The 144,179-nt window shown below is 48.2% G+C and overlaps 1 pseudogene; it reads right to left on the bottom strand.

Moving 5' to 3' along the window:
• Positions 1-54,082: 54,082 nt before the first annotated feature.
• On the bottom strand, positions 54,083-125,350 carry LOC148518952 (F-box/LRR-repeat protein 8-like; annotated as a pseudogene).
• Between the last annotated feature and the right edge of the window lie 18,829 nt (positions 125,351-144,179).

Below are 144,179 nucleotides of genomic sequence, written 5' to 3'. Positions count from 1 at the left end.
CTCTAGACACAATGAACACACAAAATATGTTTTGTACTCAGGTGTCCAGATTACGTCCATCTTGTGTGACATATCTGATGGGTGGCGATGAGTGAAGAGAATATTGTTTTGGCTTCAACTCTATTCATGTTTTCTTGCCAAGTACACGATGTCTATCACATGTTAAAAGATACAGTATGATTTATTAAGTCCCAGAAATGGCTTTCTTTCTAGCCATGAAAAACAGTTTCCATGAATTTCATATTATATGTCATGTAGATCGCTAGTTACTGCTGATTTCAGTTAGTAATATACATGGAGCCATGAGAATTTTTAACCCTGTAGGTTTTCAGTGGCTATTGTCAATTAAAATGAGATGAGTATGGTTTTAGAATATTTAAAGTTAATGATTTCCAGAGGAAGCTACAGTCTTGACTCTTAAACATTGATCATAATTGCTTTCTAACTGATAATAATGCACATAACATTACTAATTAACAGTTATTTATATAGTGCAGTTGTGCTTTATAATTGGTAGGAAAACAGTAATAAAATGACGAGAGATTGAGGGCGGTATGTACTAATGGCAAAACTTAAAAAAACTGCCATTTTCTGAGGTTTGGTCGGATTTCCTATGTGTCTCTAGCTCCGGAATACGACATTTTCTGGAGGTGGTACCAGTTAGGCAATGCCTATAGACTTCTTTATGCATAATTCCACAAAAGGGATCCAGCAGGACTCCAAGATCATAAACCCAGAAGTGCTCATACTACAAAGGACGGCTCTTATCGGAAAAGCTGTCCTTTGTATTTTTAATCGCAAAACTACATGCATACAGCATTAATAATCACCGCTATGCATGCGGTAAGTGGCTGGATGTATCGGCATTAATAATCACCGCTATGCATGCGGTAAATGGCTGAATGTATCGGCATTAACCACTTAACTGACAATTTTTTTTTCCAAAAACTGCTCAGAAATTTTAATTTTTTTTATATTATATATATATATATATATATATATATATATAATTAGGTGTAAAAAGTATTTTTTAAAGTATATTTCAAAATTTTATTTAAAAAAAATATACCTAGGGGATCTTTTCCATACCCTCCAACTTCTCTGTCCATAGGCCCCATTGTAATTTACTGTCACACCCCACATGAAAAATATCCCCCCAGTGTTAAAACATCCCCTGCATTAACAACACCTACCCTCCCAGTTATGATAGGTATACACACACACACACATATATATATATATATATTATATATATATTAGGGGTGAGCGGGTTCGGATTTCTGAAATCCGAGCCCCCCCGATCCGAGGCAGATCCGAGTCAGGCTCGACTTTTCCCGCCTGACTCGGATTCTGAAATCGAGGCAAAACTTCATCATCCCGCCTTCCGAGTCTCGCGGGCTTTGGATCCTATATAAGGTACCCGCGTCTGCGCCATTTTCTCACTCGGCTTTGGACAGTGAAGAGGGAGGGTGGGAGTTAGGGCTGGCTGGGCTGTGTAGTGTAGTGTAGTGCAGAGTAGTGTTGTGCTGTGCTGTGCTGCTGTTGTCCATAGGGGCTGTGTCCACTACTTCAAAGTCCATAGGGGCTGGCTGTGTTGTGCTGTGCTGCTGTTGTTAATAGGGGCTGTGTCCACTACTTCAAAGTCCATAGGGGCTGACTGGACTGTGTTGTGCAGTCAGTTGTCCATAGGGGCTGTGTCCACTCCAAAGTCCTGTGCAGTGTCCCAGTCCTAAAGGGGTGCTGTAGTGTTGTCCAGGGGGTGCTCTGTTCGTCAAGGGTGCTCCCCCCAAGTGCTAAAAAAAATATATATTTTTTCTCGGTTTGTGAATTGTGTGCGCAGTAGCCGCACGTGCATCAACAAAGTAGTGCCAAGCGTGCGCCTGTGTCATAAGTAAAGGGCCGGCTGGCTTGACTGTTAAAGGGTGGTGTAACCCCAAAGTACACTCCAGTCCAAACCAAATAAAAAAATATTTTCTGTGTTTGTGAATTGTGTGCGCAGTAGCCACACGTGCATCAACAAAGTAGTGCCAAGCGTGCGCCTGTGTCATAAGTAAAGGGCCACCTGGCTTGACCGTTAAAGGGTGCTGTAACCCCCAAAGTACACTCCAGTCCAAACCAAATAAAAAAATAATTTCTGTGTTTGTGAATTGTGTGCGCAGTAGCCGCACGTGCATCAACAAAGTAGTGCCAAGCGTGCGCCTGTGTCATAAGTAAAGGGCCGGCTGGCTTGACCGTTAATCATCCCAAAGAGGAAGTAGGAACACCACTACTTTTACTAAACAATTGACCCTCCAACAGTCCTTAGCGAGGAGGATGAAGTACGACAGCAGTCATCCTCATCCTGAAGCAAAACGTATAACTGAGGCCTTGACTGCTATGTTGGTGTTAGACGTGCGTCCGGTATCCGCCATTAGTGCAGTGGGATTTAGACAATTGATGGAGGTAGTGTGTCCCCGGTTCCAAATCCCGTCTAGACTCCACTTCACTAGGCAGGCGATACCGAGACTGTACAGAAACGTCAGAAAAAGTGTCCTCAGTGTCCTGAAAAATGCCGTTGTACCCAATGTCCACTTAACCACGGACGTGTGGACAAGTGGAACTGGGCAGACTAAGGACTATATGACTGTGACAGCCCACTGGGTAGATGTATCACCTTAAGCAGCAACAGCAGCAGCGTCACCAGTAGCAGCATCTCAGAAACGCCAGCTCGTTACAAGGCAGGCTACGCTGTGTATCACCGGTTTCAGTAAGAGGCACACTGCCGACAACCTCTTAGAGAAACTGAGGGAAATCATCGCCCAGTGGCTTACCCCACTTAGACTCTCCTGGGGATTTGTGATATCTGACAACGCCACCAATATTGTGCGGGCATTACATCTGGGCAAATTCCAGCATGTCCCATGTTTTGCTCACACAATAAACTTGGTGGTGCAGAATTTTCTGAAAAGCGACAGGGGCGTGCAGGAGACGCTTTGGGTGGCCCGAAAAATTTCTGGCCACTTTCGCCATTCAGCGACTGCGTGCCGAAGACTGGAGCACCAGCAAACACTCTTGAACCTGCCCCGCCATCACCTGAAGCAAGAGGTTGTGATGCGGTGGAACTCAACCCTCTATATGCTTCAGAGGATGGAGGAGCAGCAAAAGGCCATACAAGCCTATACATCCACCTATGACATAGGCAAAGGAGGGGGTATGCACCTGACTCAAGCGCAGTGGAGAATGATTTCCGTGTTGTGCAAGGTTCTCCAGCCCTTCGAACTTGCCACACGTGATGTCAGTTCAGACACTGCCAGCTTGAGTCAGGTCATTCCCCTCATCAGGCTTTTGCAGAAGCAGCTGGAGAAAGTGAAGGAGGAGCTAAGACGGAGCGATTCCGCTCGGTATGTAGGACTTGTGGATGAAGCCCTTCATTCGCTTTGCCAGGATTCCAGGGTGGTCAATCTGTTGAAATCAGACCACTACATTTTGGCCACCGTGCTCGATCCTAGGTTTAAAGCCTATGTGGTGTCTCTCTTTCCGGCTGACACAAGCCTGCAGAGGTGCAAAGACCTGCTGGTGAAAACACTGTCAGCTGAAGCAGAACGTGACACGTCAACAGCTCCTTCTTCATTTTCTCCCGCAACTGGGGCTGCCAGGAAAAAACTTAGGTATCCTAAGCAACACGCTGGTGGTGATGCAGGGCAGGCAGGACCAAGTTTGGACATCTGGTCCGGACTGAAGGACCTGGCAACAATTTCTGACATGTCTACTGTCACTGCATATGATACTGTCACCATTGACAGAATGGTGGAGGATTACATCGGTGACAGCATCCAAGTAGGCATGTCAGACAGTCCGTACCTGTACTGGCAGGAAAAAGAGGCAATTTGGAGGCCCCTGTACAAACTGGCTCTATTTTACCTGAGTTGCCCCCCCTCCAGTGTGTACTCCGAAAGAGTGTTTAGTGCAGCCGGGAACCTTGTCAGCGAAAGGCGTAGGAGGTTGCTTCCACAGAATGTGGAGAAGATGATGTTCATCAAAATGAATTATCAGCTCTTCCAGGGAGACCAGCCTCCAGAACGTAAAGAGGGACCTGTGGTGGTGGATTCCAGTGGGGACGAGTTAATACTCTGTGAGGATGAGGATGTACACAACACTGAAGAGGGTGAGGAATCGGTGGATGAGGAGGATGAGGACGACATCTTGCCTCCGTAGAGCCAGTTTGTGCAGGGACAGATTAATTGCCAGCTTGTTTTGTGGGGGCCCAAACGAACCAATCATTTCAGCCACAGTCATGTGGCAGACCCTGGCGCTGAAATGAGTGCTTTGTTATAGTGTGCATGTCCTGTTTATACAGCATAAGGGTGGGTGGGAGGGCCCAAGGACAATTCCATCTTGCACCTCTTTTTTTTCTTTGCATTATGTACAGTTTGGGGCCTAGTTTTTCAAACTGCCATCCTGTCTGCCACTGCAGTGTCACTCCTAGATGGGTCACGTGTTTGTGCCGCCCACTCGTGTCGCTTAGCATAGTAATCCAGCTACCTCGGTGCAACCTTTTGGACATAAAAACACTATTGTGAGGTGTTCAGAATAGACTGGAAATTAGTGGAAATTAAGGTTATTGAGGTTAATAATAGCATAGGAGCAGAAAAACCAACACATTCTGTGATTTTAGCTGTTTTTATGCTTTTTTAAAAAAAAATACAGATCCAAAACACAAAACCCAGAACCCAAAACACGGAAGGGTGGTTTTGGCAAAACCAATCCAGATCCAAAACACGAAGAAAGATCCAGATCCAAAACTAAAACACAAAACACGAAAAGTGGCCGGTGCACACCCCTAATATATATATATATATATATATATATATATATATATATATATATAAAATCATATCCAAAGTCCAGCACTCTCATCAATTAAAGTCCATACTCATCAAAGGGGTGCACATCAGCCGTATTACCATACTCCCAGGTTCTCCAGCAATTCATATATTAACGGACATCAGGTACAGATCTGCCTGTTGGGGAACTGTACCTGATGTCTGTTATATTTGAGGCATAACTGCTTGAGAAAGGTCCGTGTGGTGGACCGAAACGTCGCTTTGTATGTAAGCCCTCTCTATTAAATATTGCATATTACTGGTGAGTGCCATCCTTTAAAAATATATATATATATATATATATATATATATTGACAAGAATCACATGGACCAGGTAAAATCCATCAGTAGCTTTATTGCTCACCACAGGCAGGTACGCAGGATATAGTGGTTTCACAAGCAAGATGTTACACAGTCTTCCAAACAGCAGTATTTTCTTCAGTGGACTCGCAGGTCCAGGATCCCTAACACTAGTCATCTCCGGGCCTATAAGCTGAGTGAGTTTCTCACCTTTAGGCTCAGTTTCCCAAGTGTCTCTGCAGTTCTTAAACCAGCCTCACACAGGTGTCTGTAATCAGCTTCCTTCCAGACTCTAATCAAGGCAACAGCTGAACTGGACATTACACATTCCTAAAGTCTTTGCTCTACCAAACCTGGGAGATCTGGATATTTTACATTTACTTCATGTGGAATTATGCTGACCAGGTCACACTCCTCCCCCCTTAGCTTCAACCACCCTAGTGAAGATAAAACACTTTCAGGCAAGCTATCTGCCTCACCCACATCTATTTGTGTCATCCGTCTGGGTACACAACTTTCTACAATTTTCCACAGTTCGTCATCCTCACCCTCTTCCTCCAGCTTCACCATAGAGTTGCTTTGAGGATCGGGCCCAACAAGCCTTCTGGAAAGGGCATCAGCATTGAGTGCTGTTTCCCTGGACGCTGCACTTCAAACTTAAATGGCTGCAAAGACAAAAACCAGCGGGTTACACGAGCTTTCACTTCATTGTTCATGTGCATCCACTGTAAAGGGGCATGATCTGTAGCCAACAAAAACTCCTGCCCCAACAAGTAATATTTTAACATGTCTACTGCACACTTAACTGCCAAGCACTCTTGCTCCACAGTTGATTACTTGCGCTCCCTGGGCAGCAATTTCTGGCTAAGGTAGAGGATGAGTTTCTCTTCCCCTTCTACCACTTGAGAAAGAACTGCCCCCAATCCCATACCTAAGGCATCTGTCTGCAATATAAACTGCTTTTTAAAGTTAGGAGCCTGCAGAACAGGTTCTGCACACAAGGTGCGCCTTAATTCCTGCCATGCAGCTTCTGCTGCTCTAGACCATACTATCTTGCCTGGGCACTGTTTTTTAAGACACTGTTAATGGTTCTGCCCTAATGGCAAAATCAAGAATGAATCTGCGGTAGTAACCCACTAGGCCAAGGAATATTCTGCGGTGGGATTTACATTTGGGTATAGGCAGTGCTCGAAGTGTGCCGGTATGTAACGGTATGACATACCGGCACTTCAAGCACTAAACTTTTTTTTTTTACAAGTTTTCAGGGACTGCAGTGTCTGCAGCCCGTGGTATTAGCAGTACTAATAATGAGTCTGTTGGACTCATTATAGTATGCTGGCTGGTCAGTCACAGCTGGCCTTAAAGAACGAGGTGGCCTCTCAAGGCATTGATCAACGGCACCTGGCTACATAGCTAGGAACCATTTGGTGCTCTGCTCTGCCGCCTGCAGCTCTTCCCGTCATGTGACGTATGACATCACATGCTGCTGCCACTGCTGCATTGTGTTCAATGCCTGCCGGGCAGGTATTGTCGGGCAGCGGAACCACAGAGGCCATAGCTTCGGGGGCTCAGCCACTCAGGTTCACAAAGTGTGGCTGGTGAGAACAGGAACTAATCCTGTGCAGAGAAAGCGGAGGTGGGTCCCGTCTGAGCAGCACATAAGGACTCCGAGGAGGAGCAGAACGATGGAGCGGGGCCGCGGGAGAGTGGCTGGGAGCAGCCACAACAGGAGGAGAAAAAAAGGTGAGTTATATATACGTATATCCCGGGCCTATCGCTTACTGTAAACATTTCACATATTTACTGTTCTCACTCCCTTTTGCCCCTGGTATATACAGTTCTCCCTCCCTGTCCCTCAATGTGTACTGTCCCCCACTCCCTGTCCCCCTATGTGTGCGCTGTCTCCCCCTCCCTGTCCCCATGTGTGTTCTGTCCCCCCTGCCTGTCCCCATGTGTGTTCTGTCCCCCCTGCCTGTCCCCATGTGTGTTCTGTCCCCCCTGCCTGTCCCCATGTGTGTTCTGTCCTCCCTCACTGTCCCCATGTGTGCCCTGTCCCCCCTCCCTGTCCCCATGTGTGCACTGTCCTCCCTCCCTGTCCCCCCGTGTGTGCTGTCCTCCCTCACTGTCCCCATGTGTGCGCTGTCCTCCCTCACTGTCACCATGTGTGCGCTGTCCCCCCTCCCTGTCCCCATGTGTGCGCTGTCCCCCCTCCCTGTCCCCATGTGTGCGCTGTCCTCCCTCCCTGTCCCCATTTGTGCGCTGTCCTCCCTCCCTGTCCCCATGTGTGCCCTGTCCCCCCTCCCTGTCCCCATGTGTGCGCTGTCCTCCCTCCCTGTCTCCCCTCCGTCCCCATGTGTGCGCTATCCTCCCTCACTGTCCCCATGTGTGCGCTGTCCTCCCTCACTGTCCCCATGTGTGCACTGTCCCCCCTCCCTGTCCCCATGTGTGCGCTGTCCCCCCTCCCTGTCCCCATGTGTGCGCTGTCCTCCCTCCCTGTCCCCATTTGTGCGCTGTCCTCCCTCCTGTCCCCATGTGTGTGCTGTCCTCCCTCCTGTCGCCATGTGTGCACTGTCCCCCCTCCCTGTCCCCATGTGTGTCCTGTCCTCCCTCCCTGTCCCCATGTGTGCGCTGTCCTCCCTCACTGTCCCCATGTGTGCGCTGTCCTCCCTCCGTCCCCATTTGTGCGCTGTCCTCCCTCCTGTCCCCATGTGTGCACTGTCCCCCCTCCCTGTCCCCATGTGTGCGCTGTCCTCCCTCACTGTCCCCATGTGTGCGCTGTCCCCCCTCCCTGTCCCCATGTGTGCGCTGTCCCCCCTCCCTGTCCCAATGTGTGCGCTGTCCTCCCTCCCTGTCCCCATGTGTGTGCTGTCCTCCCTTACTGTCCCCAAGTGTGTGCTGTCCTCCCTCCCTGTCCCCATGTGTGTGCTGTCCTCCCATGTGTACACCATCACCACTGTGTCCCTCACCTCCTCTGTGTACCCCTCCAGCCATGTGTGCCTCACCGGAAAAGTGCAAGGTTAAAGAGGTATAAAGTTTAAGGGAAAGAGGAAGAGGAGCAGGAGTGACATGAGACATTAATAAAAATGTTGACGACCCCATTTTGAGTGTCAATGTGCTTGTGACGCATGGCCACACCCATTTTCTTTGTGCGCGCGCACAGGCTACCTCCATACCCCCACTTCGACCACTGGGTATAGGCCATGTGAGGACCGCCTCCACCTTACTGGGCTGAGGTTTTACCTGCCCTCTGCCTACAATATATCCCATATATTTTGCCTCAACCATTCCAATGGCACACTTCTCAGTATTAGCCGTAAACCCATGTGCCCGTAAAGATTGCAACACTGCTTCTATTCTTGGTAGGTGTGACTCCCAGTCGGGGCTAAAGATAACTATGTCATCTAGATATGCAGCCGCATATTCCTTGTGAGGCAACCTGTTCATAGCCCTCTGGAAGGTTGCCGGAGCCCCATGCAAACCAAACGGCAGCATTTTATACTGAAACAAACCTTCTGGGGTAGAGAAGGCTGTTTTGGCCTTAGCAGTCTCAGTTAAAGGAATCTGCCAATACCCTTTTGTCAAATCTAGGGTGTTGAGATACTGGCTGTTTGCTAAATTCTCCACCAGCTCATCCACCCGAGGCATCTGATAGGAATCAAACTGACACTTTATTTAATATTTGTAAATCATTGCAGAATCTTAAAGCACCTGAAGGCTTAGGCACTAAAATTATGGGATTATTCCATTTTCATTCGTTATTTGATTCCTCTATGACCCCTAGGCACAGCATCTCCTCTACTTCCTATTTAACCCCTGCCTGCTTTGCCTTGGGTATACGGTATGGCCTCTGTTTTATTACCACCCGGGAGGAGTAACTATATCATGCTGAATAATTTGGGTTTTTCCCAGAATGTCAGAGAACACATCTTGGTGCCGTGCTACTAAACTCACTGCCTCCTGTTTCTGGCGGGGATTAAGGGTAACTACAATGGCTACCTGTGTGTATTCCAATGAGCACACAATTCTGTGAATTAGCAGCGCCACCATTTTGTGAGTGACAGCAATCTCATTCTGTGAGAGTGCTGAATCTGCAGTTAACTACAGGGTGTGATGGCATACCATATCTGTATTGTGCAAGGAACATGTCCATTAAGGCGTCAGCCTTAATGATCGTAATTTCATTGCTTTTTGAAGTTTGAGTGGCAGAAAGTCAATAGGTTTTGTGAATTTTCAGATCACGTCTAAGCAGCCTTAATGGGACATGTGAAACCGTAAGGTTTTTGTCTATGGAATATATATATATATATATATATATATATACACAAACACACAGTTTGTAGAATAAATGCACGCACATACTGAATTAGCTGTCCAGGTGCTTTTGCAATTTCAGTAGCCAGCACAACAGAATATGCAAAACAAGTAAAACATTGCCACATATTACTCATGGCACACAACTTATTTGGATCCAAGTCAGTCTATGTTGTGGAAAGCCCAGCAGCTGTTTCGGTGTCAGACACCAAGCACTCCAAAAGATACACAAATGATGACTCAGCCTGGTACCTTCCTTAAGATATTAACAATCTGTCCAAGTCTGCAGGCAGCACTCAACTGACTTGTAATTCACTAAAAAAAATCCTATTACAGTGTAACGTGGAATCATAATATTGAATATATGTTTAATATATACAGTGCTATTTTTCAGCAGGAACCTCTCATTAATGACATAATGTGCTGGGCCAAAATGTATTTTGCATAAGATAAGTTTTATTTAATAGTCCCTTTTGAGTACCTTCTTTTCTAAATACTCTATATATAAATATGTATATAATATGTTTATATTGTGGTGAGAGGGGTTGTCTCTCCCCTGAATTGCCCACATTCTGGTGGGTTCAGCTCCCTCCAAGGGAGGTTGGAGTGAAGCCTGTGCATTCTGCATTAGCAGTGGAGGTGCGGAACTCCAGGTTTTCACGGTTGCACAGGCCCAGCTGCAACTCGTCACTGAGCAGCAGAGGAACAGTTTAAAACTCTCACAAGCTCACTGCTCTGGCCAGGGCCGGCAACAGAAATCATGGGGCCCAGCAGTGGCGGGCTGCGCCGGGGGGCAGGGTGCCATGTGCCGCAGCGTCATGCAGGCCGGTGCAGTCTGTGTCACTGTGACACAGACTGCACCGCGTGTGTAGCGCTGACCGGACGGAGTTCGGTCAGCGCTACACTGACAAACACACAGCCGCGGCTCCGGCAGCTGTGTGTTTGATCAGCAGCCAATGAGAGTCTGTCAGACTCTCATTAGCTACTGCTGCGCCCACTGCGGGAGCCGCTCCATCTTCCGGCTCCCGCAGTGGGCAATGGGAGAGACGTCATGATGTCATATGACGTCTCTCCCATAATGCAGAGCGGCCCGGCCCGGGAAGGACAGACGGAGGAGCGGATGGCGACGGCGGGAGCGGGGATTCAGGTAAGTGGGTTTTTTTTATTTTGTTTTTTATATTATGTGTGTCTACTGGGGGGGGGTCTACTACTACTGGGGGCACTACAAAGTGGTGGACTACTACTACTGGGGGCACTACAAGGGGGGGGCTACTACTACTGGGGGCATTACAAGTGGGGACTACTACTACTGGGGGCACTACAAGGGGGAGGGGACTACTACTACTGGGCTACTGGTGACTACTACTACTGGGGGCACTATAAGGGGACTACTACTACTACTGGGGGCACTACAAGGGGGGTGGGGGACTACTACTTCTGGGGACACTACAAGGGGTTGGCTACTACTACTGGGGGCACTACATGGGGGAGGGGACTGCTACTACTGTGGACTACTACTGGGGGCACTATAAGGGGACTACTACTACTGGGGGCACTACAAGGGGGGTGGGGGACTACTACTACTGGGGACACTACAAGGGGGGTGTGGGACTACTACTACTGGGGGCACTACAAGGGGGAGGGGACTACTACTACTGGGGACTACTACTGCTGGGGGCACTATAAGGGGACTACTACTACTACTGGGGGCACTACAAGGGGGGTGGGGGACTACTACTACTGGGGACACTACAAGGGGGGGACTACAAGGGGGGGACTACTGGGGGCACTAAAAAGGGGGGGACTACTACTACTGGGGGCACTACAAGGGGGGGATTACTACTAATGGGGGCAGTACAAAGGGGGGGACTACTACTACTGGGGGCACTGCAAAGGGGGGACTACTACTACTGGGGGCACTACAAAGGGGGGGGACTACTACTACTGGGGGCACTACAAGGGGGGGACTACTACTGGGGGCACTACTGGAGGCCTGCATAAGGGTGTTCTCTCCTGTGGCACACAGGGGCACTGCATATGGGCACTACGACAGGGGGCTGCCCTAATCTTTATTTTTACCTTACATTAATCCCATATGGACCCGCCTCCTCCCTGGAACACTTGAGGGGGGGGCGCCGTAGCACTCATATTCTTCGGACACCCTGGCTACACACTACTCCTCTGCCAGGGCCGCCTGCATGCATTTGCCCCCCAGGCTAAAAGTTGCCAGCCATCCCCTGGGGCCCAGTACACTCATTCTTTTAGGGGCCCATGCAAGGGTCCCTGGCAGAAATAGGCCAGTTGCCTGAGTCTGCCCTCCCTGCACAGTGAGGAGATGCCATGCACATGCGTACGGCTTCTATTCACCCACTGCTCTGCGCAGCAGTGAAATTGATTTCTCCCAACTCCCCCCACCGTGGGACACTGTGGCCTGTGGGTGTACCTATACCTCTGAGCCCCCACAGTTTCCCACCATGCCCCACACTTGCCTTATCCTATGTATGCTGCAGCATCTCTGCTTGTGTGCCTTTTCCTCAGCTCGCCATGCGCCGGATCCTCTCGTCTCTCGGTGCTGGCTTGACTCCACCGGCTACTTCATTCTCTAAGGGCTTAACCTAAGCAGCATGGGGGCTGGTATTAGCTCCTTTGCATAAATATATATATATATATATATATATATATAAGCTCCACTGGGGCAGGGACTGATGTGAATGGACAAATATTCTCTGTTAAGCGCTGCGGAATATGTGTGCGCTATATAAATAACTGGTAATAATATATATATATATATATATATATATATAAAATGTTCTTTTTTATTTTTTACACATTAGCTCCCTATCCCACACTGTGCTTCCATATCCCACTGTGCTCCTCCACCTGACACTATACTCTCACATACCTACCTCATCCCACAATGTGCTCTCCTATTCACCTTTATGTCCCCTATCCCACACTGTGCCCTCCCATCGCCCACTGTGCTATCCCCCACTGTGCCCTCCCATCCCCCACTGTGCTATCCCATACTGTGCCCTCCCATCCCCCACTGTGCTATCCCATACTGTGCCCTCCCATCCCCCACTGTGCCCTCCCATCCCCCGTCCCACACTTTGCCCTCCCATCCCCCATCCCGCACTGTGCCCTCCCATCCCCCACTGTGCCTTCCCCTCCCCCATCCCACACTGTGCTCTCCCATCCCCCATCCCACACTGTGCTCTCCCATCCACCACTGTGCTATCTAATCCCCCATCCCACACTATGCTATCTCATCCCCCCTCTCACACTGTGCTATCCCATCCCCCCTCTCACACTGTGCTCTCCCATCCCCCATCTCACTTTGTGTGCTTTCCCATCCCCCACTGTGCTATCTAAACCCCCATCCCACACTGTGCTATCCCATCCCCCTCTCACTCTGTGTGCTCTCCCATCCCCCACTATGCTATCCCATCCCCCCTCTCACACTGTGCTCTCCCATCCCCCATCTCACACTATGCTATCCCATCCCCTCTCACACTGTGCTATACCATCCCCCATCTCACTCTGTGTGCTCTCCCATCCCCCACTATGCTATCCCATCCCCCCTCTCACACTGTGCTCTCCCATTCCCCATCTCACACTATGCTCTCCCATCCGCTCTCACACTGTGTGCTTCCCAATCCTATCCCACATTTTATATACCACCCACCCCATATACTCCCCCTTCCTCCCAGGCTGCACTTACCTGCTCAAGTTTCCTGGGCAGCTTCTGCTGAGTCCTGACTGCTGCTGCTGGGTGAGACTGGAGAGAAGCAGAGTACTGTGGTTGGGGGTGGCTACCTAATGACTGCTTCTCTCAGCCAGTGACCCGAGGAGTCATCAGGCAGCAGCCCCGCCCCACCACAGTGCTGAGCGACACCAAGCCAGTAGGGATGGGCAGAGTGACTCACAGCACTGAGTTGAGCCACATGGCTCAACTCAGTGAAGTGTCTCGAGACAGTGTCTTGGGACACGGCTCTTTAGAGCTGTAGGAAGCAGAGGTGCCAGCAACTGAGTGAGTCACTGACAGCTCCGCCCCCGCAGCCCAGCACTGCAGATCAAGGTTCTGCACTGACTCTCCTGAGTCAGTGCGAGAGTCAGTGCACTCCCCCAAGCCCTGGCAGTAGCAGCGCGACTCAGAGTGAGTTGCTGACAGCTCCGCCCCCTGCACTGCTAATCCATCTGACCTGATCACGCTTCTGCACACTGACTCAGTGTAGAAGTATGATCAGGTGGGTCGGATCAGCATTGTAGGGGGCGGAGCTGCCACTAACTCAGGCTCCCACTGACAGAGAGGCTAGGGAGGTGGGTGTCTCGACACACCAAACAGTGAGTGACTTGAATCATTCGAACATCTGAATGATTCGAGTCATTGTGTTGAGACACTCACTCACTAGCCACCTCTACAAGCCTGGCCCTGGCAGCAGCCAGTAGTAAGTATATGCAGCATGCGGCTGCAGTTAATGTCTCCAGGCCAGGTGGCAGATGGCACCCTGCTTCCCCCCCGCCTGGCCCCCTCTGGACTTGTAGCTGCAGTGATCAGCAGGGGCCCCGTACATGCCTGCACCCTGCTGATCACTGCAGTAGCAGTGCTGGCAGCGGTACCCTCCGGGGGCCCCTAGGACCACGGGGCCCAGTACAGTTGTACCCCTAGGCCCCCCCTGTCGCAGGGGCTGCCCCTGGGCACTGATGCTGAATAGTGGCCAGTTTAATAGGCCTTAGTGCTGTAGTGCCAGGGACCAAGGGCTATGCTGGGAGAGCATGGCCAATTGTGGCTGCAAGCCACTGCTTACTGCTAAGCACGAGAAGTGCTGGGACCTTTTATGGGGTGTAGTATGTAATACCGCCACCTAACAGCAGAAGCCCGGCAGGGGTGAAGATCCCAACAGCTAAAAAGGTTAGTATAACTAACCCTATTTTCCCCCCTAACCCTTCTCTAGGGGTGCCTAACCCTAAACTCCCCCCTAGTGCCTAACCCCAACCCCCCTCTAAGTGCCTAAACCTAACCCCCCCATCCCTGCAGCCTAAACCTAAGTCTCCCAGAGGGGTACCTAACCCTAACCTCCCTCCCCCGGGGTTGGCTAAACCTAACCCTCTTGGGGGGTGCCTAACCCTAAGTCTCCCCGGGAGCCCTAAAACCTAACCCTCCCCCCCGCTGCTGTCCGCGCCCAGCTTACCTTTGTTAGGTATACCGGGTATCGGGCTCCCGGCGTAGGTCTAATGACAGGCGTCAGGTTTTCGACGCCTGTCATTAGTACCTTGCCAGGATTTGACAGTCGGGAAGTCGGCGGTCGGCATTGCAGCCATCGGCTTCCTGACTACATCCGTTTGTGTATACATACTGTATATCTATCTACCTGTCTGGAAATAAATTAGACATGTGAACTGACCCCCGTGTTTTGGTTTTGGATCTGGATCTCCCCTGGTTTTGGAACTGGATTGGTTTTTCCAAAACCTCTCACCGTGTTTTGTTTTTCGGTTTTGGTTTTGGATCTGGATTTTTTCTTAAAAAATCATAAAATCAGCTAAAATCACATAAAATTGGCCTTTTTTTGTTCCTACAGTATTATTAACCTCAGTAACATTTATTTCCACTCGTTTCCAGTCAATTTTTGATCACCTCACATCTCACTATATTGTTTTCATCGAGTTTAGGCCCAAAATTTGCACCAGGCTAGCTGGCTGACTAAGCTAAGCGGCAGCAGTGGGTGGAACAAATACATGGCATTTCGACTTCAAACATGGCACATCAGGAAACAAGAGCAGGGACAGGAAGGGTTGATTTGATTGGTAATAAGTTTAATAGCATTTTTTGATTCTGAAGAGAATTTATGAGGGAGAAGGGGAGGGGAGTAGGCATTTACAAAAAACATGTGCTACATTCACATCAGTCCTTGCCACAGAAGAATCCTTGAGCATGGCTGCTGCTGCTGGGAGTTGATTTTCTCATCCCAGAAGGGGACCAGGAAGACTTCTAGTAGTGCTTTCCACATGAAAAAGCATTTCCCAACCTGTACATAGTTAGTGGCCTCAAACGTAAGATCTATGATTTAAGGCAGGGGTAGCCACCCTGGTCCTTGAGAGCTACCAACAGTGCATATTTTCCAGTTCTCCTCACAGAATCACAACTATAATAATTAACACTACCTGTGGATCTTTCTAAATGTGTTGGTGAGTAATGAATACACCTGTGCACCAGCTAGGTTGTCTGGAAAACTTGATGCTCTCGAGGACCGAGGTTGACTACCCCTGATTTAAGGCCTTACGTTGTGTCTTTCTTGAGAATCCTGCACCTGCTTCTGCAGCTAGGAGGAGATTTTCTTCCCAGAAGGGGACCAGGAAGAGTGCTTCCAAAAACAATTGACTGAAATAATCCTTTGGATAATTTTCTGTAAAGGCATTTCCCAACCTGTACAGGGACATTAAAAAAACAGATTTAGTTAGTGGCTTTCAAACTGCCATTGTACCCACTGTCCACTTAACCATATCAGATTTGTGAACAAGCGGAACAGAGCATTAAATGCAACATTTCAAATTTAAGGTTTAAGTCTTACATTGTGTCTCTCTTGGGAATTCTTCAGCGCCATGCCTGCTTGCTGGGAATGCATTTTTTTCGTCCCAGAAAGGGACCAGGAAGAGTGCTTTCCGAAAATAAATAAACAATTTACTTAAACAAATAATCATTGAGAAAGCAGAAAAAGAGCTCCACCACAAGCGGCAAATGACTAAACTCACACACAAAGTTTTAATAGAAATAGATACAACACCAGATCAGATGTTTACCCTGGAGGATCTGTCTGATTCATCATGGTGCCCCCAAGATTGTGCAAACTCTGCCAAAAGAGAGACTGACACCACAGCTAAACATAAGAGTCACCTTCCTGGATGTGAATTGTCTCATTTGCATGGGGAAAACCAACCCTCAGATGAGATGGATCTCAGTCAGTGGACAACATTGAAATCACCATTAAAAGTCACAATGGAAGACTACAGTGTGGATAATCTTTCTTCACAGTCAGGAGAGGCCTCAGAGAACATGAAAAAAATGCTCTAGGTGCTGAACTTAAAGGGATTTCTCCAACATGTTCTGCAGTGTGGAAAGGTTTCATTCACATGTTTTCTATAAAATATTTCAAAGTTACAGCCTTCAAAGTGTCTGGCTATAACACCCACCTTTGCCAGGAATTACCAAAGATGATCACAAGCAAAGGATTAATCTGTCCGGAATCTGTCTGGGAATTCATGGATCGTATCTGGCCTGAATGCACTAAGATATCCAGTGATTCTGTGTTCAGTAGCCGACTTTATTCCTACCTGAATTGCAAACTGAAATACGGAATAGTGAGCACAGACAACATGGAGGCTGTTGTTTTTCTGCTGCCTGCATGCCAAACAATACCTCCCAGACTACACCCACTGGTGGGACCAGGTCTTGATAATGACCATCCCCATCTGTTGCTAGGCCTTCTTCTTCCAAACCATTCATCCTGGACTTCCTGCCAAAAAGGGGGAGCAGGGTACAGAAAGAGGAGCTAGATGTCCCCGCTGACATTTTTTTTTTCATCTATAATAGATGATGTGGAGAGAGAAGAGCTTCAGATGTTGGAACAGGGACTCCCACCTATTTGGCTTCTCTCCAGAGAGCAGAGCTCTGTTCCTCAGGAAGTGTCTATGCCTGAGCTGATAGGTAGTCTCTGTATGTTGGTAAAAACCCTTCAGGAGATGGCAACCCAAAATAACAACAACTATAATAATGTGTCTACTGATAACCAGCCTGATCCCTTAACAGCAACATACCCCATATGGCCAACTCATGACATGACACCCAGTTTGCAGCATCCTCTGCCTTATGACACTAATCTAGTCGCCATGGTTGATCAATCAGCCATGTGTGGTCCACCCAATTTTTGGCCTTCTACATTCTACCATGATTATAACACACTAGACTTATAATCTTTGCTTTTGTTTACATTTTTGAATAGAACAGTTTTAGAATTTAGAATGTCCACTCTATATAGGTTTATAAATAAATATAGGCTTTAGTTTTTTAGAACATATACCTTTATAAGCTAAAATGTTAGGAAAACATTTCTGCTATGTTTAAGATTAAAAAAAACAACTTTTTGTAACCCAATAACTTAAAAAAAAAAGTTTTCATTGAAATATTCATGTTTGGGGTTTTTTTTTTTTTTTAAAAAGATGTATTTTATTACAGGTTTTGTTTACAAAATGCAATAAAGATATTTATCAAAATTAAAAAAAATGTAAAAAAAAATGTGTTTTTATTTTTTCACTGATGATGTGGCTAACACAAATACAGAAAAAAATTGTTTGTTTTATTCACACTGGGGGTGAATCCCTGAAAGAGGCAGCAGCCCCTTGACAGACAGCAGCACAGCACCCCTGCGCAGCTATGCCGATGACAGGTGTGACTAACACGCACACACAAAAAAAATATTTTTTATTTTTGGGCCAGCAGCCCTTGACAGACAGCAGCACAGCACCCCTGTGCAGCTACGCCGATGACAGTGACAGCCAAGTGTGGCTGATACAAACACAAAAAAAATGTTGGTTTTATATTTTTTATTTTTGGGCCAGCAGCCCTTGACAGACAGCAGCACAGCACCCCTGTGCAGCTATGCCAATGACAGGTGTGGCTAACACGCCACACAAAATAAATTGTTTATATATTTTTTTTTAACACTGAGGTGAACCCCTGAAAGTGACAGCTGCCCCTTAACAGACAGCAGCACAGCACCCCTGCACTGATGACAAGTGTGGCTAACACAAATTTTTTTTATTTTTTTCATACTGGGGGTGGGTGAAGAGCACCCCTGAAGGACAGAGCACCCCCTGAACAACGCAGCACTACAGCAGCCAGCCCCTATGGACAGGACAACGACAGCCAGCCAGCCCCTCTATAGACAACAGCCAGCCAGCCCCTATGGACACGACAACAGCCAGCCACCCCCTCTATAGACAATAGCCAGCCAGCCCCTCTATAGACAACAGCCTGCCACCCCCTCTATAGACAACAGCCAGCCAGCCCCTCTATAGACAATAACCAGCCAGCCCCTCTATAGACAACAGCCAGCCCTTATGGACAACAGTAGCCAGCCCCTATGCACAGCGTCAGCGTGCAATTAATAACAACAGCACAGGTCCCAGCTCCCTCCCTCTTCACTCTCCACAGCCGGAAAAATTGAGGCAATCGCAGGACCTTTATAGAATCCAAAACCCGCAAGAATCCGACAGCGGGATGATGATGTTTTGGCTCGTTTTCAGATCCGAGTCAGGTAGGGAAAACCCGAGTCGACTCGGATCTGCCTTGGATCCCCGAAGTTCGGGTTGGTTCAGTTCTCAGGGAACCAAACCCGCTCATCCCTAAAAAAAAATAAAGACAAAATTATCTAACAGGTCTTAAAATTATAAAATGCTACATTTCTGGAGTGCCTGATTCGTAATCCCGATGGCTGCGATCCCGACAATGTGTATTAGGGTTAGAGTTAGGGGTTAGGGTTAGGCACTAGGTAGAGGGTTAGTATTAGGCTGTGAGGGGACGGTTAGGGTTATCCTGCGGGAGGGAAGGATTAGGGTTAGGCTGCAGGAAAGGTGGGTTACAGTTAGGAGTAGGGTTAGGGGGAGGGTTAGAATTAGGGGTGTGCACCGGCCACTTTTCGTGTTTTGTGTTTTGGTTTTGGATCTGGATCTTTCTTCGTGTTTTGGATCTGGATTGGTTTTGCCAAAACCACCCTTCCGTGTTTTGGGTTCTGGGTTTTGTGTTTTGGATCTGTATTTTTTTTTAAAAAAGCATAAAAACAGCTAAAATCACAGAATTTGTAGGTTTTTCTGCTCCTATGCTATTATTAACCTCAATAACCTTAATTTCCACTCATTTCCAGTCTGAAACACCTCACACCTCACAATAGTGTTTTTATGTCCAAAACGTTGCACCGAGGTAGCTGGATGACTATGCTAAGCGACACGAGTGGGCGGCACAAACACGTGACCCATCTAGGCGTGAAACTGCAGTGGCAGACAGGATGGCAGTTTGAAAAACTAGGCCCCAAACTGTACATAATGCAAAGAAAAAAAAGAGGTGCAAGATGGAATTGTCCTTGGGCCCTCCCACCCACCCTTATGTTGTATAAACAGGACATGCACACTTTAACAAACCAATCATTTCAGCGCCAGGGTCTGCCACACAACTGTGGCTGAAATGATTGGTTCGTTTGGGCCCCCACAAAACAAGCTGGCAATTAATGTGTCCCTGCACAAACTGGCTCTACGGAGGCAAGATGTCATCCTCATCCTCCTCATCCACCAATTCCTCACCCTCTTCAGTGTGTACATCCTCATCCTCACAAAGTATTAACTCGTCCCCACTTGAATCCACCACCACAGGTCCCTCTGTACCTTCTGGAGGCTGGTCTCCCTGGAAGAGCTGATAATTCATTTTGATGAACATCATCTTCTCCACATTCTGTGGAAGCAACCTCCTACGCCTTTCGCTGACAAGGTTCCCGGCTGCACTAAACACTCTTTCGGAGTACACACTGGAGGGGGGGCAACTCAGGTAAAATAGAGCCAGTTTGTACAGGGGCCTCCAAATTGCCTCTTTTTCCTGCCAGTACAGGTATGGACTGTCTGCCATGCCTACTTGGATGCTGTCACCGATGTAATCCTCCACCATTCTGTCAATGGTGACAGTATCATATGCAGTGACAGTAGACATATCAGAAATTGTTGCCAGGTCCTTCAGTCCGGACCAGATGTCCAAACTTGGTCCTGCCTGCCCTGCATCACCGCCAGCGGGTTGCTTAGGATACCTAAGTTTTTTCCTGGCAGCCCCAGTTGCAGGAGAAAATGAAGAAGGAGCCGTTGACGTGTCACGTTCCGCTTCAGCTGACAGTGTGTTCACCAGCAGGTCTTTGCACCTCTGCAGGCTTGTGTCGGCCGGAAAGAGAGACACCACATAGGCTTTAAACCTAGGATCGAGCACGGTGGCCAAAACGTAGTGGTCTGATTTCAACAGATTGACCACCCTGGAATCCTGGCAAAGCGAATGAAGGGCTTCATCCACAAGTCCCACATGCCGAGCGGAATCGCTCCGTCTTAGCTCCTCCTTCACTTTCTCCAGCTGCTTCTGCAAGAGCCTGATGAGGGGAATGACCTGACTCAAGCTGGCAGTGTCTGAACTGTCTTCACGTGTGGCAAGTTCGAAGGGCTGGAGAACCTTGCACAACACGGAAATCATTCTCCACTGCGCTTGAGTCAGGTGCATACCCCCTCCTTTGCCTATGTCATAGGTGGATGTATAGGCTTGTATGGCCTTTTGCTGCTCCTCCATCCTCTGAAGCATATAGAGGGTTGAGTTCCACCGCGTCACAACCTCTTGCTTCAGGTGATGGCGGGGCAGGTTCAAGAGTGTTTGCTGGCGCTCCAGTCTTCGGCACGCAGTCGCTGAATGGCGAAAGTGGCCAGAAATTTTTCGGGCCACCCAAAGCGTCTCCTGCACGCCCCTGTCGCTTTTCAGAAAATTCTGCACCACCAAGTTTATTGTGTGAGCAAAACATGGGACGTGCTGGAATTTGCCCAGATGTAATGCCCGCACAATATTGGTGGCGTTGTCAGATATCACAAATCCCCAGGAGAGTCTAAGTGGGGTAAGCCACTGGGCGATGATTTCCCTCAGTTTCTCTAAGAGGTTGTCGGCGGTGTGCCTCTTACTGAAACCGGTGATACACAGCGTAGCCTGCCTTGTAACGAGCTGGCATTTCTGAGATGCTGCTACTGGTGACGCTGCTGCTGTTGCTGCGTAAGGTGATACATCTACCCAGTGGGCTGTCACAGTCATATAGTCCTTAGTCTGCCCTGTTCCACTTGTCCACATGTCCGTGGTTAAGTGGACATTGTGTACAACGGCATTTTTCAGGACACTGAGGACACTTTTTCTGACGTTTCTGTACAGTCTCGGTATCGCCTGCCTAGTGAAGTGGAATCTAGACGGGATTTGGAACCGGGGACACACTACCTCCATCAATTGTCTAAATCCCACTGCACTAATGGCGGATACCGGACGCACGTCTAACACCAACATAGCAGTCAAGGCCTCAGTTATACGTTTTGCTTCAGGATGACTGCTGTCGTACTTCATCCTCCTCGCTAAGGACTGTTGGAGGGTCAATTGTTTAGTAAAAGTAGTGGTGTTCCTACTTCCTCTCTGGGATGATGAACGACTCCCAGCAGCAGCAACAGCAGCAGCGGCAGCAGTAGGCGTAGCAATGCAGGATCCTCCGGAGGAATCCCGGATAGGAGAGTCAGTCATGCCAGTGACATGGCCTGCAGGACTACTTCCGATCCTAACTAAGGAGGAAATTGACGAGGAGGGAGTTGACGGTGTGGTTTGCAGGCGCTTGGATACAACAGGACAACGGGATTTAGGTGTCCCTGGACTGCTTACGGTCTTAGCCAAAGTTTCTGAACTTGACAGTAACTTTTTATGAACGCGCTGCAGGTGCCGTATAAGGGAGGATGTTCCTAGGTGGTTGACGTCCCTACCCCTACTTATTTCACCTTTACATATGGTACATATGGCAAGACAGTTGTTGTCCGGATTTGGATAGAAATATTGCCAGACCAAAGAGGTGGAATGTTTGGTCTTCTGCCCAGGCATGACCGTGATGGGCTTTTTCATCCCACGGACAACAACTGTCTCCCCCGGAGCCTGATTTAAACAAACCACATCACCATCAGAATCCTCCTCGCCAACTTCCTCCTCAGCGCCAGCTACACCAGTATCCTCATCCTGTTGTACTTCAACAGTGACATCTTCAATTTGCATATCAGCAAGTGGACTGTGGGTGCTCCTTTCAGCACTTGCAGGGGGCGTGCAAATGGTGGAAAGAGCCACCTCTTCCCGTCCAGTGCTGGGAAGGTCAGGCATCGCAACCACCACCACACTTGGACTCTCCTTGGGGATTTGTGATATCTTCTTAGAAAGCACAGTTCTTCGCTGTGCTTTTGCCAGCTTAACTCTTTTGATTTTTTTAGTGGGAGGAGGGCTTCCATCGTCATGTGAAGCTGAACCACTAGTCATGAACATACTAGGGATCGACCTTAGCCGTTCCTTGCCACTCCGTGTCGTAAATGGCATATTGGCAAGTTTACGTTTCTCTTCAGCTGATTTAAATGTCTTTTTCAAGGTCATTTTCCTGAACTTTGCCATTTGGGATTGTATGTGCCCTCTACTATGACATTGGGCATCGGCCTTGGCAGACGACGTTGATGGCATGTTATCGTCTATGTCATGACTAGTGGCAGCAGCTTCAGCACTAGGAGGAAGTGGTTCTTGATCTTTCTCTATTTTATTTTTATCGGAGAAAGTTTGGACCTCCATTTATGTTATATCGATTTGATATATACGTGCGGCTAAACACAGAAAATAATTTTTTTTTGGGTTTGGACTGGAGTGTACTTTGTGGGTTACAGCACCCTTTAACGGTCAAGCCAGCCGGCCCTTTACTTATGACACAGGCGCACGCTTGGCACTACTTTGTTGATGCACGTGCGGTTACTGCGCACACAATTCACAAACACAGAAAATAATTTTTTTTTGGTTTGGACTGGAGTGTACTTTCGGGGGTTACAGCACCCTTTAACGGTCAAGCCAGCCGGCCCTTTACTTATGACACAGGCGCACGCTTGGCACTACTTTGTTGATGCACGTGCGGCTACTGCGCACACAATTCACAAACACAGAAAATAATTTTTTTTTTGGTTTGGACTGGAGTGTACTTTCGGGGGTTACAGCACCCTTAACGGTCAAGCCAGCCGGCCCTTTACTTATGACACAGGCGCACGCTTGGCACTACTTTGTTGATGCACGTGCGGCTACTGCGCACACAATTCACAAACACAGAAAATAATTTTTTTTTTGGTTTGGACTGGAGTGTACTTTCGGGGGTTACAGCACCCTTAACGGTCAAGCCAGCCGGCCCTTTACTTATGACACAGGTGCACGCTTGGCACTACTTTGTTGATGCACGTGCGGCTACTGCGCACACAATTCACAAACACAGAAAATAATTTTTTTTTTGGTTTGGACTGGAGTGTACTTTCGGGGGTTACAGCACCCTTAACGGTCAAGCCAGCCGGCCCTTTACTTATGACACAGGCGCACGCTTGGCACTACTTTGTTGATGCACGTGCGGCTACTGCGCACACAATTCACAAACACAGAAAATAATTTTTTTTTGGTTTGGACTGGAGTGTACTTTCGGGGGTTACAGCACCCTTAACGGTCAAGCCAGCCGGCCCTTTACTTATGACACAGGCGCACGCTTGGCACTACTTTGTTGATGCACGTGCGGCTACTGCGCACACAATTCACAAACACAGAAAATAATTTTTTTTTTGGTTTGGACTGGAGTGTACTTTCGGGGGTTACAGCACCCTTAACGGTCAAGCCAGCCGGCCCTTTACTTATGACACAGGCGCACGCTTGGCACTACTTTGTTGATGCACGTGCGGCTACTGCGCACACAATTCACAAACACAGAAAATAATTTTTTTTTGGTTTGGACTGGAGTGTACTTTCGGGGGTTACAGCACCCTTAACGGTCAAGCCAGCCGGCCCTTTACTTATGACACAGGCGCACGCTTGGCACTACTTTGTTGATGCACGTGCGGCTACTGCGCACACAATTCACAAACACAGAAAATAATTTTTTTTTTGGTTTGGACTGGAGTGTACTTTCGGGGGTTACAGCACCCTTAACGGTCAAGCCAGCTGGCCCTTTACTTATGACACAGGTGCACGCTTGGCACTACTTTGTTGATGCACGTGCGGCTACTGCGCACACAATTCACAAACACAGAAAATAATTTTTTTTTTGGTTTGGACTGGAGTGTACTTTCGGGGGTTACAGCACCCTTAACGGTCAAGCCAGTCGGCCCTTTACTTATGACACAGGCGCACGCTTGGCACTACTTTGTTGATGCACGTGCGGCTACTGCGCACACAATTCACAAACACAGAAAATAATTTTTTTTTTGGTTTGGACTGGAGTGTACTTTCGGGGGTTACAGCACCCTTAACGGTCAAGCCAGCCGGCCCTTTACTTATGACACAGGCGCACGCTTGGCACTACTTTGTTGATGCACGTGCGGCTACTGCGCACACAATTCACAAACACAGAAAATAATTTTTTTTTGGTTTGGACTGGAGTGTACTTTCGGGGGTTACAGCACCCTTTAACGGTCAAGCCAGCCGGCCCTTTACTTATGACACAGGCGCACGCTTGGCACTACTTTGTTGATGCACGTGCGGCTACTGCGCACACAATTCACAAACACAGAAAATATATTATTTTTTTAGCACTTGGGGTGAGCACCCCTGATGGACAGAGCACCCCCTGGACAACACTACAGCACTCCTTTAGGACTGGGACACTGCACAGGACTTTGGAGTGGACACAGCCCCTATGGAGAACTGACTGCACAACACAGTCCAGCCAGCCCCTATGGACTTTGAAGTAGTGGACACAGCCCCTATTAACAACAGCAGCACAGCACAACACAGCCAGCCCCTATGGACTTTGAAGTAGTGGACAACAGCAGCACTACACTACACTACACTACACTACACAGCCCTAACTCCCACCCTCCCTCTTCACTGTCCACAGCCGAGTGAGAAAATGGCGCCGACGCGGGTACCTTATATAGGATCCAAAACCCGCGAGACTCGGAAGGCGGGATGATGACGTTTTGCCTCGATTTCAGATCCGAGTCAGGCGGGAAAAGTCGAGCCTGACTCGGATCGGACTCGGATCGGGGGGGCTCGGGGGGGTTCGGATTTCAGAAATCCGAACCCGCTCACCCCTAGTTAGAATACTTACCTGCATGTGTTAGAATTTCCACTGTGGGTATTACGCTGCTGGGAGTCTGCCCGCCGACATAATTAGCCCTGGTACCCAAGTCGTCTCATTATAGGTGTGTTTGTGTGAGTGTTTATGTGCCATTTAAGGAAAGTAGTACAACTACAGTTAAATGCCCATCCTTTAGTAGCAATTTAATCAAAAGAAATACAGAAACTGAGTCACAAATGCCTTTAAATGCTTAAATGCATTCAGTTACTGTAGTACGAGACCCGACAGGAATGGAGAACACAGCGCAAAAGGTTGCACCAAAGAATTGTGGGCAGAGGTATACAGAAGATCACCTTCTCACATTTTACCTGCATTAATCCTGTGCAGGAAGCCACAGCCATATTAGCATAAGGAAAGCCTAAAATGCCAAGTAATAAGTCGTAGCCCTAACTAAACTAACAGATGGCTTTGGTGACAGGAATAGATGTAAAGCATTTCTTAACTAAACCACTATACTGTCCTCTGGATGCCGCAGTCAAGGACATACTGGATTATACTTCTCCTTCAAGGAGATGTCTCCTCACCCATTTCCTTCACCGTCACTGAACAGGAAAAGATGCAAAGTGATCGCCTAGCGTTGTACATTGTGATGGTAGAGCAGGCATAATGTGCAATGTGTGAAATGACATCCTCTGTGTGATCCTCAGGAGAAGAGTTTGTTAGTACCTGATCATGGCAAATCATTTTGTTGAGGATACTAGCCATGTTTTCCCGTGCGTCACAGAGGGACAGGTGGCATCAGGCATTGGAGCTGGGTACATTATGAAAGGAGAATACTGTATGTTCAATGACATGTGCTGAGATTGTTTCTTATGAGATAACCAAGGAGCTGTTTTCACACTCCTAGGTGAGAATTAAATGTGCTCTCCTATTGTGCACTAAGCTGTTAATGATAGCAAGCTCAGCTGAGAACAGCATATATTAAAGGTACATACAGTAGCTATTCCCACCTAATTGCGGTAAAATCATAAACTATGGCGTTTGTCCAGCCGGTACACAAATAGTTAACATTTACTACTTAATTTTATTTTTTTTATAATTTTTTTTCAAAGTGAAAATAGTTTCACCTGCTTAAATTTCGCATTTGTAATCCAAAAAATTAATACATTTGCAAAGGATATTACCACGACCTTGAAGTTACTGTATAAAGATGTGATTCCTGAGTAGATCCCTAGGGTGAAGATGGCCACAGGTGCGTATCTTCCTATTGGCTAGGATGGCCCTCGACCAGGGGCGCCGGCCGAGGGGGGGCGCCGTTGCCGCCCGCAGTCAGTTCTATCCCTGCTGCCTGCCCCAGTGATATCCCGGCTGCCCGGCGCTTAGTATACACATACACCCTGAGTCTGTCACAATCACTACAGAGCGACAGACTGGATCTGGCAACACTGGGAGACCACGTGACCCCTTAGTGACGTGTGACATCACGAACCATGCGTGCTTTGATAGAGAGAACAGATGCCTAATGGCAGCATCTAGATGCCCTTCACAGCAGGGGTCAGGGAGTGGTCAGGGCACATGCTGCACTGCTGACTCCGTCGGCCAGGACCTGCGGGGGTGAGGTCTGAGCAGGCAGGAGAAATGTAAAGCAGCATGAGAACTTAGGCCGGGGAAGTTGGGATCATTCTGTGATGGGGTGATGGGGGCTGGCTGAGGGGGGAAGGTGATGTGGCTATGGACTGAGGTAGGTGATGGGGCTGGGTGGGGAAGGTGATAGGGGCTGGGGGCTGTCTGAGGAAGGTGATGTGGCTGGGGGCTGGCTGAGGAAGGTGATGTGGTTGGGGGCAGGCTGAGGAAGGTGATGTGGCTGTGGACTGAGGAAGTTGATTGGGGGTTGAGGAAGCTGAGGGGGGCTGAGGAAGGTGATGGGGGCTGAGGGAGGGAATGGGACCAAGTTCCAACCCACTGGTATAGTCTGGACTCTCTGGAGGTAGACACTCACTGGTCTGGACTTTCTGAAGCGACTGGAGCCTGGTCTCCTGCAATTAGCTCTGTAGCTATCTGTGACAGCCCAGCAGGTGAGGTTACTCAGTCTTCTGTAGGGGGCTGGAGGGAATTAATGTTTGTTTTGATTTATCTTCTGGCTGTGGTGACAATGAATCAGTGTGTGTTATTTTATTTCAAGTAGGAACAATCATTGGAGGGGGGCACCAGTCCCTTAGTTTGCCAGGTTCGCTCGGACACCTAGATACACTCCTGGCTGGCCACACTGGGACTGATACATGTCGGACGTGTGCCCGGTTGCTTAGTCTATCTGGCGTGAATTCTCACTGCGTATGCCCAGGAAATTAATGCAAATACAATGATACAGAGTCAAACGCTTTCTGATCACATCTACATTAATGACTGCAGAGGCAAAACAGGTGTATGATGGGACATTCGGCAAAGTTCAGTAGTGCAGAGTGTTCCATTGCGGCTCATGGGGATGTAGTTATGAGACCGGTGACCTTGATGTCACCGGTCTAAATCCCGACGGGGAAAGCCTGACAAGGGACTTAAGATAGGCGTCGATATACTGACACCTATCTTAATCCCGACACTGGAATCCAGGAGGACGACAGCCTGAACGAAGGGGTGGGTTAGGTACAGGTAGCATAGCGGGGTTAGCGTTAGGTTTTGGGGGTGGTGGGTTAGGGTTAGGCACCCTTTAGGGAGGAGTTAGGGTTAGGCAGTAAGGGTGATGGGTTAGGTTTAGGCACAAAGGGGGGAAACAGGTTTAGCCAAAAACGGGGAGGGTTAGGGTGCAGGGTGGGGAGGGTTAGGGGGAGAAGGGGGGAGGGTAGTATACTTACCCGACCCCTGTTGGGATACCAACCATCGGGATGCCGCTGTCAGTATTTGACAGGAGGCATCCCGACAGCCGGCACATGCAGACCAAGACATAAGCCCATATACTTCTGCTAGGACACAAATCTTTTCTCCCCATTGATTATGATATAACTGATGGTACTAAACCTCCAGGTCTGTAAACAACTTGAACACAAATGTGGCACCAGGCAGAGCAAAGTGTACCCTGCTGTCCACCTCTGAGCTCCCGACCATGTTGAGGTAGGCTAAGGACCATATAGAAAAATCCAGATTGTTGACCCAGTTAACTTAACCCGACAGATCAGACTTTGATGGGTCTGGATGCTGCAATAGGATTGCCAGGCAACTTGGCCAAAAATAACCATCTGCATGTGTGAGCCAGATTTGTTTATCTGCCAAAATCCAAGATGGCTAAAGAAGAGTATTCATGTGTAGTTAAATGCACTTTTTCTTTAATTATTATTATTATTATTATTATTATTATTATTATTATTATTATATTTTTATTTACTGCCACACAAGGGGATAAAATTGACAACATGATATATAAGTATAGACTAATGCAAACAGTGCATCAATACGCACAGATACATAATTACAGTGTGCAGTTAGCATAATTACATAGTGAAAACAAAAAGGAGAGGACCATGGTCATGCAAGGTCACAATCTATAGGGGATATGGATGGACACAATGGAGAGAAGAGGGCACAGACTGCAGAGTTAGGTGGAGGGATGTCAGCTGGGAAGCTGGATGACTATTTGAGCATGGGAGTGCATTCTAGAGGTTAGGAGAGGCCTAGGAGAATTCCTGAATGTGAGTGGGAAGCGGCAATCAGGGAGGAATCGATGTGGAAACCTTTACCAACCTTTAGTGAAAAGGGTAGAAGCGAGTATGTGGGGAAGTGAGGATGGAGATGTAGGGAGGAGCAGTGAGGCTGAGTGCTTTGTAGGTGAGTGAAAATTCAAATTAATTTTGACTGTTATCCGGCAGCAGTGAAGTGCCTGGCAGAGAGGGGCAGCAGAGGTAGAGCAATGAGAGGGGAAAGAGAGATATGCAGAAGAATTAGGATAGACTGGATAAGGGTGGGAATTATTAAGGTCAGAGAGGAGCATATAACAGTAATCAAGGTGGAAATTATGAGAACATGAATGAGAGGTTTAGTAGCTTCAAGGCTGATTAATATCGTGTACATGGAAATGGCAGGGTTGGGAAAACGACTGGATTTAAGGGGAGGAGGAAAGGGCAGAATCAAGGGTGACACCTAGACGTCAGACTTGGCGAATGGGGGAGAGCAAGACGTTATCAAATGAGAGGGAGATGGTGGGAGGAAAGATCATAAGATCAGTTATTGAGACATTGAGTTTCAGGGATCATTATGCCAACCAGGATGATGTAGCTACAGAAAAGAGGTGACACAGGAGAGGACAGAGGGAGAGAGATAAATCTGGATATCGCAGTCATAGTGAAGACCAAAGGAACAGATAAGCTCACAGAGGAAAGACAGAGAAGAGAAGGGGATCAAGGACAGGAACTTATGGGACCCCTTTGGGAAGGGAAATCGGATTGGTGGTGGAGTGGTAGGACAAATACTGTGGGAGGTTAACCATGAGAGGTCTGAGTCACAAAATCCAATAGAGTGGAATGTTTGGGTGAGGAGGGGGTGGTCAAATGCCGCTGTGAGGTATACAAATTGGGAAATAAATACTTTTCACAATAAAAGTAACCCAAAGTACTAACTCTTACACTCTTACACTGCTGTGTGACCAAAAAGAGGGACGCTTGATTGGAACACTTGGCAGATATGGGATAGTTAACAATTTGTCTAGCCTCTGTCTTTAGCTATAAATCTGATAATGGGCTGGTCTGTTTAGCACCTATTGTGCATAAATAAACATTAGAGATAGGCTGTGTATGGGGGATTAGGGTTAGACTGCGGGGGGGGATTAGGATTAGGGTTAACATACTCATCATCACTGGATCAGATAACCGCCGGACCCAGAAGACACTGCTGCATCACAAGAGCCGCTAGCAGGTAAGTGAAGCCGCTGCACCGTCGGTACACACAGTTTGAATGGCATTCTAATCATGACGACATTTCACCAGTGTCAACATGATGAATGCCGATAAAACGAACCCAACCCACAACAGCTAATTAGTGTAAGAAAAAAGGAAAAGTTGCAATGACTTAAGGGGTTGAGCCAAAAGTGATAGCAAGCAGGACTGTAATATAATTGTTTTCATCCGCATGGAGGCATGCACATGTATGGGTGTCTGGCACATAAATAGGCATCAACTCTACATCAGGGGCCGACATGAAGTTGAAAGTTATAAATTAAATAAATGCAAGTGTAAAATACTCCCCAAACAGACACAGCTTGAACAGTATGAAGAGACAGCAGGGGCACCGAAAGGGGGTATGTGGGCCATACTTATCCAGGCCTGGGTCAGAAGCACATCTGACAGGGAGAGAAAGGAGACTGCAGCTGCCGCTCAGCAGCCTCTCTCCCCAGCCCAGGACACTCTGCTGTGTGCTGGGCTGCGGAAGGTCTAGGGAGGCTGCTGGCATTGAGCAGCGGCAATCAGTTATTTCTCTCCATGCAAATGTCACAGGGGGTTGGGTGATCGCACTAATCGCCCCCCTCCCCGACTGACTGAGGGAGACAAATCCGCCCCCTTTCCCAGAGCACGGTGCCGCGAATTGTACTGAGTGTCATACACTTAAGACAGTCTTCTATGTCTGTACAGTGGTATTAATAAACACAAAAGTTGCAGTTACAATGTGAAATACAATTGAATACAAATGCTATACAAAATAAAAGGGCTAATACAGTTTAAATAGACACAAACATCTGTAGCCTTTCCCTTTACCTATGAAATGGTAATCCGCTGTATTGTCACAGATGTAATACAAATATCAATTACCGTAAATGTAACCCCGTTATTTTGCCATTTTGCACAATTAAGATGAGTATGTACGACCATACATAAGCCCCTGATTGTTAAGTCCCTATCTTCCATATTCCAGTGTCTATAAACAGTCAGCGATTTACATTTTGCATGGAGAAACAGTTATAATCTACGTAATTTATTCCTCGGGTTTTTTTTAGTAACTACTGGTGAAATAAATGATAACTTGGATTAAAATCACAGCATGGAATATAAGAGGTGATTAAAAAAAACAAATAATTGCAACGGCCACATCAGAGTTTACGGCATGGCGTTTGGTGACATAGAGGATTCATCTGATGGATTACTCGTCTCTTCTCTCTGTCTCATGGCAATACCGTACCACCATTAATGCCCCTGCAATATTTTACCTACAACTGGATTTCCCTCATGTCCCATTCTCTACTTTAATATGTGTCATTCTCTGTCCCTCTCTGATTTACCTCAGCCCCTTTTACTTTTGAAAGCCATTAATTATCATGGTGTATTATATATTATGTTCATTTCTGGCTGTGGTATTGCACTGGTATATACAACTGTCTGTCTGAGCACTCAACTGTATATATACAGTATTTTGGATGCTATATGACCCGCAATTAGGGGTATATTTACTAATTTTCGATTTTGAGTATTGAGTGATTTGACATACGATTAGCATTTGGTTGTCAAATCGAACATACAGCCGTCTCCGCATGTCTTTGGAGGATTTGTTACGTCATATTTTAATATAACAGTTATGTGCAACGTCACATACTGTACACCTACGTTTGCAGCTGCTATTTTTGCATTTTTTTCATATGCACCAATAAGTGATGGACCATCAGAGGTTAAATATGTACCAGAATTTCTGACAAGACCTAGAACCAATGAGGGTAATCAAAGAGAATCAGCACAAATGAGAAGAAAGTATGAAGAATGGGTAGTTTAAAAAGGACTCAAGGGAGGACAGAGAACATTGCATCCCCTCAGAAGAAGACCCACAAGGCTGTTGAAACACGTTGGGACACTGAGAGACACACCCCAAACATCTTCTGACCTAATTGACAACATCAAGCCGAAGCCGTGCTCTAGCGCTACAGCACTCAAATGACCAACCCAACCCGGAAGAGACCAGAGACAGAGGAGAATGACGCGGGCAGCAGTGAGACCGGGCCCTGGAACGCAGTGGCAGACAATGCAGGGAATACCAGGTGACTCTCCGTAGTGGAGGGGACACCTGGTGCACGCCTCTAACAAACCCATACCGGTCATATCCTTTCCCAAGACGGCAGCAGCACCCCCGTGAAAATCAGGCCCTGGCAGCTTAGTCTGTAGCCCCCACATTACCCCTAGGCAGATGAGCTGTATTACCAGTATGATATCTGGCCCCACACCTCACTGATAAGCGCACAGACTCTCCCTCTCTCCCCCTTCGTTTTTACAACAGCGGGACGCCGCTTACATTTTGAATACATTAGTGACTATTTTTTATAGATTATTATCTGGAAGTTCTATTTCACTTATACCATTACTCTTTGCCATTGGATGAATTCATATGATTAAATTCAACAAGGAACAATATATATTAGCATAAGGACTTGGAAGGTGACACATATCTTCTCACGGATTGGAACTGTGCACAGTACAGACTTGGGATTTATATACAGTTTTTCCCTTTATTTCCTTCTTTTCTCTTTTTTTCTTTCTTCTTTTTTATAGTTGTAATTATTTAGGCATATTTTGAACGATTGTTTGACATCTGTATTTTACCCTAACAAGATTAGTAAAGTCATTTACTATTTATTAAAGGTCTTCGTGTACTGTTAGGTGTATATAGGAGATTAGAGTTTCACCATAACCAATATTTACTTCACTCAGGGTACATCAAACATACATAGGAGGAGCCCAGCACAATGTCTATGTTATACAACCGTATCCCAGTCAAATCCCACTCAAAATCGAATATCAGCAAAACATTGGTACTTTTACATACACCAACATACAAATCCTTACTAATATTCGATATGAAAAGGAACACCAAATCGAACTTAAAATTGAACTTCAAATCCTCAAAATAATAGACGATTCATGCCGACGATTTTAACATGAGCAGGTATCAGTTACACAGATACAAAAACACAAGTACAGCTCTTTCAAATAAGGACTGAAATAAAATAAAATATATTCCAATATTTAGTTGTGAAAACTAGCGTACATAAATATGGTGCTCACAATGAAATTACAATAAAATACATGTATAAATGTATATTTTGTGTTTATATTAATATTTATTTTGCAGGTGAACTAGAGGTACCAGCAGGCCTCTAATACCCTGAGCTTGTGGTGCTCTAAGTACCAGCATGCGAGGAGGCTTGCTGGTAACTCTAGTTCTCCTGTAAAAGACAATGTTATTTTATCTAATTTTATACACAATCAACCCATCACACACCAGCCGTCGATAGCCCTGGGCTATCAGTACCAGGCCTAGGGTGCCCTGGAGAGGGGGAAACCCTTTATTGGGAGGGTCCTACCAGCCCATGGATCCCCGGCCTGGGCTGACTAGCAGTCAGGTATAATGCTTTGGCCAGTGGGACACAGTGGAAGGGTACCTAAGCTGTGGCATTACACCCCTACTAGAAAGAGTCCAGTGCTGGTTTTGGAATATACAGGGATCCCCTACGACTTTTGTCCCTCGTATTTTCACAAACAGGACCGGCTCAGAAAATCCCGGTGCTGGTTGTGCTTTCAGGGGGGGACCCCATGTAATCTTTTTAAAAATGTTAACACTTTAAAACCTTTTTACACATGCAGGAATCTCACTGACCTGTGCATGCATCTGTGTAATTCACACCTGCTCATGCTAAAATTTCCAGCATGAAGCAAGTCTATTATTTTGGCGATTTGAAGTTTAATTTTGTGTATGATTTGGACATGGGCATTCAAAATCGAACAAGAAATCACAATTCAAAAATGAACCAAATAGAATTCTATGAAGAAATGGCATCCAAAATTGAATTTTAGTAAATGTGGGATTTTGACAGTGATTTCTACATTCAATTTGAGCTAAATCGAACATAAAATCGAACTTTGATAAATATACCCCAAAGGGTCTGATTAATTCCTGTATTTCTTTATATTTGTAATATGTGGCCAATGTCAGCTATATTTTCAACAAGGCTGTTACTGCTATGTAATACAGAAATTTACATTTGCAGTAGTTTAATGGCAAATATTCCACATGATCCCCAATTTAAATTAATATACTTTATGGATTTTGTACAAAATTTTAAGACTTTTAAATACTATTTAGCTAATACTCCCAATGTTTGAATGACCGCAAAATAAACTTGTAGTAATCTTCTGTTAAAATATATGGCAGCGACCCAGTAAAAGTGTGAAAATAATTATTCACAGTTTCATTCATTACGCTAATGAGTGTGATCCCTTTAGTCCATCGTGTTATCCATTTAATATTAACAGGTACAAACTAATTAGTGTATGAATCAGAATTAGCGCACGATTTGTGACTTCAAATCCTAATAAACCTCATTTTTTACTTGTTAAGTAATTTATTTGATATTGACCTGTAATTGGTTTAAGTCGTGGTGGAATCAAAACTCTTGACTGATCAGCTATTAGTGCCAACTAATTCTGCAGCATGCAACTACATTGACAAATGACTCTAGCTCTGTATTCTCCTGGGCGTTCTATACCCAAAATAGCTAAATAATGACTCTAAATCTGTGACTCTCAAATACTGAGATTTGATATGACCAAAAACTCTCCGGCATTTCCTATAACTCTGCTTCTAGTAGAGATGTGCGCCAACCCCCGTATTTTGGTTTTGGATCCGGATTCATATTCATGTTTTGGTTTTGCAAAACCACCCTCATGTGTTTTGGTTTTGGATCAGTATTTAAAAAAAAAAAAAACAGCTACAATCATGTAATTTGGACATGTTTGGACATGTTTACATGAAATCCAAAACCCGAGTTCGGTTTTTAAATCCGAGTTCAGAACCGCGGGAAGATCCAAACCACAAGGTGATTCCGAACTCGGACTCGGTTAGACTCAGAACCCCTACATTCAGTTGTTGCCGGTTCTCTGAGAAACGGATCCGCACATCTCTACTTCCTAGATATGAAAGCAAAACAAGGGCTTTACATTTAAATACAGTGGCTATAAAAAGTATTTACCCCCTTTGGTATTTGTTTCATATGATTTTTTTTCATTATGGAATCACAATGCATTTAATTTAGGTATTCTTACAACACAAAATATCCCTAAATTCGGTTGTTGCCAGTTTCTGAGAACCAGACCTGCACAGACCTGCACATCTCTATGTAATATCAAATAAACAAAATACTGTAAAACGTTTTCATAATTAGTTATGAATCACTCTATAATTGATTATGTAAGTACTCCATACTTGCCTACCCTTCCGATTTGGTCAGGAGCCTCCCGAAAATTGGGTGCCACCCCCGGCCTCCCGGGAAGGTAGGCAAGCCTCCCGCAAGCTGCCGACCCCTCCTGCCCCCCCGCGATTACATGAGATTCTCCGGCAGTGGGGGGGCCTGTGACGCGATTCACGCCAAATTGCATCATTTTGGCCCCTCCTCCTGCTTCACAATGCTGGGATTATCGGCATTGTGTAGCAGGGGCGGGGCCAAAAATGATGCACCCGTGAGGCCACACCCCCACTCTGCCCACAACAGCCGGCCACACCCCCGATTTTGCCGATCTGGCTACCACCTCCCGGAATGGGCATCTCTGAAGTACTCAGCCCTTTGTCTTAATACTTACAAGCAGCAGCATTAGCTGCAATTACACCTGTGAGTCTACATCAGTCTTCATTAGACTTATCTCCCATTTTTCTTTGCAATATTGCTCATTACATCAAGTCAGAGGCATAACTAGTTATTTATGGGCCCCATAGCAACGTATGTAAGGGCCCCATGTACTGCCCAATGGCAAAAAAAATCAAATAAACATGGGACAGATGAGGAAGACAGGCCCCCCTTAAGTGTGGGCCCCATAGCAGCTGCACCAATGGTAGTTATATCCTTGAAACAGTAAGTTTTAAAATATTTCCACTATCAGTGGCGTAGCAGGGCCCTTCCCGGCCTTCATCCGGGCCATTCACGCCATTCCCAGCTCATATGATGTGATGATGCAGGCCAGGGACGGGGAGCAGGAAGATGGACATATCCTATGGACACGATGGAAGCCTCTCTGGACAGCAGGCTCTCCTTCCAGGCACTCCACAAGCTGGAGACTGGTACTACCGGATGAGCAAGGGTGGGTTACACACACCCTTCATAACTTAACGACCCTGCCCCACATTATTCATTATATACATATATATAATTTACAAATATTAATATATATTTATTTATAGACATATATCATTTACAAATACAAACTTCACTGGCGCGTTTCAGGTAGGTGTTACCTTTCATCAGATGTAAATACCTGAACCATATAATGTCAAGTTTTACAACATTAAACAAACAAGGAATCTAATACATGTGGTGTGAGGAGCATTCCACGAGATTTCTGCGAGAAACACTCTCTGCACCTGTGTGTTGTGGGCAACCCCCATGTTTTCCATGTCACTGTCTATGTTTATGGAATGATAGTCAACAATTGCTATTATTTCCAGTATACAGAACAGCACTGGCATAGTGCAACTGTCCACACTAAAGGAATATCAATATATACTGATGATATATGATAATAAAGCTGTGCGCCCATAAAATAGCAATGCTGGGAGTTGCATAATATACAGACCAGAGAAGTCTTACTGGGCAGTCATTTCAAAATTAAGACCATTAGCAATGAGTATTTAAGAGTAACAAGTCATTAAAGTAACTGGGCAGGACTAGACCCGTTGCCAATTGGTTGTTAGATTATTATAACAAGTGCAGTTGTGTAAAACTGTGGCCACAAAGGCAATGCTATAATGTATAACTTACTATTCAAGGTATCACTGATGAGAGTTCTACAATGTTCAAAACTTTGTAAACTTATCCAGGATCCTCCTCCTCACCTGACCTCTGAGGCCGTGATTATGTGCTAAATATGTGTTTTCAGGGAGGCTGTTCTTTCCCATTCTTGACAGTGTTTCCTGGGATCAAGGTAGAGAAACAAAGCCTGTCTGTCTGTGCAGAGCCTAAACAGAGGAAGAACGGAAAGCAGTCATCTGTATGTTACCTGTCTCTGATGCGTTCCATATTTCCCTGGCTATGCTGAGTGTGTTATATAAAACAACTATAAAACTGTGTGTGATGTTTTTACATTTCACATGAGAGAATCTATGGATTCATATTGCATTGACCATCAGAAATGGATGCTAACAGAGAGCAATAGCTTACCTCGTATTCATAGGAAATATAAATACTATGGGTCTGATTAATTAATCAGGTTCTGGACTATAGACAGACAGTAATTAGTTAGACAATGTCTAGATAGACACCAGATGTTAGACAGTTAATAGTTAGACAAGGATAAAAGTTTGACACAGACAAAAGTCAGACACACTAAAGTTAGACATGTAAAAAGTTTGACAGGTACAAAAGATTGACGGTCAAAATTTCAACATGAAAAAGATCGACACAAAAATGGTTGACACATTTTTTTGTTTTTTTAGGATTAGGGTTATGCACTTACTAGTGGGTTAGGGTTAGGCACTTACCCCCATGGTTAGGGTTAGGCACTTACCCAGACGGTTAGGGTTAGGCACCAAGGGGAGGGTTAGGGTGAAGATTAGGGCTAAAAAACAAACAAAAAAATTGTTGACCATTTTTACGTCGACCATTTTCATGTCGAACTTTTGACCCTGTCGAACTGTATACATGTCTGACTTTAATGTGAGACTTTTGTTTGTGTCTAACTTTTTCCCTGTCTAACTATTGACTGTCTAACATCTGGTGTCTATCTAGCCATTGTCTAACTAATTCCTGTCTATCTCTTATACCACACCCGAATTAAGCAGCATTTGTACTTGGCAGATATACAGTGAATATTATGTATCTCTGCTAAAGTATAAAAACACCACCAACCTTTATAGCTTTCCCAAATAATTAATGATTTGTATCACCTTTACTAGTTTTCACCTTTAGAATGTAAGCTCCCACGAGCAGGGCCCTCTTCCCTCATGTGCTTTTCCTTCCTTTACGTATATTGTTATCTACTCTATACTCCTTACAACAGCACCTAACCCTTGACTTATGCCATTCTGCTACTGTTGCAGCAATGTTTATATACCATGTTCTAGTCCTGCAATGTCTTATTTATGTCAGTGTTTTCTTGTTCTGTTCAACTGTTTATGTACTTTGTTAGACGCTGCGGAACCCTGGTGGAGCCATATAAACAGGGCCGGTGCTACCACTTGCCAAACTGAGGCATTTGCCTAAGAGCGCCGGCCAATGCAGGGCGGTAGCGTGGACGGCACATAAGTGCTATCCGCACTACACTACTCGGAACAAACACACAGCGGCAGCTGTGTGTTTGTTTTAGCAGCCGATGAGAGTCAGACAGACTCTCATTGGCTGCTGCGCCCACTGCCGGAGCCGGGCTTCCGGCTCTCGCAGTGGCTGATGGGAGAAACGTCATGACGTCTCTCCCATCATGCAGAGCGGGCCGGCCCGGAAGGACGCCGGACGGAGGAGCATGCCGGAGCGGGGATTGAGGTAAGTGGAGGGTTTTTTTTAATTTTGTGTGTGTGTGTCTGGCGGCGCCGGGGGATGGACTACTGCTTGGGGTACTACTAGGGGTACTACTAGGGGCACTGATGGGGGTACTACTGGGGCACTGTTGGGGGTACTATTAGGAGCACTGCTGGGGGAGGGCTGCTAATGGGGGGATTACTACTGGGGGCACTGCTGGGGGGGAAACTACTACTGGGAACACTGCATCGGGGGGACCACTACTGGGGGCACTGCATAGGGAGGGGTACTACTGGGGTCACTATATAAGGGGCACTGCATAGGTGGGGGACTACTACTGGGGGCACTGTATAAGGGGCACTATATTGGGGGCACTGCATGGGGGGACCACTACTGCCGGCACTACTGGGGGCACTGTACAGGGGGGCCACTACTGGGGGCACTGTATAAGGGCTTGTGTAGCTATCAAGGGTGGGGGCAGGGGGGGCGGCGTAAGGCTGTAGAAATGCCTAGGGTGCCAAGAAACCTTGCACCGGCCCTGCATATAAATAAAGGCTCATAATAATAATAATTAGTTTAATTGCCCATTTCTAGAATTTGCTTCTTATGAACAGGCACAAAAACTGGACGGTATGCACAAGGTGGGGACATTTTTATCACTTCATTAACAGGTAGAACCACATCATTATTCCATATGTATATATCCTTTTAATAAATAAGATCTTTGTGGCTGTGGGATCCATTTACTAAGCCTTGGATGGATATAAAGTGAACGAAGATAAAGTACCAACCAGCTCCTAACTGTCATTTTTCAAACACAGCCGATGACATGGCAGGTGGGAGCTGATTGGCGGGTACTTTATTTCCACCCAAGGCATAGTAAATAAACCACTGTCTCGGCTGTGTATCAACATTTTAAACTGTTATGAGGTCTATTGAAAGGTTCCTCAATCCGTGAGATGTGTTCCCAAGAGGGAATACATACGAATTACCGCTGGACACAAGTCCGGCGGTTCAAATCCCGACAGCGGCAGGCCAACGCGGCTGAAAATCCCGATCATCCCCAGGTAAGTATCAACTAACCTAACCCCCCTAACCCTCCTTAGGGGTGCCTAACCCTAACCTTCCACCCAGTGCCTAACCCTAATCCCCCCTCTAAGTGCCTAAACCTAACCCCCCCTTCCCCGCCGCCTAAACCTAAGTCCCCAAGGGGGGTGCCTAACCCTAAGTCCCTCCCGGGGGTGCCTAACCCTCCCTCCCCCAGCCTAACCCTAACCTCTCGGGGGGATGCCTAACCCTAAGTCCCCCCAGGGAGCCCTAAACCTAATCGGCGGCTGTCCGCAGCGGCGCCCGGCATCACTTCGATCAGGATGCCGGGCGCCGGTCTCCCAGCGTCGGTAAAATGACAGGCTTCTAGAATTACACGCCTGTCATTTAACCCTCGCTGGGATAAAGCAGTCGGGAAGCCGGCCGTTGGGCTTATGTCCGCCGGCTTCCCGATTGCATACCCCCACGAGGGTACCTCTGACAAAATCACAGTGTACAGTACATCAGAGTATTAAATTAAATAAGCTCAAATAACAATTCAATGTATTACCAAATAATACAATCTACACAAAACTCATTAGTATGGGTATTTTTAGATATTTAAATACATTAGAGGTAATGTGTGGTATGTACTGTATTCAGACAGAATAGAGAGTGTTCAAATAACTTTACAGAAACGTTGGGAGAACTCGAATAAATTGCCATACTGTACATTAGTACATGCCTGGTGAAATTGTGCCTCTAGAAGGAGGTCATAATATAAATTGCATGAGAAACCCCTGTCTGCTGCCTATTAGTGTTTAAATGACCTTCTGCATTAAAAATGAAATTAATCTTTTTATAAATTGTTCTTTTTTCTCTCTTGTACTTTCACAGATTTCACTCATCGGGAGTACAGTACAACTGGTACAACTTGGCTGTCACCATCTACTCATGGGAATTCTGTAAATATTGACATAAGACTTTGTAAAAAATGTAATTATTTTATTTAACTGTATTTAAGTTGATTCTAGTTTATAACACCAATGCAAAATGTTATTGTGATTAGACAATTCCACTCATTATAAGTATTTTTGCGTAGTAAAAAATTCTATTCAATTTTAAAATTAATATTTGCCAAATATATCAAAATATTGGTGGGATAACACATATTTCCTATCACGGGCTACCCCTTTCTGCAATATATCCGGGCATCTGTAGTCACACTTCAGAGCCACCTTCATAAAACTTTATAGAGCTCTTGATATAGATATGTTAATCAGTCTCATGCTTTGCATCATCTTCTGTTCATTGGATTGTTTTTTTATGACAGTGAAACATCTTTCAGAAGGTTCAGGGGTTTTACGTTTCAGTGAAAGGTACATTTTTGTATACATTTTATATAACCTTTATTATATAGGAGCTTTTTTTCAGGCAAGAACATCAGTATATTGTAGCACGGTTTCCACATGCAGGATGGATCTGATCAAGAAAATAAATATGAATTCTGTTTATATAACTCTAGTTGTACAGTGATGATGAATGAAAGTTAAGAAACATTTAAACATTTAAAAAAAAAAAACTTTTGCTTTTTTTTCTATATAAAAAAAGGATTTTTCTTAATTTATAACAAAATCATATAGTGCATAGAGAAGACTGGTATCCATATAAAGTATCTATATACTGCATGAGGTGACACAATAACAGGGAGACCACAAACGTGGGATCTACCTGCAGTAGTTAATATTTACCCCAGAATGAACAACTCTGGTTGACACCTCTGTAGGTGGCGCAAAAAGCAGCATCCTGAGCCCCCTCGGTTTTGAGGTGCTGTAATGCCGAAATTGGGATTCACGGGTTGTCAATTATGTTAAAATGGCTGTGGTGCGGCCTTGAGGCCAAGTTGCAGCATTGAGGGCTGATGTGTATTTGGCTGAGGTGCGGCTTTGAGGCCGAGTTGCAGCATTGAGGACTGATATATACTTGGCTGAGGTGCGGCCTTGAGGCTGAGTTGCAGCCTTGATGGCTGATGTGCACCTGGCAGAGGTGCGGCCTTGGAGCCAAGTTGCAACCTTGAGGGCTGATGTGCACTTGGCAGAGATGCTGCCTTGGGGCCAAGTTGCAGCCTTGAGGGCTGATGTGTACTTGGCAGAGGTGTGGTCTAGGGACCAAGTTGCAGCCTTGAGGGCCGATGTGTACTTGGCAGAGGTGTGGCCTTGGAGCCAAGTTGTGACTGAGACAGTCGTGAGAGTCTTTTGGAAAGGTGTGGCCTTATGGCCATGGTGCGACTGAGACTATCGTGAAGGAGTATAGTTGGTAGACAGACGCCGCGATGTGACTGAGACTCCATGAAGTATATAGTAGGGGTGAGCGGGTTCGGATTTCTGAAATCCGAACCCCCCCGAGCCCCCCCGATCCGAGTCCGATCCGAGTCAGGCTCGACTTTTCCCGCCTGACTCGGATCTGAAATCGAGGCAAAACGTCATCATCCCGCCTTCCGAGTCTCGCGGGTTTTGGATCCTATATAAGGTACCCGCGTCGGCGCCATTTTCTCACTCGGCTGTGGACAGTGAAGAGGGAGGGTGGGAGTTAGGGCTGTGTAGTGTAGTGTAGTGTAGTGTAGTGCTGCTGTTGTCCACTACTTCAAAGTCCATAGGGGCTGGCTGTGTTGTGCTGTGCTGCTGTTGTTAATAGGGGCTGTGTCCACTACTTCAAAGTCCATAGGGGCTGGCTGGACTGTGTTGTGCAGTCAGTTCTCCATAGGGGCTGTGTCCACTCCAAAGTCCTGTGCAGTGTCCCAGTCCTAAAGGAGTGCTGTAGTGTTGTCCAGGGGGTGCTCTGTCCATCAGGGGTGCTCCCCCCAAGTGCTAAAAAAATAATATATTTTCTGTGTTTGTGAATTGTGTGCGCAGTAGCCGCACGTGCATCAACAAAGTAGTGCCAAGCGTGCGCTTGTGTCATAAGTAAAGGGCCGGCTGGCTTGACCGTTAAAGGGTGCTGTAACCCCCGAAAGTACACTCCAGTCCAAACAAAAAAAAAATTATTTTCTGTGTTTGTGAATTGTGTGCGCAGTAGCCGCACGTGCATCAACAAAGTAGTGCCAAGCGTGCGCCTGTGTCATAAGTAAAGGGCCGGCTGGCTTGACCGTTAAGGGTGCTGTAACCCCCGAAAGTACACTCCAGTCCAAACCAAAAAAAAAATTATTTTCTGTGTTTGTGAATTGTGTGCGCAGTAGCCGCACGTGCATCAACAAAGTAGTGCCAAGCGTGCGCCTGTGTCATAAGTAAAGGGCCGGCTGGCTTGACCGTTAAGGGTGCTGTAACCCCCGAAAGTACACTCCAGTCCAAACCAAAAAAAAAATTATTTTCTGTGTTTGTGAATTGTGTGCGCAGTAGCCGCACGTGCATCAACAAAGTAGTGCCAAGCGTGCGCCTGTGTCATAAGTAAAGGGCCGGCTGGCTTGACCGTTAAAGGGTGCTGTAACCCCCAAAGTACACTCCAGTCCAAACCAAAAAAAAATTTATTTTCTGTGTTTGTGAATTGTGTGCGCAGTAGCCGCACGTGCATCAACAAAGTAGTGCCAAGCGTGCGCCTGTGTCATAAGTAATGGGCCGGCTGGCTTGACCGTTAAAGGGTGCTGTAACCCCCGAAAGTACACTCCAGTCCAAACCAAAAAAAAAATTATTTTCTGTGTTTGTGAATTGTGTGCGCAGTAGCCGCTCGTGCATCAACAAAGTAGTGCCAAGCGTGCGCCTGTGTCATAAGTAAAGGGCCGGCTGGCTTGACCGTTAAAGGGTGCTGTAACCCCCAAAGTACACTCCAGTCCAAACCAAAAAAAAATTTATTTTCTGTGTTTGTGAATTGTGTGCGCAGTAGCCGCACGTGCATCAACAAAGTAGTGCCAAGCGTGCGCCTGTGTCATAAGTAAAGGGCCGGCTGGCTTGACCATTAAAGGGTGCTGTAACCCCCAAAGTACACTCCAGTCCAAACCAAAAAAAAATTTATTTTCTGTGTTTGTGAATTGTGTGCGCAGTAGCCGCACGTGCATCAACAAAGTAGTGCCAAGCGTGCGCCTGTGTCATAAGTAAAGGGCCGGCTGGCTTGACCGTTAAAGGGTGCTGTAACCCCCGAAAGTACACTCCAGTCCAAACCAAAAAAAAAATTATTTTCTGTGTTTGTGAATTGTGTGCGCAGTAGCCGCACGTGCATCAACAAAGTAGTGCCAAGCGTGCGCCTGTGTCATAAGTAAAGGGCCGGCTGGCTTGACCGTTAAAGGGTTCTGTAACCCCCAAAGTACACTCCAAACCAAAAAAATATATATTTTCTGTGTTTGTGACTTGTGTGCACTGTGGCTGCACGTGCATCAACAAAGGAGCAGCGCCAAGCGTGCGCCTGTGTCCCATAAGTAAAGAGCCGGCTGGCTCATTTCTTAAAGGGTGGTGTAACCCACAAAGTGCACTACTCTCCAGCAAAAATAAAAAAATATTTTCTGTGTTTGTGTGCGCTTTAGCCGCACGTATATATATCAATATAACATAAATGGAGGACCAAACTTTCTCTGATAAAAATAAAATAGGGAAAGATCAAGAACCACTTCCTACTAGTGCTGTTGCTGCTGCTGGGAGTTGTTCATCATCCCAGAGAGGAAGTAGGAACATCACTACTTTTACTAAACAATTGACCCTCCAACAGTCCCTAGCGATGAGGATGAAGTACGACAGCAGTCATCCTGAAGCAAAACGTATAACTGAGGCCTTGACTGCTATGTTGGTGTTAGACGTGCGTCCGGTATCCGACATTAGTGCAGTGGGATTTAGACAATTGATGGAGGTAGTGTGTCCTCGGTTCCAAATCCCGTCTAGATTCCACCTGCATCCTCAAAGCAGCAGCGACAAGCGTGCGTCTGTCTGTTAAAGGGTGGTGTAACTCACGAAGTGCTCCAAAAAATAAAAAACTATTTTTTTTATGTGTTTGTGACTTGTGTGCGATGTAGCCGCACTTGCATCCTCAAAGCAGCAGCGACAAGCGTGCGTCTGTCTGTTAAAGGGTGGTGACACCCACAAAGTGTGCTACACAAACAATAAAAATATTCTTCTTTTTTCTGTCTTTGTGAATTGTGTGGGCTGTAGCCGCACCTGCATCCTTAAAGCAGCAGCGACAAGCGTGCGTCTGTCTGTTAAAGGGTGGTGACACCCTCAAAGTGTGCTACACAAACAATTAAAATATTGTTCTTTTTTTTTCGGTCTTTGTGAAATGTGTGGGCTGTAGCCGCACCTGCATCCTTAAAGCAGCAGCGACAAGCGTGCGTCTGTCTGTTAAAGGGTGGTGACACCCTCAAAGTGTGCTACACAAAGAATAAAAATATTCTTCTTCTTTTTTCTGTCTTTGTGAATTGTGTGGGCTGTAGCCGCACTTGCATCCTCAAAGCAGCAGCGACAAGCGTGCGTCTGTCTGTTAGAGGGTGGTGTAACCCTCAAAGTGTGCTCCACAAACAATAAAAATATTCTTTTTTTTTTTCTGTCTTTGTGAATTGTGTGGGCTGTAGCCGCACTTGAATCCTCAAAGCAGCAGCGACAAGCGTGCGTCTGTCTGTTAAAGGATTACATCGGTGACAGCATCCAAGTAGGCATGTCAGACAGTCCGTACCTGTACTGGCAGGAAAAAGAAGCAATTTGGAGGTCCCTGTACAAACTGGCTCTATTTTACCTGAGTTGCCCCCCCTCCAGTGTGTACTCCGAAAGAGTGTTTAGTGCAGCCGGGAACCTTGTTAGCGAAAGGCGTAGGAGGTTGCTTCCACAAAATGTGGAGAAGATGATGTTCATAAAATGAATGATCAGCTCTTCCAGGGAGACCAGCCTCCAGAACGTACAGAGGGACCTGTGGTTCCAGCAGGGACGAATTAATACTCTGTGAGGATGAGGATGTATATAACACTGAAGAGGGTGAGGAATCTGTGGATGAGGAGGATGAGGACAACTTCTTGCCTCCGTAGAGCCAGTTTGTGCAGGGACAGATTAATTGCCAGCTTGTTTTGTGGGGGCCCAAACGAACCAATCATTTCAGCCACAGTTGTGTGGCAGACCCTGGCGCTGAAATGATTGGTTTGTTAAAGTGTGCATGTCCTGTTTATACAACATAAGCCTGGGTGGGAGGGCCCAAGGACAATTCCATCTTGCACCTCTTTTTTTTCTTTGCATTATGTACAGTTTGGGGCCTAGTTTTTCAATGCCATCCTGTCTGCCACTGCAGTTTCACGCCTAGATGGGTCACGTGTTTGTGCCGCCCACTCGTGTCGCTTAGCATAGTCATCCAGCTACCTCGGTGCAACCTTTTGGACATAAAAACACTATTGTGAGGTGTGAGGTATTCAGAATAGACTGGAAATTAGTGGAAATTAAGGTTATTGAGGTTAATAATAGCATAGGAGCAGAAAAACCTACAAATTCTGTGATTTTAGCTGTTTTTATGCTTTTTTTCAAAAAAATACAGATCCAAAACACAAAACCCAGAACCCAAAACACGGAAGGGTGGTTTTGGCAAAACCAATCCAGATCCAAAACACGAAGAAAGATCCAGATCCAAAACCAAAACACAAAACACGAAAAGTGGCCGGTGCACACCCCTAGTATATAGGTAACCGGATGTCGCTGTGCAGCGGAGGGAGTGGTGATGGTAAATAACAAAGTTCACTCAGACGCTGCAGTGTGGCTGAGACAAACGGTAACGGATACACTGTAGGTTATGGCAGACACTATTGTGCGGCTGGTCTTGCCGTAATGTAATATTGCCGAGGTGGTATGACAAAGTCCACTCAGACGCAGCAGTGTGGCTGAGACGGCTAGGAGACAGACTGGACAGAAGGAGCAGGAACACAACACGAGGATGAATTCCACACACAGGAACCGGAAAACACGTACAGGATCCTATAATCGGCATCAGAGCAGAGAACCAGCAGTGGTGAAAAAGGAAGAAGATCCAATCGAAGCAAGGCAGAGGAGACGGGGCAGTCAGGTGGGAGGACCTCACAGAGTAGCAGTCTGGCGTCCTCGTCTCCTAGCAACAGGCGTGAGAGAACCGCCGGGAGCACTGATGTCAAACAAGATGCTACGTCGGCTTGTGACAGTTTCTCAGTACCGACATCTTTTTTCTGAGTACCAACACCCTGTTTCTTTTGTTTGAGTACTGGAACTGTTTTCTGAGTACCAACACATTTTTTCCGAGTTCTAACTCTTTTTTTCTTAATACTGACACCCTGTTTCTGAGTACTGACATCCTCTATTTCTCAGTACCGACACCTTTTTTGTGAGTCCCGGCACCTTTTCTGTGGATCAGCACTTATTTTTTGAGGTAGGCACCTTCTCCTGAGTACCGATAACCTTTTTCTCAGCACCGACACCTTTTTTGTGAGTCCCGGCACCTTTTTCTGAGGACCGCCACCTTTTTATGAGAGCTGGCACTTTTTCTGTGGGTCGACGACTTTTCTGTGGACCGCTCCCTCTTTCTGAGTACTGGCACTGTTTCTGAGGACTGGCACCTTTTTCTGAGTACTGATACCCTTTTTCTGTGGACCGGCACCTTATTTCTGAGGCAGGCTCCTTTTTTCTGAGTACTGATACCCTTTTTCTGTGGACCAGCACTTTTTTCTTAGTACCAACACCATTTTTCTGACCACCGGCACCTTTTTTAAGCTCCAAAGTTAGATTCTTAAGCTTTTATTCAATACCCCAAACAGATTCACTAGGGTGGGTGAGTTGCCAATATCCTTTGCAAACATATTGCGTACTAATACTAGTGTACTGATTACTAATCCGCTGTCAATATTATTTTATTTTTTATTTTCATTTTGTTTGAATAAAAAATACTTTAATTTTAACATTAATTCAATTCAAGTACATCATTTATTAAAGCTGATGTATAGCTGGTAAATATAATCTAGGTCCTGAGCGGAAAAGGTCAAGAACAACTTATGTATATTAATGTTTAAGAGCGCTGCTATCACTTAGAATCATTTTGTAGATTAACTGTCATTTTTCCATTAAATGCCAGTGACAGACAATGGGTTTTGTTTGCATATTTAAATAATGATTTCCACGTGCATTTCAAAGATAGAAGTGGTGTATGTTCACGCTCAAGAAACATTACCCCATCCTGAACGATCCTTAATAATTGCCTTATTTCAGCTTTAATAATTTTATGGTTATTTAAGATTGGCGCTAAGCAAATTATTTATATTCAGACTTGTAATTAAGCTCTGAATAATGTCCTTGATCATAATAATACCTGTTTTCATGTGCGGAGTGATGTACATTTAGTACACAGTTTCCGTAATGAATGACTGTTTGAATGAACAGGGCAAATCTTTGCCTCTCTTGCAAATTAGCTTCTGGTCACCCAGAATATTAGTATGAGACAAGACTCCTCATTTCAGCACACCCAGCCTCGCTAATATTCTCAACAATGAAAAAAAAGACATAAAAAGCATTTTGTCATCGTAATGGTGCAGGTGATTCTCGGTATCCATACATAAATCAGAAATGAGCATATCATTCTATTAAATAGTTTTTTCCCACTGAATAATTTCAAAGAGAAGGTAAAAACCTATCCCAAAAGGATAATTATTTTAGCATTTGTCAGCAAAATGTCCGCAGCAACATGCTGTTAGTTTATAGGCTTTGCATAATACCACAATCATCGATGTACCTGGACAATGTCACCAGCAAACAATGTGTGGAGAGTCACTTCAGAATTCCAGGCGTTTCATGCAAATGACTTACACTGTCTTTCAGAACTAAATGCAACATACAGAACTGGTGTTTGCGCTAGAGATGTGCTATTTCCCTGAAAAACTAACACAACCAAATTTTGCCGGTTCTGAGTCGAATTGAATACCATCTCCACCCGGCTCGGGTCTGCTGTAAGTTTGGACCTCGGATTTAAAAACAGAATCTCCGGTTTTGGATTGCATGTAGACAGGTCCAAATTACATGATTTTAGCTGTTTACTGTACTGTATATTGATTTTAAAGAAATCCAAAACTGAATATGAATCAAAACACTTCAGGGTGGTCTTGCCAAAACCAAAACAATAACATTCGAGGGTGGTTTTGCCTTAATCAAAACCAAAACACGACGGTCCACACACATCTCTAGTTTGCTCACATGACATGTATGATCCATAAGCATAGTGTCAGCATAGCATTCCAACAGTATAGTGACCTGCTTTAAAAATATCTGCAAAAATATATAATTTTCATTTAGTTGTGAGTGAAAAAATCAGAGATGTGCGCTGACCCCCATATTTTGATTTTGGTTCTAATTAATCGCCATATTTTGGTTTTGCCAAAACCACCCTCACGTGTTTTGTTTTTTAATCTGTATTTTTTCAAAAATAATAAAAACAGCTAAAATCACATAATTTGATCCAATTTTTGTTCCTACAGTATTATTAACCTCAATAACATTCATTTCCAGTCAATTTTGACCACCTCACAGCTTACAATATTTTCACTTTCACCAATATAGGCCAAAGGCTGCAGCGAGCTGGCTGGCTAAACTAAGTGTCAGCGCAGCGACACAAACACACAGCAGTTTAAAAGAATATAGGACATCTATGAAGCAGTGGCAGACAGGATGGCAGTTTAATAAACTGTAAAAATGTTTGTCGTCTATACAATAAGACAGTCACCAATGCACCAAACAGCGCATAATGCATAGAAAAGAGCTGCAAGATGGAATTGTCCTTGGGCCCTCCCACCTACCCGTATGTTGTATATTAAAAAGGACATGCATAGTTTAACAAACCAATCTTTTAAGCGACAGGGGCTGCCACTTTTGTGGCTAAAGTGATTGGTTTGTTTGGGCCCCCACAAAACAAGCTAACAATGGGCAGCTTGGAGTGTTGTTAATGATGGGATTAAGGCAGCTAACAGTGTTGGTGTTAATAATGGGCTTAAGGCATCTGAGCTAACAGTGGTGGCAATGATCTCTACATTGGCAAGATGTCATCTGTCACGATCCGGGCGGCGTTGCCACGGAGCACTGGGACCTGACCTGTCCGGGCGCTCTGGCAGGGTCCTTCCTGCGGTGGCACCTGGAGGTGATCCGGGCGCTGGGGGGCTGATGGCAGCGGACCTCTGTGTTCGCCGGCGGCCGCTGGGCGCCGCCAGCTTGCGGCAGACACGTGACCTGGGGGTAGCCTATCCCATCCCTGCTTTGCTCCTGAGCTCCAGCCAATCCCTGCACAACCCATGGTACTTAAGGGTGCCTTGCACACTCTTTCCTTGCCAGTGCAACGTCATACACAGCGTGAGCTGTGTGTTAGTTCCTGAGCTCCCGTCCGCTGCAGGTTGTCACAGTCTGCCTGCATTCGCAGTTCAGCTCCAGCTTGTCTTCCGCTGTCCCCAGTTCAAGTGTGTCGCTCTCTGTTCCTGCTCCCCAGGAGGGCCCGCCGTCCCCGAGACTCTGGTCCTAGTTCTCCACTCCGGTGCCCGGGTCCGACGAACCTTCGCTTCTGCAGCACCTGTCCGGATCTTCTTGTCGTCTCATCATTCATGATTCACACCCCCTTGAAACCGGCTTCCTTCCAGTACCAGCAAACCGGTCCACTGACGTCCTCTGTCTCCACACCGGCTCCTAACCCAGACCCAGCCGTGACATCATCATTGTTATCCTCACCCTCATCAATGTTTACATCATTTTCACCCAATATGAACTCATCCCTGCTGGAAATCACCATTACAGAAGTTTCTGTACTTTGACATAATTGCCGGTAAAGGGCTTACTTGTGGAATTTGTAGTTCATTTTGATGAACATCATCTTTTCCACATTTTGAGGACGTAGCCTCCTACGCCGATCACTGACAATTTTCTGCTGAAAACTATGGAGCTCACGCAGACCTGCACGCTAGATGCGTTCGCTCGCACCCAGCATATGCAAATCCGGCACACACCCAGCAATGCAGACGATCGCACGGCAAGGCATAAGCACGCCCACTATGTCTTGGCATGCAATCACTTCGTGTATGCAGATGACCACCAGCCTGTCTTAAGATGCCCACTTGCGCACGTCATCTCCAGGAAGTGCATGAAAACATTGGTACTTCACCCACCATACGATTCGATCGCAGCGCTTGAGGTTGACTATACTCTGCCGCAAGCACTGCAAGTACTTCAGTGTGAAATACAACCAAGTACATGTACTATGACGCTGCCACCACCCAAAAATGACCTCCTGTCACTCACTCTGCAGGGTTGTCTATGCACAGCGAGCGAATGCTTCCTGATCTCTCGCAGTGGTTCGCACAAGCGCATTGTGATTCATACGCATATGCAGAAAGCAACAATCGGCCAGCTACGAGTGAACGCATTCTAGCGAGCGGGTCTGAATCAGGTCCTATTTCTGGATAAACCCTGTAGGGTGGGCAGCTTAAGTAAAGCAAAGCCAGTTTGAACAAGGGCCTCCAAATTGCCTTTTTTCCTCCCAGTAGTAAAAGGGACTATCTGACATGTCTATTTGTACATTATCATTAAAATAATCCTCCACCATACTATGGATGGTGAACATATCAGATTGTGTTATGGTAGAGGTGTCACTAATTTTGGACAACTCTATTAGACTTGACCAGATATCAAAATATTGTGTTGACTCATCCACATCACCAGTGGGTCTCTTGAGAAAGTTAATTTTTTTTCTGGCAGCCGCAGTTACCGGAGAAACTGAAGGAGAATATGTTGTTGTGTTATGTGCCACTTGAGTTGACAACTTGCTCATCAGGAGCTCTTTGCAACTTTTAAGATCTGTGTCAGTTGGAAAAAAGACTTGACATACCACTTAAAACTAGGATCAAGCACATCACTAAAATGTAGTGATCCAATTTCAAGATGTTGACAGCCGTTGGATCCTGGTGAAATGAATAAAAGACTTGAACTACAAGTCCGACATACTTAGCAGAATCACTTTGTTTCATCTCCTCCTTCAGTTTCTCAAGCTGTTTTTCCAAAAGTCTAATTAGGGGAACCACCTGACTGAAGCTGGCAGAGTCTGCACTCACTTCACAGGTGACTACTTTGAATGGTTTCAGCACCTTGCAAAACACGAAAAGTATTCTTCACTGCGCTGAACAAAAGTACATTCCCCCTCCTCTCCCTATATCATGGCTTGTTGTTTAGGTTTGGGTGGCTTGTTGCTGTTCCTCTATTTGCTGAGCATATAAATGGTGGAATTCCACCTTGTTACTGCCTCTTGCTTCAGTTGGTGGCATGGCAGATTGAACTTTTCTTGCAGCCGCTGCAATCTTCTGCATGTGGTTGCTGAATGGCAAAAATGTCCCCAGATTTTTCGGGCCACAGACAGCATCTCCTGCACACCCCTGTCATTTTTTTTCAATTCTGCACCACTAACTTGATTGTGTGAGCAAAACATGGGACGTGTTTGAATTCACCCAGCTGTAATGCTCTCACAATATTTGTGGCATTATCAGAAATGACAAATCCTGAGGATAGTCCAAGGGGTGTAAGTAATTTTGCTATGACATCCCTTGATGTTTTTAACAGATTGACACTGGTATGCCTCTTATTGAAGCAGGTGATAGAGAGTAGCCTGCTTGGGAGTGAGTTGGTATTTTGTGCTACCTACTGCTGATGCTGCTGCTGCTGAAGAAAATACACCCACCCAGTGGGCTGTCACAGTCATATGATCTTTCGTTTACCCAGTACCGCTTGTCCACATATCTGTCAAGTGGACAATTGGTACAATGGCATTTTGTAGGCCAAGAATTGCTTATTTTAACGCCCTGGCGCAGGCAAGGAATTGCTTTTCTGGTAAAACGGAACAAAGATGGAATCTGGTAGTAGGGACACAAGACCTCTATTAACTGTTTAAAACAAGAAGCATTAATGGAAGATATTTGAAGATCTAATACTAGCATAGCTGTCATGGCTTCAGTGATCCACTGTGCAACTGGGTGACAGCTCTCATACTTTCTTCCTTTTGCAAAGGATTGTTTAACAGTCAACTGTTTTCTTGGTCCCCTTCTGGGATGAAGATCCACCCCCAGCAGCAGCAGCAGCATCAGGCCTAGTGCTCAAGGATTCTCCTGAGGAATCCTGGACGCAGTTAGCTTTAGCAAATTGGATGCAGGATAAGCTCTGATCATTATTGAGGAGATTGATGATGAAGGTGTTAGCAGTGGAGATTGCAGGTGCTGGGATCTAGTAGAGAGATGGGAGCTAACTGACGTCGGACTGCTTGTTATTACTTTAGCAGAATTTCCAGATTTTGCCAAAAACTTGTCATGAACATGCTGCAAATTATGTAGCAGAGAAGAGGTTCCTAGATGATTAACATGCCTACTTCTTTGGCTTTACAAATATTACAGATGGCTTGACAACTGTTGTCAGGATTTGGGCAAATATAATTCCACACATAAGAGGTGGATTTTTTTGTCATCTGGGAATTGGTATGAAATACAGCCAGCCGCATGGCCTGCGGTTCGATGCCCGGCAGCCCGACACTGGAACAGATCCTGGCAGCGGCAGCCCGACAGTGCTGGAAATCCCGATCGTCGTAAGGTAAGTAATGACTAGCCTAACCCCTCTAACCCTAACCCTCCTTAGGGGTGCCTAACCCTAACCTCCCCCCCAAGTGCCTAACCCTAATCCCCCCTGTAAGTGCCTAACCCTAACCCCTGCTTCCCCGCTGCCTAAACCTAAGTCCCCCAGGGGGTGTCTAACCCTAAGTCCCCCCGGGGGGTGCCTAGCCCTAAGTCCCCCGGGTGCGCTAAATCTAACCCTCCCCCCACGGCTGTCCACTCGCGGCACCCAGCATCCCTTCGATTGGGATGCCGGGCGCCGGTCAGAACGGCATCTACATCTAGATGCTGGGCATTTCACCCTCGCCGGGATATGACAGTCGGTAAGCCAGCTGTCGGTATAATGTCAGCCGGCTTCCCGATTGCATCCTGTCATATGCCCAGGCATGACAATGGCCTTCTACTTATCATCGGTAAGAACTGCTTCCACTGGTGCCTCATTTACACAAATAACATCCTCATCATTAACATCCTTCGTAATGGTGTCAGCTGCACAAATATCCCCCTCATCCTGTTGCACTTGCTCAGAAGCATCCTAAATTTCTATGTCAGCATCTTTACTTGTGCCGCTCATCACCCACCTTGACAGAAGGTGGAGAAATGGTGGAAGGAGGCTTCTTTACGTGTCCTGTATCAGAAAGATCAGACACCCTTAGACTCCTGAGCTGAGACTGCTGGAGGAGGTTTTCTGTATTACCAGCTTCCTCAGAGTCTGTAGTGACTGCTGACAAAATGCAGATGATTGTCATTTTGTTTTTCATTGCTGAGTTGTAATGTGGCCACAGCGATATTTAGTTTTACGTTTCATGGGGGTTTTCCATGCTGGGACCGTGTGGTCAAACTCCAGATCTACAGACAGAGAGAGGTGGCATTGACAGAGTGCTCCCCAAACTTTATAAGAGACAGTAAGAGTGTATTTGTCTAAATGTCTTTCTGGCTTCATTAGTTCTTGAAATATGTCTTTCTGATAGACTAGCACTAAAGACACCTAAAACAGACAATTTAGGACACACTATCAGAATGTCAAGGAGTGACCTTGCAAACTAACGTTCTATCATTGATGTACAAACTATGGAGGTTTGGACTCCCAGTAACAATAATTGGGCTCCCAGTAGCAATACGTCTTGTAAAACCATCAGTTAGAGTATATGGGAGTTTACATAAGTCAACATGGTGGAGGTATATGTGACATTCCTTCCGGCACAGCTCCATAATGCTGTCCAGGATTTCCAGACCAGAGTAGAACAAAGGGTTCTCCCCACAACAAATGATGGTCATTTGCCAGCTGAGTAAGCCTGCTTTCCTTGGCCAATTGAATCACGTTTTTTCATGATGCTTCTTTAGATTGATCAAACTAAATCTTTAGCTGTCTAATCTGGCCAATAAAATGCTGCAGAGTCCCAAGGTATAAAATCTCTTCTTCGGTTTCCCATCTTTTAATAAAGGGAAAATACAAGGTTTAATTAATGTTCAATTTGGAACAAAAAGTAATTAATGCACTGCATATTTTCTTCAAACTAGCAACACCAGAAATGTTTTTACCATCATAAAAAACCTTAAAGAAACCATTTATTTAATATGTTTTTTTAAAAATTGTTATTTGTGGTTGTCAATATTTTTTAGTATCTATACATTCTATTAAATAAAATCTCTGGTAGGCGTCTGTCTGTTTGTTTGGGCGAATCTCGAGAACAACTGGATGGATTTTGATGCAGTTTTTACTATTCTATAGCACATTTGTCATGGAAGATTTAGGTGTATGAAATATTAATGTATGACAAAAGGGAGCTAAGCAGAGACCATTTTAGTGAAGTAAGTCAATGAAAAAACGGACATCCGAGCGCTTTCTTGGCTTCTGCTGCCTAAACCATTAAAGACCTATCACAATGATGGACTTCATTTTATACCATGTAGAGACTGATACGTATTACAGGTTGAGTCTCCCATATCCAAATATTCCGAAATACGGAAATGACCTGCAGGCTGTGTGTATAAGGTGTATATAACACATAAATGCATTCTGTGTGTATATTTGGGTCCCATTTCCAAGACATTTCATTATAATATGCAATTATTCCAAAATACGGAATATTCAGATATCCAAAATACCCCTGGTCCCAAGCATTTTGGATATGGGAGACTCAACCTGTATCCGGTTTCCCCAGAACAATTGTTGTAAGCCCTATTTACTGATACAAAATTTAAGTGTTTCCCTTTTCTTACCGTTTCTATTTCATTTATGTGAAAAACATTTTTTTAATTTCAAACAAGTCCAATTCCCGGTGGTAAGAGTCTGCTTTGGCATGGCAATAAATAAAGCACAGGGACAGACACGTAACGTGGCTGGAGGTGACCTGAGTGGAGACTGTTTTCCTCCCAATCGGGGCGAACTGTCAATAACCATCGACAGCTCGCCCCCTAGGGTGCGAGACCCGTAGAGCCGGCTCCAACGTGCGCATGCCCAGTAGGCAAACATCGACTCGGTTGCGATCGCTCAGCGCTTGCGACCGGGTCTGAATAAGACCCTACATCTTTTTGTTTAGACGTCAGGAGGAAAAACAACTATTGTCATCTACAAGGCAATCTTATAAGACCATGGTTAAAAAAGACTATCACCGTAAATTCAAAATTTCTCCAGTGTGAAGCCTGGGCGGGTCACTAGTATCCTTTAAAATAATGCATGTTTTGGAATATTTCTGAATTGACTCAGTTTGACTCACAATACTATATCGAAAAAATAACAGACATCCTATTTTCCTTTATACAATCATCTATGATAAATCTGCTTCTCATCACAACTTTTCTTCAGAATGTTCTTATTTTGGGACTCTCTCAGGCTCTCACTCAATGTCTGTGCCAGTAACAGGTGACACCTCCCAGGAAGCCTACTTGATAAATGGCCAAAACTTTCCTTAGTTCCTATGCAGGGGGAGGGAGAGAAGGTGGGGTTCAATTTTATGGCCAATATGTTGTATAAATGAAAATAATCCCAATACTAATGAGGGAGGTCAGTGCCGTAATCAGTGTTTTATCCTTAATTGAGGTGATTACTGATATACTCTAATATTAAAAAATAATGTAACCACAGTGCAAATTGGTTTCATAAAAAGCCTCACCTAGCCAATGATTAATAGGGAAACCTGCCATAAATATAATAAATAATATTCTGATGTGAATGAAATAGTGAAATCACCCCCTCATTTCCCTTATATCAGTCATGCCGGAGACAACAGGGACCACAAACCAGAAATAACCAGCCTTGGCCTGTCTGGTGAGGTGTCTGTGAGGTCATGCTGTGATGTCATAATGGTAACTGCCTATACCAGTGCTTTGCTGTTGCTGCCTCTCTCACACACAGCCAGGACACTGACATGACACAGCACAGGGTGACTTGTTTGGATGTATCTGCAGACTTGGAGGGTGACTAACCTACTATATGAGCTTAAGGACAGGACAGTATCGGATAAAAACAAAGTCTCCCACCTTCTGGGACAATGCCACCTGCAACTGCATCTAGGACCTCTGATTGGAGGACAATGGTGAGTGCTGTTTGGATAGGACTGTGTGTTCGGTATGCAGTCGGGAAGCCGGCGGACGTAATCCCGACAGCCGGTTTCCCGACTGCTTTATCCCGGCAAGGGTTAAATGACAGGCGTCTAAATCTAGACGCCTGTCATTTTACCGACACCGGGAGACCGGCACCCGGCATCCCGATCGAAGTGATGCCGGGCGCCGTGCGCGGATAGCCGCGGGGGAGCGTATTAGGTTTAGGGCTCCCAGGGGGGATTTAGGGTTAGGCACCCCCCGCAGGAGGTTAGGATTAAGATAGGGGAAGGGAGGGTTAGGCACCCCTGGGGGGACTTAGGGTTAGGCACTCCCCGGGGGACTTAGGTTTAGGCGGCGGGGAAGGAGGGGTTAGGTTTAGGCACTTAGAGGTGGGATTAGGGTTAGGCACTGGGGGTAAGGTTAGGGTTAGGCACCCCTAAGGAGGGTTAGGGGGCGAGGTTAGGTTAGTTAATACTTACCTTGGGGCGATCAGGATTTTCAGCTATGTCGGCCAGCCGCTGTCGGGATTTGAACCGCAGGATGCATAATTCATACTGATTTTGTGTGTTCCTAATTATATTCATTAGGCTCCATCTCCTATATCCCACTATATTGTGACTGTTACATCTTGATTTATGGCGGTGATTCAGCTTAGGATGGAATTGCAAATCTGCATGCAAGGATCTGTGCAATTCTGTCCTTGCTAATATGCAAATGCAGCAGGAGGTGTCTGACACCCCCTGTTACATTTGTGATCCCAGCAGGTCGCAGGCTGGGATCACCATCACGACCATCGGTCACGATGGTAGACGGCGCCGGGCCACTGGCCAGCTGAGTAAGCTTTAGGTTACGTAGTCTGGCTAGCTTGGAGAGGCCAAGAAACTGCATCTGTAGATGCAGATCCTGGCCTTGCCAATCTCAGAAAACTGGGACGATACGCCCCGGTTTATGGAAATGCCAGCCGCCCCCGCACCACCCCTTAAATGCCTCTGTCTGTCAATCAGGCAGAGGTATAGCAGGGGCTGTTTGCAATCACACAGGACCCGTACTGCACATTCACAGGACAGGTCCTGAGCACCCCCAGATTCCCGATTCCCCCTATGTGCAGAGCTGTGAGAGAATGATATTAAGCTTTAGCCAGGTTTGTTTTTATCCTAGACTATCATGAATACATGTTACATCTATTAGGCACATCCATTAGGTGTGAGCTTACCACAAATCTCGCACTTGCAGGGTATTTCCCGCAGGTGCAAGATTTTTGGTATTCAATTATGTGCAGGGTTTATTTTTTGGTTTTCTATTGCGCCTCCAGAGCAGGTTTCATTTTTCCGAAAATACTTATTTTAAGGAAAAATTGGCGACACTTGCTTTGAACCCCTTTAGACGCCACCCTCCCCCGACCTCCTCCCCCTGTGACTAATTAGGCAATTGGAACTTTCCAATTAGCTGTCCTCCTCCTCCATCTCTTCTCCAGCGTCACAGACAGCTTCCATAGACCGGGCACAGGACAGGTACTACTAACCCCACATCCCACCTCCACTAACCCTACACCCCAGTACCCATAACTCTGCACCAGATCCCCACACACTACAGTACCCATAACCCTGCACCCCAGTACCCCTAACTCTGCACCAGATCCCCACACACACTACACTTCCCCTAACCCTGCACCCCAGTACCCCTAACTCTGCACCAGATCCCCACACACACTACACTTCCCCTAACCCTGCACCCCAGTACCCCTAACTCTGCACCAGATCCCCACACACACTATACTTCCCCTAAACCTGCACCCCAGTACCCCTAACTCTGCACCAGATCCCCACACGCACTACACTAACCCTGCACGCGCTCCCTACAAACACACAATACTATCCCTAACCCTGCACCCACTCTCCACACACACTACACTACCCCTAACCCTGCACCCCATTACCACTAACCCTACACTCGCTCCCTGCACACACTACACTATCTCCAAACTTGCACCCGCTCCCCACACACACTACCCCATAGTCTCACACACACACTGCCCCATAGCCTCACACACACACACACACTGCCCCCATAGCTGCCCCCATAGCCTCACACACGCGCTGCCAACATAGCCTCACACACATACTGCCCCCATAGCCTCGCACACATGCTGCCCTCCTTAACCTCACACTAACCCTACACTCGCTCCCTGCACACACTACACTATCTCCAAACATGCACCCGCTCCCCACACACACTGCCCCATAGTCTCACACACACACTGCCCCCATAGCCTCACACACACACACACTGCCCCCATAGCTGCACCCATAGCCTCACACACACGCTGCCCACATAGCCTCACACACATACTGCCCCCATAGCCTCGCACACATGCTGCCCTCCTTAACCTCACACACACGCTGCCCCCATAGCCTCACACACACTGCCCCCATAGCCTCACACACGCTGCCCCCATAGTCTCACACATACAGTACTGCACTAATAGCCTCACACACATTGCTCCCATAGCCTTACACACGCTTTCATCATAGTCTCACACATACAGTACTGCCCTAATTGCCTCACACACACTGCTCCCATAGCCTTACACATGCTTTCCTCATAGTCTCACACACACACTGTCCCCATAGCCTCACACACAGGCTGTCCACATAGCCTCACACACATTGCCCCTATAGCCTCAAACACACGCTGCCCCCATAGCCTCACACACGCTGTCCTCATAGCATCACACACACACACTGCGCACATAGCCTCATAGCCTCACATACACACTGCCCGCATAACCTCACACACATGCTGCCCCCATAGCCTCACACACATGCTACCCCATAGCCTCACACACACGCTGCCCCCATAGCCTCACACACACGCTGCCCCCATAGCCTCACACACACACTACCCCATAGCCTCACACACATTGCCCCCATAGTCTCTCAAACACACTGCCCTATAGCCTCACACACACACACTGCCCCCATAGCCTCACACACATTGCCCCCATAGCCTCATGCACATGCTGCCCCATAGCCTCACACACGCTGCCCAATAGCCTCACACACATTCTGCCCCCATAGTCTCTCACACACACTGCCCCATAGCCTCACACACACACTGCTCCCATAGCCTCACAAACACGCTGTCCCCATAGGCTCACACACACACTGCCCCCATACCCTCACACATATTGCCCCCATAGCCTCACACACATTCTGACCCCATAGCCTCACACACAGGCTGTCCACATAGCCTCACACACATGCTGCCCCATAGCCTCACACACACTGCCCCCATAGCCTCAAACACACACTGCTCCCATAGCCTCACAAACACGCTGTCCCCATAGCCTCACACACACTGCCCCCATAGCCTCACACACACACTGCCCCCATAGCCTCACACACACACTGCTCCCATAGCCTCACAAACACGCTGTCCCCCTGTCCCCATATCCTCACACACATACTGCCCCCATAGCCTCACACATACGCTGCCCCCATAACCTCACACACGCTGCCCCCATAGTCTCACAGAAACAGTACTGACCGAATAGCCTCACACACACTGCTCCCATAGCCTTACACATGCTTTCCTCATAGTCTCACACACACACGGTCCCCATAGCCTCACACACAGGCTGTCCACATAGCCTCACACACATTGCCCCTATAGCCTCAAACACACGCTGCCCCCATAGCCTCACACACGCTGTCCTCATAGCATCACACACACACACTGCGCACATAGCCTCATAGCCTCACACACACGCTGCCCCCATAGCCTCACACACACACTGCCCGCATAACCTCACACACATGCTGCCCCCATAGCCTTACACACATGCTACCCCATAGCCTCACACACACGCTGCCCCCATTGCCCCACACACACGCTGCCCCCATAGCCTCACACACACACTACCCCATAGCCTCACACACATTGCCCCCATAGTCTCTCAAACACACTGCCCTATAGCCTCACACACACACACTGCCCCCATAGCCTCACACACATTGCCCCCATAGCCTCATGCACATGCTGCCCCCATAGCCTCACACACGCTGCCCAATAGCCTCACACACATTCTGCCCCCATAGTCTCTCACACACACTGCCCCATAGCCTCACACACACACTGCTCCCATAGCCTCACACACGCTGTCCCCATAGCCTCATACGCATTCTGACCCCATAGCCTCACACACAGGCTGTCCACATAGCCTCACACACATGCTGCCCCATAGCCTCACACACACTGCCCCCATAGCCTCACACACACACTGCTCCCATAGCCTCACAAACACGCTGTCCCCATAGCCTCACACACACTGCCCCCATAGCCTCACACACACACTGCCCCCATAGCCTCACACACACACTGCTCCCATAGCATCACAAACACGCTGTCCCATAGGCTCACACACACACTGCCCCCATAGCCTCACACACATTGCCCCCATAGCCTCACACACATTCTGACCCCATAGCCTCACACACAGGCTGTCCACATAGCCTCACACACATGCTGCCCCATAGCCTCACAGCCACTGCCCCCATAGCCTCACACACACACTGCTCCCATAGCCTCACAAACACGCTGTCCCCATAGCCTCACACACACTGCCCCCATTACCTCACACACACACTGCCCCCATAGCCTCACACACACACTGCTCCCATAGCCTCACAAACACGCTGTCCCCCTGTCCCCATATCCTCACACACATACTGCCCCCATAGCCTCACACATACGCTGCCCCCATAACCTCACACACGCTGCCCCCATAGTCTCACAGAAACAGTACTGACCGAATAGCCTCACACACACTGCTCCCATAGCCTTACACATGCTTTCCTCATAGTCTCACACACACACTGTCCCCATAGCCTCACACACAGGCTGTCCACATAGCCTCACACACATTGCCCCTATAGCCTCAAACACACGCTGCCCCCATAGCCTCACACACGCTGTCCTCATAGCATCACACACACACACTGCGCACATAGCCTCATAGCCTCACACACACGCTGCCCCCATAGCCTCACACACACACTGCCCGCATAACCTCACACACATGCTGCCCCCATAGCCTTACACACATGCTAACCCATAGCCTCACACACACGCTGCCCCCATTGCCCGACACACACGCTGCCCCCATAGCCTCACACACACACTACCCCATAGCCTCACACACATTGCCCCCATAGTCTCTCAAACACACTGCCCTATAGCCTCACACACACACACTGCCCCCATAGCCTCACACACATTGCCCCCATAGCCTCATGCACATGCTGCCCCCATAGCCTCACACACGCTGCCCAATAGCCTCACACACATTCTGCCCCCATAGTCTCTCACACATACTGCCCCATAGCCTCACACACACACTGCTCCCATAGCCTCACACACGCTGTCCCCATAGCCTCATACACATTCTGACCCCATAGCCTCACACACAGGCTGTCCACATAGCCTCACACACATGCTGCCCCATAGCCTCACACACACTGCCCCCATAGCCTCACACACACACTGCTCCCATAGCCTCACAAACACGCTGTCCCCATAGCCTCACACACACTGCCCCCATAGCCTCACACACACACTGCCCCCATAGCCTCACACACACACTGCTCCCATAGACTCACAAACACGCTGTCCCCATATCCTCACACACATACTGCCCCCATAGCCTCACACATACGCTGCCCACATAGCCTCATACACGCTGTCCTCATAGCCTCACACACATGCTGCCCCATAGCCTCACAAACACTGCCCCCATAGCCTCACACACACACTGCTCCCATAGCCTCACAAACACGCTGTCCCCATAGGCTCACACACACACTACCCAATAGCCTCACACACATTGCCCCCATAGCCTCATACACATGCTGCCCCCATAGCTTCTCACACACTGCCCCATAGCCTCACACACATTCTGCCCCATAGTCTCTCCCACACATTGCCCCATAGCCTCACACACATGCTGTCCCCATATACTCACACACACTGCTCCCATAACCTTACACACGCTGTCGTCATAGCATCACACACACACACTGCCCACATAGCCTCATAGCCTCACACACACACTGCCCGCATAACCTCACACACAAGCTGCCCCAATAGCCTCACACACATGCTGCTCCATAGCCTCACACACGCTGCCCCCATAGCCTCACACACACACTGCCCCCATACCCTCACACACACACTGCTCCCATAGCCTCACAAACATGCTGTCCCCATAGCCTCACACACACACTGCCCGCATAACCTCACACACTTGCTGCCCCCATAGCCTCACACACATGCTGCTCCATAGCCTCACACACGCTGCCCCCATAGCCTCACACACACGCTGCCCCAAAGCCTCACAAACACGCTGTCCCCATAGGCTCACACACACACTGCCCCCATAGCCTCACACACATTGCCCCATAGCCTCATACACATGCTGCCCCCATAGCTTCTCACACACTGCCCCATAGTCTCTCTCACACACTGCCCCCATAGCCTCACACACATGCTGTCCCCATATCCTCACACACATGCTGTCCCCATATCCTCACACACATGCTGTCCCCATATCCTCACACACATGCTGTCCCCATAGCCTCACACACATACTGCCCCCATAGCCTCACACACGCAGCCCCCATAGTCTCACACATACAGTACTGCCCTAATAGCCTCACACACACTGCTCCCATAGCCTTACACACACATTCTTCATAGTCTCACACACACTGTCCCCATAGCCTCACACACAGGCTGTCCACATTGCCTCACACACATTGCCCATATAGCCGCAAACACACGCTGCCCCCATAGCCTCACACACACACACTGCGCACATAGCCTCATAGCCTCACACACACGCTGCCCCCATAGCCTCACACACACGCTGCCCACATAGCCTCACACACATACTGCCCCCATAGCCTCGCACACATGCTGCCCTCCTTAACCTCACACACACGCTGCCCCCATAGCCTCACACACACTGCCCGCATAGCCTCACACACGCTGCCCCCATAGTCTCACACATTCAGTACTGCCCTAATAGCCTCACACACACTGCTCCTATAGCCTTACACACGCTTTCCTCATAGTCTCACACACACACTGTCCCCATAGCCTCACACACAGGCTGTCCACCTAGCCTCACACACATTGCCCCTATAGCCTCAAACACATGCTGCCCCCATAGCCTCACACATGCTGTCCTCATAGCATCACACACACTGCGCACATAGCCTCATAGCCTCACACACACGCTGCCCCCATAGCCTCACACACACACTGCCAGCATAACCTCACACACAAGCTGCCCCCATAGCCTTACACACATGCTACCCCATAGCCTCACACACATTCTGCCCCCATAGTCTCTCACACAGACTGCCCCATAGCCTCACACACACACTGCTCCCATAGCCTCACACACGCTGTCCCCATAGCCTCATACACATTCTGACCCCATAGCCTCACACACAGGCTGTCCACATAGCCTCACACACATGCTGCCCCATAGTAGCCTCACACACACTGCCCCCATAGCCTCACACACACACTGCTCCCATAGCCTCACAAACACGCTGTCCCCATAGCCTCACACACACTGCCCCCATAGCCTCACACACACACTGCCCCCATAGCCTCACACACACACTGCTCCCATAGCCTCACAAACACGCTGTCCCATAGGCTCACACACACATTGCCCCCATAGCCTCACACACATTGCCCCCATAGCCTCACACACATTCTGACCCCATAGCCTCACACAAAGGCTGTCCACATAGCCTCACACACATGCTGCCCCATAGCCTCACACACACTGCCCCCATAGCCTCACACACACACTGCTCCCATAGCCTCACAAACACGCTGTCCCCATAGCCTCACACACACTGCCCCCATTACCTCACACACACACTGCCCCCATAGCCTCACACACACACTGCTCCCATAGCCTCACAAACACGCTGTCCCCCTGTCCCCATATCCTCACACACATACTGCCCCCATAGCCTCACACATACGCTGCCCCCATAACCTCACACACGCTGCCCCCATAGTCTCACAGAAACAGTACTGACCGAATAGCCTCACACACACTGCTCCCATAGCCTTACACATGCTTTCCTCATAGTCTCACACACACACTGTCCCCATAGCCTCACACACAGGCTGTCCACATAGCCTCACACACATTGCCCCTATAGCCTCAAACACACGCTGCCCCCATAGCCTCACACACGCTGTCCTCATAGCATCACACACACACACTGCGCACATAGCCTCATAGCCTCACACACACGCTGCCCCCATAGCCTCACACACACACTGCCCGCATAACCTCACACACATGCTGCCCCCATAGCCTTACACACATGCTACCCCATAGCCTCACACACACGCTGCCCCCATTGCCCCACACACACGCTGCCCCCATAGCCTCACACACACACTACCCCATAGCCTCACACACATTGCCCCCATAGTCTCTCAAACACACTGCCCTATAGCCTCACACACACACACTGCCCCCATAGCCTCACACACATTGCTAGCCTCATGCACATGCTGCCATAGCCTCACACACGCTGCCCAATAGCCTCACACACATTCTGCCCCCATAGTCTCTCACACACACTGCCCCATAGCCTCACACACACACTGCTCCCATAGCCTCACACACGCTGTCCCCATAGCCTCATACACATTCTGACCCCATAGCCTCACACACAGGCTGTCCACATAGCCTCACACACATGCTGCCCCATAGCCTCACACACACTGCCCCCATAGCCTCACACACACACTGCTCCCATAGCCTCACAAACACGCTGTCCCCATAGCCTCACACACACTGCCCCCATAGCCTCACACACACACTGCCCCCATAGCCTCACACACACACTGCTCCCATAGACTCACAAACACGCTGTCCCCATATCCTCACACACATACTGCCCCCATATCCTCACACATACGCTGCCCACATAGCCTCATACACGCTGTCCTCATAGCCTCACACACATGCTGCCCCATAGCCTCACAAACACTGCCCCCATAGCCTCACACACACACTGCTCCCATAGCCTCACAAACACGCTGTCCCCATAGGCTCACACACACACTACCCAATAGCCTCACACACATTGCCCCCATAGCCTCATACACATGCTGCCCCCATAGCTTCTCACACACTGCCCCATAGCCTCACACACATTCTGCCCCATAGTCTCTCCCACACACTGCCCCATAGCCTCACACACATGCTGTCCCCATATACTCACACACACTGCTCCCATAGCCTTACACACGCTGTCGTCATAGCATCACACACACACACTGCCCACATAGCCTCATAGCCTCACACACACACTGCCCGCATAACCTCACACACATGCTGCCCCAATAGCCTCACACACATGCTGCTCCATAGCCTCACACACGCTGCCCCCATAGCCTCACACACACACTGCCCCCATACCCTCACACACACACTGCTCCCATAGCCTCACAAACATGCTGTCCCCATAGCCTCACACACACACTGCCCGCATAACCTCACACACTTGCTGCCCCCATAGCCTCACACACATGCTGCTCCATAGCCTCACACACGCTGCCCCCATAGCCTCACACACACGCTGCCCCATAGCCTCACACACATTGCCCCCATAGTCTCTCAAACACACTGCCCTATAGCCTCACACACACACACTGCCCCCATAGCCTAACAAACAATGCCCCCATAGCCTCATGCACATGCTGCCCCCATAGCCTCACACACGCTGCCCAATAGCCTCACCCACATTCTGTCCCCATAGTCTCTCACACACACTGCCCCATAGCCTCACACACATGCTGTCCCCATATCCTCACACACATACTGCCCCCATAGCCTCACACATACGCTGCCCACATAGCCTCATACACGCTGTCCTCATAGCCTCACACACATGCTGCCCCATAGCCTCACACACACTGCCCCCATAGCCTCACACACACTGCCCCCATAGCCTCACACACACACTGCTCCCATAGCCTCACAAACACACTGTCCCCATAGGCTCACACACATTGCCCCCATAGCCTCACACACATTGCCCCCATAGCCTCATACACATGCTGCCCCCATAGCTTCTCACACACTGCCCCATAGCGTCACACACATTCTGCCCCATTTTCTCTCCCACACACTGCCCCATAGCCTCACACACATGCTGTCCCCATATACTCACACACACTGCTCCCATAGCCTTACACACGCTGTCGTCATAGCATCACACACACACACTGCCCACATAGCCTCACACACACTCTGCCCCCATAGCCTCACACACACACACTGCCCGCATAACCTCACACACATGCTTCCCCATAGCTTCATACACATGCTGCTCCATAGCCTCACACATGCTGCCCCCATAGCTTCACACACACACTGCCCCAATAGCCTCACACACACACTACCCCATAGCCTCACACACATTGCCCCCATAGTCTCACAATCACACTGCCCCATAGCCTCACACACACACACTGCCCCCATAGCCTCACACACATTGCCCCCATAGCCTCATGCACATGCTGCCCCCATAGCTTCACAAACACACTGCCCCATAGCCTCACACACACACTGCTCCCATAGCCTCACAAACACGCTGTCCCCATAGCCTCACACACACTGCCCCCATAGCCTCACACACACACTGCCCCCATAGCCTCACACACACACTGCTCCCATAGCCTCACAAACACGCTGTCCCCCTAGCCTCACAAACACACTGCCCCCATAGCCTCACACACACACTGCTCCCATAGCCTCACAAACACGCTGTCCCCAAAGCCTCACACACACTGCCCCCATAGCCTCACACACACACTGCCCCCATAGCCTCACACACACACTGCTCCCATAGCCTCACAAACACGCTGTCCCCATAGGCTCACACACACACACTGCCCCCATAGCCTCACACACATTGCCCCATAGCCTCATACACATGTTGCCCCCATAGCTTCTCACACACTGCCCCATAGTCTCTCTCACACACTGCCCCCATAGCCTCACACACATGCTGTCCCCATATCCTCACACACATGCTGTCCCCATATCCTCACACACATGCTGTCCCCATAGCCTCACACACATACTGCCCCCATAGCCTCACACATACGCTGCCCACATAGCCTCACACACATACTGCCCCCATAGCCTCACACACGCAGCCCCCATAGTCTCACACATACAGTACTGCCCTAATAGCCTCACACACACTGCTCCCATAGCCTTACACACACTTTCTTCATAGTCTCACACACACTGTCCCCATAGCCTCACACACAGGCTGTCCACATTGCCTCACACACATTGCACATATAGCCGCAAACACATGCTGCCCCCATAGCCTCACACACACACACTGCGCACATAGCCTCATAGCCTCATAGCCTCACACACACGCTGCCCCCATAGCCTCACACACACGCTGCCCACATAGCCTCACACACATACTGCCCCCATAGCCTCGCACACATGCTGCCCTCCTTAACCTCACACACGCGCTGCCCCCATAGCCTCACACACACTGCCCGCATAGCCTCACACACGCTGCCCCCATAGTCTCACACATACAGTACTGCCCTAATAGCCTCACACACACTGCTCCTATAGCCTTACACACGCTTTCCTCATAGACTCACACACACACTGTCCCCATAGCCTCACACACAGGCTGTCCACCTAGCCTCACACACATTGCCCCTATAGCCTCAAACACATGCTGCCCCCATAGCCTCACACATGCTGTCCTCATAGCATCACACACACTGCGCACATAGCCTCATAGCCTCACACACACGCTGCCCCCATAGCCTCACACACACACTGCCCGCATAACCTCACACACAAGCTGCCCCCTAGCCTCACACACGCTGTCCTCATAGCATCACACACACACACTGCGCACATAGCCTCATAGCGTCACACACACGCTGCCCCCATAGCCTCACACACACACTGCCCGCATAACCTCACACACATGCTGCCCCCATAGCCTTACACACATGCTACCCCATAGCCTCACACACATGCTGCCCCCATTGCCCCACACACACGCTGCCCCCATAGCCTCACACACACACTACCCCATAGCCTCACACACATTGCCCCCATAGTCTCTCAAATACACTGCCCTATAGCCTCACACACACACACTGCCCCCATAGCCTCACACACATTGCCCCCATAGCCTCATGCACATGCTGCCCCCATAGCCTCACACACGCTGCCCAATAGCCTCACACACATTCTGCCCCCATAGTCTCTCACACACACTGCCCCATAGCCTCACACACACACTGCTCCCATAGCCTCACACACGCTGTCCCCATAGCCTCATACACATTCTGACCCCATAGCCTCACACACAGGCTGTCCACATAGCCTCACACACATGCTGCCCCATAGCCTCACACACACTGCCCCCATAGCCTCACACACACACTGCTCCCATAGCCTCACAAACACGCTGTCCCCATAGCCTCACACACACTGCCCCCATAGCCTCACACACACACTGCCCCCATAGCCTCACACACACACTGCTCCCATAGCCTCACAAACATGCTGTCCCATAGGCTCACACACACATTGCCCCCATAGCCTCACACACATTGCCCCCATAGCCTCACACACATTCTGACCCCATAGCCTCACACACAGGCTGTCCACATAGCCTCACACACATGCTGCCCCATAACCTCACACACACTGCCCCCATAGCCTCACACACACACTGCTCCCATAGCCTCACAAACACGCTGTCCCCATAGCCTCACACACACTGCCCCCATAGCCTCACACACAAACTGCCCCCATAGCCTCACACACACACTGCTCCCATAGCCTCACAAACACGCTGTCCCCCTGTCCCCATATCCTCACACACATACTGCCCCCATAGCCTCACACATACGCTGCCCCCATAACCTCACACACGCTGCCCCCATAGTCTCACAGAAACAGTACTGACCGAATAGCCTCACACACACTGCTCCCATAGCCTTACACATGCTTTCCTCATAGTCTCACACACACACTGTCCCCATAGCCTCACACACAGGCTGTCCACATAGCCTCACACACATTGCCCCTATAGCCTCAAACACACGCTGCCCCCATAGCCTCACACACGCTGTCCTCATAGCATCACACACACACACTGCGCACATAGCCTCATAGCCTCACACACACGCTGCCCCCATAGCCTCACACACACACTGCCCCCATTGCCCCACACACACGCTGCCCCCATAGCCTCACACACACACTACCCCATAGCCTCACACACATTGCCCCCATAGTCTCTCAAACACACTGCCCTATAGCCTCACACACACACACTGCCCCCATAGCCTCACACACATTGCCACCATAGCCTCATGCACATGCTGCCCCCATAGCCTCACACACGCTGCCCAATAGCCTCACACACATTCTGCCCCCATAGTCTCTCACACACACTGCCCCATAGCCTCACACACACACTGCTCCCATAGCCTCACACACGCTGTCCCCATAGCCTCATACACATTCTGACCCCATAGCCTCACACACAGGCTGTCCACATAGCCTCACACACATGCTGGCCCATAGCCTCACACACACTGCCCCCATAGCCTCACACACACACTGCTCCCATAGCCTCACAAACACGCTGTCCCCATAGCCTCACACACACTGCCCCCATAGCCTCACACACACACTGCCCCCATAGCCTCACACACACACTGCTCCCATAGACTCACAAACACGCTGTCCCCATATCCTCACACACATACTGCCCCCATAGCCTCACACATACGCTGCCCACATAGCCTCATACACGCTGTCCTCATAGCCTCACACACATGCTGCCCCATAGCCTCACAAACACTGCCCCCATAGCCTCACACACACACTGCTCCCATAGCCTCACAAACACGCTGTCCCCATAGGCTCACACACACACTACCCAATAGCCTCACACACATTGCCCCCATAGCCTCATACACATGCTGCCCCCATAGCTTCTCACACACTGCCCCATAGCCTCACACACATTCTGCCCCATAGTCTCTCCCACACACTGCCCCATAGCCTCACACACATGCTGTCCCCATATACTCACACACACTGCTCCCATAGCCTTACACACGCTGTCGTCATAGCATCACACACACACACTGCCCACATAGCCTCATAGCCTCACACACACACTGCCCGCATAACCTCACACACATGCTGCCCCAATAGCCTCACACACATGCTGCTCCATAGCCTCACACACGCTGCCCCCATAGCCTCACACACACACTGCCCCCATACCCTCACACACACACTGCTCCCATAGCCTCACAAACATGCTGTCCCCATAGCCTCACACACACACTGCCCGCATAACCTCACACACTTGCTGCCCCCATAGCCTCACACACATGCTGCTCCATAGCCTCACACACGCTGCCCCCATAGCCTCACACACACGCTGCCCCATAGCCTCACACACATTGCCCCCATAGTCTCTCAAACACACTGCCCTATAGCCTCACACACACACACTGCCCCCATAGCCTAACAAACAATGCCCCCATAGCCTCATGCACATGCTGCCCCCATAGCCTCACACACGCTGCCCAATAGCCTCACCCACATTCTGTCCCCATAGTCTCTCACACACACTGCCCCATAGCCTCACACACATGCTGTCCCCATATCCTCACACACATACTGCCCCCATAGCCTCACACATACGCTGCCCACATAGCCTCATACACGCTGTCCTCATAGCCTCACACACATGCTGCCCCATAGCCTCACACACACTGCCCCCATAGCCTCACACACACTGCCCCCATAGCCTCACACACACACTGCTCCCATAGCCTCACAAACACACTGTCCCCATAGGCTCACACACATTGCCCCCATAGCCTCACACACATTGCCCCCATAGCCTCATACACATGCTGCCCCCATAGCTTCTCACACACTGCCCCATAGCGTCACACACATTCTGCCCCATTTTCTCTCCCACACACTGCCCCATAGCCTCACACACATGCTGTCCCCATATACTCACACACACTGCTCCCATAGCCTTACACACGCTGTCGTCATAGCATCACACACACACACTGCCCACATAGCCTCACACACACACACTGCCCGCATAACCTCACACACATGCTTCCCCATAGCTTCACACACATGCTGCTCCATAGCCTCACACATGCTGCCCCCATAGCTTCACACACACACTGCCCCAATAGCCTCACACACACACTACCCCATAGCCTCACACACATTGCCCCCATAGTCTCACAATCACACTGCCCCATAGCCTCACACACACACACTGCCCCCATAGCCTCACACACATTGCCGCCATAGCCTCATGCACATGCTGCCCCCATAGCTTCACAAACACACTGCCCCCATAGCCTCACACACACACTGCTCCCATAGCCTCACAAACACGCTGTCCCCATAGCCTCACACACACTGCCCCCATAGCCTCACACACACACTGCCCCCATAGCCTCACACACACACTGCTCCCATAGCCTCACAAACACGCTGTCCCCCTAGCCTCACAAACACACTGCCCCCATAGCCTCACACACACACTGCTCCCATAGCCTCACAAACACGCTGTCCCCAAAGCCTCACACACACTGCCCCCATAGCCTCACACACACACTGCCCCCATAGCCTCACACACACACTGCTCCCATAGCCTCACAAACACGCTGTCCCCATAGGCTCACACACACACTGCCCCCATAGCCTCACACACATTGCCCCATAGCCTCATACACATGCTGCCCCCATAGCTTCTCACACACTGCCCCATAGTCTCTCTCACACACTGCCCCCATAGCCTCACACACATGCTGTCCCCATATCCTCACACACATGCTGTCCCCATATCCTCACACACATGCTGTCCCCATAGCCTCACACACATACTGCCCCCATAGCCTCACACATACGCTGCCCACATAGCCTCACACACATACTGCCCCCATAGCCTCACACACGCAGCCCCCATAGTCTCACACATACAGTACTGCCCTAATAGCCTCACACACACTGCTCCCATAGCCTTACACACACTTTCTTCATAGTCTCACACACACTGTCCCCATAGCCTCACACACAGGCTGTCCACATTGCCTCACACACATTGCCCATATAGCCGCAAACAAACGCTGCCCCCATAGCCTCACACACACACACTGCGCACATAGCCTCATAGCCTCACACACACGCTGCCCCCATAGCCTCACACACACGCTGCCCACATAGCCTCACACACATACTGCCCCCATAGCCTCGCACACATGCTGCCCTCCTTAACCTCACACACACGCTGCCCCCATAGCCTCACACACACTGCCCGCATAGCCTCACACACTCTGCCCCCATAGTCTCACACATACAGTACTGCCCTAATAGCCTCACACACACTGCTCCTATAGCCTTACACACGCTTTCCTCATAGTCTCACACACACACTGTCCCCATAGCCTCACACACAGGCTGTCCACCTAGCCTCACACACATTGCCCCTATAGCCTCAAACACATGCTGCCCCCATAGCCTCACACATGCTGTCCTCATAGCATCACACACACTGCGCACATAGCCTCATAGCCTCACACACACGCTGCCCCCATAGCCTCACACACACACTGCCCGCATAACCTCACACACAAGCTGCCCCCTAGCCTCACACACATGCTACCCCATAGCCTCACACACACGCTGCCCCCATAGCCTCACACACACACTACCCCATAGCCTCACACACATTGCCCCCATAGTCTCTCAAACACACTGCCCTTTAGCCTCACACACACACACTGCCCCCATAGCCTAACAAACAATGCCCCCATAGCCTCATGCACATGCTGCCCCCATAGCCTCACACACGCTGCCCAATAGCCTCACACACATTCTGCCCCCATAGTCTCTCACACACACTGCCCCATAGCCTCACACACATGCTGTCCCCATATCCTCACACACATGCTGTCCCCATATCCTCACACACATACTGCCCCCATAGCCTCACACATACGCTGCCCACATAGCCTCATACATGCTGCCCCATAGCCTCACACACATGCTGCCCCATAGCCTCACACACACTGCCCCCATAGCCTCACACACACTGCCCCCATAGCCTCACACACATACTGCTCCCATAGCCTCATAAACACGCTGTCCCCATAGGCTCACACACACTGCCTCCATAGCCTCACACACATTGCCCCCATAGCCTCATACACATGCTGCCCCCATAGCTTCTCCCACACTGCCCCATAGCCTCACACACATTCTGCCCCATTTTCTCTCCCACACACTGCTCCCATAGCCTTACACACGCTGTCGTCATAGCATCACACACACACACTGCCCACATAGCCTCATAGCCTCACACACACTCTGCCCCCATAGCCTCACACACACACTGCCCGCATAACCTCACACACATGCTGCCCCCATAGCCTCACACACATGCTGCTCCATAGCCTCACACACGCTGCCCCCATAGCCTCACACACATGCTGCCCCCATAGCCTCACACACATTGCCCCCATAGCCTCACACACATTGCCACCATAGTCTCTCAAACACACTGCCCCATAGCCTCACATACACACACTGCCCCCATAGCCTCACACACATTGCCCCCATAGCCTCATGCACATGCTGCCCCCATAGCTTCACACACGCTGCCCCATAGCCTCACACACATTCTGACCCCATAGCCTCACACACAGGCTGTCCACATAGCCTCACACACATGCTGCCCCATAGCCTCACACACACTGCCCCCATTGCCTCACACACACACTGCCCCCATAGCCTCACACACACACTGCTCCCATAGCCTCACACACACTGCCCCCATAGCCTCACACACACTGCCCCCATAACCTCACACACACACTGCTCCCATAGTCTCACAAACACGCTGTCCCCATAGGCTCACACACACACTGCCCCCATAGCCTCACACACATTGCCCACATAGTCTCTCAAACACACTGCCCTATAGCCTCACACACACACACTGCCCCCATAGCCTAACAAACAATGCCCCCATAGCCTCATGCACATGCTGCCCCCATAGCCTCACACACGCTGCCCAATAGCCTCACACACATTCTGCCCCCATAGTCTCTCACACACACTGCCCCATAGCCTCACACACATGCTGTCCCCATATCCTCACACACATGCTGTCCCCATATCCTCACACACATACTGCCCCCATAGCCTCACACACACACTGCCCGCATAACCTCACACACATGCTGCCCCCATAGCCTTACACACATGCTACCCCATAGCCTCACACACACACTGCCCCCATTGCCCCACACACACGCTGCCCCCATAGCCTCACACACACACTACCCCATAGCCTCACACACATTGCCCCCATAGTCTCTCAAACACACTGCCCTATAGCCTCACACACACACACTGCCCCCATAGCCTCACACACATTGCCCCCATAGCCTCATGCACATGCTGCCCCCATAGCCTCACACACGCTGCCCAATAGCCTCACACACATTCTGCCCCCATAGTCTCTCACACACACTGCCCCATAGCCTCACACACACACTGCTCCCATAGCCTCACACACGCTGTCCCCATAGCCTCATACACATTCTGACCCCATAGCCTCACACACAGGCTGTCCACATAGCCTCACACACATGCTGCCCCATAGCCTCACACACACTGCCCCCATAGCCTCACACACACACTGCTCCCATAGCCTCACAAACACGCTGTCCCCATAGCCTCACACACACTGCCCCCATAGCCTCACACACACACTGCCCCCATAGCCTCACACACACACTGCTCCCATAGACTCACAAACACGCTGTCCCCATATCCTCACACACATACTGCCCCCATAGCCTCACACATACGCTGCCCACATAGCCTCATACACGCTGTCCTCATAGCCTCACACACATGCTGCCCCATAGCCTCACAAACACTGCCCCCATAGCCTCACACACACACTGCTCCCATAGCCTCACAAACACGCTGTCCCCATAGGCTCACACACAAACTGCCCGCATAGCCTTACACACGCTGTCGTCATAGCATCACACACACACACTGCCCACATAGCCTCATAGCCTCACACACACACTGCCCGCATAACCTCACACACATGCTGCCCCAATAGCCTCACACACATGCTGCTCCATAGCCTCACACACGCTGCCCCCATAGCCTCACACACACACTGCCCCCATACCCTCACACACACACTGCTCCCATAGCCTCACAAACATGCTGTCCCCATAGCCTCACACACACACTGCCCGCATAACCTCACACACTTGCTGCCCCCATAGCCTCACACACATGCTGCTCCATAGCCTCACACACGCTGCCCCCATAGCCTCACACACACGCTGCCCCATAGCCTCACACACATTGCCCCCATAGTCTCTCAAACACACTGCCCTATAGCCTCACACACACACACTGCCCCCATAGCCTAACAAACAATGCCCCCATAGCCTCATGCACATGCTGCCCCCATAGCTTCACACACGCTGCCCAATAGCCTCACCCACATTCTGTCCCCATAGTCTCTCACACACACTGCCCCATAGCCTCACACACATGCTGTCCCCATATCCTCACACACATACTGCCCCCATAGCCTCACACATACGCTGCCCACATAGCCTCATACACGCTGTCCTCATAGCCTCACACACATGCTGCCCCATAGCCTCACACACACTGCCCCCATAGCCTCACACACACTGCCCCCATAGCCTCACACACACACTGCTCCCATAGCCTCACAAACACACTGTCCCCATAGGCTCACACACATTGCCCCCATAGCCTCACACACATTGCTCCCATAGCCTCATACACATGCTGCCCCCATAGCTTCTCACACACTGCCCCATAGCGTCACACACATTCTGCCCCATTTTCTCTCCCACACACTGCCCCATAGCCTCACACACATGCTGTCCCCATATACTCACACACACTGCTCCCATAGCCTTACACACGCTGTCGTCATAGCATCACACACACACACTGCCCACATAGCCTCACACACACACACTGCCCGCATAACCTCACACACATGCTTCCCCATAGCTTCACACACATGCTGCTCCATAGCCTCACACATGCTGCCCCCATAGCTTCACACACACACTGCCCCAATAGCCTCACACACACACTACCCCATAGCCTCACACACATTGCCCCCATAGTCTCACAATCACACTGCCCCATAGCCTCACACACACACACTGCCCCCATAGCCTCACACACATTGCCGCCATAGCCTCATGCACATGCTGCCCCCATAGCTTCACAAACACACTGCCCCCATAGCCTCACACACACACTGCTCCCATAGCCTCACAAACACGCTGTCCCCATAGCCTCACACACACTGCCCCCATAGCCTCACACACACACTGCCCCCATAGCCTCACACACACACTGCTCCCATAGCCTCACAAACACGCTGTCCCCCTAGCCTCACAAACACACTGCCCCCATAGCCTCACACACACACTGCTCCCATAGCCTCACAAACACGCTGTCCCCAAAGCCTCACACACACTGCCCCCATAGCCTCACACACACACTGCCCCCATAGCCTCACACACACACTGCTCCCATAGCCTCACAAACACGCTGTCCCCATAGGCTCACACACACACTGCCCCCATAGCCTCACACACATTGCCCCATAGCCTCATACACATGCTGCCCCCATAGCTTCTCACACACTGCCCCATAGTCTCTCTCACACACTGCCCCCATAGCCTCACACACATGCTGTCCCCATATCCTCACACACATGCTGTCCCCATATCCTCACACACATGCTGTCCCCATAGCCTCACACACATACTGCCCCCATAGCCTCACACATACGCTGCCCACATAGCCTCACACACATACTGCCCCCATAGCCTCACACACGCAGCCCCCATAGTCTCACACATACAGTACTGCCCTAATAGCCTCACACACACTGCTCCCATAGCCTTACACACACTTTCTTCATAGTCTCACACACACTGTCCCCATAGCCTCACACACAGGCTGTCCACATTGCCTCACACACATTGCCCATATAGCCGCAAACACACGCTGCCCCCATAGCCTCACACACACACACTGCGCACATAGCCTCATAGCCTCACACACACGCTGCCCCCATAGCCTCACACACACGCTGCCCACATAGCCTCACACACATACTGCCCCCATAGCCTCGCACACATGCTGCCCTCCTTAACCTCACACACACGCTGCCCCCATAGCCTCACACACACTGCCCGCATAGCCTCACACACTCTGCCCCCATAGTCTCACACATACAGTACTGCCCTAACAGCCTCACACACACTGCTCCTATAGCCTTACACACGCTTTCCTCATAGTCTCACACACACACTGTCCCCATAGCCTCACACACAGGCTGTCCACCTAGCCTCACACACATTGCCCCTATAGCCTCAAACACATGCTGCCCCCATAGCCTCACACATGCTGTCCTCATAGCATCACACACACTGCGCACATAGCCTCATAGCCTCACACACACGCTGCCCCCATAGCCTCACACACACACTGCCCGCATAACCTCACACACAAGCTGCCCCCTAGCCTCACACACATGCTACCCCATAGCCTCACACACACGCTGCCCCCATAGCCTCACACACACACTACCCCATAGCCTCACACACATTGCCCCCATAGTCTCTCAAACACACTGCCCTTTAGCCTCACACACACACACTGCCCCCATAGCCTAACAAACAATGCCCCCATAGCCTCATGCACATGCTGCCCCCATAGCCTCACACACATTCTGCCCCCATAGTCTCTCACACACACTGCCCCATAGCCTCACACACATGCTGTCCCCATATCCTCACACACATGCTGTCCCCATATCCTCACACACATACTGCCCCCATAGCCTCACACATACGCTGCCCACATAGCCTCATACATTCTGCCCCATAGCCTCACACACATGCTGCCCCATAGCCTCACACACACTGCCCCCATAGCCTCACACACACTGCCCCCATAGCCTCACACACATACTGCTCCCATAGCCTCATAAACACGCTGTCCCCATAGGCTCACACACACTGCCTCCATAGCCTCACACACATTGCCCCCATAGCCTCATACACATGCTGCCCCCATAGCTTCTCCCACACTGCCCCATAGCCTCACACACATTCTGCCCCATTTTCTCTCCCACACACTGCTCCCATAGCCTTACACACGCTGTCGTCATAGCATCACACACACACACTGCCCACATAGCCTCATAGCCTCACACACACTCTGCCCCCATAGCCTCACACACACACTGCCCGCATAACCTCACACACATGCTGCCCCCATAGCCTCACACACATGCTGCTCCATAGCCTCACACACGCTGCCCCCATAGCCTCACACACATGCTGCCCCCATAGCCTCACACACATTGCCCCCATAGCCTCACACACATTGCCACCATAGTCTCTCAAACACACATAGTCTCTCAAACACACCATAGTCTCTCAAACACACTGCCATAGCCTCACATACACACACTGCCCCCATAGCCTCACACACATTGCCCCCATAGCCTCATGCACATGCTGCCCCCATAGCTTCACACACGCTGCCCCATAGCCTCACACACATTCTGACCCCATAGCCTCACACACAGGCTGTCCACATAGCCTCACACACATGCTGCCCCATAGCCTCACACACACTGCCCCCATTGCCTCACACACACACTGCCCCCATAGCCTCACACACACACTGCTCCCATAGCCTCACACACACTGCCCCCATAGCCTCACACACACTGCCCCCATAACCTCACACACACACTGCTCCCATAGTCTCACAAACACGCTGTCCCCATAGGCTCACACACACACTGCCCCCATAGCCTCACACACATTGCCCACATAGTCTCTCAAACACACTGCCCTATAGCCTCACACACACACACTGCCCCCATAGCCTAACAAACAATGCCCCCATAGCCTCATGCACATGCTGCCCCCATAGCCTCACACACGCTGCCCAATAGCCTCACACACATTCTGCCCCCATAGTCTCTCACACACACTGCCCCATAGCCTCACACACATGCTGTCCCCATATCCTCACACACATGCTGTCCCCATATCCTCACACACATACTGCCCCCATAGCCTCACACACACACTGCCCGCATAACCTCACACACATGCTGCCCCCATAGCCTTACACACATGCTACCCCATAGCCTCACACACACACTGCCCCCATTGCCCCACACACACGCTGCCCCCATAGCCTCACACACACACTACCCCATAGCCTCACACACATTGCCCCCATAGTCTCTCAAACACACTGCCCTATAGCCTCACACACACACACTGCCCCCATAGCCTCACACACATTGCCCCCATAGCCTCATGCACATGCTGCCCCCATAGCCTCACACACGCTGCCCAATAGCCTCACACACATTCTGCCCCCATAGTCTCTCACACACACTGCCCCATAGCCTCACACACACACTGCTCCCATAGCCTCACACACGCTGTCCCCATAGCCTCATACACATTCTGACCCCATAGCCTCACACACAGGCTGTCCACATAGCCTCACACACATGCTGCCCCATAGCCTCACACACACTGCCCCCATAGCCTCACACACACACTGCTCCCATAGCCTCACAAACACGCTGTCCCCATAGCCTCACACACACTGCCCCCATAGCCTCACACACACACTGCCCCCATAGCCTCACACACACACTGCTCCCATAGACTCACAAACACGCTGTCCCCATATCCTCACACACATACTGCCCCCATAGCCTCACACATACGCTGCCCACATAGCCTCATACACGCTGTCCTCATAGCCTCACACACATGCTGCCCCATAGCCTCACAAACACTGCCCCCATAGCCTCACACACACACTGCTCCCATAGCCTCACAAACACGCTGTCCCCATAGGCTCACACACACACTGCCCGCATAGCCTTACACACGCTGTCGTCATAGCATCACACACACACACTGCCCACATAGCCTCATAGCCTCACACACACACTGCCCGCATAACCTCACACACATGCTGCCCCAATAGCCTCACACACATGCTGCTCCATAGCCTCACACACGCTGCCCCCATAGCCTCACACACACACTGCCCCCATACCCTCACACACACACTGCTCCCATAGCCTCACAAACATGCTGTCCCCATAGCCTCACACACACACTGCCCGCATAACCTCACACACTTGCTGCCCCCATAGCCTCACACACATGCTGCTCCATAGCCTCACACACGCTGCCCCCATAGCCTCACACACACGCTGCCCCATAGCCTCACACACATTGCCCCCATAGTCTCTCAAACACACTGCCCTATAGCCTCACACACACACACTGCCCCCATAGCCTAACAAACAATGCCCCCATAGCCTCATGCACATGCTGCCCCCATAGCCTCACACACGCTGCCCAATAGCCTCACCCACATTCTGTCCCCATAGTCTCTCACACACACTGCCCCATAGCCTCACACACATGCTGTCCCCATATCCTCACACACATACTGCCCCCATAGCCTCACACATACGCTGCCCACATAGCCTCATACACGCTGTCCTCATAGCCTCACACACATGCTGCCCCATAGCCTCACACACACTGCCCCCATAGCCTCACACACACTGCCCCCATAGCCTCACACACACACTGCTCCCATAGCCTCACAAACACACTGTCCCCATAGGCTCACACACATTGCCCCCATAGCCTCACACACATTGCCCCCATAGCCTCATACACATGCTGCCCCCATAGCTTCTCACACACTGCCCCATAGCGTCACACACATTCTGCCCCATTTTCTCTCCCACACACTGCCCCATAGCCTCACACACATGCTGTCCCCATATACTCACACACACTGCTCCCATAGCCTTACACACGCTGTCGTCATAGCATCACACACACACACTGCCCACATAGCCTCACACACACACACTGCCCGCATAACCTCACACACATGCTTCCCCATAGCTTCACACACATGCTGCTCCATAGCCTCACACATGCTGCCCCCATAGCTTCACACACACACTGCCCCAATAGCCTCACACACACACTACCCCATAGCCTCACACACATTGCCCCCATAGTCTCACAATCACACTGCCCCATAGCCTCACACACACACACTGCCCCCATAGCCTCACACACATTGCCGCCATAGCCTCATGCACATGCTGCCCCCATAGCTTCACAAACACACTGCCCCCATAGCCTCACACACACACTGCTCCCATAGCCTCACAAACACGCTGTCCCCATAGCCTCACACACACTGCCCCCATAGCCTCACACACACACTGCCCCCATAGCCTCACACACACACTGCTCCCATAGCCTCACAAACACGCTGTCCCCCTAGCCTCACAAACACACTGCCCCCATAGCCTCACACACACACTGCTCCCATAGCCTCACAAACACGCTGTCCCCAAAGCCTCACACACACTGCCCCCATAGCCTCACACACACACTGCCCCCATAGCCTCACACACACACTGCTCCCATAGCCTCACAAACACGCTGTCCCCATAGGCTCACACACACACTGCCCCCATAGCCTCACACACATTGCCCCATAGCCTCATACACATGCTGCCCCCATAGCTTCTCACACACTGCCCCATAGTCTCTCTCACACACTGCCCCCATAGCCTCACACACATGCTGTCCCCATATCCTCACACACATGCTGTCCCCATATCCTCACACACATGCTGTCCCCATAGCCTCACACACATACTGCCCCCATAGCCTCACACATACGCTGCCCACATAGCCTCACACACATACTGCCCCCATAGCCTCACACACGCAGCCCCCATAGTCTCACACATACAGTACTGCCCTAATAGCCTCACACACACTGCTCCCATAGCCTTACACACACTTTCTTCATAGTCTCACACACACTGTCCCCATAGCCTCACACACAGGCTGTCCACATTGCCTCACACACATTGCCCATATAGCCGCAAACACACGCTGCCCCCATAGCCTCACACACACACACTGCGCACATAGCCTCATAGCCTCACACACACGCTGCCCCCATAGCCTCACACACACGCTGCCCACATAGCCTCACACACATACTGCCCCCATAGCCTCGCACACATGCTGCCCTCCTTAACCTCACACACACGCTGCCCCCATAGCCTCACACACACTGCCCGCATAGCCTCACACACTCTGCCCCCATAGTCTCACACATACAGTACTGCCCTAATAGCCTCACACACACTGCTCCTATAGCCTTACACACGCTTTCCTCATAGTCTCACACACACACTGTCCCCATAGCCTCACACACAGGCTGTCCACCTAGCCTCACACACATTGCCCCTATAGCCTCAAACACATGCTGCCCCCATAGCCTCACACATGCTGTCCTCATAGCATCACACACACTGCGCACATAGCCTCATAGCCTCACACACACGCTGCCCCCATAGCCTCACACACACACTGCCCGCATAACCTCACACACAAGCTGCCCCCTAGCCTCACACACATGCTACCCCATAGCCTCACACACACGCTGCCCCCATAGCCTCACACACACACTACCCCATAGCCTCACACACATTGCCCCCATAGTCTCTCAAACACACTGCCCTTTAGCCTCACACACACACACTGCCCCCATAGCCTAACAAACAATGCCCCCATAGCCTCATGCACATGCTGCCCCCATAGCCTCACACACGCTGCCCAATAGCCTCACACACATTCTGCCCCCATAGTCTCTCACACACACTGCCCCATAGCCTCACACACATGCTGTCCCCATATCCTCACACACATGCTGTCCCCATATCCTCACACACATACTGCCCCCATAGCCTCACACATACGCTGCCCACATAGCCTCATACATGCTGCCCCATAGCCTCACACACATGCTGCCCCATAGCCTCACACACACTGCCCCCATAGCCTCACACACACTGCCCCCATAGCCTCACACACATACAGCTCCCATAGCCTCATAAACACGCTGTCCCCATAGGCTCACACACACTGCCTCCATAGCCTCACACACATTGCCCCCATAGCCTCATACACATGCTGCCCCCATAGCTTCTCCCACACTGCCCCATAGCCTCACACACATTCTGCCCCATTTTCTCTCCCACACACTGCTCCCATAGCCTTACACACGCTGTCGTCATAGCATCACACACACACACTGCCCACATAGCCTCATAGCCTCACACACACTCTGCCCCCATAGCCTCACACACACACTGCCCGCATAACCTCACACACATGCTGCCCCCATAGCCTCACACACATGCTGCTCCATAGCCTCACACACGCTGCCCCCATAGCCTCACACACATGCTGCCCCCATAGCCTCACACACATTGCCCCCATAGCCTCACACACATTGCCCCCATAGTCTCTCAAACACACTGCCCCATAGCCTCACATACACACACTGCCCCCATAGCCTCACACACATTGCCCCCATAGCCTCATGCACATACTGCCCCCATAGCTTCACACACGCTGCCCCATAGCCTCACACACATTCTGACCCCATAGCCTCACACACAGGCTGTCCACATAGCCTCACACACATGCTGCCCCATAGCCTCACACACACTGCCCCCATTGCCTCACACACACACTGCCCCCATAGCCTCACACACACACTGCTCCCATAGCCTCACACACACTGCCCCCATAGCCTCACACACACTGCCCCCATAACCTCACACACACACTGCTCCCATAGTCTCACAAACACGCTGTCCCCATAGGCTCACACACACACTGCCCCCATAGCCTCACACACATTGCCCACATAGTCTCTCAAACACACTGCCCTATAGCCTCACACACACACACTGCCCCCATAGCCTAACAAACAATGCCCCCATAGCCTCATGCACATGCTGCCCCCATAGCCTCACACACGCTGCCCAATAGCCTCACACACATTCTGCCCCCATAGTCTCTCACACACACTGCCCCATAGCCTCACACACATGCTGTCCCCATATCCTCACACACATGCTGTCCCCATATCCTCACACACATACTGCCCCCATAGCCTCACACATACGCTGCCCACATAGCCTCATACATGCTGCCCCATAGCCTCACACACATGCTGCCCCATAGCCTCACACACACTGCCCCATAGCCTCACACACACTGCCCCCATAGCCTCACACACATACTGCTCCCATAGCCTCATAAACACGCTGTCCCCATAGGCTCACACACACTGCCTCCATAGCCTCACACACATTGCCCCCATAGCCTCATACACATGCTGCCCCCATAGCTTCTCACACAATGCCCCATAGCCTCACACACATTCTGCCCCATTTTCTCTCCCACACACTGCTCCCATAGCCTTACACACGCTGTCGTCATAGCATCACACACACACACTGCCCACATAGCCTCATAGCCTCACACACACTCTGCCCCCATAGCCTCACACACACACTGCCCGCATAACCTCACACACATGCTGCCCCCATAGCCTCACACACATGCTGCTCCATAGCCTCACACACGCTGCCCCCATAGCCTCACACACACGCTGCCCCCATAGCCTCACACACATTGCCCCCATAGCCTCACACACATTGCCCCCATAGTCTCTAAAAACACACTGCCCCATAGCCTCACATACACACACTGCCCCCTTAGCCTCACACACATTGCCCCCATAGCCTCATGCACATGCTGCCCCCATAGCTTCACACACGCTGCCCCATAGCCTCACACACATTCTGACCCCATAGCCTCACACACAGGCTGTCCACATAGCCTCACACACATGCTGCCCCATAGCCTCACACACACTGCCCCCATTGACTCACACACACACTGCTCCCATAGTCTCACAAACACGCTGTCCCCATAGCCTCACACACACTGCCCCCATAGCCTCACACACACACTGCCCCCATAGCCTCACACACACACTGCTCCCATAGCCTCACAAACACGCTGTCCCATAGGCTCACACACACATTGCCCCCATAGCCTCACACACATTGCCCCCATAGCCTCACACACATTCTGACCCCATAGCCTCACACACAGGCTGTCCACATAGCCTCACACACATGCTGCCCCATAGCCTCACACACACTGCCCCCATAGCCTCACACACACACTGCTCCCATAGCCTCACAAACACGCTGTCCCCATAGCCTCACACACACTGCCCCCATAGCCTCACACACACACTGCCCCCATTGCCTCACACACACACTGCTCCCATAGCCTCACAAACACGCTGTCCCCCTGTCCCCATATCCTCACACACATACTGCCCCCATAGCCTCACACATACGCTGCCCCCATAACCTCACACACGCTGCCCCCATAGTCTCACAGAAACAGTACTGACCGTATAGCCTCACACACACTGCTCCCATAGCCTTACACATGCTTTCCTCATAGTCTCACACACACACTGTCCCCATAGCCTCACACAGAGGCTGTCCACATAGCCTCACACACATTGCCCCTATAGCCTCAAACACACGCTGCCCCCATAGCCTCACACACGCTGTCCTCATAGCATCACACACACACACTGCGCACATAGCCTCATAGCCTCACACACACGCTGCCCCCATAGCCTCACACACACACTGCCCGCATAACCTCACACACATGCTGCCCCCATAGCCTTACACACATGCTACCCCATAGCCTCACACACACACTGCCCCCATTGCCCCACACACACGCTGCCCCCATAGCCTCACACACACACTACCCCATAGCCTCACACACATTGCCCCCATAGTCTCTCAAACACACTGCCCTATAGCCTCACACACACACACTGCCCCCATAGCCTCACACACATTGCCCCCATAGCCTCATGCACATGCTGCCCCCATAGCCTCACACACGCTGCCCAATAGCCTCACACACATTCTGCCCCCATAGTCTCTCACACACACTGCCCCATAGCCTCACACACACACTGCTCCCATAGCCTCACACACGCTGTCCCCATAGCCTCATACACATTCTGACCCCATAGCCTCACACACAGGCTGTCCACATAGCCTCACACACATGCTGCCCCATAGCCTCCCACACACTGCCCCCATAGCCTCACACACACACTGCTCCCATAGCCTCACAAACACGCTGTCCCCATAGCCTCACACACACTGCCCCCATAGCCTCACACACACACTGCCCCCATAGCCTCACACACACACTGCTCCCATAGACTCACAAACACGCTTTCCCCATATCCTCACACACATACTGCCCCCATAGCCTCACACATACGCTGCCCACATAGCCTCATACACGCTGTCCTCATAGCCTCACACACATGCTGCCCCATAGCCTCACAAACACTGCCCCCATAGCCTCACACACACACTGCTCCCATAGCCTCACAAACACGCTGTCCCCATAGGCTCACACACACACTACCCAATAGCCTCACACACATTGCCCCCATAGCCTCATACACATGCTGCCCCCATAGCTTCTCACACACTGCCCCATAGCCTCACACACATTCTGCCCCATAGTCTCTCCCACACACTGCCCCATAGCCTCACACACATGCTGTCCCCATATACTCACACACACTGCTCCCATAGCCTTACACACGCTGTCGTCATACCATCACACACACACACTGCCCACATAGCCTCATAGCCTCACACACACACTGCCCGCATAACCTCACACACATGCTGCCCCAATAGCCTCACACACATGCTGCTCCATAGCCTCACACACGCTGCCCCCATAGCCTCACACACACACTGCCCCCATACCCTCACACACACACTGCTCCCATAGCCTCACAAACATGCTGTCCCCATAGCCTCACACACACACTGCCCGCATAACCTCACAGACTTGCTGCCCCCATAGCCTCACACACATGCTGCTCCATAGCCTCACACACGCTGCCCCCATAGCCTCACACACACGCTGCCCCATAGCCTCACACACATTGCCCCCATAGTCTCTCAAACACACTGCCCTATAGCCTCACACACACACTGCCCCCATAGCCTAACAAACAATGCCCCCATAGCCTCATGCACATGCTGCCCCCATAGCCTCACACACGCTGCCCAATAGCCTCACCCACATTCTGTCCCCATAGTCTCTCACACACACTGCCCCATAGCCTCACACACATGCTGTCCCCATATCCTCACACACATACTGCCCCCATAGCCTCACACATACGCTGCCCACATAGCCTCATACACGCTGTCCTCATAGCCTCACACACATGCTGCCCCATAGCCTCACACACACTGCCCCCATAGCCTCACACACACTGCCCCCATAGCCTCACACACACACTGCTCCCATAGCCTCACAAACACACTGTCCCCATAGGCTCACACACATTGCCCCCATAGCCTCACACACATTGCCCCCATAGCCTCATACACATGCTGCCCCCATAGCTTCTCACACACTGCCCCATAGCGTCACACACATTCTGCCCCATTTTCTCTCCCACACACTGCCCCATAGCCTCACACACATGCTGTCCCCATATACTCACACACACTGCTCCCATAGCCTTACACACGCTGTCGTCATAGCATCACACACACACACTGCCCACATAGCCTCACACACACTCTGCCCCCATAGCCTCACACACACACACTGCCCGCATAACCTCACACACATGCTTCCCCATAGCTTCACACACATGCTGCTCCATAGCCTCACACATGCTGCCCCCATAGCTTCACACACACACTGCCCCAATAGCCTCACACACACACTACCCCATAGCCTCACACACATTGCCCCCATAGTCTCACAATCACACTGCCCCATAGCCTCACACACACACACTGCCCCCATAGCCTCACACACATTGCCGCCATAGCCTCATGCACATTCTGCCCCCATAGCTTCACAAACACACTGCCCCCATAGTCTCACACACACACTGCTCCCATAGCCTCACAAACACGCTGTCCCCATAGCCTCACACACACTGCCCCCATAGCCTCACACACACACTGCCCCCATAGCCTCACACACACACTGCTCCCATAGCCTCACAAACACGCTGTCCCCAAAGCCTCACACACACTGCCCCCATAGCCTCACACACACACTGCCCCCATAGCCTCACACACACACTGCTCCCATAGCCTCACAAACACGCTGTCCCCATAGGCTCACACACACACTGCCCCCATAGCCTCACACACATTGCCCCATAGCCTCATACACATGCTGCCCCCATAGCTTCTCACACACTGCCCCATAGTCTCTCTCACACACTGCCCCCATAGCCTCACACACATGCTGTCCCCATATCCTCACACACATGCTGTCCCCATATCCTCACACACATGCTGTCCCCATAGCCTCACACACATACTGCCCCCATAGCCTCACACATACGCTGCCCACATAGCCTCACACACATACTGCCCCCATAGCCTCACACACGCAGCCCCCATAGTCTCACACATACAGTACTGCCCTAATAGCCTCACACACACTGCTCCCATAGCCTTACACACACTTTCTTCATAGTCTCACACACACTGTCCCCATAGCCTCACACACAGGCTGTCCACATTGCCTCACACACATTGCCCATATAGCCGCAAACACACGCTGCCCCCATAGCCTCACACACACACACTGCGCACATAGCCTCATAGCCTCACACACACGCTGCCCCCATAGCCTCACACACACGCTGCCCACATAGCCTCACACACATACTGCCCCCATAGCCTCGCACACATGCTGCCCTCCTTAACCTCACACACACGCTGCCCCCATAGCCTCACACACACTGCCCGCATAGCCTCACACACTCTGCCCCCATAGTCTCACACATACAGTACTGCCCTAATAGCCTCACACACACTGCTCCTATAGCCTTACACACGCTTTCCTCATAGTCTCACACACACACTGTCCCCATAGCCTCACACACAGGCTGTCCACCTAGCCTCACACACATTGCCCCTATAGCCTCAAACACATGCTGCCCCCATAGCCTCACACATGCTGTCCTCATAGCATCACACACACTGCGCACATAGCCTCATAGCCTCACACACACGCTGCCCCCATAGCCTCACACACACACTGCCCGCATAACCTCACACACAAGCTGCCCCCTAGCCTCACACACATGCTACCCCATAGCCTCACACACACGCTGCCCCCATAGCCTCACACACACACTACCCCATAGCCTCACACACATTGCCCCCATAGTCTCTCAAACACACTGCCCTATAGCCTCACACACACACACTGCCCCCATAGCCTAACAAACAATGCCCCCATAGCCTCATGCACATGCTGCCCCCATAGCCTCACACACGCTGCCCAATAGCCTCACACACATTCTGCCCCCATAGTCTCTCACACACACTGCCCCATAGCCTCACACACATGCTGTCCCCATATCCTCACACACATGCTGTCCCCATATCCTCACACACATACTGCCCCCATAGCCTCACACATACGCTGCCCACATAGCCTCATACATGCTGCCCCATAGCCTCACACACATGCTGCCCCATAGCCTCACACACACTGCCCCCATAGCCTCACACACACTGCCCCCATAGCCTCACACACATACTGCTCCCATAGCCTCATAAACACGCTGTCCCCATAGGCTCACACACACTGCCTCCATAGCCTCACACACATTGCCCCCATAGCCTCATACACATGCTGCCCCCATAGCTTCTCACACACTGCCCCATAGCCTCACACACATTCTGCCCCATTTTCTCTCCCACACACTGCTCCCATAGCCTTACACACGCTGTCGTCATAGCATCACACACACACACTGCCCACATAGCCTCATAGCCTCACACACACTCTGCCCCCATAGCCTCACACACACACTGCCCGCATAACCTCACACACATGCTGCCCCCATAGCCTCACACACATGCTGCTCCATAGCCTCACACACGCTGCCCCCATAGCCTCACACACACGCTGCCCCCATAGCCTCACACACATTGCCCCCATAGCCTCACACACATTGCCCCCATAGTCTCTCAAACACACTGCCCCATAGCCTCACATACACACACTGCCCCCATAGCCTCACACACATTGCCCCCATAGCCTCATGCACATGCTGCCCCCATAGCTTCACACACGCTGCCCCATAGCCTCACACACATTCTGACCCCATAGCCTCACACACAGGCTGTCCACATAGCCTCACACACATGCTGCCCCATAGCCTCACACACACTGCCCCCATTGCCTCACACACACACTGCCCCCATAGCCTCACACACACACTGCTCCCATAGCCTAACAAACACGCTGTCCCCATAGCCTCACACACACTGCCCCCATAGCCTCACACACACTGCCCCCATAACCTCACACACACACTGCTCCCATAGTCTCACAAACACGCTGTCCCCATAGGCTCACACACACACTGCCCCCATAGCCTCACACACATTGCCCCCATAGTCTCTCAAACACACTGCCCTATAGCCTCACACACACACACTGCCCCCATAGCCTAACAAACAATGCCCCCATAGCCTCATGCACATGCTGCCCCCATAGCCTCACACACGCTGCCCAATAGCCTCACACACATTCTGCCCCCATAGTCTCTCACACACACTGCCCCATAGCCTCACACACATGCTGTCCCCATATCCTCACACACATGCTGTCCCCATATCCTCACACACATACTGCCCCCATAGCCTCACACATACGCTGCCCACATAGCCTCATACATGCTGCCCCATAGCCTCACACACATGCTGCCCCATAGCCTCACACACACTGCCCCCATAGCCTCACACACACTGCCCCCATAGCCTCACACACACACTGCTCCCATAGCCTCACAAACACACTGTCCCCATAGGCTCACACACATTGCCCCCATAGCCTCACACACATTGCCCCCATAGCCTCATACACATGCTGCCCCCATAGCTTCTCACACACTGCCCCATAGCGTCACACACATTCTGCCCCATAGCCTCACACACAAGCTGTCCCCATATACTCACACACATACTGCTCCCATAGCCTCATAAACACGCTGTCCCCATAGGCTCACACACACTGCCTCTATAGCCTCACACACATTGCCCCCATAGCCTCATACACATGCTGCCCCCATAGCTTCTCACACACTGCCCCATAGCCTCACACACATTCTGCCCCGTTTTCTCTCCCACACACTGCTCCCATAGCCTTACACATGCTGTCGTCATAGCATCACACACACACACTGCCCACATAGCCTCATAGCCTCACACACACTCTGCCCCCATAGCCTCACACACACACTGCCCGCATAACCTCACACACATGCTGCCCCCATAGCCTCACACACATGCTGCTCCATAGCCTCACACACGCTGCCCCCATAGCCTCACACACACGCTGCCCCCATAGCCTCACACACATTGCCCCCATAGCCTCACACACATTGCCCCCATAGTCTCTCAAACACACTGCCCCATAGCCTCACATACACACACTGCCCCCATAGCCTCACACACATTGCCCCCATAGCCTCATGCACATGCTGCCCCCATAGCTTCACACACACTGCCCCATAGCCTCACACACATTCTGACCCCATAGCCTCACACACAGGCTGTCCACATAGCCTCACACACATGCTGCCCCATAGCCTCACACACACTGCCCCCATTGACTCACACACACACTGCCCCCATAGCCTCACACACACACTGCTCCCATAGCCTAACAAACACGCTGTCCCCATAGCCTCACACACACTGCCCCCATAGCCTCACACACACTGCCCCCATAACCTCACACACACACTGCTCCCATAGTCTCACAAACACGCTGTCCCCATAGGCTCACACACACACTGCCCCCATAGCCTCACACACATTGCCCCCATAGCCTCATACACATGCTGCCCCCATAGTTTCTCACACACTGCCCCATAGCCTCACACACATTCTGCCCCATAGTCTCTCTCACACACTGCCCCCATAGCCTCACACACATGCTGTCCACATATCCTCACACACATGCTGTCCCCATAGCCTCACACACATACTGCCCCCATAGCCTCACACATACGCTGCCTACATAGCCTCATACACACTGTCCTCATAGCCTCACACACATGCTGCCCCATAGCCTCACACACACTGCCCCCATAGCCTCACACACATACTGCCCCCATAGCCTCACAAACATGCTGTCCCCATAGCCTCACACATACAGTGCCCCATAGCCTCACACACATTGCTCCCATAGCCTCACAAACACGCTGTCCCCATAGCCTCACACATACAGTGCCCCATAGCCTCACACACACTGCTCCCATAGGCTTACACACATGCTGCCCCCATAGTGTCACACAGACGCTGCCCCCATAGCCTCACACATACACTGCCCACATAGCCTCATACACGCTGTCCTCATATGGTGGGTACACACTACACGATATGCTCCCTGAGCGATATCGTGTAGTGTTGTCCCCGGCAGGCTGTGCTCAATGTCGTTCATGACATTGAGCACAGCCGCTGAACGATATCATTAACGATATCGTTCAGCGCCGGGCTCTCTCCCCCATTCCCTGACATGCAGCAACCTGACGAGATCGTCAGGTTGGCCTGCATGTCAGCCCGATGAACGATGATGACGAACGACCCGCGGGAACACGCGTCGTCGTCATTGTTCATCTTTTTGGTGTTAAAAATGGACGATAAAGTGGACGACTGAACGATAACGATATCGTTATCGTTCAGTTGTCCACTTTATCGCCCAGTGTGTACGCACCAATAGCCTCACACACATGCTGTCCGCATAGCCTCACACACACTGCCCCCATAGCCTCACACACATACTGCCCCTATAGCCTCACACGCATGCTGCCCCCATAGCTTCACACACACTGTCCCATAGCCTCACACACATGCTACCCCCATAGTCTCTTACACACACTGCCCCCCATAGCCTCACACACATACTATCCCCATAGCCTCTCATGCATTCTGCCCCCATAGCCTCACACACATGCTGTTCCACAGTCTTATACACATGCTGCCCCCATAGAATCACACACTCACTGCCCCCATAGACATGTAACAGATCGGGGTTCAGCACCCTGATACTTACTGAGATGCCATCTCTCCCGGCTCACCTTCAGGTCCGCCACTGTCTCCCGGTCCCATAAGTTCCTATGGACTTAGGGGACCCTCTTAAATCTCTAAGGCTCTACTATATGTCACAATTGCATTACCGTTTGGGTGCCGTTATACCTGTCCAGCCCAGTCATTGCTGCATTGCCAGTTCCAGGCAGTAACTGTTGCTATACTGATCCCAGCCCAGTCTCTATTGCATTACCAATTCCAGCCCAGTTATTGTCGCTATAGCAGTCCAGCCCGGTCAATACTGCATTGTCGGTTCCAGCCCAGTTACTGCTGCTAAACAGGCCCCAGCACGGTCATAACTGCATTACCGGTCCCAGCCCGGTTTTTACTGCATGACTGGTCCCATACCAGTCATTACTGCATTTCTGGGGCCAGCCTGGTTACTGTTGCTATACTGGTCCTAGCCTGGTTTCCATATCACTTATTACCATTCCCAGCCTGGTCACTATTGCCTTACCTGTACCAGTCACTGTTGCTGTACTGGTTGAAGCCCGCTTTCCTATAATTACGTTATTACCAGTGGCAGATCTTACCTAGGGACTGCGAGGCTGCAGCTCCCCCCCCAGTAAAATCCGCCACTTCAGTGAGCCAGTGCAGTGCGTGACTGCACTGGCTTCACTGTAACTGGAGGTGGCTTCCCATTGGAAACGCCACCTGCCAGTCACGCTGAAGACAGGCAGTCCGGGTTGCGATCAGCAGAGAGCAGCTTTCAGTGGAAGCTGCTGCTCTGCCTTTCAGACAGCCCTACAGGACTTCTCGGGGTTGCAATCAATGCAGCCCCGAGAAGCTGGTGTCAAGTGTGCGCATGTGAGGCGCCACCGCCGCTTTTTGCCGGTCCCAACGCCTGCCAGATTCTTTGAGCAGGCGCTGGGACCCAGGCCGGTAGCATCCCCCCTCAGGTAAGAGGGCAGGAGCCGCTGCTGGTTATTACCAGTCTCAGCCGATTACGCCTGCATCAATTACACCAGCAATATTTACTGACAATCCTACATTCCCTATGCCATGGCCTCCAGTTCAGCTCACAGTTTAAGCTCTAATCCGAGTATAGAGAACTTCCAGATTCTGACAAGCCCCTATAGCTTCACACACACTGCCATATTTATTTCCATACATCAAATGTACATACAATAAACAAGGCCAAAATAAGTTGTCCTGATTGCCTCTAATATAAGGTTTGCCCGCAAAATTAGGTTCATAAAGATGCCCCATATACTAAGGGGTTTTTCTCATTTCTCTTTCTCCTCTCCCCCATTCCTCTCTCTCAGCCTCCTCTTCCCATCTCTCTCCCACTGTCTCTTCCCCCTCCTGCCCCTTGTTTCTCTCTCTGTCTCTCCCCCCATCTTCCTGTCACTAGCTCCCCCTCATTTTTTCTCTTCCCTTGTTTTCTCTCTATACTCTTTTCTGTCTTTTTCATTGTGTACGTGGGCATGCCATCAATGGATGGGAGGCCTGGGCAATCTCTGCATAGCCTCCTAATGCCCAGAGGGAAGGCAGTCCTTCAGCCATGGTTCCCCAGAGGTTTCCTCCACAGGGGGTTTTTCCTCTCCTGAGTGCTGAAGGATGACTCTTTGTGAGTCCTGAGGCTTCCGCCATCTTGTTCCTCTTATAGGGACACATTTATAAAACACATAGGCCTATCTTGGTCCAGAATTCCCTATTTTAAAAATGCAGAGTAATAAAGTGTCAGTTTTCTTGTAATAAAAACTCATAATAAATGTATTTTTAAATATATTTTGCTTGACGTTGTCTTTGTTTTATTAATAAATGCTCTCAAAAGGTGAGGAGGCCACAGTGAGGCCTAGCAAGGTAAATGAGAGCAGCCAGGTCGGCTTAGCAGGGGGGGGGGGGGCGGCATAGAGAGGTGCGGTCGGGCACATTACACTGCATTCAGGGGCGTAGCTAGGGGCGTGACCATGTGAGTCAGTAATAACATTATATACAGGTGATACACTCCTGATTAGTAGACCTGCTGCTTACAGAATGAGGAATATGGTTACTCTGTAATCGCTGTTATCCAATTATAAAGTGAGTTGAGGGGAAAGTAACAAAAGAGGATCCAGTCACATTTTGCAATAATTTACACAAAAACAATATCTGACTGCAAAATAATAATAATAAAACCCTAAATAAAAGCAATAATGTTACAGTAATTTGGTGACACTAACAAAGCTTTAAGCGCATTATGGGCCTTACTCAGAGATGTACGCACACCCAGTGTTATGCAGCCCATCTGGGTCATTAGCACCTCAGGAGGGATGGGATAACGTTGGGCTGGGGTAACGGTCCCAATGACACAGACTTGGTTTCAGTCATGATATGAAAGGGACTATAACAATGTATCTTTTTCCTTTTGTATTTGTCTAATAAAAATATTAAGGAATGAATATAGTCAGAGATTCATATTACAGCACTTTATGTAATGTCTATGATGGTGCTACTGAGGCTTCTTGCCGAGCTCCCCATTTCCTACACTCCCATTATTCTGCTTTCTCTCCCCCAGAATCTGTAACACCTCACAGAGCTATCCTGTTGGTATAACAGGGATTGGCATTGATCTCGGATTTTTAAAAAATATGTTTTCATGCACGATGCATCAGCATTTTTACATTAAATTCAGGACATCAACACCGCATCTATATGGAAGATCAATGTGGGACCACCGATGGGCCATCCCTAACTATAACGGAGAGTTGATAATATCACAATACGGAAGCCTATGGGTGTGGCCTAATGGCAATGGAGGTGGAATATGTTGTCACTAAGGGGGGAGGGTCTGGTCAGAAAAGACAACAGAATATGACAGAGAGCAGGTAAAGGACTAGTAGACACAACACCTTAAGTTTTCTTACAGTCTGCATAAATATAATATACAACTTTGTCTAACATATACAGTATATTCCCCTGAGCTGGACATAACTAAGCGAGGAATTGCTGAGGAGGATTTCTATCTACAGACAGAGGAGATCATTTACAAAATGGCCGCTTCCAGTGCAAAAGTAGCTTTGGATGCACGTCTCATTTTCTAAAGTACTCTACATCTAGATTTCCTCCAGGCTTACATAGGTTTACAAGATGACACATTTGTTGAGGAGCAGAGGTTTGCTCAGGAAGACTGGAAGGGATGAGATGGATAGGCGAAGGCGATCCTACTACAGAATAGAATGCACAAAATGGGAGCTACTCAAATCAATAGATATAAGTGGAAGCAGGTGGTAGAAAAGGACTTATATCAAGAAAACAAGATTCCTACAACAAGCTGCTGTAAACCAGTAGTAAACCTGTCATTCTATTTTTAAATAAAAAGCAGAAGTCTTAAGGGGCCTATCCATTAGCAGATCTTTTTCAAAAGATGAAAGACAAAAGATTATCCCTTGAAAATTCCTGGGGCTGCGTTGACAGATATCTGTCATGTACATGACAGATTTTTACGAACGACAAATGATATTGCATGACATCATTCAGGGAGTAGATTTTTTTTATGTTTCTATTAATTTTCATTAAAAATATCGTTCGTCGTTTACCGTGACAGATATTTCTAATATCTGTCAGTGATAAGCGATAATTGACCAACATGTTGGAGAGACAAAAGACAAAATTTGTCGGCCGCGGGAGTGCGCATTTTCATCGTTCAGAGTCTATCCATTAGCAGATAAATTGAACGACTGAACGATATATCGTTCATTGTTCAAATTTATCTGCTAATGGATATGCCCCTTAATGCTGGGTACACACTTCAATTCCATCAACGAACAATATATTGAGAGTGCATCCGCGAGTGTGTACACACTGTATGTCTGTGAAAGTCGTGGTTCACAGACATATCAGGCCGACCCTCCAGCACAGGTGATGCACTATATATGAAAGTTATATCTTGCATCTGCATGTGTGTACGGACGACCTGTCGACCCCCTGCACACTTGCTGCAAGGACCCCCGATACTGACAAATTGGGATGTCTCGAGTGGCCAATAGGTGAGTGTGTATACTAACTGATCTGCCATCTCAGCGTGTACCCAGCATTAGTTCTAAACATTACCAAATCTATAATAAGCCTCTCACCACTTCACGGTGCTAATAGTGGCCCTAACTCTAAGCAATGAGAGTCCCTTTATTGAATTATATATTCATGTGGTTTTAACTTGAGAACCAATCCACCAGGAGTACATTAGAAGAAAACTCACCTGTGGGCTAAACTAATAAAAGGTAATTAATGCAGATGCCAGAGGAGAACGGGCAAAAGATCTCCAATTATACACAACACAAGAGGAATATTGGCTGCACAGAGAAGTCTAAAAAGTTGTTATTTTAAACTAGGGGTGAGTGGGTTCGGATTTCTGAAATCTGAACCCCCCCGAACCCCCCCGATCCGAGGCCGATCCGAGTCAGGCTCGACTTTTCCCGCCTGACTCGGATCTGAAATCGAGGCAAAACGTCATCACCCCGCCTTCCGGGTCTCGCGGGTTTTGGATCCTATATAAGGTACCCGCGTCGGCGCCATTTTCTCACTCGGCTGTGGACAGTGAAGAGGGAGGGTGGGAGTTAGGGATGGCTGGGCTGTGTAGTGTAGTGCAGAGTAGTGTTGTGCTGTGCTGTGCTGCGCTGTGCTGCTGTTGTCCATAGGGGCTGTGTCCACTACTTCAAAGTCCATAGGGGCTGGCTGTGTTGTGCTGTGCTGCTGTTGTTAATAGGGGCTGTGTCCACTACTTCAAAGTCCATAGGGGCTGGCTGGACTGTGTTGTGCAGTCAGTTCTCCATAGGGGCTGTGTCCACTCCAAAGTCCTGTGCAGTGTCCCAGTCCTAAAGGTGTGCTGTAGTGTTGTCCAGGGGGTGCTCTGTCCATCAGGGGTGCTCCCCCCAAGTGCTAAAAAAATAATATTTTTTCTTTGTTTGTGAATCGTGTGTGCAGTAGCCGCACGTGCATCAACAAAGTAGTGCCAAGCGTGCGCCTGTGTCATAAGTAAAGGGCCGGCTGGCTTGACCGTTAAAGGGTGCTGTAACCCCCAAAGTACACTCCAAACCAAATAACAAAATATTTTTTCTGTGTTTGTGAATTGTGTGCGCAGTAGCCGCACGTGCATCAACAAGGTAGTGCCAAGCGTGCGCCTGTGTCATAAGTAAAGGGCCGGCTGGCTTGACCGTTAAAGGGTGCTGTAACCCCCAAAGTACACTCCAAACCAAATAAAAAAATATTTTCTGTGTTTGTGAATTGTGTGCACTGTGGCTGCACGTGCATCAGCAAAGGAGCAGCGCCAAGCATGCGCCTGTGTCCCATAAGTAAAGAGCCGGCTGGCTCATTTCTTAAAGGGTGGTGTTACCCACAAAGTGCACTACTCTCCAGCAAAAATAAAAAAATATTTTCTGTGTTTGTGTGCGCTTTAGCCGCACGTATATATCAATATAACATAGATGGAGGAACAAACTTTCTCTGATAAAAATAAAATAGGGAAAGATCAAGAACCACTTCCTCCTAGTGCTGTGGCTGCTGCTGGGAGTTGTTCATCATCCCAGAGAGGAAGTAGGAACACCACTACTTTTACTAAACAATTGACCCTCCAACAGTCCCTAGCGATGAGGATGAAGTACGACAGCAGTCATCCTGAAACAAAACGTATAACTGAGGCCTTGACTGCTATGTTGGTGTTAGACGTGCGTCCGGTATCCGCCATTAGTGCAGTGGGATTTAGACAATTGATGGAGGTAGTGTGTCCCCGGTTCCAAATCCCGTCTAGATTCCACCTGCATCCTCAAAGCAGCAGCGACAAGCGTGCGTCTGTCTGTTAAAGGGTGGTGTAACCCTCAAAGTGCGCTCCACGAACAATAAAAAAAATCTTAATTTTTTTTCTGTCTTTGTGAAATGTGTGGGCTGTAGCTGCACCTGCATCCTTAAAGCAGCAGCGACAAGCGTGCATCTGTCTGTTAAAGGGTGGTGTAACCCTAAAAGTGTGCTCCACGAACAATAAAAAAAATCTTATTTTTTTTTCTGTCTTTGTGAAATGTGTGGACTGTAGCCACACCTGTATCCTTAAAGCAACAGCGACAAGCGTGCGTCTGTCTGTTAAAGGGTGGTGTAACCCTCAAAGTGCGCTCCACAAACAATAAAAAAATTCTTATTTTTTTTTTCTGTCTTTGTGAAATGTGTGGGCTGTAGCCGCACCTGCATCCTTAAAGCAGCAGCGACTAGCGTGCGTCTGTCTGTTAAAGGGTGGTGTAACCCTCAAAGTGCTCCAAAAAATAAAAAACTATTTTTTTATGTGTTTGTGACTTGTGTGCGATGTAGCCGCACATGCATCAACACAGTAGCAGCGCCAAGCGTGCGCCTGTGTCATAAGTCAAGGGCTGGTTTGGACATCTGGTCCGGACTGAAGGACGTGCCAACAATTTCTGACAAGTCTACTGTCACTGCATATGATACTGTCCTCAAAGCAGCAGCGACAAGCGTGCGTCTGTCTGTTAAAGGGTGGTGTAACCCTCAAAGTGTGCTCCACAAACAATAAAAATATTCTTCTTTTTTTTTTCTGTCTTTGTGAATTGTGTGGGCTGTAGCCGCACTTGCATCCTCAAAGCAGCAGCGACAAGCGTGCGTCTGTCTGTTAAAGGGTGGTGTAACCCTCAAAGTGCTCCAAAAAATAAAAAACTATTTTTTTATGTGTTTGTGACTTGTGTGCGATGTAGCCGCACGTGCATCCTTAAAGCAGCAGCGACAAGCGTGCGTCTGTCTGTTAAAGGATTACATCGGTGACAGCATCCAAGTAGGTATGTCAGACAGTCCGTACCTGTACTGGCAGGAAAAAGAAGCAATTTGGAGGTCCCTGTACAAACTGGCTCTATTTTATCTGAGTTGCCCCCCCTCCAGTGTGTACTCCGAAAGAGTGTTTAGTGCAGCCGGGAACCTTGTCAGCGAAAGGCGTAGGAGGTTGCTTCCACAAAATGTGGAGAAGATGATGTTCATAAAATTAATTATCAACTCTTCCAGGGAGACCAGCCTCCAGAACGTACAGAGGGACCTGTGGTTGTGGATTCCAGCAGGGACGAATTAATACTCTGTGAGGATGAGGATGTACACAACACTGAAGAGGGTGAGGAATCGGTGGATGAGGAGGATGAGGACGACATCTTGCCTCCGTAGAGCCAGTTTGTGCAGGGACAGATTAATTGCCAGCTTGTTTTTTGGGGGCCCAAACGAACCAATCATTTCAGCCACAGTTGTGTGGCAGACCCTGGCGCTGAATTGATTGGTTTGTTAAAGTGTGCATGTCCTGTTTATACAACATAAGTCCAAGGACAATTCCATCTTGCACCTCTTTTTTTTCTTTGCATTATGTACAGTTTGGGGCCTAGTTTTTCAAACTGCCATCCTGTCTGCCACTGCAGTATCACGCCTAGATGGGTCACGTGTTTGTGCCGCCCACTCGTGTCGCTTAGCATAGTCATCCAGCTACCTCGGTGCAACCTTTTGGACATAAAAACACTATTGTGAGGTGTGAGGTGTTCAGAATAGACTGGAAATGAGTGGTAATTAAGGTTATTGAGGTTAATAATAGCATAGGAGCAGAAAAAGCTACAAATTCTGTGATTTTAGCTGTTTTTATGCTTATTTTTCAAAAAAATACAGATCCAAAACACAAAACCCAGAACCCAAAACACGGAAGGGTGGTTTTGGCAAAACCAATCCAGATCCAAAACACGAAGAAAAGATCCAGATCCAAAACCAAAACACAAAACACGAAAAGTGGCCGGTGCACACCCCTATTTTACACTGATAATGATCTGTAAAGTAACAAAGTGGCCTGAGTTTGTCGGGAGTCATAACCGCGCCTCCTAAAATGGCGCAGCCATTTGTCTGTCATTGTGCAGTGCTGATTCCCATCGGTGCATAGCTTTTCCATAGGTAATCTGACAGTGCGTGCCCCCAGCATCGGGCCCGTCTGAGCTCTCAACTTTCCTGGATATCACACAAAATACATTCACAATCTTGTAAGAAGAATCGCAGAGTTAAATAATATCACAAAAATACATGTACTGAATTACAGATGGAGCAGTATTTTTGCTACATTCAACTCTCTTTGTTCAGTAATTGCAAATTATATTTATGGTAGTCATCACATATATTTTCCACTGAAGTAAATGGCATTAGCTGTGGTATTGTGTAAGCTGTAGTCCGTGCTCCCTCTGTAGATTGTCTGTGCATTTAGACAAAGATTACTGATTACAGAGAATACTACCTTTCCTCTCCTTCCTATCCTGTGTGCCAGAACATGTGCTAAGGGCCTTATTCAGCTCGGATTGTACGGCTGCGTTCGCACACCCGCTCGCTGCGAAAATATGCTAATGAATACAATTGCACGGCAACCGCAGCACTATACCAAGACGCCCATCACTGTATAAAGCCGCCCACTACCCTTGAAATGCATCCGCAAGTCAGCTAAAACATCAAGTAACATCGGAACCATTCGCACAGTTGTGGTTGACCTGACCCTACCTCACAAACTGCTAATCTTCCTGTCACCTTCTAGACCTCTACCACCGTATACCACAGGGGCTTTATTATGCACGCCATTGTAACAGCGTTCAAACGCGCAGGCATGCCTGCGTTCCTTCGACCACCCCCCTCTCCACCCCTAAACGGTCACTTCATGTCAATCACTATGCTGTTAGTCTGTGTGTTACCTGTGAATGCTTGCTGATCGCAGTGGCCGGTTTGCGCACGCGCTTTGCGATCCATACGCATGCGCAGAGCTCAAACATTGACCGTCTGCGTGCAAACGCAGGCCATGTAATCCAAGCTGAATAAGGCCCTAAGGGGCCTATTCATCAATACTAAAATAACGGTTTTAAGGACATTTTCCTTAATTAACATTTTTTTAGTATTCAGGAACACACTTAACACAGGAGATATCACTGATATCTCCTGGTTAAGTCCGCCTGTGTTCATTTCATTAGTATGGGGATGTAGAAATTAGGCTATCAAATTCCGAAAATAATGTATTTTCGGTATTTGATGGCAGGGGTGTATCTAGGGATCCGAGCTCCCCTGGCAATGTAATGGACTGGCGCCCCCCTTCCCCCATAATTTCAAGCAGTGCCCCCAGTAGTATTCCCCCCTATGCATTGCCTCCAGTTGAGGCCACCCTCCCCATACTGCTCCCCCAGTAGTAGTCCCCCCTATGCATTGCCCCCAGTAGTAGTCTCCCTATGCATTGCCCCCAGTAGTAATCCCCCCTATGCTGCATTGCCCCCAGTAGCAGCCATCCCCTTTACAGTGCCCCCAGTAGCGGCCACCCCCTTTACAGTGCCCCCAGTCGTGGCCATCCCCTTTACAGTGCCCCTAGTAGCAGCCCCCCCCTTTACAGTGACCCCAGTAGCAGCCACCCCCTTTACAGTGCCCCAAGTAGCGGCCACCACCCCTCCCTTTGCAGTGCCAAAAAGAAAAAAAATACAGAAACCAAAACAACACAACTTACCTGATCCCAGCTCCTGCCGACGACTGCCGCTGTCCGCGCCTCCCGGCCCGCTCTGCAGTATAGTAGAGACGTCATGACATCTCTCCCATCACTCGCTGCGAGGGCAGCTGGAAGACGGAGCTCATGATAGAGCTTCAACCGGCTCCCTCCGTGGCAGCTATGTGTTTGTTACTGTTAGTGACAGCGGTCTGCCCTACACTTGTGGGGTCTGGGGGGACTAGCCGTGGCTGCACCGCCGCTAGTTCCGGCCTGATCCACCCCTTGGCTGCTGGTGGCACTCCCGGACGGCACCCCCCTTTGACCGGCGCCCCTGGCGAGTGCCATCCTGGCCAATGGGTAGATACGCCCGTTTGCTGGTGTTACTATCCGCCACTCTCTATTGTTTGTTTATTATATATGTATTATTTTCACATCTTTATTTTTCACCTTACTTCTAGTATATGCAGCAGTAGCTGCTCTTATCTATCTAACACTTTTCTATACTTCACCTTTTCTCATTAGAGTGATGCTCTGGGGTGGCTCAGCTGGGCTGGTTTGAGGGTGTCCTGCGCTCTGGATTTCAACCCCAGTTTGTTAGAGACCTACCCTACAGAGGTTACCTGGACGCGGTGGGTAAGCCCATAACCTTGACCACGATTACGCTAAAACCTCTATTTATTTATTGCAACATTTTATTGCAAAACGTATTATATATAATTAGTAATGTTGGAGTTGTGCACTTTTACTTTTTCTTCTTGTGTCTGCAACAGTAGTCTCAACAGGTAGCACCTCCCATTATACATATTCAGGGTGTGCAATCTAGGGCCCTTTTCCACATACACTTACCTGCTGTCAGCATGAGCAGGTCCTCCTCGGCTTGCTCTGTCGCTCCCTGGTCCCTCCTCCGGCTCCGGCTGCTGCTATGACACTGTGTTCTCCCGGCAGAACACAATAAAGTTTAAAAAAAAAGGTTTTGTTTTTTTTAAACGTTACTGTGTTATGCTGGGAGAACACAGTGTCAGAGCAGCCGCCGGAGGCGGCTGCTGCGGCCTGGTAGGTGGGTGACAGGGAGGTGAGCGGAGGGGGAAGGGGGTGTTGGGGGGGACAGAATTAAGCTGTAGGTGGTGCTGCACATGCGCTGCTTTTGTGAATGTAATAGCGCATGCGCAGCACTGATTACAGCTGCGGTAAGTTAGAGCAGGCAGGAAAAGTATCCATTTCCCAAAAAGCTGTCATCGCAAAAATGACAGCTTTTTGGAATAGAAAGTTATGGAGAGGAGGAATGATGAATTCCTCTGGTAATTAGGTAGAACTCCATGCGGGTTCTAAACATAATTACCTAGAGAGAATTTTTAGTAATGATGAATAGGCCCCGCAGTCCCTTACACCATGCTGTGTAAGTTTCTCATGCATCACTGTAAGCACACAAGGTTCACCATTTAAAATCATTCTTACTGCACATTTGAACATGATTGGGGTACTTTACTGCCACAACGACAGGGTTATCTGTCTGGTTGTTGTACTGGTGCATCCAAGGGTGAGGTTCCTGTGAATGGGGGGGGGGAGAGATAGAATAGTGGTCAAAGTGTGGTTGGAGGTTCCTGTCTATTTTTCCCTTTAAAATTATGACAACAGGGTTTTAATTGTCACGTGGCTCTACCAATGTGAAGGTGCTGGATGGATACAATCCAAATACTGTGGTTTGCACCCTTTTCATTACCACTTCATCTGTGCAGATCTGTAGCAGGGAATGGCCTATTGATCTGTTGCTAGTAATGAGTTGAAGCTGTTGCTACAAGTTTAGCACTACGGTAATATTAAACACCTTCAGGTGAATAGCAAATTTCCAGTTTATTGAGCACGTCTCTGTGAAACAGCATTCTGTATCATGTACCCCCTGTTTGCCCTCCTAAGTTTGAGCTCTGGATTTTTTTTTTGACTGCCTCATTGGATCTTGACCTTTGGTTCTCAGGGACTATCTCTTTTACCACTTTTACACCTAAATTCCGGGTCTGACCCAGAGTTGGAACAGGGTTACAATCTGGATCAGACCCGGAATTCAGCCGGCGCCGACCCAGGACATTCCCGAGTCAGTACCGTTCACACCGGAGTCGGGTCTGCATAGACCCAGGTTTTCCGATGTTGAAGTGGATGCTTGGAGATGACGACATCTCCAAGCTCCACTGAAGCTGGACCAATTGGCCGGCATGCGGCGCACTCCAGGTCATCGTGACCCAGAGTGCGCCATTCACACTACAAGGTTTCATGGGCTACTCCCCTGTTAAGCCCTGCTAGTTACCTGGGAAGGAATTGCCAGGTCACTCAGCCTGCCGATCCAACCCTCTACCCTTTTACACCAAGGTTCTACCCGGGTTAATCCTACAATAACCCAGGTTTTAGCTCTGGTGTAAAAGGGGTATAAGTCTCGTGACACATAGCTCTTGTGTCTTGGTTACTTTCTCTGGCTCTTTAACCTTAGTCTTTGGAATCAGTATCTGCCATACAAATGTACAGCTGATACTCTCCTGCCACTGGCTATCTATGAACACAAACCAGACTGCTTTGGGACAGTTGGCATTTAATTTGGATCTGTAATTTGGACACTTTCTTTCATGTACCCGGCAACTGGGATGGGGCGCATGTGCCTTGGTGCCCCCGCTGAATTTGTGCCTGGTCTTGTCTGGGGTGCCTGTGTCTTCTGTATCTGTCTGCACACACTTTTGCTATTGTGTCTGGCCTTTTTATGAGCAGTATTACCTTTGATCCCATTTGTGTATCAAATATACAAAAGTAATGGGGAAATAGTCATTTTTAGTGTGGCCCTTTTAGTTGAGCAGAGGTAGACACATTACAAATATACTGTTGAACAACTGTAATGAACACTATAAAAGCAGGACAGAGGAAGAAATGGTGATGTCATTCCTGATAGTATAAGGTTCCTCTTACAACGAGGAAAACATTGGCTGAAATACTGTATTAGGATTCTCTCTTGTCACTTTCTTCTCACATTTATTCTAAATGAATACAACTCATCCATCAACCCTTAAAGAGTTTCCTATCAGTACATTGACCTTGAAGGCTACACATTGATTTTCAGCAAGGCGTCACAAATAGGTCTGTTACATTCACCCAGCAGTGGAAGTGATCGGGAACAGATTTTCCGAAATTCCGATGCTGTGCCACCTGCCCATGATGATGGATCATCGCTCTGTTCCCCATCAATCCTCACCTGATTCTGGAGAAGGAGACACCTGTATGAAATTCATCATTCCATAGAGCAAAAGGCAAAACAAGCAGAGACAAGCTAAGCACTTGGGCCATACTATTGGCTTATTTAGCAATCATTGCTTGGCTGCAGTAGTGTGCAGCTGCAGGCTGTAAAATCATTTGACTATATATATATCCTTAATGATTTCAACTTTTCGCAATAGTCTGAATTTAGCGGAAACAGCAAAATGACCAATGGTCTATACCATCGATTTAACTCCAATACTACTGAGATCCTGCTCTGGTTCTGAAAGTTGTACAGTATATATTGGTGTTCACGTTGAAGAGGCAAACAATTACACATTCAGGCAGATGAGAGATGCCATATAACCTTACCAAGCAACCACTAAAACAGTAATATAACGCTGTCCTCCCCTTGTGGAAGGGGAACTTTTATTGGGAATGAAAGTTAGTGATCGTTGTAGCCAGGGGCGTTTCTAGAGAGGAGGGGGCCCATGTGCAGTCTCCGACACGGGCCCCCTTCCTCTCTGTCCGGCGGCTGGCAGCGCACTGAGCTGTGCGCGGCCAGCGCTTGAGTTATAGACTCTGGGCACTAGAGTGAGCCCAGAGTCTATAGAGTATGCGCAGGTCACTGGGAAAATGGCAGCTGCGGCCATTTTGCCTCTACTGTGCATGCAAAAATGACAGGAAAATGGCCACGGCAGCCATTTTCCAGTCGTCTTTAAAGTGCCGGACCACCGTGCCGACGTGGGACTCCCGAGAGGTAAGTAATACGGAAGAGTATAAAACCCCTTCAGTACAGAGACAGAAGGGGATCTATCTCATTCCCGTAACACTATGGGTGCTGGGTGTGCAGGCCCCCCCTGGACCCATGGTCTCATGTGCCCTGCACACCCTGTACCTATTATAGATACGCCCCTGGTTGTAGCATAACTGGGGACTAGAGAGGCTTATAATTAGAGATATGCTGTTTGGTTTTCCAGGAATACGAACACTTCCCGAACTTAGGGATTCCGAGTTGAATCAAGTCCCAGTTTGGAATCACTTTGGGTTCTGAGTCCCGGTTCAGGTCTGCTGTCAGTTCAGAACCCGGATTTAAAAACCGAACTCGGGTTTTGGATTGCATGTAAACAGGCCCAAATTACATTGATTTAGTTGTTCCTAACGATTTTTTTAAATCGATTTTTATTGATTTTTAAGTAATCCAAAACCGAAACAAACCCGAATCTGAACCAAAACGCTTGAGGGTGGTGTTGCCAAAACCAAAACATGATGATGAATTAGGACCAAAACACAGTGGTCCGTGCACATCGTAAACTAAAATATACCTATGGCGGCAGAACTAATGACGGTGCAGTAGTGTAGGCCAGTACCTGCTAGTGACCTGAGGATTCCTAACAGTCACTGTCTTAGCTCGTCCCGTTACTGTTCTTGTGCAAATGAGATATTAAGGAACTAGTTGCGGCTCCTACCTTATGAAGGGGGGCTGCCCGGCTACAATTAATTTTGGACTGCAATTGAGTGTATCCATTGCGCATGCACAAACAATCTGAGGGAAGGTAGGGGACAAAACGTGTATGAGCACAAAACCTGGCTGCTAGGGACTGCATTGGCTGCAGTCCCTAGAGGCCAGGTAGTGCTAGCATACTAAACACTGTAGTGGCTTCCCATTGGCAGTTCTTTCTGCTAACGGCAGTCCTGACTGGCAGTCCCAGGGGGAGAATACTCCTCCCCTTGAGACTGACAGTGCAGCGAGCAACTAACAGAATGCACTTCCAATGTGAAGCCTGCTAGCTGCCAGTGCATGGACTAGGAGACCGGGGGCTTACTGGAGAGTAGTGGTGGATTTTACAGGGGTGACTGCAGCTCCGCAGCCTCTAGGTAAAATCCACCACTGCATGGAACTAACGTTTATCAATCTTGACGAGACCTGCACTGTAGACACAGGCTGGGAAAGCCAGTGTAGAGTAGCCACACACCGTCACGGACTAAAGGAAGTCTTACTGTCTAAGGGCTCTATTTACTACAATCCTCATTGGTAATGCAGATTGTAGTGTGATATTACCGACTGAATTCACATTGCAAATTCAGGCAATATCACAGGGATTTATTACAAATCCCTTGCAGGGACAGAGCTTGCGAGAAAGCTCTGTCCCTGCGAATCCCCTCCGCACACTAGTCACGGTATTTTTGCAAAAAAATACTGTGACAAGTGCCCCGCGCATGCGCCGACCGGCCGCCGCTGCTCCCCCCGTCTCTAAGCCCTGCCCCCATCACCAAGCCCCGCCCCCCGCGATCGCCCCTCTCCCTTAATTGCACTTACCTGCATGATCCGGCCTCCGGTGATGTCCTCCATGTCCTCTGGTCAGCTGACATCCCATACTGCACTGGAACCCTGTCAGATGACGACCGGGCCACAGTGCAGCATGGGAAAACAGCTGACCGGAGGGAGGACATCACCAGAGCCCCGAACTCCGGTCCCTGGAGTCAGGTAAGTTTGTTCTGTGTGGTCTAAACAGATCAGCATGTGATCTGTTTAGACCACACAGCTGATTACTGGGGCCGGCTCCATGCTCTGCTCTCCCCGTCAGAGTGGAGCAGGAGTTTGGTAACCGGGGGAGACCCTGGATCTTGCCACCTCCAGGTAGCGTTATTATCACAGGGCTTTCCCTGGTATTTTTTCACAATTTATTTTTAGTAACTTGCAGACAGATCACATTTATGGGAAATGTGATCTGATTACTAAAAATAAGTGATACTTAGGGATTGGTGTAGAATTTTATGAATTCTACTCCAATTGCTCATTAGTAACTTTAGGTGATACTAAAATAATGTGAAAAGGGTTTGTAAACACCTTTTTTCACTTTATTTTAGTAAAAATAATGTTAATAAATAGAGCCCTAAGGGCTCTATTTACTACAATCCGCATATTGAATGCAGTTTGTAGTGTGATATTAGCGAATTCAGGCAATATCACAGGGATTTACTACAAATCCCTTACAGGGACAGAGCTTGCGATAAAGCTCTGTCCCTGCAAATCCCCTTCGGAGCCTTATCACTGTATTTTCGCAAAAAATACCGTGATTAAGTGCCCACACATGCGCCGACCGATCGCCACTGCTACCCCCCTGGAGCTAAGCCCCGCCCCCGTCGCTAAGCCCCGCGATCACGGACCCCCCCGTGCGACCCCCCCTCCCTTAATAGCACTTACCTGCATGCTCCGGGCCTCCGGTGATGTTCTCCATTCCTCCGGTCAGGTGATCTCCCATACTGCACTGGGGCCCGATCACCTGATGACCGGGCAGCAGTGTACTATGGAAGACCAGCTGACCGGAGGGGAGTCATTACCGGAGGCCCGATCACTGGTCCCTGGAGTCAGGTAAGTGAATTTTTTTTTTTACTATTTTTACAGTAATCAGCTTGCGGTCTGTTTAGACCACACAGCTGATTACTGGGACCGACTCCCGGCTCTGCTCTCCCCGTTAGAGCAGGGCAGAAGGCCGGTATACGGGGGAGACCCTGGATAACGCCACCTCCAGGTGGCGTTATTATCACAGGGCTTCCCCGGGTATTTTTTCACATTTTATTTTTAGTAACTCTGGTCCGATCACATTTCCCATTACAGTTTTGGGAAATGCGATCTGCTTTACTAAAAATAAGTGATACTTCGGGGTTGGAGTAGAATTTTTACGAATACTACTCCAATTGCCCTGTAATAACTATAGGTGATACTAAAATAATGTGAAAAGGGTGTGAAAACACCCTTTTTCACATTATTTTAGTAAAAATAATGTTGATAAATAGAGCCCTAAGAGAGCACCTGGACCCTCAATTGCCTAGTTCCGCCACTGATTGTATCCATTTCCAATTTCACTGGTTTAATGACCTTGAACATGTTCACAGGACACTTAGCCATTGACCTTGACTCAAACTTATAATTGAAAACGTGAGACTTGCATTCGCCGTTGACGGTTTGCAGATAACATTGGAGGTCTGTATTCGAAGTACACAAAGAAATTAGTGTTACTTTTTAAAAATGTGTTCAAGATATTTTTAACTAATTCAAATATTTAACTTTTTAAAATCAAACATACTGTAATGTCGACATGGAAATGTCAACATCGGCACAATGTGCTAACCTTAACCTTAACCCTAACGCTAATGTCGACATTTTCACTATGTCGGCATGTCATACTGTATTTCAGCATTTTGTCCATATTGTCATTTTTCAGATGTTGACATGTTAGATGTTTTAACCATGTTGACATAACTGTCGGCAATCTGATTTGATTTTGATTTTGAAATATAGTATCACCATATAATATTGCAGCCCACAATGAGTGTCAGCTGTAAGCAGAATGTTGCATACAGATAGCTCATAGCTGCTATTATTGTCTCTCTTGTGGCTTGTACCTAATTTGATTTTATCCTACAACCTGTGACTGAACAATGTTTTCCTCTAACTTGTCCTGGACTGTTAGTGTAATTGTACAGTATCTAGCATATGGGCCTGATGGAGAGATAGACGCAATGCTAATGGTTACACAGTTCACCGATTATCGGTGATCTGTGCCGGTGTCTGAGTCGCACTGTGCATGCGTCAAGTTTCATTATCATTGTTGCTGGCAGTGAGAATTTATTTGCAAAGTGATTGACAGGCAGGTACCGGGTGTGGGTAGCAATGGGGGGGTGGCAACTCTAACTCAGGCCTGCCGCAACTGTTTTCGAGGAATGTCTCTGCCTGCAACTGCGATTGCGTATGCAGTAAAAATGGCTCCGACGTCTCAGTTCTTGCGTCCATTCCGAGCGACTATAGGGATACTCAGAAGCCGATTGTCAGGCGATCTGTGACAGATGCTGCGTCTTTTTGTATACAGTCACTTGGACTTGCAAAGCTGCAGGTGGGCGTGTCAATACAAATCCAGGGGCGGCGACATTTGCATGTTTACACACAGCCGCTGCGCACGTATTCTCAGCTGCAGCGGCGGCAATAACTGGCATCAGGCTCCATATGCTATAGATTTAGGTGTCTTATCCACAACTTATAAATAGTCTTACATTGTGCCTGAGAGCATATGTTCCTGTGGTGCTGATTACGTGTATATGACCTACTTCCTACATGTACAATGTGACAGTGTTATTCTCATGTTATGTGTGATACATCTGTGCATGAGCAATTGCAGCATTTATGTTACTGATTTATCATCCTCAGTAATCACCTTATCAGTCCATGGTATTACATTACGGCCATAGGTCCATGGTATTACATTACGGCCATAGGTCAGTGGTATTACATTATGGCCATAGGTCCATGGTATTACATTATGGCCATAGGTCCATAGTATTACATTATGGCCTTAGGTCCGTGGTATTACATTATGGCCATAGGTCCATAGTATTACATTATGGCCATAGGTCCGTGGTATTACAGTATGGCCATAGGTCCATGGTATTACATTATGGCCATAGGTCCATAGTATTACTTTATGGCCATAGGTCCGTGGTATTACATTATGGCCATAGGTCCATAGTATTAAATTATGGCCATAGGTCCGTGGTATTACAGTATGGCCATAGGTCCATAGTATTACATTATGGCCATAGGTCGGTGGTATTACATTATGGCCGTAGGTCCATGGTATTACATTATGGCCATAGGTCCGTGGTATTACATTATGGCCATAGGTCCGTGGTATTACATTATGGCCATAGGTCCATAGTATTACATTATGGCCATAGGTCCATGGTATTACAGTATGGCCATATGTCCATAGTATTACAGTATGGCCATAGGTCCATAGTATTACATTATGGCCATAGGTCCGTGGTATTACATTATGGCCATAGGGTCCATGGTATTACATTATGGCCATAAGTCTGTGGTATTACAGTATGGCCATAGGTCCATAGTATTACATTATGGCCATAGGTCCATAGTATTACGGTATGGCCATATGTCCATAGTATTACATTATGGCCATAGGTCCATAGTATTACATTATGGCCATAGGTCCGTGGTATTACATTATGGCCATAGGTCCGTGGTATTACATTATGGCCATAGGTCCATAGTATTACATTATGGCCATAGGTCCGTGGTATTACAGTATGGCCATGGGTCAATAGTATTACATTATGGCCATAGGTCCGTGGTATTACATTATGGCCATAGGTCACTAGTGGTACATAATGGCCATAGGTCCGTGGTATTACAGTATGGCCATAGGTCCATAGTATTACATTATGTCCATAGGTCCATAATATTACATTATGGCCGTAGGTCTGTGGTATTACAGTATGGCCATAGGTCCATAGTATTACATTATGGCTATAGGTCCATGGTATTACATTATGACCATAGGTCCATGGTATTACATTATGGCCATAGGTCCGTGGTATTACATTATGGCCATAGGTCCGTGGTATTACATTATGGTCATAGGTCCATGGTATTACATTATGGCCATAGGTCCGTGGTATTACATTATGGCCATAGGTCCGTGGTATTACATTATGGCCATAGGTCCATAGTATTACATTATGGCCATAGGTCCATGGTATTACAGTATGGCCATATGTCCATAGTATTACATTATGGCCATAGGTCCGTGGTATTACATTATGGCCATAGGTCCGTGGTATTACATTATGGCCATAGGGTCCATGGTATTACATTATGGCCATAAGTCTGTGGTATTACAGTATGGCCATAGGTCCATAGTATTACATTATGGCCATAGGTCCATAGTATTACGGTATGGCCATATGTCCATAGTATTACATTATGGCCATAGGTCCATAGTATTACATTATGGCCATAGGTCCGTGGTATTACATTATGGCCATAGGTCCGTGGTATTACATTATGGCCATAGGTCCATAGTATTACATTATGGCCATAGGTCTGTGGTATTACAGTATGGCCATGGGTCAATAGTATTACATTATGGCCATAGGTCCGTGGTATTACATTATGGCCATAGGTCCATGGTATTACATTATGGCCATAGGTCACTAGTGGTACATAATGGCCATAGGTCCGTGGTATTACAGTATGGCCATAGGTCCATAGTATTACATTATGTCCATAGGTCCATAGTATTACATTATGGCCATAGGTCTGTGGTATTACAGTATGGCCATAGGTCCATAGTATTACATTATGGCTATAGGTCCATGGTATTACATTATGGCCATAGGTCCATGGTATTACATTATGGCCATAGGTCCGTGGTATTACATTATGGCCATAGGGTCCATGGTATTACATTACGGCCATAAGTCCGTGGCATTACATTACAGCCATGAGTCCGTGGTATTACATTACGGCCATAGGTCCGTGGTATTACATTATGGTCATAGGTTTTTGGTATTAAATTATGGGCATAAGTCTGTGGTATTACATTATGGGCATAAGTCCGAGGTATTACATTATGGCCATAGGTCCGTGGTATTACATTATGGCCATAGGTCCATGGTATTACATTATGGGCATAAGTCTGTGGTATTACATTATGGCCATAGGGTTCATGGTATTACATTATGGCCATAAGTCCGTGGTATTACTTTATGGCCATAGGTCCGTGGTATTACATTATGGTCATAGGTCCGTGCTATTACATGGTATATATTAAATTTAGCAACACAATTCTGCTGGATATTCTCAGAAAATAGCCATTTTTGGGGGGCGGTGGGGAGTACACGCAAATATTAATTCTCCCCAGGACAGAGGTAGTGCAGCAGGTATTGTAGCAGATACTGCTTTTGATTGCAAAACCGTCCCTCATGGTCCAAGTACAGTAGCCAATGGCATTATCCATTGTAACCTGTGGGCTATACTCGGAATGATCCCTCCCCAGCACTCTCCATTAGAACATGGGCAGTAGTGCAGCCAGTTTCTGAACCAGAAAGTAAAGTGAACCCATTAGTAATCGCTCTTCTTCTTACACAGGGCAGGGATGGGCTCCCTGGATGTGATTAATGTTAAATTCAGGCAATTTTTAATATTATTGGGACTAATTCCCAATAAATAATAAATTTAATAACAATAGATCAGTTAGAATACTTACCAACATCCGTCGCGATGTTGACCGTCGGGATGCCGCTGTCGGTATCTGACCATCGGCATTGTGAAAGTCGGGTTCCCGTACCCAAGCCTCTTCACTATATTCCTCATAAGCACGTGTCATTTCATCCTCCGACCCCTGTCATTTATCACACCTCCCTTAATTTAAACAGCCACAACAGTGGTTAGAAGAGCTTGGGCCCCCGGCCCTGCTTACGTGCAGTGACACAATGGCCTGACACTGATAGGCTGGCTGTAGTAATGAGCAACACCAGAATACCACTATATATCAATGGCTGGGAACTGCCGCTATCATGTGATAAGGGGCAAAGACTCCACCAGCTCTGAAAGAACTGTGGGTAGATGACCCCTTGCTGGGGTCTCTACTTTGGGTGCAGAGTGGGCCAGTGAGTGAAGGGGCTGGCATAGAGTTGCTGTGACCCATGGGCCCATGTATATTTTGCACTCTTTCCTTACGGTGAAGGGGCCTGCACTGGGAAATGCAGTTATGTTATGTGCATGCAGTAGGTCCACCACAATTTGCTAAGAATTTCTTAGTAGCAATTGAATTTTTCACACATTTAAATCATTATCATCTACAGCAGGGATGGGGAACCTCAGGCCCGTTGGCTGTATAAGGCCAACGGAATCAGTTGGTCTGGCCCTCGGAGCTTTTTTCTGTTAGCTTCATCTGGCTAGCAGGGTGCCTAGAGTGGCACACTGAAGCCAGAATCAATACAGCAGTGCCTTCTGGACCGTCCTTAGAACACTTCAGACGGTCACATTGCTGCCCTTACAGCTCCCCGGAGCATCCTCAGGATGCTCCAGGCATTGCTGTAATCACCGGTGATTGTGGCCCCACCCCCGTGTGATGTCACACGGAGGGGGCATGGCCTGCACACGCCCGCGAATAATGTTATTATTAACAAAATGGCCCTCGGCAGAAAAAAGGTTCCCCACCCCGATCTACAGGTTAGATATGGTCAAAACAACAGCAAGTAACATGTATTTGTTAAACCATTATATCAAATGTACTAATTCAGATTCCAGACAGTCTTGTGAGATGGTGATTTCGCTGCCAAATGGCATCACTGAAACAAGGAGCTCGTGGCATATTGTTTTTTGTTTTGTTTTGGTTTTTTATTCAATATCTTTTTCTAGGAAAAGAATCTAGTGCTAAGTTGTCAGACTGAGCAGCCAAGTCAAGCATCAGTAAATTACTCTGACATGTAGCACTTCATCAAATACCTCAGCTTCCTATCTCAAAGTTGGAAACCGTCATGAATCACCTCACTTGCCCGGTAAATCTGCTCGTAATCCTTTGAGAACTACAGCTCCAGCGGAAGACAAGTTTATATTTCAAGCATATTTTGTGAGAACTTCAATAGTGCACAGATAGTTTGACATCTTAAGAAAGTACTATGGCTAAAAAAATGATTGATTAACCTGCCTCCACAAAGGTCGCCGAGCCATGAGGTATGATGTTTCGGTTCCCTACAGTTCTAGATGTTACCTTGGTGGAGGGGTGGGGAATCTTTTTTCTAATGTGGGCCATTTTGATATATATATAACAGTATTCGTGGGCCTGATGCAGGCCACGCCCCTCCATGTGACATCACACGGGGACGGGGTCACAATCGCCAGTGAATACAGCAATGCCCGGAGCATCCTGAGGACAGTGATATGACCGTCTGAAGCGTCCTTAGGATGCTCCAGATGGCACTGCTGCATAGATTCTGGCTGCAGCCATTCTAGGCACCCTGCTAGCCAGATGAGGCTAGCAGAAAAAAGCTCAGAGGGCCAGACCAAATTATACCAAGGGCCTTATAAGGCCCCCGGACCTGACGTTCCCCATCCCTGCCTTAGTGCATGGTGGTATCCTCTAAATCCTACCTAGTAGTACTATAGTACCTATTGTTCAGCCACTGGGTTGAAGATCTGTCTCTCCCACCTCAGGGTCCTGTGGGTAAAATCAGCAATCATGTTTCTGCCAATGCAGGTTCAATAGCGGCAGCGTTTGTTGTGCTGTAACCTAAAGACGCCACTTGATGTGTGGCAGCACTTGGGTGCTTGCTTTATTACTGTCAGATTTCCCAGTAACTACAAAATATTTCCACACTATGCCATCTTGAATGGAGTGTGGATTGGTACAACATGCATAGACTCCCCCTGTAAGCTGTTCTACTTAGTAAATATGTATACATAATGGAAAATAAAAGAAAATGTCATATCTTATAACTTGCTTCATTATTGTATTAAACTGTCAATTGCCAAATTAAGGCTTCAAATTAAACAATAAATAATAACATTGAGGTGTGTGTGACCATTACTGTTGTGCCTAGGGGCTCCCTGACATCTAAATCTGCCCCTGGTGTAGGTGCAGCAGGTGTAGCATTGCACAAGTACTAGCCATTAAAGCAGGGGTGGGCAATACGCGGCCCTACAGGTGTTATTGAACTACAAATCCCAGCATGTCTTGCAAAGGTTTTAGCATGGCCAAATAGCAAAACTGTTGCAAGGCGTGCTGGGAGGTGTAGTTTTTCAGCATCTGGTGGGGGGCTTATTGCCCCTCCCACCCCCTAAATTAAAGGAAAGAGTGCCAGGCCAGCTTGCTTGGATAAAATGAATGAGGTACATTTGTTTTATTAACAATAAGTTATTTACAGCTTTCTAACTTTTTCCAGAAGAAACCTCTTTGTTGAGATAGTTGACAATTATAAGACTCTATTTATCAAATAGGCCTGAAAGACTGATTTTCTATCAACACTCATCCCAAAGGTAGAAAATCTGTTTTGGGGCTATTTATCAATAAAAAGTGCCTGGGCAGCTAAGTGATACTCAGACGGAGATACTGACTGGTAGCTGTAAGCAAGAATACATAGAATACAAATAGAAAAATTATTTTGTTTGTTTTTGTTTTGTTTTTAACCGAGGAAAAAATGCTTTATTCAGTTAAGTTTTTTTTCCTTTTTTGAAGGACACTTGTACTTAAATTATCAAAATCTGGCTACCTCAACCACAGCTATCGTAGGGACATGACTACTGTCAATGATACTGTATGATGTCTCAGGAGGCAATTGTGACAAGTGGTGTACCCCAAGGTTCTGTACTTGGACCAGTGCTTTTTAATATCTGTGTTGGTGACATTGCAAATGGTATTGAAGGGAAACTATGCCTTTTTGCAGATGATACAAAGGTATGCAACAGGGTAGACACACCTGAAGGGGTAAGACAAATAATGGAGGATTTAGGTAGACTAGAGGAATGGTCAAGAACATAGCAAATACAGTTTAATGCTAAAAAATGCAAAATTATGCACTTGGGTCTCAAGAACCCAAAAGCTAAATATAGTATTGAGGGTACTCTAATGGAAATTACAGACAAGGAAAGGGATCTAAGAGTCACTATTTCAGGTGACTTAAAGGCAAGCAAACATTGTAACAAAGCAATGAGGAAGGCAAGTCAGATGCTTGGTTGCATACGGAGAGGAAACCGTAGCAGGAAGAAATAAGTGATAATACCACTGTATAGGTCATTGGTACGCCCTCATCTCAAATACTGTGTTCAGTTTTGGAGGCAACACCTTCAGAAGTATATAAATACATTAGAGACTGTACAAAGAAGGGCAACTAAATTGGTGCGTGGCCTACATCACAGAACTTATCAGGAAAGACTAAGAGATCTCAATATGTATAGTCTGGAGCAGAGAAGGGAAAGGGGGGACATGATAGAAACTTTCAAATATATCAATGGTTTTAACAATGTGCAGGAGGGAGGCGTTCTTCAAAAGAAGAAAAGTAGTAGGACACGAGGACATGTACTGAGACTGGAGGGAGGTAGATTCAAAGGAAATATGAGGAAAAATTACTTCATAGAAAGGGTAGTAGATAAGTGTAATAGCCTCCCATCAGAGGCGGTAGAGGCTAAGACAGTAGAACAATTTAAACATGCTTGGGATAGGCATACGAATATCCTTACAATGAACTGAGAATCACACAGGGTTGAGGTTATCAAAAGGTAAAAAAGGGCAGACTAGATGGGCCAAGTGGTTCTTATCTTCCGCCAAATTCTATGTTTCTATAGCAGCTGCCAACAATAGCCTATGACAAATGGCAAAAAGCCATGTTTCTGGTATAAACAACCATTTTAGCCCAAAATAGGACTTGACAACTACACTACTAGACCCCTAGATCATGTTGTCTCATACCATGCAAGATTATTTCTTTCACATTATTCTTTTTGTACTCTGTTGAACCCACACTTGGTTGAGAAAATGACACTCATTTGTTGGGGGACAGACACTGTCACTCTTACTCTAGCTGACTTCGGCTGCAGAGCTGCATTTGGGTTACCAGGCTTACATGTTTATGGTTTTATCATTCTCCTGACTTGCTGTCAGAGCCTTCTGCTTACCACACTCTCTCCACTCCACTCACACGCAGCCACATTAGTTGCATCTTTCCCTGGTCTTCCACTCTGTCACCACTTCTGGGATTTCCAAAATTTCTTAGACTGTGGAAATATTCAGCGAAATGCACTATTTTATTGAGGTTACTCACCAACTTTCCTGCAAATATTTTTTCATATTGTACCATTATGCTGGGTACAAACTAACAGATACATTGGTCGATAATTGATAAACCAATATATTGGGTGCCCGTTGGCCAGTGTGTACCAGCAATATGTCTGTGAATGATGTGTCGACTGTGCTAAACAGACAATGGCAGATATATTTATCTATCGTGCTGTGTGTACGCCCAGTCTGCCGACCACACGTACTTTTGCGGCAGAGGCCATGGGAATGGAGGCGCCACACACCTCCCGGCCAGCGGGACCTGTGACCAGAAGATAGATGATGGTTGATCAGTATGTATGAACAGCCATCATCTGCAGATATATTTGTCAGGTGTGTATCCAGCTTTAAGCTTCCAATATACAGTGTACACTATACTATAGTCTATCTTCTTTTCTTGGTACGCTATCCTGGACCTTTTCACGTGGTCGGAGAAGTGTAACCACCCTTTTCCATATCGTTTCCTGCTGGAACCCTCTTTTAAGATCCTCAAAACAAAACATGACCTGTTGGATGTAAGTTTGGAGGGGGTGGTTGAATATTTCTGGACACGGCCTATTTAAAGTGGATTAATGAAGATGTATACAATCAGATAAGCTATGTGATCAAGTCTATAAGTTAAGAAGCAGCAAGGACATGAGTAGGGAGTAGAGATGTGCTCTAACCCCCGTGTTGGGTTGGGGTTTAATAAAAAAAAAAAATGATAATAAAGAGTATTTAAAAACAGCTAAAATCATGTGAATTTTGTAATCCAAAACCCTTAATTTGGATTTAAATTCTGAATTCCGAACCGTTGGAAGATCAGAACTGTGACTCAGATCTGTCCGGATTCCCGAAATTCGCACATCTCTAGTAGAAAGCCTCAGACTGAAAGTGGAAATAGCAGCGTTCCCAATAGCAGAGTAGCAATTTGAAGTTGCGATCACACTGATGATGCAGGATTATTGTGTTCTTCAACGCACCTCTACGTAAAACAAATTTCACGCATTCAACTTTTATTACTTATTTATTCTTTTCCTACCATTTACATGTATTTTACTAAAACCAAACCCTTTTGTTTTATTCTCTTGTCCCCATATGGCACATGAGTGTGAAAACACTAAGTAGTTTGCACACTACAGTGAGGCACAGATTGCTGGCTCTTCAAGGTGGCACACTAAACATGTACTACGTGCCTTCCAGGCCGAGCTGGAAAAAGGCCACCATTTAACCAGCACGTATGTCAACAGCTAAAACAAACATGTTTAACATGAAGCAAACGTTCTGCTGGAGAGATGTTGAGCTGACCTGTGTTACAGTTTGCACAAGTTATCAGCAGTTGTAAACCAAGCTATTAAATTGTCACTTTACTATTAACTGCAAATGATCTGATCTCATTATTTACAGCAGCCATGAACAAGCTCATTGTCTGAAGTAGAGCACAAGACTCTCGTTTTCTTCCCTCTGTTTGCAAAGGAACTGTAATGTTTTTTTCCAGCATCGTTCACGTTTAGCAGCAGACAGAAGAGAGCCTTTGTATTTGTATGGTGTGCAAAAAGCAGAAATTGACGATAAAATAGGCTACGGTCTTAGAAAAACAACTTAGATCACTTATTTGATAGGTAGGAAATACAAAATTAGGTTTTATCCAAATTAAAAAGTGTATCTTTTTTTGCGTGGGCACATATCGGTAAGTGAGTGGCCAAACTTATCCTAACTTCTTGACATGCTTTGTGCAGGGACGTTATCTAGTGGGAAGAGTGTTTTTTTGTTTAAATTGCTTTGACACGCATAACATGTATGAGTAACAACTAGACGCGTGTTATCCGTGCACTTGTAAACAGACAATTACATTTCTTCATGCAGTTTATGGATTTAGGGTGAGAGTAACAAAAATCACCCTACAGTAGTTATAAAAGAATGTTTTATCGTGTTGCAGCCAGGACTTACATAACACCACGGAGTCTTTAGACATCTAGGGCAAGTTTAAATTGACAATTTTCCCCAGCAGCAGGAATGTTTTTGCTATGGTGGCCAGGGCTGACAACAGCTACAGGTACAGGTACAAGGAGGGAGGCGTGGCCAACCGGGGAGGTGTGGCCAGACCCCCTCCTTCCTTACAAAAAAAATCAATATGCTCACGGCCGCAATCGCTCCCCTCTACCACATATAACGCAGGGAGAAAGAGAACTGACTGCTGCCGTAGCACCCTTTCTCCCTAGCCAGCACACAGCATGAAGTGTGTGTGCTGGGCTGGGAAGAGAGACTGCTGCAGCAGCAGTCAGTCCTCTCTCTCCCTGCATGAACCTAAGAGTGGCAGCGTGGGGGGCACGCTCCAGGGAATAGCCCAGGGCTGTTAGTTTCTCAGGAAGGGGACCCCTATTCAGGAGGGGTGCCCACTTTCAGAGGAAATACAGCCCTGAACTGACCAGTTTGGGGCTGGTTAATGTGATGGCAGGGATACCCCACACTGTGTGTCCCCCTGCTATGTCATTGCCTTCCCCCCAGCTGGTTCAGCCTGGTGCTGGTTTTAGGAAAATAGGGGGAACCAATGCTGTTTTTTACCCATAACAGCCCATGCTGAGAGGTCTGGGGCTGGTTATGGTTTTTTGTTTTGGGGGGGGGGCCACACAATTTTTTTATTTTAATTTGTAGTGATCTGCTGAGTGCTTATGTTTGAATGGTTTATCCGTCGTTTTTTAACTTCTATCTGCCGTCAGTTTTGAACTGAAAGATCAAAACCGACAGCAATTAGACAGGGCCGGTGCAAGGTTTCCAGGCGTCCCAGGCAACATGTCACCAGCCGCCCCTGCTCCCTCCGATTCATAATATGCCACGCATCAGCCTCCCCAGTTAAATAATATGCCACACAACAGTGTCCCAATTTCATAATATACTATATATAATATTGCACACAGCAGAGCACCAAAATAATAATGTCCCTCATAACACTGCCGCAAATTCATAATATGCCACACAGCTTTGTCATAAATTCATTATATGCCACTAAGCCATGAATTATGCCATTCATTTTTTTTTGTGGACTCAGCAGCACCCTCTAGTGGCTGGCGCTCCAAGGCGGCTGCCAAAAGCTGGATAATGGTACCGTGTGTCCCCGATAATAAGACACTGTCTTATTTATTTTTTTGTTCAAAAAAACACCATAGGGCTTATTTTCGGGGTAGGTCTTATATTAATTAACATTGACAGCAGTGCCCCCTATGCAGGCCCCCCTTGCAGGCCCCCTTGTAGAAGTGACCCTTATGCAGGCCCCCCCCTTGCAGGCCCCCTTGTAGAAGTGACCCTTATGCAGCCCCCACCTTGAAGGCCCCCTTGTAGGAGTGCCGCTTATGCAGGCCCCCCTGTAGCAGTGTCCCTTATTGCAGTGCACTTACCTGACTCGCCACCGTCCGGGATGTCGCTCTCACTTGCGCGCTGACTGGATCTAACATGATCCAGCAGGCGCGGCCGCACAGGATCCTCAGCGCACGGGTGACGTCATGACGTCACCTGCGCACTGCATGACTGGGAACGCTGGTCTCTGCAGCGTTCCCAGCTCAAAATGAGATTCAGGTAGGTCTTATTTTCGGGGTAGGGCTTAATTTGGACCGGTTACAAAATTAAGGGTAGGGCTTATTTTCAGGGTAGGTCTTATTATCGGGGAAACACGGTAGCGCCGACACTGCATTTAGAACTGCAAAATATGACTGACAAAGAAAAAAGAAATACCAGATGCACCATACAACCATTAATAATTATGCATAATATGCAAGGTTTTTGGCATAAATTTGGCCAAAGTTATGAGCTTACCCACCATTGTCAAGGTAACCTCATTGGGTAAGTCCCTAACACTATGGGGGTTCATGTCTGGGGCGTGGGGCACCCTGAAACCACCCTAAAATAAAAAATAGCAGTAAAGTGTGAAGTGTTAGGTAAGTGAGAATGGCTTAGTGTTGAAAGTGTTGGAAAAAAAGAAAAAGAAATGTGTGAAAACATAACATAAGCAAAAAACAAACATAGGCCCCCCTAACGAGTTTTATCACCAAAACGAGTGATAAATTTCACCGTGTATGATAAATGGTTCTCCAGCCAATCAGCTCCCAAATGTCATTTTTCTAACAGTTGACAGTTGGGACCTGATTGGCTGGAGCACCATTTATCATACACAGTGAAATTTATCACTCGTTTTGGTGATAAAACTCGTTAATAAATTAGGCCCATATATAGAATGATATAAAGTGTTAAAAATAAGTGTTAAGTGGTGATGCCCCAAAGAGATCCAGCCAGAGCAGTTCAAGGGGCCCCTCGCCCCAAGATCCGTAGTACTAAATGCATGTAGGTCTTACCTGTGGCTTTGTTATACAGACTGTGCAGTCAGTAAATGATGGGTCCCTAATTAAAAACATCAGAGGCAGGTGGGCGGGTGCTAGTCCAGATTGAAGGAGTCTCAGCCTTCATGTGTGTATATAGGTGCATACACACGTAACGATTTTTGGAACGATTTGTCGTTACCGACGTCATTATCGTTCAATCGTTCAAAAAATTGTTCCGTTTCTGAGTTATAACGATGAACGATTGTAGTTTGTAGTTATCGTTCATCGTCCATTTCAGACTGTCCAACATAACGATTTTCATTAAGGGAAGGAACATTATTCGTTCATCGTTGGAAAAATCGTCCATTACACTTCAAAAATCGTTCACTTTTTCAAGGTAAAATCTGACAGATAATCTGACAGTTTCGGTATCAAATCCCGGCAGCGGCAGCCCGACACAGGTGGAAATCCCGATCGTCCCCAGGTAAGTATAAACTAACTTATTCTACCCCTAACCCTCCCTTAGGGGTGCCTAACCCTGACCTCCCCCCCAAGTGCCTAACCCTAATCCCCCCTCTAAGTGCCTAAACCTAACACCCCCATCCCCGTCGCCTAAACCTAAATCCCCCGGGGGGTGCTTAACCCTAACCTCCGCCTCGGGGGTGCCTAACCCTAACCCCCCCTTCACCTAGTCTAAACCTAACCTCCCGGGGGGTGCCTAACCCTAAATCCCCCCCTGGAGCCCTAAACCTAGCCCTCCCCCCCCACGGCTGTCCGCGCCCAGCATCACTTCGATCGGGATGCCGGGCGCTGGTCTTCTGGTGTAGGTAAAATGACAGGCGTCAGGATTTTGACACCTGTCATTTAACCCTTGCTGGGATTTAGCAGTCGGGAAGACGGCGGTTGGCATTGCGTCCGCCGGCTTCCCGACTGTTTCCCATTCTGACAGATAATCTGACAGAAAATCATTGGTTACAAAATCGTTATGTGTATATGCACCTTATGGAGAGCAGCCTCCATATAAGCCACTGAAGCTATTACCCATTTGGAACCAGGTGCCGCTACATTGAAAATTAGCCTGCAATTTTTTCCTGTGAGATTTGAACCACCGCTAGACCATTACCCTATCAGCATCCTCCAGTGTCCACTCCAGATACGGACCTGAGTCACGTGGCTGCTGACAGAGGTCCCGGCGGCTGTAAGCACGGGACGGGTGCTGACGCCGAACAAGAGAAAAACAAGCGGTTTGCAGACCTGTCGGACATCAATACTTAGCACATCTTGCTGAACTGCACTGACAATTCTCAGTTCCAATCTCCTCTGTGTAAAGGACGGCATGGTCCCTACAGGTACTTATTGACAGCCTCAAATATTTAAGTACCCAGCAGAATTTTGCGTGACTGTCCATTGCACAATAGGGTACTTTTCTACGCGCTATATACATGCTTACTTCTGGAATATATGGTCAGCCTCATTATCCACGCTTGAGACTGACCACATAATTTATGACTTTGATATAAAACTGGCATTTTTTCAACGGGTTCCACTAATATCATCATTGATACATTGTTGGGAATCAGTGGCTACAGGCTTTACTAGTGCCTTAATAAACTCCCTTGCTACAGCATTATATAGCCCAAACCTATACAGGTATATGGTGTAGTCACTACCACAGGAGAGTGTGTATAGATCTGGGAGCCTGATCAACTCCTATATTTGCATGGTTGTCAATTTCCTGTTTGCTACATACCTTTATGAGCTTCTAGCAGGCTGACTAATTTGTCATATTTATTGTGTTTATCATGTGTTTTTGTTTTTTGTTATTATTATCTTAAGCAATAAATTCTTTTAACATATCAATGTGTTGTTCCTATGTCCCAACATAAATATCAGAGCGCAGTTTCTTTTCTCTATTGTATATGCTTGTGAGGTTGGCAATCACCTCTTTTAACACTGCTGCACTGATATTTGAATTACTGGCTCATTAGCGCTGAGGTGTTTCTTGTGAGTTCACCTGTGTGTAGTCCTGCTGTATCCAGCATACTGTATCAGCAAACATCTGAGTTGATGTCTCATCTCTTCTTGTTGCTATGGTACCTTGGAGTTGTACCTTCAGGTTAGTCTTTCATTTAAACTAGTACCTGGTAAGTTATCATTACTTATATAGATTGGGATGTAGTTAGCAGACTGGAGGCCGCGATGCCGCCGGTCTAAATCCCGACAGGGAAGACTGACATGGGACTTAAGATAGGCATCAAAATACCGATGCCTATCTTAGTCCTGACACCGGAATCCAGAAGGACACCATCCCGAACAAGGTAAGTCAGGGTGGTCTTAGCTGTTAGCCGTGGGGGGGCAGTGTTAGGTTTAGGCAGCATAGCAGAGTTAGGGTTAGGTTTTTTTGGGGGGGGGAGTTAGGCTTAGGCACCCTGGGGGGGAGGGGGAGGTCAGGCACCACTGGGGGGGTTTAGGGTTAGGCACTAAGGGGGGAGACTTAGGTTTAGGCACTCCCATGGAGGGTTAGGGTGCGGGGTGGAAGGATTAGGGTTAGGCTACAATTAGTGAGGGTTAGGGGGAGTAGGGGGGAGGGTTAGTATACTTACCCGACCCCCGTCGGGATACCGACAATCGGGATGCTGCTATCTGTATTTTGACAGGAGGCATCCAGACTGTTGGTATTACATACCGATTACGATAGATTAAGTCAGGGAGTCCAAGTCCAAACATCTTGCATTCAGTGAGTTGGTGTACTTTCTATTTTACTCATAACTACAACCCCTCCTGCGCTATACAAGTAGCATTTATGGTGTATATGACCTACAGTGTTGTTACACAATCTTACATTGCTTCCTGAAGTATGAACGCAGGGCCGAAAAACATATTTAAAGGATCAGCTATTTATTTTCTACAATTACTTTGCCCATTTTAACATTAAGTGGCCAAATATATTATGTTTTATTTTTCTTGTTGCTTAAGCACTTGAAAAGTGTTTTAGGATTTAATTTGCATTCTTCCGCAATCAGGGCCTGATTCAGACCCGGTCGCTAAGATGCGCTCGCTTGCTGCCAAAAGAGGCTGGGTATGCAAATTCCGCGATCGCACTGTGTGGCTTAAGGACGCCCTCTATGTCTTAGAGAGTGACGGCAGTGAGCGTACGCAGGAGTATAAAGCTGCCCACCTTTTTCTCTTAGCACACGTCATCTCCAGGAAGTGTCTGATTAATCGGTAACATCGAGAGCCATCGGAGCTGCTCGCAGCCCCTACCCCACCGCAAGCAGTGCGATCAGTTCAAGGTCAAATACAACTAAGTGACGTGCTCAATGACGCTACATTGCTAATTATGCACACCCATTAAATTCCGTTTTGACGCTTAGACACGCCTGTGTTCGCACATCCACTCCCCCGTTCACAAGATAATCGCCCCTAGCGAGCGAGCGCAGCTTAGCGACCAGGTCTGAATCAGGCCCTCAGTTTTACAGCTTTGGTGTTTACCAGTCTGATTTAACTTTTACATACTTTGCTACAATCAATGTATTTCTATAATTAGTCTTCAGCTCCATCTAATTCAACAATTTAGCTGCTGGTTGTATTTACCATGTTACTTACTTTGCTTTTTTATGTAATAACACTGTGCTAGTGTTTTATCCATTTATATACTTGCAACAATATTGTATTAATAAAATGTTTTAAAAAATTCGTCATTTTGTCTCTGTGCTTTTATTGAAGAGTAGCCTTTCCCAGTCTGGGTTGATTAAACTTTGGGCCTGATTCAGACCCGCTCGCGAGCGCACAGCGCTCGCAAGCGGGTTGATGTTCCCTCACTGCGCATGCGCGTGCCCCAGCGAGCGACGGCAGCTCCGACGCTCCGGGGCTCACTACAAGACAGGGTGGCTGTCGATTTTGATTGACAGCTCGCCCCGTTTTGTAGGCGGGAAGGGGGGTGGCTGCACAAACGCAGGCGTTCCCTTAGGAACGCCTGCCGTTTGTGGGCGGCCGTACTGACATCACTGGTGATGTCAGTAGTGGACTTCCTGGATCTCACTGCAAGCCCAAAGGTCACGATAATCGCGACCATCACCAGGCCGCACGCACAAGCTGTGGGTGGTCACCCACAGCTGTGCGAGCGGCCTGGACGCCGGAAAAAAAAGAAAGTGGCCGCCCTGATTCAGAGCGAGCGCTCGCAAACAGCGAGCGCCTCTGAATCAGGCCCTTTGTCCTTCTATATAACAGATATAATTACAGTACAACGCTGGGGTAATGTTTTCAATTCTGACCAGGGTCCTACTGTACCTGTGTGGAGTGGGATAGGGGCTGTTATGTATGACTACATATTTTTTGCACGGTGCTACATAATATGATATAAATAATTATTAATAATAATACCGTTGTTTTCCTTTTTTTATTTAAAATTAAGTGAATGGTTACCAAACTATAGTTAGTTGAAACCAGGCTCCCCTATTTGAATTTCGGACTGTGCTGCAGCCTCACCTCTAGAGCCGTCACACTACGGAAAAGTTTGAAAAACTCTCGAACTTTTAAAAGTTTTAAAGATACAACCATACTGTAGTTTAGCTTGTTCATGGATGGATGATCCTCTTCACTGTCCTTTGAACGTTTTCAATGTTTTTAACCGAGCCTTCACTGTGAAAGTGAAGCACATTGCCAATTTATGATAGTTGGCAGGTATGCATCTAGCCAACGATTACACATAGGATAGGGTTTAAAGCAGGGGTTTTGAACTTTAAACCTGATTTGTCACTTACACACTTTCTTTTATTGCCATATAGTTGTTCTACGAGAATAGAAGGGTGCCCTGCGCACTGGATGCTGATAGTGTAGCGTGGAGTGCTGCAGGTAGTGAGGTCACCCTGACCTAATAGGAGAATCGTATAACAAGTCTACTGCGCTCAACCCCCCTCTGTGGCATGTGTGAGTGTAATAAAAAATCTGATGAGAACTGGAATAGCTGAATAGTATCTATATTGGGTAATGTTATACAACTCAAGCAGCTTCCTAGGGGCGCCGACCACTAGAGGGCGCTTATGAGTCCGCCCGGCCCTCAGATCGCACCCCCCGTTTGCGGAGTGCCCGCTGAGATTGTGTTACCAGCGGGCGCCCGGCTCCTTCTCTCCTCTCTCTCCCCCCTACCCCACCCCACCCCCCACCGCCAATATATATATAAATACACATTGTGTGTGTGTGTGTACATATATATATATATATATATATATACTGTGTGTATATATGCGTGTGTATATACACATACTTCAGCCTGTGCCCCCCTCTTAGTACTCATTTAGCCCCTCTGGTGAACAGGTGAAAATGATTTTGCACAGGTGGTGATGTCACTAGTGATGTCAGTGGGGCCGGACCCAGACGGTAGGCGTTCCCATGGGAACGCCTCCGTCTGGCAGCCACGTCCCTGGTACGCCCACCAGAGGGGGCGTGCTGTCACTCACCATCGACAGCATGCCCCCTTTGGTGCGAGACCCCGAGCGACGGCTACCCCGTCGCTAGCTGGGTCTCGCGCATGCGCACGACGGAGCTCCCTCCATCATGCGCATGCGCATTTGGATACCATCGATCTGCTTGCGAGCGTCCTGCGCTCGCGCGCGGGTCTGAATGAGACCCCCCTGTTCGGGTGTTCCCCGCCTGACTCGGATCCCCTTTCGGGGCCAAATGCCGGCCGCCTGATGTCGGATTCTCGCTAGAGAATCCGACATCAAGGCTCCTCGAGTGTAGGGCAGACCGCTGTGATAGCGGTCTGCCCTACACAGATAGAAACACACAGCCGCCAGCGGCAGCAGTGTGTTTGTTGCAGCAGCCAAAGAGAGTCACACATACTCTCATTGGCTGCGGCTCCCTCCTCGTCAAGTGGCAGCAGAGCGGACGGCGGCTGGAGCGGGGATACAGGTAAGTTTTTTTTTTATGTGTATGGAGGCCTGCTGGGGGGCCTACTACTGGGGGGGCATACTACTGGGGGCCTGCTAATGGGGGCATACTACTGGGGGCCTGCTAATGGGGGGCATACTACTGGGGGGGCATACTACTGGGTGCCTGCTTATGGGGGCATACTACTGGGGGGGCATACTATTGGGGGCATGCTAATGGGGGGCATACTACTGGGGGGGCATACTACTGGGGGCGTGCTAATGGGGGGCATACTACTGGGGGGGCATACTACTGGGGGGCATACTACTGGGGGGCATACTACTACTGGGGGCACTGCATAGGGGGCCCTACTACTAAGGGGACTGCATAGGGGGCACCACTACTGGGGGCATTGTGTAAGGGACACCACTGCTGGGGGCATTGTGTAAGGGACACCACTGCTGGATGCATTGTGTAAGGGACACTATTGCTATGGGCATTGTATAAGTGGCACTACTACTGTGGGCATTGTATAAGGGGCATTACTACTGTGGGCTTTGTGTATAAGGGTCACTACTGTGGGCATTGTGTAAAAGGGTGGACACTACTGTGGGCATTGTGTAAAAGGGTCACTACTGTGGGCATTGTGTAAAAGGGGCACTACTGTGTGTCGTAACATAAATAAGAGACACTACTTTATGGTGTAATGTGAATCAGGGGCACTAAGGGCCTGATTCAGAGCCGGACGCTCTGACAAGAGCGCTCGCTCTGAATCAGGGCCCTCCTACCTATTTTTGGAACGGCCTCCTGGCCGCTCGCATAGCTGTGGGTGACCACCCACAGCTTATGTGAGCGGCCAAAAAGATAGGGTAGGGTCTCGCTGCCGCAAGCCCAGGAGTGCTTTTGGCTCTATCAGAGCCAAAAGCACTCCCACTTACATCACTAGTGATGTCAGTGGGGCTGGCCCCAGATGGTAGGCGTCCCCATGGGAACGCCTCCGTCTGGGCAGCAACGCCCCCGGCATGCCCTACAAAGGGGGCGTGCTGTCACTCACCATCGACAGCACGCCCCCTTTGGTGCGAGACCCATAGAGACGGCTACGCCGTCGCTATGCGGGTCTCGCACATGCGCACGATGGAGCTCCCTCCGTCGTGCGCATGCGCACTAGGGCACCATCGACCCGCTTGCGAGTGCTCAGCGCTCGCGAGCGGGTCTCAATCAGGCCCTATGTGCGGTGTAATGTGAATAAGATTGTGCACTGTGACTCCTTGGGCCGTAGCCCACTTTGTAAACAAGTACTGTGATTCTGCTGGCCGCACCCCACTGGGTGGGTGCACTACTTCTCATTTCTGCCACTGCTGTGTGGCAATGTGTCATAGATGTGCTTTATACTGTGGTGTCTGTGTCGTTCTGCCGCTGCTTTGTCGCTTAGTAACCAGTCAGCTCACTGCAACCTTTGGCAAATAATGTTGAAAACAATATTATAAGCTGTGAGGTGGTCTAAATTGACTGGAAATTAATGTTATTGAGGTTAATAATACTCTAGGAAGAGAAAAAAGACCAATTTATGTGATTTTAGCTTTTTTGGTCAATTTTTGTAAAAAAATCCAAAGCCAGTCACCGCAGTTTGGCAAATCCAAATCCAAATCCGGATGACGATTTAGAACCAAATCCAAGTCCGGCGCACATGCTTACTAAATATTCATGAGTAATTATTAGAGATGAGCGGTTCGGATTCTGTGGAATCCGAACCGCTAAGAACATAGGGGATCCGAGTACACCCGAACAGGCCCCGCCTGACTCGGATCCCCGTTCGGGGCTGAACAGCGGCCGCGTGATGTCGGATTCTCGCTAGAGAATCCGACATCAGGGCTCCTCGAGTGTAGGGCAGACCGCTGTGATAGCATACTACTGGGGGGGCATACTACTGGGGGCCTGCTTATGGGGGCATACTACTGGGGGGGCATACTACTGGGGGCCTTCTAATGGGGGCATACTACTGGGGGGGCATACTACTGGGGGGCATAGTACTGGGGGCCTGCTGATGGGGGGCATACTACTGGGGGGGGCTGCTTATGGGGGGAATACTACTAAGGGGACTGCATAGGGGGCACCACTACTGGGGGCATTGTGTAAGGGACACCACTGCTGGGGGCATTGTGTAAGTGGCACTACTACTGTGGGCATTGTATAAGGGGCATTACTACTGTGGGCTTTGTGTAAAAGGGTCACTACTGTGGGCATTGTGTAAAAGGGGCACTATTGTGGGCATTGTGTAAAAGGGTCACTACTGTGGGCATTGTGTAAAAGTGGCACTACTGTGTGTCGTAACATAAATAAGAATCACTACTTTATGGTGTAATGTGAATCAGGGGCACTATGTGATGGAATGTGAATAAGATTTTGCACTGTGGGCCTGATTCAGAGCCGCTCGTAAGCGGCCGCTCGCTCGCTCGCTCCGAGCGATGTTCGCACATCTGCGCATGCGTATGGGTCGTAATGCGCATGCGCCAACCAGTCATTGCGGTCAGAAATCGTGCGCTCGCAAAACAGCGAGGGCTGCTAATTTGAGTGACAGAATGAGGTGTTTGTGGGTGGTAACAGGGGAAGGTGCTTGAAAACGGGCAGTGGAGATCCGAACGCAGGCGTGCCAAACGGTCAAAACGGGCGTTTAATGGGTGTGCATAATTAACAAAGCAGCGTCATCGACCACGTCACTTGGTTGTCTTTTAGCCTGAACTGCTCGCAGTGATTGCGGGAAGTAAAACCTACCACAAGCACTGCGAGCAGTTCAGACGCCTTTCGATGTACTCGATTAATCTAATAAATAGCGGAGATGACGTATGATGCGAACGGCCAGGGGGCGTCTTTACAAAATAGCGAGCGCATGTTTCGTTCGCTCGCTCAGACATAGAGGTGTCAACAGACCGCAAAGAGCAAGCGCTCAATTTAAATAGCCGGCCCCTTTTTCCGAACGACCGTTCGCAAATAGCGTCCGGCTCTGAATCAGGCCCTGTGACTCCTTGGGCCGTAGCCCACTTTGTAAACAAGTACTGTGACTCTGCTGGCTGTACCCCACTGGGTGGGTGCACTACTTTTCATTTCTGCCACTGCTGTGTGGCAATGTGTCATAGATGTGCTTTATACTGTGGTGTCTGTGTCGTTGCTTTGTCGCATTGTAACCAGTCAGCTCACTGCAACCTTTGGCCAATAATGTTGAAAACAATATTATAAGCTGTGAGGTGGTCTAAATTGACTGGAAATTAATGTTATTGAGGTTAATAATACTCTAGGAAGAAAAAAAAGACCAATTTATGTGATTTTAGCTTTTTTTGTCAAGTTTTGTAAAAAAAATCCAAATCCAAAGCCAGTCACCGCAGTTTGGCAAATTCAAATCCAAAGCCGGACGACGAATTAGAACCAAATCCAAATCCGGCAAAAATGGTCCGACGCACATCCCTAGTAATTATGAGAGAGCCCAAGTACTGGCAGGAGCATCGACCATGTGATGCGATACATCCTGTGACATCATCATACTGACAGCTTTCAGTACATTGGTTGTGAACATGGGCCAATGTCATAGGAAAGACTGTGCATATTGGTGAGAAATTAAATACATTTAAGTAAGTTTCAAACCTTATCTTTCTTAACAATAATTTGTGTATTAAAACTTTACATTGCAATTAGGCTTTTACTTAATCTGTACTATTAATGTTCGATATTCTAGCAATGTGGATTAACCTTTTACACTTTGGCAGTACATACATAGAGTATATCACTAATAAACTGATGTTTTTTACAGTATAGTATAAGCTGCTCCTACAAACTAAAGTGTAGTATAAGCCGCTCCTATAACTCTGGCTACATATCCACTTCTAGATCATGTTTGACTCACGGACAAATGTTAGGAAGGATACAGTATGAAAAAAAAATAGTCTGCAGTCATGGGGGTATATGCAGGTTTTTACAAGTGGAGTTGTTGCCCATAGCAACTGTGGTTTATATAGTTCCCATTGCTGTGTATGTATTCCTGTTGAAGGTTACAACGGATCTTATTTTTGTGTGAATTAGTTGGTTTATGAATCTCTATTCTGTGTCTTTTTTTTCCTGCAGTTTTACATTAAAGAAGCAGCAACCAATCAGATTCTAGCTATTATCTTCTAGAAGGTGCTATTTAAATGTTAAGTAGAATCTGATTGGTTGCTATGGGCAACAACTCCACTCCTAAAAACCAGCACTTAAATAAATATACCCCATGATGTCTAAATTTAGAATGTCGATAGCAGAAGGAAGACATTCATGACGTCGACATAGGTTAAAATATCGAAATAATTAATATTGCTATTTGCACAAAGTCAACATTGACAGAATGTTACTACAGCCTTGCAGCTGTGGACTGAGCGCTAGACTAAAGCCACAAAAAAAAAAAAAGGTTTTAAAATATATATATATATATATATATAATATATATATATATAGTTTGTTTTAAAAACGGGGGTGGGGGAAGGCGCAGAAGAAGGGGCCACACAAGGGCAGAAGGCAAGGCAACTGGATCCAGACACCACAACACTCCTGGTATATGATGTCATAGCATTGCTGCTTCCTTGCAAGACATCGCCCTGCAGAGTAAAAAAAGCTGTCCTAGCCCATTATAGGGTAAGTTAGGGACAGCACTTACACAACAATGGACCATACCGGCAATTGGCCCCCCAACCAGTCCCTAAGAGCAGGGCCGCCTCCAGGGGTCGGAGCACCCTGTGCCGGCCCCCTCCAGTGAAGCCACGTGAGACCGCAAAATGGGGGCGTGGCCTAATGACCATAGGCCACACCCCATGCGTGACGTTATTAGGAGGCGTATCCACCTCCAAATAACGTCAGGCTGGAGGGAGCCTCACTAGCTGGGCTTCCCCCAGCCCTCTCTCGTCACTGAATGGATGCTGCGCGCATGCTCGCAGCATCCATTCAGAGTCTCCGGGGTCCGGCACCGCCGCACAGCTACGGCAGTAGGGGTCCCCAACCTCCCGATTTAACCACCCGCGGGCCACTTCAGCCTACTGGTGGAACACCCGCTGAAATCGGGATGTTGGTAAGGGGTGTGCCCTCTATGGGTGGCGCCCCTGTGCGACCGCTCAGGTCGAACACCCCTAGAGCCGGCCCTGACTAAGAGGCTATAACCATTGTGGTCATATGACCCATTGTTTTTCATTCTCTGGCTTTTCACTCTTTCTATTCCCATCCCCAGCCTTAACCCTTCCCCATCCTTATTTCTACCTTTTGTTACTTCAATTCTTTTTACTTGATTTCCTTTCCCCCACCCCCGTTGTATTTTAAACCTTTTTTTTTTTTTGTGGCTTTAGTCTAGCGCTCAGTCCACAGCTACAAGGCTGTAGTGCTTTTTAATTTAACATTTATTACCGAGCTGCTGCATACAAATTTCAAGCGCGGCACGCTATCTATATTTTTTGCCATTGACATGATGTCGACATACAGTAGTCATAATGCTGACATTTCCATTAGGGTCAGGGTTAGCATTAGGGTTATCGTTAGGGTTAGAATTACACGGAAAAGACAATGTTGACACTACATCATGAATGTCGACCTAATGGTAGTCAACATTGTGAATGTAAACTAAATATACTGCAGCCGACAGAACATCTCATTACTTTACATACCTCTATCATCCTGAGAGACCGAGGTTATAATCTGTCATTGCAGAAGAACAACCGCAATCCATGACATTTGCACCATTAGCTTTAATTCCCACCTCTCATTCCTATTACTGAAATATAACTTCCAATACTCATGTAACTCATGTAACTTTATTTCATACAGTATAAGATGTTATGGGGAAAAAAATCCATAGAAGAATGAAAATGAAATCAGAACGTAGGAACAAGGAGAGCTCAGAGAGAGCACAACAACCCATTATATCCCATCTTCTGTGGGAGCAACAGGCGTCAATGTCATTTCATTCAATCAGCTTCTGGGACAATAAAGCAAATCATTAGGCTCTAAGGGATATATTTCTTCTATATTCCCATGAATTGTAGTATTTGCTGAGATACAGATGTCATTTTCTTGGTCAAGCTCATGAGATTTTAAAACAAACCTACATCATAGATTGACAGGTGCCGGCCTGGACTGGTAATCTAGCCAATCAGCCAGTTACGGTAAGGATGGGTGTACCTGTCAGTGAGCAGTCTGCCGACCCGGTTACTAGTAACTGTATATTGTGGCGCAGTATCTCAGCAGTCTGTGCGTGGCCCATATGTCTGTAAGGGGCCAGTGGTGGTGCCAGTATATAGTAAATACTGGAACCCTCTGTGACATAATCAGGATAAGTAAAGGTTTTCAGCATGCACATATATGCGGTCTGGTGTGCTTTGTATGATAGGCTTGCTATTCATACTTAGGCCAGGGACATATTTATTAAACTAGTTTTGCAGAGGAAACCTCCTTTTTCCTAGGATTGCCACATTAATTAGAGGTCAGGGCTACGTAACAAGACTGATTTAATAAATATGTCCCTCCCTGGGCATTCTGAGGATGTAGACTGTTTGCAATCTATAACACTATATGCAGTGACATTATAAATCCCTTTTCATCCATATTTTCATTCTAGTATCGCATACAAGCTACGTATAATGCATCTGTGCTATACATTTATTTAACATTGCATGCTTTATAACTATTACCATGCATTTAACTAATGTATGTTTAGCGTGAGCTATGAAAAGAGACAAATTCAGTAATTGCACATTCATTTTTGTACACTCAGACATTTAAGTAGGCCCTATTTACTACAATTCGTATTTATAATGCGGTTGTATTGTGATATTTCTGACTAAGGCCCTGATTCAGAGGCACTCGCTATTTGCGAGCGCTCGCTCTGAATCAGGGCGGGCCGTTTTCTTTTTCACCGGCCTCCAGGCCGCTCCCTAAGCTGTGGGTGACCACCCACAGCTCTAGCGGGCGGCCTGGCGATGGTTGCTGGTGATGTCAGTAGGGCCGCCCACAAACAGCAGGCGTTCCTTCAGGAACGCCTCAGTTTGTCCAGCCACCCCCCCTGCACGCCTACAAAACGGGGCGAGCTGTCAAACACAATCGATCACCCCGACTCCGATCACCCAATGTGTGCTGTAAACTGAGACAGCGGCAGCACAAGGGGGGTGCGGACCGCACCCGGGTATCGCCAAGGTGCAGACTCCCCCTCAGTGACAGGAGCCAAGTGCTGCACTGTAGTTTTAAGTGCACCACTCGGCTCCTGACATTGTGAGGGCACCTCCTGTATACATTCCCCCAGTAGAAGCACGGGACCACGGGGATTCAGGCTGTGAGGCCATGCCCCTTCCAGCATAGTCACGCCCTCTGTCTGTGATGCCATGCCCCCTTTTTTGTGGCACGCAGCTATGCCACGCACACTGCATCCCTCCCTGCACCGGGTGACACTGCGGGGAGGGACGCCACTGGCCTGAGATGACTGGGGGTCACAGTGCAGGAGCCCGGCTGACCGGAGGTACATAGGACCTCACCGAAGCACCGATCACCGATTCCTGGATGCAGGTAAGTGTTTGGGGGTTTTTTTAACAATTTTTTTTTTTTTAGTGATCAACTTGTAGTCTATTTAGAGATCACACAGCTGATCACAGGGGCCGGCTCTGCTCTGCCTGTTAGAGCAGGAGTTTGGAAAATGGGGGAAAGCCATAATAGCGCCATCTACAGGTGGCGTTATTATCACAGAGCTTTTTTACAATTGAAAATTAGTAAATCTGAGCAAATCACATTTCCCTTCGCAAGTATGGGAGATGCGATCTGATTACTAAAAAATATGTGAATTAAAGGGCTTGGAGTAGTTTTTTCACGAAAACTGTTTCAAAAGCCTTTTCATACAACCTTTTCAAAATGTTTTTGTAAAAAAAAAAAGATAATAAATAGGGTCCTTAGTTATCCTTATTCCTAAATGGTCCACAGATTTGTAGAAGTCCTGATGAGGCATCTGTTCTTAGTATGTGACCACAAGACCATCATAAGTTCTCATCTTAGCACACTACCGGCAAGAGGAGTGTGCGCCAGGAAACCTACTTACAGGAGAACCGTGACTCAGTTGAAATGAAAGTAACATATGCGTTCAACTTTCCCCACCCAACCATAGAAGAGTTCATAGGGTGACAAGGGGCAAATGTATTTTCACAATTGTGCTTCTCAAGAACGTAAGCTCATGCTCACATGAGGATGTGCAAAGTTTTCTGACTTTCCAGAAACTATGAGTAAACGCCAGAAGATGACGGGCAAGCAAGAACCAGAGACAGAAAGTGAACACACTGGAAGGCAAAATAGCTTTGACAAAGGCTCCCCGTTTTCGGGGGTTTTACCGCATTCCATATGCACTAAGCCCCGGCCACCCTTTTATCGGTGCGGAGGGTAACGCCAGAAAAACCTTGCGTTACCCTATAGAAGCCTATGGGCTTCTTACCGCACCCCGCACCCGACGCTTCGCCGCCACCTTGCCGCGCCGACGTCGCCCAGCACTGGCCCCCACTCACCTAATCTCCATGGTTGCCGGCCCATGCTCCTGCTGGGTCCTCCATCTCCTCCTCCTCCTAATCTTCTTCCGGGTGCGGGGGGGAGAAGGAAGAGCCGGGGGTGTCCTGCACAGGTCACCAGCAGGAAGCTCCCGGGGCTCAGAGGGGGCGTTGTCCCACGGAGATCCCCTCACCCGGCGTTGGCTGTTTCGCAAAGGGCAGCTCTTATCGCAAGAGGTGTCCTTTGCGACACTAATCGCATATGTTAGTACATATGTGATTAGTAAGGTTGCGGTGACTGGCGGAATGATCACCGCAACCTTAGTACATCCCACCCCCAGGGTGAGCCCTTTAAACCCAGCTCGCATCAAGCATGGCTTTGCGGCAAAATGTAGGATACTATTAATATGGTAAGGAAAGAAAATAAAGAAACTACCATAGTACATACTTTTCATAATATTAAATGCTTGGTCTCACAAAGTATGCTGAAACTGGTCAGCCTGGGAACGTATACATTTTTGTGCTTGAGAAACCATGTTGAAGTACACAGTATGCAAAATGGTCAAGTCCATTGTTTCGATAGCACTTTGAATATTCTCCTTCAGTTTGACCAAAGTGTGGGGGTTTGTGTTGTAAACTACCCCCTTCGAAAAGCCCCAGAGGAAAAATAATCACACATACTGTACAGTAGTTAAATCACTAGAACATGGGGGCCACAAGCTTTTGCTGACAGTCCGTTGCTCAGTTGGCTGGATTTAATTGTCTCACCCTGCAGACATGTATATTTACTTTTGCACTCATATTTGGAGAAGGCGCACACATAGTGACCGATGGGCATATTTCTCAATATTATTTTTACTAAAATAATGGAAAACTGGTGTTTTCACAACCTTTTCACATTATCTTAGTATCACTTAAATGTATTAAAAGTCTTTTGGAGCAGTTTCATAAAAAAACGACTCCAAGCCCTTCAATTTGCATAGTTTTAGTAAGTAGATCGCGTTTCCCATACTTGTAATGGGAAATGTGATCTGATTCTAATTTACTAATGTTCAATTGTAAAAACAATACCAGAGGAAGCCCTGCGATAATAACGCTATCTTCAGATGGCATTACGCAGGGTTTCCTCCAGTTCCCCGACTCCTTCTCTGCTCTGCTCTGCCTGACATCTGACAAGTGATTTGTGATAACTTCAAGTGATATTGCCTAAATTTGCAATGCAAATTTAGGCAAAATTATCACACTACAACCGCATTTCAAATTCGGATTGTAGTAAATGAGATAGAAAGTGATAAGGTGGAGAGCGATAAAGTACCAGCCAGTCAGTACTGTCATTTTTCAAACATAGAGCCGTATTCAATTTGAGCGGACCCCTGATACTTTGCCGTCTCCCAGACTTTTCGCCTACATCGCGTGTTTAGCAGGCGGAAAAGTATCGCGCGTGTGCCTGTGTATCCCTGTATTCAATTTGAAAGTGCGAAAAAACGGGACCTGGCGAAACTTAAATAAGCGGAAAGTCCTTTCAGATTTGGGGAAATCAGCCTGACACCCCCCAAAAGATGCTGTGATATGGGGGTTAGCTATGGTTACCCTCGATTTGGCTTGCTGAAGGTATTTGTTGTTTTTAAACGGGCTCAATAGCTGCTAAATAGCGTTTTTTCTATACGTGGTGTAGTATTCAGGAGGTTTTCTTTGCAGAAAATAACTTATCCCAGCAAATTTGGGGTACATGAAAATGGGGGTCAGCATATTTAAAAGTTGCCAAAGTTAAGTTTAAAAAATTGTGAAAAATCCACCTTCCGCAAGCACCAGCAATGAAAAAAACACATGGGGCATAGTTGGGGACCCCCATAGAGTCTAGTTCGCTAGTTTTTAACTTTGTCCCCCAACATTTTTTTTTTTCGCCCCCAATATGAAAGTGATTTTTTTAGGGTGTTCTTAAGTGTTTTTTTTTTTAATTGACATAGTTTACCTTTGAGGTACTGTCTGAAGGCTGCACGGGGTTCCCACAACGTTGCACCCCAAAACCCCAATTCTGCACTTTTTTCCGCCTGCTATTCATAGGCGAAACTTTTCCGCCTATTACATTACATTGACTTTCCGCCTAGGCGGAAAGTCTTTGAAATTGAATACGGCGATACTTTTCCGCCAGACAAAATGACATCATCGGCAAAACTTTTTCGCCAGTTCCGGCTTTTCGCCTCAAATTGAATACGGGCCATAGCCTGTAAAGTGACAGTTAAGCTGGGTACACATTAGCCAATATGTAGACAATATGTTGTCCGATCCGGTCGGATCGGGCTAACACATCGTCAACATCGGCTAGTGTGTACGCACTACTAACGACCAAGAATGCTCCCGTTTGGTCGTCAGTCGCATCGTCAGGTCGGCCCTACATGCAGCTCAATCTGACAGTGCGACTGACGACCCCATGCAGCGGAATGCTGCTAGTGCCGACATATCAGGCAGTCGGGCATCGGATCGTGTAATGTGTACCGGCCGCCCAATATGTTGGCCCGGCAGCAGTGCGGTCGTCCTTTGCATCGCTGGGTACACACATCGTTAAGTGTGTACCCAGCTTTAGGAGCTGATTGGTTGGTACATTATCTCTCTCCACGGCTTAGTAAATTTCCCCCATAAGTAGACGGAGGCAATAATTTCACTTTTTAACAAGCTGCTAGGCAGCATTAATTATTGGGAATTCATTGGTCAATAAGTAATTATTATCCTTTGTTAAAAAAGTACTAACATATAGTATAACACAGTGATGTAAGACACTGTGTAATTTATACAGTTCTGGCGATAAGGGACATTACCATATAATTTCTATAGCATACAAACACACCCAGGGTTATTTTGTGTATAAAGAAAAATGCCTACTAATGTTATTTCTAGAAAACTCATTCTTCAGGGAAGAAAAGATATAATTTATGCGCGTACTAAATAAACAAATTATTAATATTGATGTTGCACTGTGACTGCGACCAGCGCGAAAAGTGCCAAAATAGGCTCAGCACAGGGGTGAGAAAAGTTAATTGAACTGAGCTACAATTATTAAAAATTAAAAATATATATATTTTTTTTTAAATGAAGTACCAGAAAATGTCACATATATCTGCGGTTTCCACTGAGCGCTCAGTTAGTATTCTACCATGTATTATCCAGCTTTTTAGCCGACCGAAGTACCCAGAATCCTCGTCTACGTCATGATTTCCCACTTTCTCCCAGTAACTGGATGCTTATGAGCAAGCTGATAAGTGTTACACAGATTGTTCTAATATAACTCCAGCAGCATCTGAATTTATTTACATACATGATACGTCTTCCATAAACACAGCTGTATGCAGAAAGCAAATTCAATGATATTTTAGGAAGTTCAGCCAGTGGTTCCGCTGTAACAGAAACAGCTCACTGGGGCAGGAGTCTCATTTCTAAACACCAAGTGGATGCATTAGGAAAACTGTACTGAGACAGACTCAAATAACACCACTGTGTCTGTGAGATCAATACCAGTAGAGCTGACAGGTGCTCAGAACATTGCATGAAATGGAAAGTTTTCATATTCAATACCGGCGTTTCCTGTGAGTTTGAAAGGGCATTAATCCCTCTTCAGAGGTTTACCTTGTAGTGTTTTGTGCCTTTTTCTGCCCGATGCATTTTTCCATTTGAACGTCGCCAATGTTATACATAGTTTGTCATTTATATAAAAATCACAGCACCATTCTATGTAATAAAATAAAGGTTCTTTACTTGGGGGGGGTCAGTGCAATTCAGCGGCTACATGATTCGTTCACAATTACAAAATTTGATTATATTCAAAAAGGTCGTTTTGTAATTAAAGTCTTGTTTTAAATTTTGTGTTTGAAATTTTGGTCCTGATTCAGCACGGATCTCATGGCTGCGTTCACGCAGCCAGCCGATGTTTGCAATATGCGCATCGGTATGCACTGCAGTGCGCGTGCGTGCGTGAACCGTCCGCTGCGATTGGGAAGCGCTCGCAGTGAGCACGCAGAGTCTTCACAGAGTCATTGACATGAAGTGACCATTTGGAGCTGGAGAGGGGGGATGGTCGGCGGAACGCAGACGTGCCGGTGCATTTGAACGCTGTTACAGGGGCGTGCATAATTAAGCCCCTGCGACTGTATATGTTAGATGAGGTCTAGATGGCGACAGGAAGATTAGCAGTTTGTGAGGTAGGGTCAGGTCAACCACAGCTGTGCAAATGGTTCCGATGTTACTCGATGTTACTGATGTTTTTGATGACTTGCGGATGCATGTCATGGGAAGTGGACGGCTTTATACAGTGATGGGCGTCTTGGTATAGAGCTGCAGTTGCACAGACAGGGCAGTGTTTCATCTACAAGTGGGTGTTCCTGTGTGGATCGGGGCTGGATTTGAGAAAATCATGCTGAGATTTTTTTGTCCCAATTCAAAGGGGGAGATGTATCAAAGCTTGGATATAGATAAAGTACCAACCAATCAGCTCCTAACTGTCATGTTACAGGCTGTGTTTTAAAAAAAATGACAGTTAGGACCTGACTGGTTGGTACTTTATTTCCGTCCACTTCATCTCCCTCCACTTTTTTCTATCTCTATCTAAGGTTTGATACATCTCCTTCTAAGAGGCCTGTTCATCATCGGGGGGTGGAGGTCATGTATGCGAACAGTCAAAGGTCGTGCTGTATGGAGACAATGGAGTGATCCACTTGAATCTCTAGTCGCAACCCGGGATATCCCTTCAATAGGAAGTAGCGGGGTGCCGGGAATCAGTGCCATAGGAAGCAAAAAATGTCTTTTAGTTTTCTATGTTTGCTGAATATGAGGCAGCCCTATTAGGCCCCTAATAATGAACAAGTGTTTCCGCATATGTAACGGGCCCATTACGGATGATGAATAGGCCCCTAAGTGTCTACACTTGGAAGATGTGGTTATAGACATGTGACTTTGTCTATAATGTGACAAAAGGGTAAATGTATCAAACCTTCTAAGGAGGCCAAGTGGAGCCGATTCCCATAGAACACATTCTATCTATCATTTATTAAGTACAATCTAGAATATGATAGATAGAAGCTGATTGTTGCTATGGGCAACTTCTTCATCTGTCCTCTTTAGAAGGTTTGATACATCTCCCCAGAGATCTGAGATAAATACACTAATGTATGTAGACAAAAGTAATTGGACGCTGACAGCAAATAGATCAATGAGATCTTATTGACGTCAGTACTATGTAGGTCCACCACGTGCGGTGATTACTGCAGACACTCTTCTTGGCAAAGTGTCCACAAGTTCCTGGACAACAGCAGGGGGTATGTTTTGCCATTCCGACAACTGACCAACTGTGACACCGAAGAAGGTCGAGTCGGCCTTGAACGCACCCGTCACTCCAATTCATCCCAGAGGTTCTCAGTGAGATTAAGATCTGGACTCTGAGCTGGTCACTCCATCCAGGTTACCAAATTCTCTGTATACCAGTCCAGCATTGCCCTGGAAACATGACAGGTGTCATTGTCGCCCTGATAAAAACATTAATTGTTTCCATAGAACTGCAAGTGCATGGGCCTCCCTACCAAGTGTTCTTGTCAAAACCGCCACATTAGTGGCCATTTGGAACTTGTGTGCTATGGTATGCATGGTTTGCATTTCGCTTGCGCGGGGGTGTCCAATCACTTTTGTCTACATATACATATATCTGTATATAGAGGCCAATTTATCAATGGACGAATAGCCCGTTTTCGCTTTGCTAGATATATAGTTAGGGGTATACCTTAAGCTGG

The sequence above is a fragment of the Taudactylus pleione genome, unplaced genomic scaffold, assembly GCF_031769625.1.
Source record: "Taudactylus pleione unplaced genomic scaffold, aTauple2 ptg000195l, whole genome shotgun sequence".
Lineage (NCBI taxonomy): Eukaryota > Metazoa > Chordata > Amphibia > Anura > Myobatrachidae > Taudactylus > Taudactylus pleione.
This window is presented reverse-complemented; position numbering and strand designations above follow the sequence as displayed.